Genomic DNA, 144,179 nt, shown 5'->3' on the forward strand with positions numbered 1-144,179 from the left:
TAGGCCAGTTAGAGGCCCCTTGTGATACCACCGGAACTGTCCTATCCTACTCAACTTGGTCCTCTCTAAACCATTGTGTGGCCTTTAAAAAGCTAGCTATACTAGATAGTTTGAGATTTGCAACATCTGCAATGCTGTCCAGAAAAGCGAAACCGAGCAATCTCCACCGCCTTCTACACAGAGCCATGCACCCGCATAGAAGGTGTTCGATTGTCTCTACCTCCTCTATATCTTGACAGCTTCTACAGTAGTCATTAGATGGTGCCCCTAATCTACTGGCATGTCTTCCTATTAGACAGTGCCCAGATAGGACACCTACTACAATCCTTAGATCCCTCCTGCCTAACTTAAGTAGACTCTTAGTGCGACCCATGTTCCATTCGGGCCACGCTAGCCTACTTATAGCGCAGGTGTTTAACTGCCTCCAGTTGGAGTTAGCAGCACTAATGGTGTATCTGTCTATCAAAAGTTTGCATGTTGCCAAGGGCATAGGTATGTCAAGCCTGTCCTGACTAATTTGGAGCGAGGAGCCTAATCTAGCTAACTCATCTGCCTTACAGTTACCTATAATGTTACTGTGTCCTGGCACCCAGAGTAGATTAATAGAAAAGTACTGTGCAAGTGTTGTTAATAATTTGTAACACTCCTTTACTGTCTTAGACGAGTGTTTGCTTGATAGAAGCGATTTCAGAGCTGCCTGACTATCGGAATAAATGAAGATATCTCTAACAGTGACTACGCTTTTATTTAGCATTAAAAGGCTTTCTGAGATTGCCAGGATTTCGGCCTGGAATACGCTACAATGATCAGGTAAGCGAAAGGATAAATTGGCGAAAATAGTTTCCGAATATACACCACCTCCCACTTGATCATTGAGTTTTGAGCCGTCCGTATATATACTAACCCCGTTTTCGTTGTTTGTTAACCCATTCACCCATTCCTCTCTGGATGGAAAATGGACTGTATAAGGCCTGTCTAGGTATGTATTCACCGAGTCACAAAAGTCGGTGGTATTAGGAATACCTGGAAACATCTCAAGTATGCGCGAGTGTCCCCATTTGTTTGTCTTGAGCATCGATGATTCCCTCAATCTTAGAGCCGCTTTGGCGGCCAGTTGTCTACAATATAGGTCAATTGGTAATAGATGCAACATAACGCTTAGAGCCGAAGTTGGCGTTGTTTTGAGCGCCCCAGTAATACTGAGGCTTGCCGCCCTCTGAATACTATCTAGTTTCTTAATGGAAGTTTTCTTATCAAGGGATGGCCACCAGACCAGGACTCCGTAGGTCATAATTGGTCTGACAATGGCCGTATATAGCCAGTGAACTATTTTGGGGGCTAATCCCCATTTTAAGCCTACAGTTCTCTTACAGGAATAAAGCGCCGTAGCAGCCTTCTTTATTCTTTCCTGAACATTCAGCTTCCATGAAAGTTTCCTGTCAAGGGTTAAACCTAAGTACCTGGCCTTTTCACCGACCAGCAAAAGAGTTCCGTTGAGTGTCAGAGGCCGACAGTCGGGAATTTTATATTTCCTTGTAAACAACACTAGTTCCGTTTTGGCCGCATTCAGGCTCAAACCACATGTTTTGGCCCAAGTATCCACATATTTTAAGGTTCTATGCATTAGACTGCAGAGGGTGTCTGGAAACTTCCCCCTTATTAATATAGCTACATCGTCCGCGTAGGCCACAACCTTAATTCTCCTCTCCTCCAGATCCAACAACAACTTGTTCATTGCTAGATTCCACAGAAGAGGAGAAAGTACCCCGCCTTGAGGAGTACCTCTACAGACAGATCTGCGCATCACCGAAGAGCCCAACGTCGAGTTCACGAACCTGCTCGTAAGCAACTGCTCAATGAAATTCACAAAGGTTCCGGAAATGCGCAGGTCTGACAGCGTGTTCGTTATGACCTTAGGCAGGATATTGTTAAAAGCTCCTTCGATATCTAAAAAGGCTGCCAGTGTATAATCTTTAACTTCAAATGAGCTTTCAACTGATGTGACCAGTGAGTTTAGGGCCGTCTCTGTAGATTTTCCTTTACAGTAGGCATGTTGCGATTTGGACAGACGTGAGTGGGGTATGCTGTTCCTGATAACCGAGTCAATCAGCTTTTCTAATGTTTTCAGTAGAAAAGATGATAGACTAATCGGTCTGAAGTCCTTAGGTTTGGTATGCGAGCTTCTACCTGCCTTCGGGATAAAAATGACCTTAACCTCCCTCCATGCTGAGGGAGTGTGATTTAACTGAAGAGTACTTTTGAAAATGGTTACTAACCACCTTGTGATATGAGCCAGAGGCTGCTGAAGTTGTGCCGGTATTATCCCATCAGGGCCTGGCGATTTATACGGCTTAAAATTTCCTATAGCCCAAATTAAAATTAAAACTATTGTGAAAATAAAAGTAAACAACTCGAGTGAAAATTAAACAATAATAGAAGATAACTAAACGGAAATTAAAACTGAATTTGAAATAAATTCAAATTAAATCAAATTAAGTGTTAAACAAAAAAACTCTCGACGATTCACGGCGCAAAACGAAAAATCACGAACACTTGAATATGCCCTTCCGCAATGTGAAGCCGCACTTGTGCAAAATAACAGCCGCAATGCGGGCTTCACAAATGATTTCCCTGTTTAATAAGGGAATATCCGGCAAAATGGAGCGGAGTGCGACGATAATTTTGTGAGGTGCAGTGAAGGGTGAATGCTCGGTGAAAGTAGGTTTCCTTCTCTTTCGAATAAAAAAATAATTATAAAATAAATATAAAACTCGAAAGTATATTGCTCAGCGATTCACCACCTACGGGGGGACCCTCCTGGCAATTTACTCACGAGGATGAAGGAAAACTGCTAAAATTCGTGAATTAAATAAAAGAAAATATTACTTATAACTGCACTACTGCGATAAATAAATGTAAAGCTCGGAGTATATTGTTCAGCGATTCACCACCTACGGGGGGGACCCTCCTGGCAATTTACTCACGAGGACGAAAGGAAAATTGCTAAATTTGTCAATGAAATAAAACAAATAAATAAATATAAAACTCGGAGTAATATTGCTCAGCGATTCACCACCCACGGGGGGACCCTCCTGGCAATTTACTCACGAGGATGAAGGAAAATAAAACAAAGTGTTACTTGTTACTGCACCACAGCGATTTTTCGTCTGCGCTCGGTGACATTAGAATTGCCACAGGAGGCCGTTTGCCTACGCCTACTAGGACGGACTCCTGCGACTATAATGTCGGTCGGTTACAGTCTTGTGTGCCCGCAATAGTAGTCATGCTACACCTTCCACATTGGAGATTGCAATGGGGCCAAGTACTGGGTGAAGCAAGCTGTACCTTAGTAGGTTGTCCGCAATCTGATTGCGGGTGACTAAAAAGGATAACATAGCCCTTCCGTGACCTAATAATAAAAAAAAAAAATATATAAAAAAAAAAAAAAATTTTTTTCATTAACAAGAATATTAAACAATTAAAAAAATAGTAGAGAGTTATACAAGATAAAAACTCATTTATTCTCATCTATAGGAGAGAAGAAAACAAAAGGAAAACCAAAACGGAGGAAAGAACCGAAAGAATCCGAATGGAAAAAATTCTGTAAGGAAGCAAAGTCCATTAAGCAAAAAACAAATCCGTGCCGTGCCGATAAAACAGAAAAAAATAAAAAAGAAAAACAAGGTAACACTCAAATTTATTCATTCTTTTTTCTATTGTACAGTGCCTTAAGGTTTAGGGAAAGAATTAAAAAATGGAGGACCTAAAAAAGTCAATTACTGAATTAAATGGGGCGGTTAACGCTATCCTCGATCAACTAAAGAAATTTCCATAATCGATTAGGAGCATTGGAGGGCTCAAATGGCGAATTGGGGCGGTCGATCTCGCTCATAGAGCAAAAACTGGCAGAGAAGATATTTGACTTTGCCCAATTGAGTCCTGCCGAAGAAGTAAGGCCCACGGTTATTGCTAGGGCTCCGATGACGGAGGAAGAGCTTAGAGAAATAGGTAGACTCCCCGACTGTGTAAAGGAAATTCAAGTTTTTGAAGGGAACCCCTCACAATACATTTCCTGGCTCAACAATGTAGAGTAAATTCTTAGAGATTATGAGACAATTAAAGGAAAACCATTGTATAGGTCAATAGTGCAGCATATAAGGCAAAAAATTAGGGTAGGGCCGATGCCGCCCTGGTGTCACACAATATTTTCAATAATGATTGGTTGGAGGTAAAAAGAGTGCTGTCACTTCATTACGCTGACAAGAGGGATATCCGAACCCTCGAACACCAATTAAACCAATTGACGCAAAAGGGTTCGAAACTTGACGAGTTTTATGCAACTGTTAACCATCAGTTGTCACTCATAGTCAATAAAATTAAAACGGACGAGTACTCTGAGGAAACAGTAAATGTCCTAATAGGAACTTATAGGAATCGGGCGTTGTTCGTTCGTATTCGTATTCGTATTTATTCGCGGCCTGAATCCTGAACTTTCGAGGATGTTAATTATACAAAAGCCGCGATCGTTGCCAGAGGCATACTCAGCCTGCCTCGATATACAAAATTTGACAATGAGGAATACCCTTATCCACGCTAACACCTTTAATAAGGTAGTTGTTCCAAGGAATACCATGTCCGCTTCAAATCAGCGACCCCCAATTCCACCCAGGACACATTTTTATAACAATTGGGCAAACAAACCATTTGGCTCGGGTCATTTCCAGGTGAATAATAATAACATGCAATGGAGAGCTGGCGGAGTCAATAACTCGGAAAACCCGGTAGTTAAAATGGAAGTGGATGGAACGGTTCAGACACGACATGCCAATTATATGAACCGCCCGAGGAAATGGGATGCTGATAAAAGGGGACCATCTTCGTCAGCCGGGGGACTGCCCAAACAACAGAAGCTTTTCAACTTAGAAGCAAGCCCTGAAGGGGCTCAATGTGAGGAAAAACTCGAACAACACGATGAGACCGAGGGAAATTTTTTAACAGAGGGTCTTCCTGCTTATTTCATATAGGTGAGAAGACGGAAATCTTGTCAAGTGTGCCATATTTTACGTATGTGGCCACGAATAACAAACAACTTAACTTCTTAATAGACACAGGCTCCAACATGAACTATATAAAAGAAAATCTGCAAACCAACACCAAATTAATCGAATCGCCTTTTAATGTCCAAACAGTAGCAGGACCACTGACAATAAAAAAAGCAGTAAGAGCAAAATTATTTAAGTGTGTGGGAAACGAGGACATACTGACCTTCTATGTACTCCCAGGCCTCGAGTCATTTGACGGCATTATTGGGGACGACACCCTGAAACAACTTGGCGCAGTCATAGACAGGAAAAATCATATTTTAACTATTAGGCCGGGGATAAAAATAACACTTAGGAATAAGGTAGTAAACAGTCTCCACCTATTGCGGACAACAGACATACCGGACAACGCAATCGAATTAGTAAACTCCTTGCTTGAAAAATACTCTGAACTATTTGAGCCCTTAAGCGACAATATTAGTGCAAAGACTTCAGTTAAGGCCGAGATAAACACCTCAACTAATGACCCCATTTACACAAAGAGTTACCCCTATCCTATCAATATGAGAAGTGAAGTGGAAAAACAAGTAGCCGAATTACTGGCGGAAGGCATTATCCGCCCTTCCAAAAGCCCCTATAATTCCCCAATATGAGTTGTCCGTAAAAAACCAAAACCCAATGGTGAAAAGCAATATAGGATGGTAGTGGACTTTAAGAGATTAAATGCAGTGACAATCTCAGATGCCTATCCAATTCCGGACATTAACGCAACATTGGCAAATTTAGGAAATGCGAAGTTCTTCACCAAAATTGATTTAACATCGGGTTTTCATCAAATCCTGATGAAGGAATCTGATATACAAAAAACAGCTTTCTCGACCATGAACGGGAAATACGAGTTTTTGCGACTTCCTTTTGGGCTGAAAAATGCCCCAGCAATTTTTCAACGTATGATCGACGACGTACTAAAAGAATTTATTGGAAAGATATGTTACGTTTATATTGACGACATCGTCGTATTTAGGAAAGACCTTAAGGAGCATGTCAAAAATGTCGCCAAGGTATTTGAGAGATTAAATGAATCTAATTTACGAGTAAATTTGGAAAAAACGAAGTTCGTAAAAACCGAGGTCGAGTTTCTAGGTTACATTATCACTTCTGAGGGAATTCGCCCGGATCAATCCAAAGTCAAAGCAATTATCGACCTACCACCCCCAGAATCCTTGAAGGAATTAAAGAGTTTCTTAGGTATGACTTCGTATTACCGCAAATTCATTAAAGACTATGCCAAACTAGCTAAGCCACTTACCAACCTAACCCGTGGAGAAAATGCACAGGTAAAAGCGAATCAGTCAAGCAAAGTTTTAGTAACACTAGATAATCCGGCTTTAAGAGCTTTTAATAGTCTGAAGGAACTCCTCACCTCGTCTGAAGTTCTTGCATTTCCCGATTTCGAGAAACCATTCAATTTAACGACAGACGCGTCAGAATATGCCATAGGAGCCGTCCTCTCTCAAGGGGAACACGGCAAGGATAGGCCAATTGCCTACATTTCCCGATCCCTTAATAAATGCGAGGAAAATTACGCCACCAACGAAAAAGAAATGTTGGCTATTGTATGGGTGCTGGATAACTTGCGCTCATACCTGTATGGGGCTATGAAGATTCGAATCTTTACAGACCATCAGCCCCTTACCTTCGCTCTTGGGAATAAGAACCATAACGCGAAACTAAAACGGTGGAAATCTCGCATAGAGGAATATAACCACGAATTGATTTACACTCCAGGTAAATCAAATTACGTGGCTGACGCCTTGTCAAGGATACGAGGACAAATCAACCACACGACTGCTACAAATTACCCTCAGGATGATTCTACAATTGAAACTGCTAGCGAGGGAAATGGTAGCCTGAGAATCGATAGTGTTGGCGATTCTTCCACCGTTACAGCAAGCGAAGCAGGCACCATCCATAGTGCAGATCAGGATGCATCAGACCTCATCCCTCATGTAGAAGCTCCAATCAATGTATTTAGGAATCAAATAATTCTCAGGGAAGGAGGTGATTTGATTTACACAGAAAATCCCTATCCAGGGTATACCAGGCACTACGTAACCCTTCCAAATTTGAACAGCAATACACTCACCGAAGTGCTGAAAGAACGCTTAAATCCATCGGTAATCAATGGAATAAAAATTCCAGAGTCTCGAATACAATTGCTCCAAGACCTATACTTACGAAATTTTTATATTACAAAATAAGGCTAACACAAAGAATAGTTGAGGATGTAGCAAACGACGATAGAGTGGTCAGCATCATAGAAGGGGAACATAGTAGAGCTCATAGGAATGCCAAGGAAATGAGGGAACAAATCCTGGAAAATTATTACTTCCCAAAAATGGCGAGCTTACTACGAGCACACGTTACTAGGTGTCAAATCTGCTCATTAAATAAATACGACAGGCATCCACCAGTCCCACCGTTAAAAGAGACTCCAGTGCCGAAATTTCCTTGCGAAATAATTCACGTAGATATCTTTGAGTTACAAGGCGAGAAATTCCTTTCATGCATAGACAAATTCAGTAAATTCGCTAAGTTTTTCCATATCAAGGACCGTTCGGCTATTACTCTTCGTACCAAATTTGCGAAATTACTTCACAGCTCCAAGGATGGTGGTAACCGACAATGAAAGAGGATTCATGAGTCCGGTGGTGACCAATTATATCAAGGGGCTAGGTATAACCGTTTACCAGACGCCTATTCAGAGAAGTGAAGTAAACGGGCAAGTAGAAAAGCTGCACTCAACGATCCTCGAAATATACCGCTGTCTGCGACAAGAATTAAAAAATGTTAACCCAAAGGAATTGCTGTATATTGCAGTAGATCGGTATAACACCACAATTCATTCTGTCACTAGGCGAAAACCTAGTGACATATTCTTCAATCGGTCTGCTAGAATTAATTATCAGGGCTTTACTGACTTTAGGAAAAGGATTCACAGAGAGATACGAGCACAAATTAAGAAAAACCAAGAGCAGCGAAATCTCAGACTGAACAGAAACAGGAAACCACCCAAGAAATATTGAGTAGGGGATAAGGTGTACATAAGGGATAAACAGATAAAAGGGAAACAAAAACCCTTGTATAACAAAGCGACCGTGAGTAGGGATAATAGAGTTACTATACAAACAAGCGAGGGGCGAAAGATTCACAAATGCCAATTAAAGACCAAAGGATAAGAATTCTTCATTCTTTTTATGGGGGGAGGCACAGTACAAAGAAAAGCAGCTCTCTTCCAATCCATAAATTGGTGGATATTCTTTGAATATCGGGGTTCGACTCCTCATAAGGAAGAGTGAATGAGTAAAAAAATATATAAAAAAATAAAAAAAAAAAAAATAAAAATAAAAAAAAACACATACATATATATATACAATATATAAAAATGGCACTTTAAAAGGCACATAAAAATTAAAAATACAAATATTTTTTGGTACGTTGAAATAAAAAATAAATACAATCAGAATAACTCTCTCAACCCATAAAATTGGTGGATATTCTTTGAATATCGGGGTTCAACTCCTCATGGGAATGATGAAATTAATAGAGAGCTTTTAAGAAAAAGAATGACACTTACAAAAAAAAATAAATACAAATATTTTTTGCCACGTTGAAATAAAAAATAAATACAATAAAAATAACTTTCTCAACCCATAAAATTGGTGGATATTCTTAGAATATCGGGGTTCGACTCCTCATGGGAATGATGAAATGAATAAAAAAAAAAAAAAAAAAAATACAAATATTTTTTGCCACGTTGAAATAAATAATAAATACAATAAAAATAACTCTCTCAACCCATAAAATTGGTGTATATTCTTTGAATATCGGGGTTCGACTCCTCATGGGAATGATGAAATGAATAGAGAGCTTTTCAGAAAAAGAATGGCACTTTAAAGAAGGAAAAAATTAAAATAAAAAATTTTTTTTTTATTAAATGGAATGTTAAAATAAGAATTAATACACAAAATTTTAAAGTAAAACTAAAATTTAAAAGAAAAATAGAACATATTAAAATTGCCTAGAAGTTTAAAGCACTACAATAGTTTTAGAACAAATTATTATAAGAATATCTTTAAACTTGAAATTTCATTGCAAGATAGGTTAATGCTAATCCCCGCCTCAATCGGATTCAGCATTTTTCAATATGAATCCCCAATTGTTACGGTGGAGCACGGTAGCGCCTATGTCATCAGCGGCCATTTTAAATTAATCCACGCTATTGACCTAAAATACTTCGACACCGTGTTGGCAGAATTAACAAGTCTGTCCAAGAAGAGGATCGGAAAAGAAGCAGCCAAATCACTCATCGACTTCCAATTAAACCAAACACGTCTGCGCCTCATTGAATTGACAGGAGAAAAAACAAGAAAAACACGATCCATCAATTGGATTGGATCCGCATGGAAATGGATTGCGGGATCCCCTGATGCCGCAGATTGGGATTATATCGTTAAAAACCAAAACGAATTGATGACGAATGACAATAACCAATACGTCATAAACAAAAAGTTATTTAATGTGACGCAAGAAGTAATCCAGATGACAAACGACATGGTAGAATACACGAACGCCCTTGGCAGAAATATTAATGCAGAAGGTTGGGGCGCAATTATATTCAATAAGGTTCTACTTCTAAAGGAGCAAGTATCAGAAATCGTACGTGCAGCTCAGATGGCGAAATCCGGAATTGTTGATACAAACCTATTGGATAAAGAGGAAATAGAAAGAATACTTTTCGAAGAGAATGCCTTACCATATCAGAACCTGGTTGAAGCCGCAGAATACGCAAGCCCGTCCTTTTACTCCAACGGTACCCTTCTTCTCTATGTACTTTCGGTGCCAAAAGTCAAACCTGAACAATACCGCCTTCTGTTAGCTAGACCTACAGCATTGAACGGCAGGCGCGTAGTTCTTGAGTACAGAAAAGTCCTTATCAACCGAGATGAAACTTATGGCGTGACGACAAACTGTTTCTCCATTAACAATTCCACTATCTGTGACAGAAGTTCAATAGAAAAACTACCAGAGAATAGTTGTTTGCCAAGGATGATCAAAGGAGGCAATGCCCGTTGCCAGTTCGAGCCCGATAAGGGCACTACTATAGAACTCATCGAGGAAAATACAATATTCTTGACTAATTTTCAAGGAATAGTGTGGGGCAAAAACCAAACGGCAACGCTAAACGGCACCTTCCTCATTCGCATTAATAACGAGACGGTGCATGTGGGCAATCAAACATTTTCGAGCACGATTGCTAGAACTTCACAAGTACTACCATCTGTTTTGTCAAATGTCACAAATGATGGCTTAAAGGTTAGCTTATCCTACATTCATGGACTCAGTCTGGACAACATAAATCAACTTAAGAAGCTTTCCTGGAATTTACACCTCTCTTGGGCAATGGACGGAATTGTCCTTATAATTTTAGCATCAGCCTGCTATATGATCTGGCGGAAAATCACCTCAGGAGTAGATATACCCAGAATTGTTAGTGTAGCTGAAATTCATCAATTTCCTGCTTCCTCCGCCACAACTGAAACCCCCCGGCTACAACGCTGTCATCTGCGAGACGCAGATCTTTAAAGGGGGAGGAGTTAAGGCGGCTGCCTGACTGTAATACGCTAGCAATGCGTATCAGATGACACATGCGCAGCAGCGTTAGTATATAACCGCCGCTGCACCATGTGAACCGCTATGTCAGCAAGTTAAGGCAGCTACCTGACTGCGATTCGCTAGCAATGCGTATCAGATGACACATGCGCAGTAGCGTTAGTATATAACCGCCGCTGCACCGTGCGAACCGCTATGTCAGCAATATGGTAGATTAAGAATTAGCTTAGCTTAAGCATAAGAATAAATTGTCAAGACACTCTAAGTTCTGGACTGAAGAAAACCGCAACGTATTTTTACTTGCTGCAAAACAGGAGTAAGTATGAAAAAGGGGCCAAGTGGTTGGCCCCCAACTTTAATTTTTTGGTGCTCCCTGAAGGGAGCACCTTAACTTATATGTCTTGTAAATAAAGGGTGTTTTTTTTAGAGGTTAGGTTTTCAAGTTGGCACTACTTTTTTCGTAGATGGTCTTTTTGACAGCTGTCACTTGATTTATGCTCAGTTTGGTTTGCCATTTCATAATGAATAGACTTACACCTGAACAACGTTTGCAAATCGTGCAAATTTGGGCCCAAAACGAGATGGCCACCGATCCCAATTTTCACAAGAAAATTTTGTTCAGCGATGAAGCTCACTTTTGGTTGAATGGGTATGTCAATAAGCAAAATTGTCGCATTTGGAGTGAACATAATCCACAAGCCATTGCTGAGACGCCGTTACATCCTCAAAAAGCCACTGTTTGGTGTGCTCTATGGGCAGAGAGAATCATTGGTCCATATTTCTTTCAAAATAAAGCCGGCCATAATGTTACAGTCAATGGAGAGCGCTATAGAGCCATGATTAATGACTTTTTCGTGCCTGAATTGGACGATGTTGATGTGGACGACCTTTGGTTCCAACAAGACGGCGCTACATGCCATACAGCCAACGCAACAATCGATTTATTGAAGGAAACTTTTGGTGAGCGCATTATCTCGCGCCGTGGACCTGTTGCGTGGCCTCCCAGATCGTGCGATATAACACCGCTGGACTATTTCTTGTGGGGCTATGTGAAGTCGCTTGTCTACGCAGATAAGCCCGAGACGATTGACATCTTGGAAGAGAATATTCCGCGCGTTATTGCTGACATACGGCACCAATTGCTGCAAAAAGTGGTCGAAAATTGGGCCTCTCGGCTGGAATTTATTCGAGCCAGCCGCGGCGGCCACTTGCCCGAAATCATTTTTAAAACATAATGGCAAACCCTTATCTTTATAATAAAGCTAAATTCTTGGCCATAACATTAAATTATATACGTTTTATTTCATCTTGAAAACCTAACCTCTAAAAAAAACACCCTTTATATGTATGTAAATATGTCTTCTAACTGCTCGACAGCCGCAGCATCTGGGAGTCAAGTGTTCGCAAAAGCTACAGTAAGAGGCACAAAAAAAAACAACAAGTAGTATATGAAAAAGTTCTGGCCCGGACATTTCGATACTGGGGAAAATTTCTAAACCATTATTTTTAGTTCTCGCGTTAAAGTTAACATATTCCTTTACATATGGGCATTTTCACAAAAAGGTCAACCACGAGTGCAAAACTCAAACTGTTCCTGAGAACTTTTTGTTGATGAATAATAAATCTCAAGTGTTTTTACGTTATAAATATAAAAGAATTTTTCTTTTCTTTAAATTTTGAGCCGAAATATATAACGAATATACAAAATTTACAAAAATCTAACTCTTTTGACCAAATATATCAACTTTTTTCCTTGTAATATTCCCTTATTCAAAGCAAAACTATGATATTTTTATAATTTAAAAATCTTCTACTGATAGTAACATAATGTTTAACAAGCAGAGAGACTTAGTGGAGATCGAATAACGGTAGTTTTTTTTTTGATTACTTCTGCTTATATTCGTATGTCGCGTCCGTTACCGAAAAATAGCATTTATTGTTCTCATTAGTGCAAAAAGTGTTGAAGTATAAAATGCTTTCAGACTTTAAGCAAATAACTTATTTCACTTAAGAAAAGTAGCCATTGACTCTCGACAAAAACGATTAATAAAATTTATTGATGTTTGAAATTGGTCGCGTCCGTTACCGCGAACCTTAAATTTTAAATAAAGTCGTAGAGATTGCACAAGATTAAAATTTTATAGATGGCAAGAAAAGCAATAACAACGAAATATAGAGAGAAAATGAAAGAAAATGTCGAGAAATGGCAGGAAGACAAGAAGAAAAAAGCTAAACGAAAGCAAGAGTACCGAAAAAGATGATCGCAAAAAATGAAAAGTGATAGCAATTTATTAGAAAAGAAGAAAGAAAAGGACCGTGTTAGGCAGCAAGTTTTGCGGAAAAAAAAGAGCGTAAATAATATTGATAGTTTGAATTGCGAAATTAACAGCTGTAAGCAAACGATGGGAAAAGCAATAAAAACAGTTGAGCGTGTGTTACCTAAAAACCTGAATAGAAAAATAGCTATCCTCAAATCTTTATGCAATAAATATCTTAGGCCAACAGAAACGATGGATGAAAATACTACCAAGTCATCAAAAAGCCTGATGCGTGAAAAATTAATTGAAAAATTCTTTTTGCAAGATGGAATCAGCGTTCAAGCTCCTGGGAGAAAGGATACAATGCTAATCAATGGGAAAGTAGTTTCAAAACGTTTTATTCTTATGACCTTAACAGAAGCATATCAACTCTTCAAAGCCGAAATTACCGAGGAAAAAATCTGCAAAACTATTTTTATTCGTTCTAAGCCAACTTATGTACATTCAGTTAATCAATAATTTTCGACACAATATGTGTATCTGTAAGTACCATGCAAATTTTATTTTTTTACTAGAAGGCTGTGCAAAGATTATACCGCAGATTCCTGCCAAAGCTGATTTATTTCTTACATCAGTTTGCTGCGACGTTATGAATGAAAAGTTCATGGCTAATACTTGTGACAGCTGTGTACGCGATATTAAAGACGATCTAGTTCCAATACAGTTTATTAATCAATTTGATACGCAAATCAAATGGAAACAGTGGAGAAAAGTAGACGATCGCATAACTTTAAACTACACTATTGGTCCTTTAAGCGACTTAATTCATGATGTAGAGATTCAGCTACCAGCTTTTAAAATGCATTGTTTTATTAAACGTCACCAACAAAATTACTTTGAAATTAAAAAGAAAAAATTTGGCAGCTAATGAAATTGTTATTCAAGTTGATTTTGCTGAAAATTATCGCTTGACATGCCAAAACGAAATTCAAGATGCCCACTTTAGTTATAACCAAGTAACAGTGTTTACGTGCGTAGCTTGGGTTCTTGGTGAAACCAAGTCCTATGCTGTTATCAGTGATAGATTGACTCACAGTAAATTCGACGTTTACTGGTTTATTTCCAAAATTATCAAAATCTTACAAAACCAGTACAAAGGAGTTACCAGCATTTATATTTTCTTTGATGGAAGCACTTCCCAATTCAAAAATAAATTTATTCTTTCTAGTATTCCAAGATTTGCAGCTGAATTTCATTGCGGAATCTTAGAGTGGAATTTTTTCGCCACTTCACATGGCAAAGGTGCTGTAGACGGAATAGGTGCCGTAGTTAAACGAAAAGTCTGGCAAATCGTTAAAGCAAGAAATATCATTCTCGGTGATGCCTTATGCTTCTATGAATGTGCTAAGAACAACATTGATGGAGTTAAAATTTTGTATATCTCTGGAACACAAATTGATAGCTTTTCTAATCAACTGTCAGAGTTATGGCAAAATGTTCCAAATATCAAAGGAGTTAAAAGTATGCATTGGTTTTCATATTTCGACAGTAAATGTATTGAAGTTGCTCGGACGGCCTTTCATTAAAGAAAATAACTAAAATAGATCAACACAAAAACTAATAACTTTCTTCTTAATTTTTTAAGTCGTTTTTGCTGTAATATTACTTGAGTTTTTATTTTCAATAAAATTGAAGGGTTATAATGAAAAAAATTCTATTTCCTAGCTCATGGAAAATTTTGTCGCGTCCGTATTTCTTCTATACTCAATTAAAAAAAACGAAGGGAAAATTATCATATTTCATAAGCCTACGAATAACAGTCATCAGTTCGCATTTATTAACATATATATTGTATATATATAAAAATCCTTAATTTGCTGAATTTTGTATATTTCTGAATGCGCCTCAAAAAAACTTCTATTTTTTGTCGCGTCCGTATCACTTTATAATTGCTTATAACTACGTACTTATTTGTAAAAGATCTTTCCCGTATATATTAAAATCTAGCACTCCGTCAGCCCTTTAAAACAATATCAATATATACATATAAACTTTTACTTTGTCTTCATTGTTTTGGGCGCACTTAAAAGCGTACAAATGAAGCGTTCGTTACCGTGAAAATGCCCATATGTGGTTCTCCAATTGATAAAAAGTGCACGAAAGCATATGCATATTAGCAGCAAAGAAATAAACTTACTCTAAAATAAGAGTGTGGCTTTTTTGTAGGCTACTGTGCAGACATTCAGCCTTCGTATGAAGCACAAAGTGCCAAACATTTAATATTGAAGAAATCACTGAAGCTTCTGCGAGTTGTGTTGATGTGCAGTATTGTTCATAATAACAGAGACCGATGTCTCAAATTTTTTAACCAAAATTTTTCAATCAATATGTACTTTTTATTTCAAAGCTGTAACACTTAACACTCGACATTAATATAAGTATTCATATTCCAAATAATAAGTTACACTTCATACAAAAAGTTAAAAAAGGTATCTAAGTATATTATGGGGCAGTTTTGTTTTCGCTTCATAATTCATAATTCTCGGCACAATGCTGTGCCTTTGAATGCGCGCGGATTCCTTTTTAGCGAATCGTGTGTGAACAACCGCATATGTATTGTAGATATACCGTATTTCCCTGAAGGGTAAGGAGTAGGCGGCCACAGCGAATGGTTGTTGTTCTTTATATGCCCTGTGTGAAGTGTGCGCGAAACTTGTGTTCTGCCAGAGAATGTTAATGCAATGAGAAGGAGCAAATGTTAAATGAGCTTTTTTCGAGTACTAATTTGTAGATTCAAACTAAGGTAATTTCAAATTCAACTTTGCTCACGAGTGGCGAATTACAGATATTTACCACGCGAGTGACGCGAGTGGAGGGTTTCTATATTTACTTACCACGCTAGGACAGGAATTCAGATATTTTCTGCATTTACCAAACTACTGAGGAAGTTCATAAGATTTTTCGGCACACTACTAAGGAAATCGAAGCGAATAAATTTGCGATTAACCCTACAGTAGTCGCGCCCCTGAAACTGACGTAATTGGTCGCGCGGTCTACATATGTAATCCATTTTAAAATTAAAAATACAAAAGATAAATATTTAATTCTTCCATTGCTTTTGTTTTAAATATTCTTCTTATTGTTTAATTTATTAATATTAATCAAAAATAACATAAATAAACTTTCAGTTCTTGCATAAAATAAATAAAAACCAAAACATCATTTTTTAACAAAAAATTAAGATACTTCACAAAAGTATAAAATATATATGAAATAACCAGAAGATAATTGAGATATTTTAATTGTTTTCGAAACATGACAAACATACAGTCTTGGAATGATCAGGGCAAATGCGTTTATTGCAAGCGTTACACACTTTACGGGTGCTTTTATTACGGGCCCTTCCACAATCGTGGCAACGGCCGACGTAGTTATTGTGCGTTGGACCTTGATGAGTTACAACTTGTGGAAAATCCAGGAAGTCTTTTATTTTAAATTTTTAGTGTTCTAGGTAGCGTGGTAAGTGTTAATCTTTGGTGAGCCAGTGGTTTCATCCAAGACAAGGCCAAGTCTATGAGAAAATCACGCCTTTTGACAGATTCATAGTTACTGTTTGCAGTGTAAATGCATAATGCGTTGAGAGCACTGAGGTTTACAAGATTATAGAACTTAGTCAGCGGCCACCTTCTCGAATTCCTAGATACGTCATAAAGAGAACACACATTGTCAACCAGATCAACGCCATTTTTAGTGCGATTATAGTGCCATTATTTCCGGCTTTCGTTGATCTCCGTTGTCAGAATCAATCGCTGTATCGTTGAGCATTGTAGACATGGCTATTACCACTTTCTTGGCTTTTAGTACATAAGAAACCAGAGTATATGGAGAGTGGAATCCAAATTTTGAGGAGCATATTGGATTGCCTCTAGCTATGAATTCCCGGTGAACTTCGCTTTTATCTTTTCGAACGGTAGCAACCATTGTAATTCCATTATCAAATCATTGCTTTGCTATTTTCAGAGAGGAAAACCAATTGTCCATAGTAATATTGATATGTCTATTCGAAATAGGTTGCACCATTCTCATCACGATATCAAATCTCTCGTTGCTTAACCGAAATGGACCTTCGGGTTGTTGGCCGGCGTAAATTTCTAAGTTATAGGTGTAGGGGTAACGAACATCTACAAGTGCAAAAACTTTCAGTCCATACTTAGCAGGTTTATTTGGAATATACTGCCGAAAAGAACAACGCCCTCTGAAGGACAAGAGTTGTTCGTCCAAAGTCATTTCAGCAGAGTAGCATACATATGCAAATATTATCAGAAAAGTTCCACAAAATTGTAAAATGAAAAAGTATGCCAAAAGTCCACTTTTCTTTACAAAATATAACTAGCTATTAGCATAAAACCTAATTTAAAATACTTACGTAATCGGTCGCGCGGCATACATACGTAGACCATGAATTTCACGAACCTCTAGCGATAAAACTGCATTCGACAATTAACAGCGGAACACTGAGAGTGACTCTCTATTTGTTAGTTACAAGTAGCAAAAATCTCCGATGAAATCGATGCAAGATTTTCAAGAAATTTAAAATTTAACAATGGTGGATTACATATGTAGACCGCGCGACTACTGCAGGGTTAAGAAGGCCGCGCGGCAGTTAATTTGTGGTGCAGAAGCTTAAGTCGGCGGAATTATTCGTTTTGTTTTTTGGCACGTATTTAATTCAGGTTCAAGTCCTGAAGTCATATTTTTTTTCTTGCACATTTTTTTTTACAATTCAAACCAGGAAAGTTTGGTAAAATTTTTGAGTTTATTTTAATTAAAATTTCTTTAAAATACTGTTTTTTTTGTATTTTATAAATGGAAATTTCTTTTCGGTATAAAATAGTTCATACTGGATATGACCTGATTTTTATATAAATCAATCAAAACAGAAAATATGTACATATGTATGTCTATAATCTATTTCATCAAATCCAAATTATATTGATGAGAAAATATCATTCTAATATCCGTCCAGAAAGCCAAACGCGCATACACACATGCATATGCATATAATTACGCATACAAACTTTCAACTAACGCAGAATATGTGCATATAAAACTGCGAATCGAATAAATGAGTGATTTAGAAAATTTCACTAATAATTGTAGTTTAGCGCAATCGCGAAAGATGTGTTGTGTATGCAGTACATCGTCTCATATTTGACTCAGGTTCAAATCCTGTACACAGTTTTTTGTTCGATATTTTTATTTCATTTTTTATATTTGGTTTAATTAGAATTGATTTAAAATAGTGTATTCAGGTTTTTCTAATACCTGTTATTTAGAAATTTATTTTCTATATAACATTATTCATACTTCTTTTGAATTAATTTATATGTAAAACAGCCATAAAGGCAATCATATGAATATGCATTCCTATATTTAATCTCTTCAGTCAAATCTGAACTACTTACATACACATATTGATGAGAAAATATTCTAATATCCATGGATGCATCCAGAAAGCCAAACGCGCATACACGCATATGTATACAAATATATACAAACCTTCAACGAACGCAAAATGTATGCATATAAAAAACAACAACTGCGACCGTCTTCTTGTCTGTCAGTGAAAAGATGGGATATGTATACCCTATGAGCAAAAGGAACCGGGAAGGTGATGTTGACTGTTTCCTTCGATTGCCAAGGCATAGTCCACCATGAGTACCTTCCATCGGGCCAGACAGTCAATAGAGAATATTATTTATCCGTTTTGAAACCTTAGAGAGATGCTGTGTGTTGCAAACCGCCGGAAATGTGAGCAAACAATTCTCAGATTTTGCATGATGATAACGCGCCATCGCACTGATCAAAGAGAATACAAATCGGCCTGCCGGGGGTGTTTGGAGGACTGGGTTAAACGTTGGCACATGTGTGTTGCTTCAGACGGGTCATATTTTGAAGGAGATAATATAAATTTGCCTTAAATTTAACTCTGTTTTGTTTAATTTAAACATTCCCGGTACTTTCTGATCATAAGGCACATATACGCGGCTTTGCGGACAGCAATGTGTGATTCGCTGGAAGTCGCATTAACTCACGACTGTCGCACAGTTAGAAGACATATTTACATACATATAAGGGTGCATACATACATACGGAGCCGCGGCCACTCGACATGAGAAAAATTTAAGATTTATCAAATATTGGCAAATAATTCCACGCGAAATATTCCAATATTGACTATTTTCGAATGGTCGCGAAAATTGGCATATGGCGGGTCGTTTTATGAATGAAATTGAAATATGAGCTCGAACTTATGAATGAACTTTTTGTTTTTGTTCTAAATTGTTCAGCGCCGTCGCTGATCATGGTCGCTGCGACTGCGTCTACGAATGTATTTTGTTTTTGTAGTCGCAAGGCTTAGATTTTAGCTTCAGGCGACATGCGCATGTGAGGTATGTGTTTTTGTTGTGTTCTAGAACATTTTAGAATGTGTGGTGGCAAAGCGGTCATCGCGTTGCGCTTGCTGTTGCTTTTGCGTCTATCAAAGTAATGTGCTTTTGTAAGTATAATATTAGGAATATCGACTGGTGAAAGACAAAAGTAGATACACGGAAGCAAGAAGGGAGCGCTGTGCTCCCGCATATATGCATGAATGTATGAACGTGCATGGATGTAGTAACATATGAATACAAATTATTTTGTAGGAAGTTTAGAAGGCAAGTAGGTATATATGTATGTATGTATATATGCTAGGACATAAAGTCGGTATATATGCATACATAGACCAGAATTGTTTTTGCACTTGTTAGAAAGAAACTCGCTCACTAGTGCGTATGTGTATTTGATTTCTTGTAAGAATGTGATGTGCTGTGACATGTGTACATACATAAGTCAAGGTTATTTGGGCATACATGCATATGTGATATGATGTTCTTGCGCTTGTGCATTATTGTTTTTCATATACAAATGTACATACATACATATGTTTGTAAATGCTGTCGAATACATAAACTATAAATTGACATACAATATAAAATAAGTGTTGATTTATCTTAAGCCGTTCTTTTTTTCTGAATGCAAATACCTCCTATTGACATGTACATACATACATATTATGTATATTGTCATTTACCATCATTTATGTACATATAGAGTATGAATGTACATATGTAATGAAAAACTTCATGAATTACTTTCAGAATTTATTAAAACTTATTCGCGTCGCGCGCATGCACAAAACCTTTTGTTCACAACGCAGGCGCAGAAATAAACGCTCTGCGTATTTATCCTCCCCACGTGACTCGCCATCAATTCTCGGCGCAAATTTTTTTTTTTTCGTTTTTAAATTTTTTATGTGTTTGTAACAAATAAAAAAGTGTAATTGTGTTAGAGTTTCGGTCACGCAGGTTTTGCTGGGGCGTGACCGAAACTCTAACACAATTACACTTTTTTATTTGTTACAAACACATATGCACTCCGTCACCTTTGGAAAATGTGTAAGCAGTAAGCAAACTTCATTCATATATTTTTTCTCATTTTTGCATCAATAGAAAAAAAAAAACAAGAAAAACGGCAAGTGGCTGTCAAAGCAATAAGTCAAAAAGATATCTTTTCTCTCTTTTTGATATCAAAGTAGGCCGAGAATCAAATTGTCAACCTTTGGCAAATGTGTAAGCAGTAAGCAAACTTCATTCAAATATTTTTCCTCATTTTTGCATCAGTCAAAGTAAACAAACGCCGTAGCCGAATGGGTTGGTGGTGACTACTATTCAGAATTCACAGAGAGAACGTCAGTTCGAATCTCGGTGAAAGCAAAATTAATAAAAACATTTTTCTAATAGCGGTCGCCCATCAGCAGGCAATGGCAAAACACCGAGTGTATTTCTGCCATGAAAAAATTCTCCTCATAAACATATCATAAAACAAAATAAAATAAATGTATAAAAAATTTTTTTTTTTGTGATTCGAACCAAGGATTTTGGATCGGAAGCCCATATTGCTAGCCGCTAGGCTATCGCGCTGTGCTGCCGCCGCTGCCCTAAAAGTTGTTTTGTTCGTCGCTACGTTTATATGAAACTGGCACTGGCAAACGAATCCATATGTATGAAAGGGATACAAAATCACACGTACACAAAGTTTGTGACACGATTTTCCCAACGCTTTTAACAACGTGATTGTAAAGAGGTGTGGTTAGTGACCGTTTAACGGTCACGCGTGCCGGTTACGTGAAGGGTAACGTGACCGCCACTCTTCTTGCTGGGGCAGGTTTTGCTGGGACATATGCACGCAGGTTTTGCTGGGGCGTGACCGAAACTCTAACACAATCGACTTTTTTTTGATTCTCCGTCACCTTTGGAAAATGTGTAAGCAGTAAGCAAACTTCATTCATATATTTTTTCTCATTTTTGCATCAATAGAAAAAAAAAACAAAAAAAAACGGCAAGTGGCTGTCAAAGCAATAAGTCAAAAAGATATCTTTTCTCTCTTTTTGATATCAAAGTAGGCCGGGAATCAAATTGTCAACCTTTGGCAAATGTGTAAGCAGTAAGCAAACTTCATTCATATGTTTTTCCTGATTTTTGCATCAGTCAAAGTAAACAAACGCCGTAGCCGAATGTGTTGGTGCGTGACTACTATTCAGAATTCACAGAGAGAACGTCAGTTCGAATCTCGGTGAAAGCAAAATTAATAAAAACATTTTTCTAATAGCGGTCGCCCATCAGCAGGCAACGGCAAAACACCGAGTGTATTTCTGCCATGAAAAAATTCTCCTCATCGTAAAACAAAATAAAATAAATGCATAAAAAAAAAAATTTTTTTTTGTGATTCGAACCAAGGATTTTGGATCGGAAGCCCACATTGCTAGCCGCTAGGCTATCGCGCTGTGCTGTCGGCGCTGGCCTAAAAGTTATTTTGTTCGTCGCTACGTTTATATGAAACTGGCACTGAAACGAATCCATATGTATGAAAGGGATAGAAAATCACACGTACACAAAGTTTTTGGCACGATTTTCCCAACGCTCTTAACAACGTGATTGTAAAGAGGTGTGGTTAGTGAAGGGTAACCTGACCGGCACTCTTCTTGCTGGGAAGTGTGCATATACGCACATGCAAATATATAGATGCATATACAGAAGAGAATTGTTTTACCATTGGTTAGGCAGGAATTTGATCATTATGATATTGACTCCCTAATTATTGCATGACATTATGATAGGGTAAAGCTCGTGAGGTAGGTCATGTTGCTTCAGTGCATACATATGTGTGCAACACTATATTTATTAAAGATGCGATAGAACTTAGTTGTCCCATACAAATACGTTTCTTTAAAGTTTTCTTTTATTTATTTTAAATTTCAAAGTTTTATACAATCTATAAAATGCATACATAATAGGTCTATTTATAAGTTCGTGCGGTTTTACAACAGATGGCGTAACTTGATTATTATTCCATCGATCCACATTTCCAAACATTCATTGGAGAGCTACTGTCGTAAGGCACAAACGTCAGTATAAGTTTTTTATTTGAAGCGTAAACAACAATATTTTTACCACACTTGAAAATGTCGAATTTCGTGCCAAAATAATGTGTTTTTGCGGGGAATTCTTCTTCATTATTTTAATATGAAGAAAAAAGCAGCCGAAAGTCATCGTATCTTGGTGGAAGTTTATGGTGAGCATGCTCTATCTGAGCGAACGTGCCAGAAGTGGTTTGCACGCTTTAAAAGTGGTGATTTTGGCTTGGAAGACGAAGAACGCGAGGGTGCGCCGCCAAAGTTCATGGATACCGAATTGGAGGAATTGCTCGATCAAGATCCGGCTCAAACGCAAGAAGAGGTTGCAAAAACTTTGGGAGTTGATCAATCAACCATTTCCAAACGTTTAAAAGCCATGGGAATGATCCGAAAGGTAGGCCATTGGGTGCCGTATGAATTGAAGCCAAGAGACGTTGAACGCCGTTTTATGGCATGCGAACAACTGCTTCAACGGCACAAAAGAAAGGGTTTTTTGCATCGAATTGTGACTGGCGATGAAAAGTGGGTCCATTACGACAATCCAAAACGTCGGGCAACGTATGGATACCCTGGCCATGCTTCAACATCGACGTCGGCGCAGAATATTCATGGCCTGAAGGTTATGCTGTGTATCTGGTGGGACCAGCTGGGTGTTGTGTATTATGAGCTACTGAAACCGAATGAAACGATTACGGGGGATGTCTACCGACGACAATTGATGCGTTTGAGCCGAGCACTGCGAGAAAAACGGCCGCAATACGCCGATAGACACGACAAAGTTATTTTGCAACATGACAATGCTCGGCCACATGTTGCACAAGTGGTCAAAACATACTTAGAAACGCTCAAATGGGATGTCCTACCCCACCCGCTGTATAGTCCAGACCTTGCGCCATCCGATTACTATCTCTTCCGATCGATGCAACATGGCCTGGCTGACCAGCACTTCCGTAATTACGATGAAGTCAAAAAATGGATCGATTCGTGGATTGCGGCAAAACCGACCGAATTTTTCACAAAGGGAATCCGTGAATTGCCAGAAAGATGGGAAAAAGTAGTAGTAAGCGATGGACAATATTTTGAATATTAAATTTGTAACCATTTTACGTCAATAAAGTTTCAAATTTCGAAAAAAACCCGCACGAACTTATTCATAGTCCTATTATAACAGGTGGCGCTAAAGTAATCCTCCTATCAGAAAATGCTATAAATTTTGCGATTGGCACCTAATGTCAGTTCTGTTTTGACATTTGTGTAGTAAAAACATGCGAAATACACGTTAATAAACAATGTTACGCTACACTGCTCCAGTCCGCGAAATACTGCTGACTATTTATTTGACCAATAATCGGTAGGTGACTTTGGCACAACGTGAATTTCGTCGCAGATTTTCTCGCCGTCCAACGCCTACTGGTGAAACACTGCGACGTTTAGCCGCTCGCCTCGAAGAGACTGGCACAACACGAGATGCTGCCAGGCGTGGCAGACCCCGGAGTAGCCGTTCTGCAGAGAATATTGCTACTGTAACCGAGGATGTCATGGAAGCGCCGTCGACATCGACCAGACGACGTGCCACGCAAATGGGTATCAGTCGACGGTTTTTACAGCGAATTTTGGTACAAGATTTGAAGATGTTTCCGCACAAAGTCCAGACGGTGCATCAGCTGTTAGCTGCTGACCGCCAATCGCGTCTAACATACGCTCAAGCCATCCTTAATCCCCACCAAGAGGAAGATGATTTTTCATCAAAAATAATCATGAGTGATGAGGCCCATTTCGATCTTATCGGGTAAATAAGTAAAATTCACGCTTCTGTGGCACTGAAAATCCGCGTGTAACCCACAAAGAGCCATTACACCCGCTCAAAGTCACTGTATGATGTGCTGTTTTCGCTGGAGGAGTCATCCGACCTTTTTTCTTCGAAGACGTCGCGGGCCAAACGGTTACTGTGAATGGTGAGCGCTACAGAGCAATGATCAACGAGTTCTTTTTGCCGCAACTTGATGAATTCGGATTGGAAAACATGTGGTTCCAACAGGACGGTGCAACGGCACACACTGCACGTGCCACAACCGATATGCTGAAGGATGCATTTCCCGGGCGCCTAATCTCCCGTTTTGGCGATTTGCACTGGCCGGCAAGATCGCCTAATTTGACCGCTCCAGACTTCTTTTTGAGGGGCATTTTGAAGTCGCGGGTTTATGTCAACAAGCCTCAGACTCTTGCAGCTCTTAAAGACAATATTCGTCAAGAATGTGAGGACCTATCGCCGGAAGTTTTGGCCAAAGTGATGGAAAATGTCATAAAAAGGGCTCAAATGGCAATCAACTGTGGCGGCGGCCATTTACATGACATCAAATTCTCGACTTGATGTTTTTTTTAAATTAAAAGACCAAATAAAAATAATCCACAAGAAGAATCAAAGTTTTTCATTTATTTTTTTTAGACTACAGCCAAAACAACATCGCAAGGTTACTTTTGCGCCACCTTGTATTATTCCCTGTAATAAATGTAAAGGGGGCGTCCATAAATTACGTGAGGTGTTTTTTTCAATTTTCTGAACCTCCCTCCCCCCCTGGTGAGATGTCGTGAGATTTTATTCAACCCCCTCCCCCATCCCCCAATCTCACGTGAGATTTTTCAAAATGTGGGTTTCTTATGTAAACGCGTTGGATTGTTATTGTAAAAAGAAAAAAAAATTGCTTCGTGCTTTTATTTACGACTAGTTAAGACTAGTAATCAATATTGCTGAGAGTTATAAGTGTAATAAAAATTTAACAATAGAAGACTTAAATCGTAACTACTGCGATTAAAAAAAGAATATCTACTCTAATTCAGTCCATGGAGAATCATGCGCGGTTTCAAGAGAGACTATTGGGACCAACATGTCCATATGATTTTCAGTAAAATCATGTGCTCCTTCAACTTCGTTCTAATCTAGCCACTCTAAGCCGTTGACGCTTGCGCACAGTAACTCATTAGCTCGTCTTGTGACAATCCGTGAGGGTCGCACTTTGCGGAACATACGCGCTTGCTTAGCTGGTGCAATGTGAGCTGCTCTCCTGTGCTCTGCAGCTCTTGTGATAGATGCGAAGTAAATACCGCATATACTGCAGCATATTTTCTCTAAATCATCACGTATACTTGGGCAATAGAGATCAATAGGCGTGCTGATGAAGGCATTGAGCGGTTGAATCGGTACGCGTATTAGAAATGGAGCAAATGATTTTCCGTCATGTTCTTTAAAGTCCGGAATTGTCAAACGTCAACCTGAGTGATAGGGCGTTCGGCTCATAGTGGCGCGAAAACAACCGACGGGCTACACTTTACCGCAAATTCAGATTAAATTGAGCTATTTGGTATAAAACAAATATGATGGTTTGACAGTAGTAATGTATAACGTCGAAGTATGAATGAAATTATTTTCTTTCGAACGAATTAGTAAATGATCTTAATCGTACTACGATTACGCTTGAGATTAAATCTTAAGCATGTACAATTTTTTTGTTTCAATCAGAAAAAAAATTGCGTGATATTTGCCGAGACCCCCCCTCTCTCCAACGTAAGATTAGATGAGATTTGACTCGACCCCCTCCCCCCCTTAAACATCTCACGTAATTTATGGACGCCCCCAAATTGAAAATAAATTCGTTTGGCAAAGGAACAAATGAATGTATATTCAAATGTACATAAATATGATAAGGCGATGCGTTATGAGATACATAGGTGATTGTTGCCGCAGTGCGTGTGCGAATACATACATATACCATAAGAATTGAAGATGCAATTGAACTTTTGCACAAACATAACTAACATAATCTTATATATAAAATAAAGTCAACTTTTTGTGTGTGTTCGCTAACCGGCCGTGTCTTTGCACCGAATTAAACCAAACTTACACACATTGTTAAGAAGGTATTGAAGATGGTTTCCGTATAGTTTGGATACCTATTGGTGGATAGGGTTCAAGATATAGGTCAAAACGTGGACCCGGGTAACCTTCGGATGTGTATATACAATATGGGTATCAAATGGAAGCTGTTGGTGAATGCTTTAGTTCAAAGTATTTTTCATGCCGCTCCGTGACTAGGGTCTCGATATAGAGACCAAAACGTGGAACCTAGAATGTGTTTGTACAATATGGATATCAAATTGAAGCTGTTGGTGAATGCTTTAGTACAGAGTATTTTTCATGCCGCTCCGTGACTGGGGTCTCGAGATATAGGTCAAAACGTGGACCCGGGTAACCTTTGGTTGTGTATGTACAATATGGGTATTAAATGAAAGCTGTTGATAAGTGCTTTAATACGGGGTAATTTTCATACCTATTGATGACTAGGGTCTCAAAATATATGCCAAAACGTGGACCCGCTGTGTCTTTGCACCGAATTAAACCAAATTTACACACATTTTTAAGTAAGTATTGAACATGGGTTTCGTAAAGTTTGGTTGTAATTCGGAACACTGGCAACGGGTACAGCGTTCTTTTGAACCAGCCATAATGTCATTTACTTTTATAACGCTTGCGGCGGAGCTGAACTGTCAAATTGACAGTTTGAGTTACAATGTGTCAATATTTCTTTCTGATTTGGATGCCATAAGGAGGAGACGTAAGGGCAAAGTGTAAAAATTTTTTGTGAATTTTTTTGGAGTGGATTTCGGAACAGTGAATAATTTCTTACGAAATTTGAGAATTTAATGTGAAATCCGAATGTTCAAATGAAATTATGTGTTCGTGGAAAAAAATTTTTGTTTCGTTTTTTTTTTTTGAAAAATATAAATGGATAATGGTTAAAAAAGCTCGAATGCTTAATAAAACATATAAATTGAAACGAAAAATTCATGGATGATAAGAAAAAAAAGACGATTGTTTCTTAGTTATTCATTTGCGTTGATTTGAAATTTAAAAACAATCTTCTTTTTTCCTGATTTTCAATTTATATTTTATATTTACTCAAAAACAGATAGAAAAACAAAAAATATTGCTTATGCCAAAGCGCTTGAATAAAGAATAAAGAAATAAATAATATGAAAACCATATCTTCTCTGTTCTAAACCATATCTATTCTATTTTAGTGTGCCCAGCGAAGCGGGCCGGGTTTGCTAGTATACATATGTGTATATATATATATATTGATATACATACATATATGTATGTATGTAAGTATATTCATCAATATACCAATATGCTCTTTGAATTCTTGTCTAAAATTAATTTCGAGTCGAAAAATTAGTAAACATTTTCATCAAATTTGTATGAAGTTTTAAATTTACTTAAACGCACACAACAAAATGTGAGGTCGTTTTATAATATATTTTGTTTAAATTCTTCTTTTTAAATTAAATCAACAAACATTAAAGTTACTGTGATTTTTAATGTTGGCGCACAATTTCAAATCTTTATTTGCTTGAAAATATAAATTGAATAAATTTTCGATTATCAAGTGAACATAGAAATGCACAAGCAAATGCGCTGCAAAATGCCGTCGGCATTCGACAATTTGATTTCATACAGAAACCAAAAACTGCGCAGAGCCAAAGTGTTTGTACATAATTCACTGTAATTAGCTCTGTTAAGAACTTCCCCGCTGTCGAGTTGAGCGAGGTGAAAAAGTCTTCGCGTTTTCACTTCATTTTTTACAATTCACACTATTCCTAGCTCGTGAGACTTCTCTATACATTAACATTCTCTGATGCATACGCACAGCAGCACCCATGACCTACATTTTTTTCAATTTACATTTTATTACAGGGAATAAAATATGTATGCGTTTTCTAGATTGCATAAAATTTTGAAATTTAAAGTAAATAATAATAATAATAAATATAGTCTTGCTAGCATGTGTATGCACTGAAAAAACCCACCTCACGAGCATCGCCTTATCACATTTCATGCAAAAACTACAGACTAAATATCCTAATGATCAAATTTCTGCCTAATGCTGAAAACAGTGAACGACGTAATCACAGTCCCCTTTCAGCTGTTACGATCAAACTTATAAGAACCTGATGTAAATGAAAAATTCCTTCCTTCCGTATCGTAGATTTTATGTCACGATATTTGAAAATTCCCATAAAACCCTGTCAGCCGATTGCTCTCTCACTACACAGTATTGCCACGCAGTACATTTCGAAATCATTTACAAAATAAACTTAGAAAAATTATAATTTTTATTAAAATAACTTAAGAAGATTGTTGAATAATGTTAATTATAAATAAATGAACTATTAGCATTTGTTGGTTTTTGGCTATGGTTTATTAAACAATGAAAGATTGTAACCGATAACGCGGATGTGTGAAAAAGTTTGTAAGCAAAAATATTAATGACAACATTGTGTAGATACAACCAAACACATACACACAAAAACCGATGTATTGTGTAAGTATGTAATTAAAAGAACGCAGTTGTTCTCACGGGATGAGTTTTTGTGCTCGTTAGGGGCTGCGGTAAGGGACTGCGTGGGTCGTTCACTGTTTTCAGCGTTACAAATGCTAAAACAATTATCTTGTACATATTTGTATGTGCAAATGCACACTTGATGCCCTAGCCTATGTACATACGTATAAGAACAGGAACAAAATGCATTAATAGGCGCAGCCCTAGGGGCCATCATTCTAAAGGGTGATTTTTTAAGAGCTATAGTTTTTCAAGAAAACACATGTAAAATTCAGAAAAATGCATGAAATGCATTGTTTAAATCGATGTACAGTCCATATAATTAAATGTTTGAAGATTATTTCATGCAAATGTTGACCGCGACTGCGCTTCAAATGGTCTATCCGCTTAGTCCAATTTTGGCATACTCTTTCCAATGTTTCGCCCGGCATCTCACATATAAATGCTTTAATGTTGTCTTCCAATGCATTAATTGAAGCAGACTTGTCTGAATAGACATGAGCTTTAACATAGTCCTACAAAAAATAATGTAAAGGCGTTATATCGCACGATCTGGGTGACCAATTGACAGGTCCCGAACGTGAAATAAAATGTTCACCGAACTCGCCTCTCAACAAGTCCATTGTTACGCGTGCTGTGTGGCATGTGGCTCCGTCTTGCTGAAACCACATGTCATGCAAGTCAAGCTCTTGCATTTTTGGTAAAAAAAAGTTGGATATCATATCACGGTAGCGCTCACCATTCACAGCTACGTTACGATTCGCAGTATCTTTGAAAAAGTACGCTCCAATGATACCTCCAGCCCATGATTGAAGGTCATCATTAACACTGGCCGATACAGCTGCGATATTTTCAGTTCGCACTCTACGTAAGCGTGTTGATGGTTTTTGTTTTTTATTTTTTTAATTTTATTACTATTGCAATCTAGTTAACAAAACTAATAAGCAATTCATTTTACATATTTTTAATTAAATTAAAACATCTCAAGTAAAGACAAAATTTTATGAAAAGAGATCATGCGGTTTCGTCCTTTTTAATCTTCTCGTGAGGACATCAGTTACAATTACTTTGGCTGCTTCATCATTGATGTGCTGCTGAAGTCTCTCTTTATGTTTATTTGCGAACTTTTTTATGATATCCGTAATGGTGTCCATATTAAGATCCTTATGTAGATTGCAATTACGAATGTACCACGGCTCTCTAACGATGTCGCGTAATACTTTATTTTGGAATCGTTGAATGATGTTTTTGTTGCTTTTACTGGTGCAGCCCCAGAGCTGTATGCCATATGACCACACTGGTTTCAGTATTTAGTTGTATAAAAGTATTTTGTTATAAATAGAGAGTTTAGAATGTCGGCCTAACAGCCAATACATTTTCTTGTATTTAAGAATTAACTCCTCGTGTTTTTTCTTGACATGTGGTTTCCATCTCAGCTTAGCATCTAAGGTCATTCCTAGATATTTTGCCGTATTTGCATGCGGTATTGCCGTGTTATTGATAAGTATTGGTTTATAATTTATATTTCTATTAGTGAAGTCAACATACACAGACTTGGTTTCGTTTAACTTGACACGCCATTTTTTGGTCCAATTTTGAATTGCATTTACTGATGCTTGTAACTTCTGAATTGCTTCTAAGTGTTTTTCATCAGTTGCTAATATTGCAGTATCATCGGCAAATGTTGCAGTTGTTGTATTGCTGCATGTGGGTATATCGTTAGTATACAAAAGATACAAAACTGGCCCGAGTACACTGCCTTGCGGGACACCTGCATTAATATAGGTTGTCAAAAAAGTCTTGGGGTATTTCCGCAAGCTTGTCTTTGCAAGCGCGTAGTTCTAGTTGTATTCGTCGCATCGGTTCATGCTAGAGCTTTTTGGAAAGCTCTTTTCACGTGCTAACACGTTTTTGATTAATTGTTGTTTGCTTTTAGTCGTTCGTGAGTTATAGCGTCGCAAACATGGAGCAAAATAAAGAGAAAATACGGCATATTTTACAGTACTACTACGATAAAGGCAAAAATGCATCTCATGCTGCCAATAAAATTTGTGCAGTTTATGGACCCGATACAGTTTTCATTTCCACCGCACAACGATGGTTTCAACGTTTTCGTTCTGGTGCAGAGGTGATCGAAGATGCGCCACGGTCCGGAAGGTCTGTCGTCCAAAATTGCGATAAAATCGCTGAATTGATCGAAAGAGACCTGCATAGTAGCAGCCGTAGCATCGGCCAAGAGCTTGGCATGAGTCATCAAACCGTTTGAAGAAGCTTGGATTCAAAACGAAGCTGGATGTATGGGTGCCACACGACTTGACGCAAAAAAACATTTTTGCCCGTATGGATGCATGCGAATCGCTTCTGAATCGCAACTAAATCGACCCGTTTTTGAAGCGGATGGTGACTGGCGATGAAAAGTGGGTCACTTACGACAACGTGAAGCGCAAACGGTCGTGGTCGAAAAGCGGTGAAGCTGCCCAGACGGTGGCCAAGCCTGGATTGACGGCCAGGAAGGTTCTTCTGTGTGTTTGGTGGGATTGGCAGGGAATCATCCACTATGAGCTGCTATGGCCAAACGCTCAATTCGGACCTGTACTGCCAACAACTGGACCGCTTGAATGCAGCACTCATGCAGAAGAGGCCATCTTTGATCAACAGAGGCCGAATTGTCTTCCATCAGGCCAACGCCAGGCCACACACATCTTTGGTGACGCGCCAGAAGCTCCGGGGGCTCGGATGGGAGGTTCTTTTGCATCCACCGTATAGTCCGGATCTCGCACCAAGTGATTACCACCTATTTCTGTCCATGGCGAACGAGCTTGGTAGTCGGAAGTTGTCCACAAGAGAGTCCTGTGAAAATTGGCTCTCCGAGTGTTTTGACAATAGGGAAGCGAGCTTCTATAAGAGGGGCATTATAAAGTTGGTATCCCGTTGGGAACTCTTCATCGAACAAAACGGCGCATATTTGACTTAAATCGCATTATTATAACCAATTTTATGAACAATTGAAAATTCAATAAAAATACCGCAAGACTTTTTTGACAACCTATATCTTTCAGTTCTGAATAGACATCTGATTGCTTTACTCTAAAGTATCTGCTCGTTAAGTAGGATTTTCAAATGTTTGAGTACTGGATTGGTAGAATTGCTTGAAGTTTATGGATTAGTCCCTCATGCCATACTTTATCAAAAGCTTGCGATACATCCAGGAATACCGCGGAACAGATTTGTTTTCCTTCCAGTGATTTTTCAATTACATGAGTAATGCGGTGCACTTGATCAATCGTTGAGTACTCATTTCGAAAACCAAATTGGTGGTTTGGTACAAGGCATTTTGCATCTAACAATGGTTTTAATCTTTTTAGCAAGATTTTTTCAAAAAGCTTAGATAAGATTGGTAACAACGATACTGGTCGGTATGATGTCACATCGTATGGTGGCTTTCCTGGTTTTGGAAGCATGATAACTTCCGCTATTTTCCATTGTTGCGGTACATACCTATTCTAAACGAAATGCAGCATTAATCAAATGTGTCAATTTGACAATAGCATTATTGTTCAATTCTTTTAACATTTTCCTTGTTATAAGGTCATAACCGGGTGCTTTTTTGCTATCTATTTTATTTTTAATAGTGTCCCTTACCTCTTTAAAGGAAGTCAAGGGGATTTTATCGATTTTTTGTCGAATATAATGGGGTATATTTTCTAACTCATCTCCTTCGTTAGGATGAAAAATGTTTTGAAGATATTCGGCAAATCTCTCAGCTTTTTGTTCGTTAGATTTGGCCCAGTTGCCATCATAATTTTTTATTGGTGGGGAATGCATAATAGGCCTTTTCAAGGTTTTAGTTGCCTTCCAAAGTGAATAGTCCGTACGTTTATCGCTCGTTAAATTTTCTGGAGCGTCTCTAATGGAGTCATTTTTAAGTTGTTTTATTTCTTCTTTTAGTTGTGTAGAGAGTTTATTGAGTTTGGCTTTGTCTTGTGGTGCTCTTGTTTGTTATTTTTTATTAGCATTAAAATCTCCCTCGGATAACTATTTCCTTTAAGTCTTCTTTTTATTTCCTTTGTGCATTGCCAGGCAGCTTGTTGGATAATTTTGATATATTTTTCGATCTCTTCGTCTAATTTCTTTTTCGATTTTATGGAAGCATTCAGATTTATATTTTCCTGTAGAATTAACTTAAAACTTTGCCAGTCGGTTTTATGATTCACGAGTGTTGGTTTGTTTATTTTTGATATTAAGTATTCGCTTAAAGTGATTACAATTGGTGAGTGATCAGAGTTTAAATCAGCGCTTTCTTCTACTTGTAGATAGTTGCAACTGAAATTTTTTACTATGAAAAAGTCTATTAAGTCTGGAACTTTGTTTTGATCTGAGGGCCTGTATGTTGGACTCCCTGATGAAAAAGTTTCGCAATTATACTGGTTTATTGCACATAGTAACTCCTTTCCTTTCGTTGTTGTCAATCTGGATCCCCAATGCGTGTACTTTGCGTTGAAGTCGCCACCTATAATAAAGTGATCTCCAACGTGTTTGAAGAATACAATATAATCTTCTGTTTTAAGTGCATGTTTTGGTGGACTATATAGACTTGCTAGCGTTATGCTGTACTTCTTTGTATAAATTTTAATTAGTGTTGCCAGTATTTTTTCCGTTTGATATTTTGGTTCTTCACTGTACTTTAACGTTTCTTTGATGATTATGGCACTACCTCCTCTTGCTGAATTTAATGGATGTAGGTATTGTGTGATACAAGTTCTAATCTTTAAATTTTATAAACGACTGTTTTGTGAAATATGTTTCTGCTATTAAGCAGACATCTATGTTGTTTTCGTCTAAAACAATTTGTAACTCATGTTCATGTTTAGAAAGACCGTTTGCATTCCATAGCATTACTTTGAAGGTATTCAATATGTTGACTTCTTCTTTTGGATACTCCTTCCGTTATTATTGTATATTCTTGTTGTTTTAATCGTTCATCAATATTTGTAATAGATTCTTCCATATTTAATAGCTTTGGCAAAATATTTTGTAAGATTTGACTGGTATCAAAGTTTTCGGTTGGCTGCGGTGCATTATCAGATCGAAATATAGTAGCATATGTCTGTTGTGCTCCTGTTTCTAAATTTTTATTTTCAGGTTCTTTTTCATGTGATTTAGTATTTAAGATATGGCAAAATTTATTTCTGAGCTTTTGCAGTTCCTTGGCAACTGCACATGCCCTATAATTTGCTGGGTGCGCTTCTCCACAGTTGCTACATTTTGGTTTTTCAGTTGACAGTTTTGTACAATAAACCGTAAGGTGCTTTTCTCCACATTGTACGCATTTTGGTGGTTTTCCACAATAATTTTTAGTATGTCCATACGATTGGCAGTTCTTACATTGTGGTATTCATGTTGAACTTTTTACTGGTTCGACTTTAACTACAGTATTTAATATTCTATTTATCTTGAATATATCTTCTATTTTATCGGTTGGTTCAAAGCTGACAAGAAACGTATCTAGTGGCTTTTTGGTTTTCCAAGCTAGTTTGTTAATGGCACTTTTTGGCTTAAAACCTTACGCTTCTAAATCTTTTAGTAAACTGCTTAGTTGATTTGAGTGGTGCAAATTTTTTATTATAACTTTAATATCTCTGGATTGCTTATTTCCATATGTGTACCAGGATATATTTTTATCGGATAATATTTTGGTTACTACTCTGTATTCATTTACATCAAACATGTTTATTTTGTGCACATCTTTATTTAGTAATTTAATATTAAATTCATTTTCCGAGTTATCTTTTATATTATACAAGAATATAGTTTTTGGTAGTCACTTACATTTGTCACCATTATAGGGGGTGGACGCTTAGCAATTGATTTTTGCATCACCAATGCTGTTGTTGGTTTTGCTGTAGGAGTTGTTTGGTCAGCGTCTTCCAACGATTCATCAGCTTTTCTCTTTTTAGTTGGCCTTCTTGTTTTTTTTAGGATCCCGGTTTCTCGGTTAAGTTCTTCCTCATCAGTTTCATAATTAGCGACAATTTTATCTTTCAATGTCCCTGTACTTAGTGAACCTTTTAAATTTAGATTTTCATCTTTTAGTTTAGCACTATCAGCTTTAAGTTGAAGCATTTCTTGCTTAAGTTGCATACATATTGCTTCAAGTTCAGAGATATTGTTTTGTAAGAAAATTTCAGATTCGCAATTATAGGAATTTTTTTTTTGTTTTGAGCCACACTTGGGTTAATGTCGGCATCAGTTTGCTTTGCAGCGCCACCTAGTGGTGGGTAGCGATTTACGGGACATTCGGGCAAAACTGTTGTATCGACTTATAAAAATCGATGGCAGCACTGCCCTATGTTTGTTAGACGGGGTCAGCTGCTGTATACAGACAGCTGTCCCGCTGTGAATTGAGTGGTTTTAATTCCGGAAAAGTTTATTCTTATTGATTGTGTATTTATTTACGTTGTTTCCAACGAATTTGGCTTTGAGGTGGAAATGTAGGCGAATCCTTTTACCCACGTAAGTAAAATCGTATTTGTAATAGTTTTTTTTTTACATATTTTCAATATATTTTACAGGAGTATTTTCTTTACACCTCTTCACACCACAACGTATATGTACTCACTGATGGTTTGATGTCCAATAATGTAAATTTGGTTCTAAATTTAGTCACAATAGATCGAATAGCCGCTTCAGTGGGTCGATTAAACTGACCATAAAATGGAAGAAGCGCGCGATAAACTTTCTTAACAGAACACGCATTTTTATAATATAATTCAATGATTTGCAAGCGCTGTTCGTTTATAAGACGATTCATGGTTAAATTGTAGACCAAACTGAAGATGTTTATCAGTGAAACAAAACACGAAACGTGCGTCAGATGTTTAAACCAACTGTTTAAACAGATAATAGCTAAAAAATCACCCAATAGTTGCCATAGTGTTGAACAGTCTGAAATAGTCGCGGCGGCGCCGAACAGTTTCAACTATTGTACAGTACAACAAACACCCATCATCAAAAAATTCATTGATAAATAGTGCTGAACAGTCTGAAATAGTCGCGGCGGCGCCGAACAGTTTCAACTATTGTACAGTACAACAACACCCATCATTAAAAAATCCATTGATAAATTCGAGCTCATAGTTCTAAGAGCAAAGAACTTTCATTCATAAATCGAGCCGCCCATAGGCCAATTTTCCCGACCGTTCGAAAATAGTCAATATTGGAATATTTCGCGTATAATTATTTGCCAATATTTGGTAAATCTTGAATTTTGCTCAAGTCGAGTGTCCGCGGCTCCGTATATATATTTGCACCCATATATGTATGTAAATATGGCTTCTAAATGCATGCGTCTAAATGTGCGTGAAGTGCGCGCATGAGCAAACAGTAAGTTGCAGAAAACAACACAAGTAGTTTGTAACAAATTCTGTGTCGGATATTTCAATATTAGAAGAAAATTTCGAAATAATTATTTTATGTTCTCTGATAGTAGGTAAATAGTTAATTAGTATATTACTGTACGTATGTAGGTCTTCAATTGAAAAAAGTGCACAAAAACATATGCATATATCTGCAAGTTTAGAAACTTACTCTGAATCACAGTATTTGAAGGTTACTGTACACATTTGAAGGCTACTGTACATACATAAAATGCTGTGCCTATGAATGTGCGCTGGATTTCTTGAGATGTTTTACCGTAATATTTTTTACTGTGGCGTGTGCACATACATTCACACATCATATATGCATATATGCGCATATGAATATAAATTCATATATTTAAATTTGCATATGCTATCTTCCTGAGTGCCTGGTAATGAATTAATTCTCTACGAAGGATTTGATTTGGTTGAAGGGAAGATGCCTTAGACAGACATAATATATGTATATATGTAATTTTCGATAGTTTGCTCTTTCTCAGTCACTATTGAACTTAGCATACAGTGACCGACAAAAGTCTACATACACCCCCCATTTCCACTGGATTGAAAGTTCAAAAACTTTACTGAAAAATGTGTTTACACAGTTTTATTTCAAAGTATTTTCTTAACTTATATTATAAACTTAAAAAAATCCAGATATACAGTATTTGCCAAAATTAAAGCACCCCCCTAATGGCATTTCAAATAATGTCAAATAACTCAATAAAACAACATCGAATATTACTTACTTTTACACCTTGTTTCTTCTTATTATCTTGGTGATTAATAAACATAACAAAAAATTTTCAACATTTCTTAATATATATTAAAAATTAAATGTAAAAATATTTATATTATTCAAAACTTGTCTGGACAAAACTAAAGCAGCCCTCATTAAAAGCGAAAATAATTTTTTTATTCTTCAGTATTTTGTACTAAACCCATTATTTTTGATAACTTCAGAACATCTTTTTGGCATAGAAGATATTAGGTTACTAATAATTTCCGGAGAAATATTGTACCAGACTTCTTTAATCGCTTCAAACAGGGCTTCCTTTGTGCTGCAATTTTCCCTAATAACTTTCGAATATACAATCTCCCACAAATTCTCAATAGGATTGAGATCGGGAGATTGAGCTGGCCAGTCTAAGACCTCTATAGCGTTTTGCTGTAACCACGTTTTACAGTGCCTAGAGGTATGCTTCGGATCATTATCCTGCTGGAACCTCCATCTCAGTGGCATTTCCTTCTCAGCGTGTGGTAGCATTACATCTTTAAGGATGTTTGTGTACATGAAACGGTCCATAATTCCCTCTATTCGATGAATAGGCCCGATACCCTGGCCAGAAAAACAACCCCAGACCAAAATGTTCCCCCCACCATACTTGGTAGTTCCGATACAATACTTCGGATTTAGTCGCTGTTGTTTTGGCCTTCTTACTCGCCTTATTCCATCTGAATGTTTAAAATTATATTTGGATTCATCAGAGAAGAATACAGTTTTCCATTTTTGAACTGTCCAATTAATATGCAATTTCGCAAACTCGAGTGTCGCTTTTTTGTTTTTGGCGGAAATAAATGGCTTTCTAGCAGGTCGTCGACTGAAAAGTCCGGCCTCCACTGCTCGTCTTTTGATCGTTCTAGAACTTACCGGCAAACTTAAATCAATTTTTATTTGTTCAAAAGAGACTTTTGGATCACTCTAAATTTTTCTTTTAATCGTGGAGTCGTCTTGTCTTGTAGTCTTTCGTGGCCTCTCTCCACTATGGATTGCAGAAATAGAACCCGTTAGTTCAAATTTTTTTATAAGTCGCGATATTACACTTCTATTTACTGAATATTTCTCACTAATTTTGTGTCGCGATAAAGCACTTTGGCAATCACTTATTATTTTATTTTTAAATTCATTTGAATACGCATTTCTGGCCATATTTGCTGATTTCCCGTATGAAATGTTTTGTCCTACTAAATCCGTACGTGTTTTGCACAAATTATTCTAACGAACTTTGACTCAGCTTTAAATACCGTTAGGAATAGAAATTAACTTAAAAACAACAAAACAAAGCCGTAGTTAAGAAAAAAAATGTGGGATGCTTTAGTTTTGACCATTCAGTTTTTAAATAATATGAACATTTCAATTTTTTTTCAGTATAACCAAAACGCTGTATATTTGTTATTATATTTTATAAATACTTAAGTAACAAGGAAACACATGACATATGTATATGCCATATTTCAAGATGTTTGATTGAGAGATTTAGCATTATTTGAATGCCATTAGGGGGTGCTTTAGTTTTGACCAATACTGTTTATAAAGGGTCCGCCATACGGCACCCCAAAGATTTCGGGTGTACGCACGGTTTTTGGTCGAACACGCGTGGGTTTGTCAATAAGCAACCCAGTTTCTCTTACTTTTTTCGCAAAGTAACGCACATACGCCTCATTCGGTGCTTTTCTTCTTCCCATTGCCGTACGTAATTTTCGTACACATTCTGCAACATTACCATGATTTTCAAAGTAATGTCGCAATATTTCCCAGCGTTCTTTGAGCGTATACACAAGCATTTTCGTTCAGCGGAAGAATAAAACTAATTTTCTGTCAAATCAGATGACAGCTAAGTGTTACCATTCTTCAAATAATACCTAGTTCAAATCCGTAACGATAGATGGCGGGCCCTATATATGTATATAATTGGCGCGTACACCCTTTTTGGGTGTTTGGCCGAGCTCCTCCTCCAATTTGTGTTGTGCGTCTTAATGTTGTTTCACAGGGACCTACACAGTTATGCTAAAAAAACGCAAAAACAGCGTTGACAAAAGTGTACATACAGAACCGGTTTCCTAGCTTGTACTCTGATATCCTATGTTGCGATAACGGTAAAATACCGTGTGTCTATTTCTTTTATTTTCACATTGCAACTAAAATCAATATTATCAAAGCAACAAACATAAGCTTTGCTAATATTGATTTTAGTTGCAATGTGAATACTTAAGCATCTACAATGGCTCCTCGAAAAGAAATATCAGTTGACGTTAGAAATTTAGTTATTCAGCACAGGAAAGAAAAAAAATCAAATGGCGAAATTTGAAAAATCTTAAACTTAAGTCGTGCAACAGTCCAGAGGATTGTAAAAAACTTAAAAAATTGTGGTTCCACCGAAAATAGGCCGCGCAGTGGCCGCCCGACCAAACTATCTCGCAGAGACGTCAGCTTGATTCTAAAAGAAGTGGGCAATAGTCCAAAAGTGCCTGCTCCTAAATTGGCCGAGGAGATAGCAAGCTCATCCAACAATTATGTTCATCCAAGAACAATTCAAAGAGCTCTGAACATAGTAGAACACCACGAAAACCGTAAACCTCGCCTGGAGTTCGCCGAAGTTCACAAGAAAAGAGGATGGATTTTTGGCAAAAAGTTTTGTTTACAGATGAGTCGAAGTTTAATATATTTGGTAGCGATGGAAGAGCAAAAGAAAAAAAATTCTGGACTGAGTCCGAAAAATTTGGTATCAACAGTGAAGCATGGTGGCGGCAAGGTAATGGTTTGGGGAGCTGTTGCTGCATCTAGAGTTGGAAGATTAGTAATTATTGAAGCTAATAGGGTCCGTTGTAAATACAAATCACTATTGGAAGTCAATCTGAAATTTTTGGTGGAGGATTTGGAACTTGGTCCAGGTTGGGTCTCTCAACAAGATAACAAAGCACACAGCACACATTGTGAAGGATTGGCTGATTTACCATGCTCCAAGGCAATTAAATACACCACCGCAAAGCCCAGATTTGAATATTATTGAACATGTCTGAGAAATTTTAGATCGAAAAATTGGAAAAAAAACCGATCTCAAGCGCTTCAGTACTTCAAGAACGACTAATATAAGCTTGGAACAATATAACTTCAACAGAGTTAACAAATTTAGTCACCTCGATGCCACGACGGCTTGAAGCTGTAATTGATGCTAATAGTAGACCAACTAATTACTAAGAAGCAATATTACTTAGAGTTAAGTGAAGTTGCCTGCAGCTAGCCTACAACATTAACATTCTTTCTTCCTTCATACAAACGAATTTTGCTGTTAACTTTTGGTGGAAAATATCTCTGTGGTGATTAGTTTTCGCGAAACGAGTACCCCTCAAAATTCCATACGTTCCTCTCATTGAGACTTCTCTGTACATTAACGTTCTCTGCAAAATTCCTCAGTAAACCAGTGAGAAAGATTTTTCTACTCAAAATATTTGATATCTACATATTTAACGTTTATCTACCTGGTGCACTCATATTGAATGTGTTCGGCTTTTCCACATTTGTAACACGTTTTGTCCTTCTGCAATTCACTCTTAAAGACATTTGAATTTCTACTAATAAGTATAGGGTTTTCCGAACAAAGGTGTTATTTTGATATTCAAAGAAAAATGCTGTTTTTTAATATATTATAAATGATCTTATGTTTATTTCATTATAAAGAATAAGGTATGCCGTTAATAGTGGAAAATAACATGAGGCCACGCTTACAGGACAATATCCTTTTCATGAAATTTTCCATAACCGAATTACAAAGTGGCTGCCCTATGTACTCGATAGCCTCACGAATTTTATCTTTGAGGTCTTGAATCGACCTTGGGCTGTTGGCGTAGACCTTCGCTTTCCCGTGGCCCCAAAGAAAAAATTCACAAGGTGTTAAATCACAAGATTTCGGTGGCCAATTGTGATCACCTCTTTGAGAGATAACACGGTCCGGAAACTTTTCCCGTAAAAGATCAGTGGTTGTGTGTCACGTAAAGCCGTCTTGTTGAAAATAAAGGTTGTCCAGATCAATAATATCCAATTACGGCCATAAAAAATCGTTAATCATCTCTCGATAGCGCAATCCATTCACCTATAACACCTGTTATTGCAAAACCCTTTATTATATTTCTTGAATCTCTTCTTTTATTTTTTTTTGTATTTCTGATTTTTCTGATTACATATTCAACTGTTTTTTTCTTTTTCTTGGAACTTGGAATCGTCTTTAGCATATAATTCAATTTTTCTATTTCAGTTACTGAAGCACGGCCATTCTTCAATTCAATAAATAGTTTTTCAAAGTCACTGTAAAACTCACTTGTATCAATTTGTTCCTCACACAAATTTGGAACGCAGTGGACTTACGCAAATATTTATAATTTATCAAATGTTTAATTATTTCACAACATGTTGTTTCTCCATCTACAAACTCCATTTGTTTATTTGATAATGCACTATACATATATGTATGTTCTCGTATATATGTATTAGGTCTATTTATAAGTTCGTGCGGTTTTACAACAGATGGCGTAACTTGATTATTATTCCATCGATCCACATTTCCAAACATTCATTGGAGAGCTACTGTCGTAAGGCACAAACGTCAGTATAAGTTTTTTATTTGAAGCGTAAACAACAATATTTTTACCACACTTGAAAATGTCGAATTTCGTGCCAAATAATGTGTTTTTGCGGGGAATTCTTCTTCATTATTTTAATATGAAGAAAAAAGCAGCCGAAAGTCATCGTATCTTGGTGGAAGTTTATGGTGAGCATGCTCTATCTGAGCGAACGTGCCAGAAGTGGTTTGCACGCTTTAAAAGTGGTGATTTTGGCTTGGAAGACGAAGAACGCGAGGGTGCGCCGCCAAAGTTCATGGATACCGAATTGGAGGAATTGCTCGATCAAGATCCGGCTCAAACGCAAGAAGAGGTTGCAAAAACTTTGGGAGTTGATCAATCAACCATTTCCAAACGTTTAAAAGCCATGGGAATGATCCGAAAGGTAGGCCATTGGGTGCCGTATGAATTGAAGCCAAGAGACGTTGAACGCCGTTTTATGGCATGCGAACAACTGCTTCAACGGCACAAAAGAAAGGGTTTTTTGCATCGAATTGTGACTGGCGATGAAAAGTGGGTCCATTACGACAATCCAAAACGCCGGGCAACGTATGGATACCCTGGCCATGCTTCAACATCGACGTCGGCGCAGAATATTCATGGCCTGAAGGTTATGCTGTGTATCTGGTGGGACCAGCTGGGTGTTGTGTATTATGAGCTACTGAAACCGAATGAAACGATTACGGGGGATGTCTACCGACGACAATTGATGCGTTTGAGCCGAGCACTGCGAGAAAAACGGCCGCAATACGCCGATAGACACGACAAAGTTATTTTGCAACATGACAATGCTCGGCCACATGTTGCACAAGTGGTCAAAACATACTTAGAAACGCTCAAATGGGATGTCCTACCCCACCCGCCGTATAGTCCAGACCTTGCGCCATCCGATTACTATCTCTTCCGATCGATGCAACATGGCCTGGCTGACCAGCACTTCCGTAATTACGATGAAGTCAAAAAATGGATCGATTCGTGGATTGCGGCAAAACCGACCGAATTTTTCACAAAGGGAATCCGTGAATTGCCAGAAAGATGGGAAAAAGTAGTAGTAAGCGATGGACAATATTTTGAATATTAAATTTGTAACCATTTTACGTCAATAAAGTTTCAAATTTCGAAAAAAAACCGCACGAACTTATTCATAGTCCTAATATGTTAATTCATTTCTTTTAAATCCGTTTCATTTCACGTTGTTTAATTTTCACCGGATTCTTTCTTTCCCTAAATAACTTTTTCACATTTCTTTTTTCTCAAAAACACGGTGATTCTCTTCTTCTAATAGTATGCGAGTACTCATTTCCTTCAAAAATTGGTAATGCCATTTTGAAATCGTTCTTTATTTAAAAGAATAATTTTCTTTACATCTTCAAACATTTTTTTACAAATATCCTTTCAATTTTTATGCCGTTATTATTTTGACTTTTAACATCCAAATCACGTTTTATGGGTATGAGGAGGTTTAAAATGCCTAATGCGTCATTAGAGATGTCGTTGCAGCAATGGAACCGTCACGTGTTCCCATAACCTCAATGTATTTAAAGTATATTATTTGCTTTTTTCACTATTCACAGCTTTTTTCTTCGGAACCATGAGTCTGCTACCGTTTTGAGGTCAGGCTTATTTTATTTTATTTATTGTCCTCTGAGCCATTCAACCAAGCCGAGAGCTGAAGTCGTTCTAACGTTCGCATAACTCCCGGACTCAAGGATGATAGAATATATGGTTGCACCTCCCAAACCCACCGTCAGAGTCCATGAATAAACCAACAAAATGCAAGGTAATCTCTCGTTTGTGAAAAAGAAGAGTAGACGAGAGCAATAGAAAGTACCAAACACTAAAAGCTATATGCGCGCACAGGCTTTCTTGCTACGACGTCTTCCCCATAAAAATCCAATAAACTGCACTTGGAAGCATTATATTAAATTGTGCTTTCACAATTTAACACGCGGCACTTCGTTTTCATTTGTTTCTTTAGTTTAAATCTCACAAATCACAACATTGCCAAGCCATTCACTGAATTTTCACAAACATCTCCTCCTTTCGTTTGTTCGTTTGTAGGGAGGTTGAATTAGTTTTAAAGGTTTTTTTCGAAGATTTGGGGCTTTATTGTGAAAAAACGGTACAAAATATTTTATTCGAAGTATTGGCCATCGCTAGCTACAACTTTCGCCCATCTTTCGGGCAATTTCCAGATGCCGTTTCTCCAAAATTCTGGCCGCTGCTTGGCTATCCATGACTCAACCCATATTTTGGTAGCCTCGTACGCCAAATCGAGACTCATATGCCGGAACAAATGATAATCGGAGGGAGCTATGTCTGGACTATACGGCGGGTGGGGTAACACTTCCCAGCCAAGCGTTCAAAGGTATGTTTTGACAGGTTGAGCAACATGCGGCCGAGCGTTGTCATGTTGCAAAATAACCTTGTCGTGCCTTTTTACCGTTTCCGGCCGTTTTTCTTTCAATGCCCGGCTTAAACGCATCAATTGCAGTCGGTAACGATCCCCCGTGATTGTTTCGCCCGGTTGGAGCAGCTCAAAATATACGACGCCGACCTGATCCCACCAAATGCAGAGCATGATTTTCTTGCCGTGAATATTCTGCTTGGCCGTCGACGTTGATGCGTGGCCGGGCAAACCCCATGATTTTTTGCGTTTTGGGTTATCGTAGTGGATCCATTTTTCGTCGCCAGTCACCACCCGATGCAAAAAACCCTTCCGATTTTGTCGCTCGATCAGCAATTCGCACGTAAAAAGTCGCCGTTCGACGTCGCGCAGCTTCAACTCGTACGGGACCCAATGTCCTTGCTTTTGGATCATTCCCATCGCTTTTAGACGCTTGCAAACGGTTGATTTATCAACGCCCAATGATTCAGCAAGCTCTTCTTGGGTTTGGCACGAGTCCTCGTTTACCAATTCCCCCAATTCCGCGTCCTCGAACTTTTTGGGCTGGCCAAGACGCTCCTTGTCTTCGGTGTGAAAATCACCACTTTTGAATCGTCGAAACCAGTACTCACATGTTGAAATCGACGGAGTATGGTCTGGGTAGGCCTCCTGCAGCAATTCACGGGCTTGGGCTGTATTTTTTTTCAAATTGAAGCAGAAAAGCAAAGCTTCCCGCAAATTGCGTTTCGACGGCACGAAAGTTGACATACTCGGAGCACGAAAACACTGCGTTGTTTATACTTCAGCGAAATGACAGATACTGATAAACAAAGCCTAGGGATGAGGCTTTGTCATGAATATATATTCAGTATTGCCAACGCGATAAAGTGATAAATAGCGCCATCTGTGTGTCACCTTTAAAACTAATTCAACCTCCCAAATCATATTGCCGAGGGACCTGACGTCTGACTTGTCAAAATTGCGAAAAATAAAAAAACTGTTTTGGAAAGGCTCCACCATTAGTACTCAATTCGCCTTGTCCCGGACTTCTATTCATTTACATATGCATATGCATGCATATACAAGGCGAATTGGATACTGAAGGTGGTTTGACATTTAAGCTAAACAAACTAATGAAAACGAAGTGTAGTAATAAATTGTAAATTGAGCAATTGTATTTTTATGCGGATGAAGCCGTGGCAAGAAAGTGTATGGGTGTGTATGTATATAAATAATTTCTTGAATTTAGTAGTTTCTATTGCTTTCGCCTACTCTTCCTCTTCACAAACAAGTTGGTGTTTTTGTTGTAACAGTAGTACTAAACCCTGTAAGTGTCGTGTAAATCACGGTCGTCTGCGTCTAGGCCCTGGAAACTTGCCGTTTCAACATGTTGGATCCAGAGAGAGAGGTGTGCTAGATGAGTGGGTTTGATGGGGCATTTGAAAAGGTGGTTAGTGTCGTGCGGGGAGCCTTTACATGCTGGTCATACGTTTGGTATGTCGAGGTCAAATATGGATAAGTAGAAGTTTAACCTGCTTCAAAATCCAGAGCATAGTTGTGCCAATATTACGTGGGTCTCTCGGGGTAGCTGGAGCTCTTCATCTGCTGCGGGTGGTGGTTGGACTCCGATTACGGCATTCGCCAGTCAGAAGCTCAGAAGGTGGTAAAAGTCGCCCGATGAATGTCGCTTATTGTCTGTCTAAACACTATCTGGTCCAGGAGTTGTATATGCGTTTTGTCCTGGATCCTATGCCGAGCTCCTTTACTGGTATCATGCTGACAACCCCATGGCAGCTGGTTCTGCGTTACCGAAATGACTCGGATTTTTCCCGACTAAGAGTTGCCGCCCAAGTAAACTAGCCCTATCTAGTGCAACGTATCTCACGAACAAGTAGTTCCCCTTCCTTTTGTTTAGATATTCTTAAAGTCTGACGACCCAGCGAATTCGGAAGGCGCAATCTTTTATTATATCTTTCTTGATGCATATCTATACATATGTATGTGTATCTATGTTTACATACACTAAAAGCTAGTTTTACTTATATTTATTACATTTTACGTGAACAACTTATTATATCTGGATTTTTTATTTGTTATCTCCCTGTTGAAGTTAAATTGTAAAATGTGTGTTCACATCGAATCTGTAAAAGCATTCAAATCCTTGATCGTCTGATTTTAAGTACAAAGCAGAATATCACTAGCTTTATTGCATTCACCTCTTTTTCAGTTAGTATGATACTTACCTTAAAAAGACAGCTGTTAAAATTTAATGTTATTATATTTATTAGTTCGTGAGTCATTGTCCTAAGAGTGACGCTACTTCTGTTATTTTCAAAACAATGGATCAAAGAGAATTTCATGTTTCAATTTTACCCTGCTTCTTGATGGGAAACTATACCGTTCAAGCGAAGCAATGGCTTAAAAAGTGCAGATATCTACAGCCAGACAGAGCTGCTGATATAGTGGAGAAGATTGATGGGATTTAGGTTGACGCACTGCCCCAGGCTGTCGAAAAAAGGAGCCCCCAGTGACCTTAATCGTCTAGCTGCCAAACCCGGACATTTACAGAGAAAATACTCAGCACCCTCCTTCTTTGAAAGGTCTCGCAGCATCTGCAATGGGGGTTAAATGGTAACCTTAGCTTTTGCGCCTTTGTGCCGATCGTCCAGTGACCGGTAAACACAGCTACGAGCTTGGAAGTTGAATGACGAGGAGTCCAAAGGACTTTCTGAGTCTTTCGTATACTGTACTGACGCCAAAAGGCTTTCGAAATAGCACAGGAAGAATAAGAGCTCAATCTTTTCTGCGCTTTCCTGAGAAATAATTTGTGCAGTTCCCTTTAACAACTGTCAGGGGGATTCCGATGACCGGGTTGGAGGTCTCTGAGGCCAATTCAGTCCCCTTCCAGGTAAGCTCATCAGCAATCTCATTTCCCTCTATGTTTCTATGTCTTGGAACCCAGATCAGGGAAATGTTACCTGCACACCCAAGAGATTTGATCTCCTCCTTACAGGAGTTTACTAATTTCGTTCTGCACCATGGCGTCGTCTGAGCCTTAATAACGGCTTGACTATCGGAAAAAATGTTAACCTCTCCCTCGATCCCGCATTGCCTAAGCATTTTGCATGCCTGCAGGAACGCAAAGACTTCCGCTTGAAAGACACAGAAGTATTAGGCAGTTTAAAGGGCATAGGTAAATTGGCTGATATAGAGAAAACCCCTGCTCTGACTCCCGATTCCATATTGGAACCGTCAGTGAAGACTGAGCAAGCTTCGGTGCCAATTTTCCTCTCGATCCAATCCTGCCCATTTGGAGAGATTGCCCTAGCACGACCCTCAAACTCTTGTTTGCGGATAGAGAGATCTGTTCGAAATAAGGAGAAATACGGTGTTAACTGCCCGAAAATACTATCATGTCTTTTGAGAGACTGCCTCTAGAGGCCAATCTCCCTTAGCTTGAAGGCACTTTGAGCTACTATAGAAATAACGTAAAAGTCGTGATGCCAATGCATGCAGTCCTTTGCACTCATCACAGTTAGTGATATTATAGCCCTTCCGAAGAGCTTCCCACCGAACCAGGCATTCATGCGTTGAAATTGAAAATACCACTGCGTTGTACATCCACACCTGTGGTGTGAGTCGCCTTTTTTTTACCGAATATAGATTTGCAAGAGTAGAAGGCTATACTGGTCTTCTTTACCCTATTTTGAATGTGTAGCTTCCAATGGAGCTTGGAGTCAAGTATCACTCCAAGATAACTAACTTCCGATGAGAGCGGGAGAACGTGGCTGTTTAATTTTGGAAGTCGAAAGGATGGAGGTTCATATTTTCAGCAAATAGCACCAGCTCCGATTTTTCAGAGTTGACCCGGGGGCTGCAAGTGGTAGTGCAGCGACTGAGTACAGCCATTGGCTCAGCCGTGACTGAGGGAAACAGTCGCGATGCCATTAGGACTAAGTCGTCGGCGTATGCTACTACCTTAATCCCACCCTTAACTTCCCTGCAGCCAAGCAGGGAAAAGATCCAAAGACAGATAGGTTTTTCCACCTCTAGTCTATATAACGCACTGACAATTGACTCCGCCCTGATGTTATTAAAAGCACGCTCTATATCTATGAAGGCCGCCAAAGGTAATTGTTTGCCTTCTAGAGATTTTTTCACAGTCCCTACGACCTCGTGTAAGACTGATTCCGTGGATTTCCACGCATGTTGCGCTGGAGATAATTTGGATTCGATGTGCTCTCGGATATGATAATCAATCAATCTTTCCAATACTTTTAGGAAAAATGAGGTAAGACTTATGGGCCGAAGTCCTTGGTAGAGTCGCCGCCCCTCCTCCTTGCCTTGGGTATGAAAAAAACCCCTCGCTTTCTTCCAGTTGGCGGGGACGTGATAAAGGCGATACACGCCAAGTAGATTTCTTGCAGGACAGGAACAACCGAGCTACTTGTTTTCTGAAGCATCAAAGGCAAGATATTGTGAGAACCAGGAGATTTAAAGGGGGAAATACTATTAATTGCCCACGAGATTCTGTCAACTGACAGGATAGATTTCAGGGAAACGTCGAGTAGCCCTACCTGTCGACTCGTGTCGACAATGTTACGTGGGGTAATCGAATTTTCCGGAAAGTAATTCTTTACCAGGATAATCAAAGATTCTTCTGCAGATTCAGCTCACTCCCCATCCTCTCTTTTCACAAGAATTCTGCAGGAGTGGTCTCTCAAAAGGATCTTTCTTAGCCTGGCGAAATCCTTCACGGATTCAATGGATTCGCAGTACTACTTCCAAGAGTTGCGTTTTGCATATTTAATGGTGTTTTTGTACTCACTCAAAATTACACGGTAATTTTCAAAGTTTTTAGCTTGGTAGCATTCATTAAAAACATCCCTAACCTTCCTTTCCAAGTCTGTCAGCGTCTTGCTCTAACTGGGAGGAAAGTCTTTCTTGCTAAAAGATACTGGACAAGTAACTTTGAAGGCCGTCTGATAGGATCGCTGCAAGTGCTCCACCTGCTTGTCCAGTTGGTCAGTGGATTCCTACTCATCCCGTAAAGTTCGCCTCCCAATTTATTATTGAACAGAGACCAGTTGGTTCTTTTACGGTTCCTGTGGGGAGATATGGCTTACCGTGCGAAATTCATTTCGAAAAGGATTAGTCTTTAATCCGAAAAAGATTTTTTCTGAGAAACGTTCCAATCATCAACCCTAATGGCAGATGACTTAGTCGAGAGAGTGATATAAAAAGCCTCCTTCCAACCGTTTGATGTTTCCGATGATGGAAGTACAAACGAGGAGGTGTTGCACTTGTTTCAAATACGGAGATTACGGCTAATAATGAAATCAAAAAGATAGCAGCGGCCACTAGATGCTTCTTCACGGACTATTGTCACGTCTGGTGAGCTGAAATGAGAAGTCAGAAAGGCATAAATAATATTCCTAACGAGGATACAAGCCCTAGGCTTACATTCCGACTTGACATAAAAAATATCATAGTGTCTGCTCTGGAGGCTTAGACTGCCGAACCTAGGCTTCTTGGATCAGGCAGATATCTATGTCTTCCTCCCTGAGGATGACATAGAGGTTATCGGTGGGTAAACTAGTGTGGCAAAGGTTAATTTGAGCTACCCTTCCTGTTTTATGCCCAAGCTCCGAGGATTTCATGGAGCTCTTGGCTTCGGGTACCGCGTCCGTGGCCGATGGCCGTAGTTTGTCGAGCTGATTTACTACTTCTCCTATTCCATCCAGTTCGCCATCTCGAGCACCAGACGCGGGGAAGATCTTATGTTTGGCCGTCCTGAGGCCAAAACGCAGATTGTGCTTCTTTTCCTCGGGTGCCTTCAGGGACTCTTCAGAAATTAGCAGCAGTGCAGTGGAGCTGTTTTTCTGAGGTTCCTCCAACTTGATCATACTAGTTGTTCATAGGAACCTAAAGGCTTTGAAGCTTTAGGCCATAAAGAATTTTCGGACCCTTCAGATTCCGCTTCGGTAGCCAAATGCGAGCTCTAGGTCTTCTTGGGATCTCCGAAGCTGAAATGAGCTTAAGTTAGAGCTTCTCCCAAGTATTGCTGACCTTAACAATGCACTTATCCAGGAAATCCCTGGCGAATTCATCGGCAAACTTGATCACCCTACAGCCGCGGCAGATATCTCTCGAATCGAAAAGAGGTACCTGCTCTTGGTTTGCCATGAGGTATTCGATGATCATTTCAGACAGCCGTCCCTCAATGGCACCCCAATTGGCCAGCATCCCCACTATGGGATCTTGCGTCTACGAGGGAAACTTGAAGGTGATCCCTGGCCACCTCGCTATAAGCAACCCTCGCAGCCGCAACCGCCGCTCTTGTTGTAGGGCCCTTAACTTCCTGAGTCGAGAATTTTTTTATTTTCTTGGGTAGCGCGCCAAGCCGTTGGCTGCTTCTGAGGATTTTTATGTGATTGGAGGTCGGTAGTTTTCCTCGCGGCCATGGTTTCGTACAGCGAAACTACGGCCTCATATCTGACCTTGTCCCCTGTATCGCGATCATCTGGTCTAAGGGCCAATTCATTCCTAGCTATCTATCTTATAGCTATCTTAGCCAGAATATTGGCTCTTAGGTAGCGCGCTTTGAGCAGCGACCTAGAGATTTTCTAATTATTCTTTTGGAATCCCTGCCAGAGGTCGCCGGAGAAGAGGATAGCGTTTGTTGAGCTATTGGCAGTAGACGGCTAGGTTTCGGCAGTGGAGTGCTAAGCACTCGACGTGCTGGGTTAGACCACTGAGTCCTGGCTAGAAGCCACCAGCTCGCTTTCCGAGAGTGTGCCCAGCGACAAAAGTAGTATCAAAATGTGAGAGCGGCACTGGAGTGATTCCATTGTTCTTGATGAAAATTGCGTTGATGAATAAAACTAATTTTGAACAAAAAAAAGTGTTTTCTTTTCCAGGCCCGGGACTTTTCAACTGATGTGTTATGTATTTATGTGCATCATAAAGTAGATTTCAGATGCTTACAATGAAACAATATGTATTAGATATACATATTACATTAGAGCCCGAGAAAGTTCCTATAAATTAAGGTAGAGATTGGCCGAATTCTGAACATCCTGCTCGGTTGAGGTGCTGGCCTCAAAATGCTCTGCGTCAAGAAGTCAGCGCAATTTCTCTACCGCGCGAGTCATCGTACCGTTCGCTATGTGAAAAGTGACATTACCTATTAAACCATTGCTGCCCTAATAAGCCGCAGTTACGCGCCCTAAGCGCCAATATGTTGGTTATAAGTTCTCGTGTCTTACGATGACTATATCGTCTATCCTTACGATCTTCTGATGCTAGCTTCAGGAACTGCACACAGTGGAACACTCGTCAAAAAGTTGCCAGGGGTCAAAGCCAACTTATCATTGGGATAATTGCATATAGGTGTTAGCCGTAGAACATTTAGAAATGCTTCAATGCATGCCACTAAAGTCTGAAGATGGTTATACCATAATGACTGTGCGTCAACGAGCCGCACCAAAAGATATTTAACAGACTTTAATGCAGCCTCCCAGAGTACACCTTTATAGGGAGCGATAGGAATGATAAAGTGCCAATGAGTACCGATATTCGCCAAACATTTTTGTTGTCGTTACGCCAAGTTTTTTTGAAGTAAACAGTTAAACTCAAAAGTGATTAAAAAATCAAAACAGCTTATTGTGATGTGGAATCAGCGGTATAGAGTGTTCAAAAATGTTGATGACTTTTCCGAGCGGGGCTTGAAGCGAGTAATGACAAACAAGCAGGCTAAAGTGATTGTCCAACTTTTTAAGCGATACCCTTCCTTGCAACTACGCCAAACACACAATTCTTGCTAAAAATAGAATAGATGTGAGTGTCAACACCATCGAACGACGACGGAAGGAGGCGAACATATCCTACCGCCCAACAGCAACAAAACCACTGCTATCAGAAAAACACAGCAACAAGAAAATGGCGTCACAGTAATGGACTAGCCTTCCCAGTCTCCAGATGCCAGATGAAAATGTGTGGGGATTTTTGAAAACGGATCTTTCCGAAAAGCCAGAAAGTTCGTCAAGCTCGCAAAATCTTCCACTTTTTGGACGAGATTCGCAGAAAAGCTGGTTGAAAGCATTCCGAGAAGATGCCAGGCTATACTCGACAACGATGGTGACTACACGTCTTATTGAAAATTGCGACAAGTAGTTTTGTACATACTTTCATGTAAAAAAATGTTAAATATATATCTTTTACACTTCATGAATAATCGCGGTTCCTTTTTTCTGGCACAGACTGTAAACGGCCGCACTGCATTGATCCGATGCTTAAGGAAGGATGCCATCTATTGAGGTAATGTATACGCGTTAATGTTTTGTTCGGCTTGTTTGCTTAATGAAATTGTTCGGGCTCTAGATATCGAATTGTAAGAACGTTGTTACTATAAAGGATGACAATCTCTGTTCACTACGTGCAATGCCAAGCTCGTCACCTTTTAATTCGACCTCGAAAGAAACTGGTACCTGTTTATCCCTAAGCCATTTTGACCCTTTCAACCACACCTGATGTTCTACCTGTTTTGAAACTCGAATACCTCTACTGGCAGGGTCTGTCGGATTTTGTGCGGACCGTACATAATGGCAGCTATCTGCTGAAGTCAGCTCTTGAATTTGATGAACACGATTGGAAATGTACGGTTTAAGAGTAAGTGTAGGTTTACGTAACCAACAGAACACAATTCCCGAGTCGGACCACAAATAAAAAGGAGTATCCGTTAAGCGCAAAGCAATTTGCACATTGCCAAGTGTTCTTTTTTTCTGTGTTGAGATGGCACAAAGCATTGAAAACCAAAAAGTGTGAGATTTGTCTTTCAGCTCACCCACTAACTCACCCTAACTCCGTTTACTTCCCACCGCGGAACAACCGTTAACCGGCCTATTACCAATACATGACGATTTGCGCTGTCGTTCAGCGCGACGTCTACCGTCAAGTATAACTTCGCGGGAGGGAGAGCGGCTTATTGCTAATTCATGGAGATTTGCTCCGCTGTTCAGTGCGACGCCAATCGTTAAGTATCACGTCACGGGAAGGGGAGCGGCGTATTGCCGATTCATGAAGGTCTTCGCTGTTACGCTGCGGTACGTCCGACGCCCATTGCGGAACGAACTCCATTTTTCCTGCCATGTAAAGGGTTTTCCAATAAGGGGTGTTATTACCGTAAAAGATCAATGATTTCGGTGCTTGCTTGACACGTAGCGCTGTCTTGTTGAAAATAAATGTTTTCCAGATCAATACCATCCAATTCCGGCCATAAAAAATCGTTAATCATCTCTCGATGCGCAATCTACTCACCGTAACTGTTGCACGAACTTCATTTTCGAAAAGAAAAGTCTAAAGACTCCGCCGGACCATAAACCGCAACAAACAGTCAAACGTTGAGGATAGAGAGGATTTTCAATAATACCTTTTGGATTTTCTGAGCCCCAGATTCGACAATTTTGCTTGTTGACGAAGCCATCGAGGATCACTGAAAATGATTTTTCGAAGGAATTCCGGATCATTTTCATTCATTTCAACGACCCAATCAGCAAAGACACGACGATGTTGATGATCGGCCGGCCTGAGTTTTTAAGTTAACTGGACTTTATAAGCCTTAAGACCGAAACCTTTATGCAAACTACGATGTAATGACGTTTTTGTGGAAAAGAACGGCGACGAATGGAGAAAACTGGATTTTCTTCAACAACTTCGGCGACAACAGCAATATTTTCGGCTGTTCTTGAGTGACGTGAACGGGTTTTATTCTTTATCAATGCGGTCCGACAAGGCGCTTCACGATGACCCAAAAATTTTCGAGTCTCGCGAACGGTCTCTGTCAAATTTTCACCATTTTTATAGTGAATTTTAGAAGTTTCAATGCGTTGTTTAAGCGTGTATCGTTCCATTTTTATTAATGGCGTAGTTTCTACTTGTCAAATATAAAAAAATGACATCTTCAAAAGTGGCATCTACCGAAAGAGCGGGCTATTCAAGATAACACCAATTATTGTAAAACCCTTTATGTATACTACACTCTCTTGTGCTTCTTTACTTAGAATCGGTCGTGCTAGACTAGCTTTGTTTTTGCAAATTTTAGCGTGCTTATTTTCCATTATCCTAATTAGGAGTAGCCTCACAATAAGCATAACCATGTGAAACGCGGAGCACAACATTGTCAAGTGTGGCTGCGAGCAAATGTGCGGCACAAAGCTCTATACGAGGAAGCGTTGTACCCTTGAATGGCGCCACTCTTGTGCGAGCCGTTATCAATGATACAGTTGACCGAGCTTTACCGTCTATTGTCCTAGTATAGAGGACAGCCGTATAGGCAAATGGACTTGCATCACAAAATTCATGTAGCATAATAATCGTGCCATCAGTCAAACCTAACCATCGTCGTACACGGATACGGTTTATAACGTCGAGTTCTCTGTAAAATGAGACCCAAGTATCTTGAAATACATCGGGGAGTGGTGCATCCCATTTCAAGGCAACATACCTCAATTTCTGAATAAATATCTCCCGGGCAATACCAATTGGGGCTAGCATGCAGGTAGGATCAAACAGTTTGGCGACATTTTGAAAGGCCCAAAGCTTTGGAGACTTCCGATGTTTTATTTCAGATTAACTTTGAAAAGAGCTCATCTGCAGTTGGGTCCCAACTTACAATTCCTTCCTAAGTCTATGATAAAGGAATTTTTACCAATTAAACGCGTAAAAACCTCACCACTATTAGAATTCCATTTTCGTAAAGGGAGTTGTCCGGCCGACAAAATCGCACTCACATTGATTGTGAAATCTAAGGGTTTATCACAAAGGTATGTCACAACTGATGAGAAAATCATTAACATAAAAAGATTACAGAATCGCATCGTGGGCAATAATCTACTGTTAGCTATCTGCGACAACGTTGTAGTTGTTGTAACTGCATTGGTTGAATGCGCGAACTGAATTGTATGGGCTACAAGCCATCCTATACGTCACTGTTGTTAAGCGGTATACTGCTAGGTCGGTGGCTGCTGATTCTCTCCAAATAATGTGTTGGAAGTTCCTATGCTCGGGAGTTATCAGAATATTCCGGAACATTTACTCGATATCTGCTGTTAATTCTACGCGGAAACAGCGAAAATGAAAGATGAAATGAATCTGGACGTCATTCAGTTAATGGCCACTCATGGTCCACGCATATGCATTGAACACAACGTGGAACTTTTCCATCACCGCGTGGTGGGGAATATAGTAGTTGACCCCCATATCTTCAATGTGACTAACGAGTTCCATATGGCCGAGATCAGCGTATTCGCGCATGAAAACAATGTATTTTTCCGTGAGCTCACCTTTCGCTACTAGGCGCCGTTCAAAAAGGTGAAATTGTCGCAAACCACGCGCGTATGAGATATCCAAATGCGGCGCGTGAGGATAAATTTGTATACGAACCATGTACCGACCATCCCTTGTGCGGAGGTATGTTTCCAAAAAAATATGCTCACTGTTGCAACCTTGTGAAGGCATCTCCTCAAACTTTCGAAAACCTCTTACAAGCTCCTCCCAGTAATTGGCCCTTCGCCTTACAACTCAATCAAATCGGGTTCGCTGAGCGTGCGGCTCATTGAGGCCAACTACATCCGCACAAATCAGAATGCCGATATTGCTAGAAATGTTGAACTGCATATCGGTCAATTCGAGACAATTCAAATTCTGGCACTGTGTCTTGCCAATATGTACTGTTGGAAAGACCATAGTAATTGACTGATGACAAGTACAACGATTTCCAAACTAAAACTGGAATGGAGCGATTTTAATGTGAGTGTGACACGGCAACGTGTGCGAGCGCAGTAGTGTGCTCCAATTTCTTCCACGGGAACTTCGAATTTTCTCCTATGAGGAAATAGCCAAAGAGCTAGCTAATTTATGTGTTATAAAACTGACCTGCGGTCCTGGATCACAGAGCCCCCGTGCCAGACGTCCATTAGTTCAGTTGCCCCATGCGTATATGCGCGATGTTGCCAATAAAACTGTTGAACTCGCATTAGCAAAGCCACAGGCTCTATTCAGTGATTCGAGTTCTTGGTTGTAGTAGCAGTGGCGGCTCCTTCAGGACACGTTGACACTGCCTCTGTGTGTGATTCTGAGAATATTATTCTCAGCAAAGTAATGAGTTGTGCTTACGACCAGAGTGATGGCAATTCCCCGATGAGCACTGTTTTGCTGAATGACCTTTTTTCAGTTAATTAAAGCAAAACTTGGTAATCTTTGCAGCAGCAATTCTGTATTCGTACTTCATCATAAGAAAACGTGCGTATTTCAGAATATGATGTGCAGTGTGTGCATTTATCCTCCTCTGCAGAAATAGCGTGTGATTTCACAAACTGTGATGGACCGCCAGCGTGTTGTTGACTTCGTGACGTGAATTCATTGTTCCATGTGACAGCTGCTGTGATAAAACTATAATCCCGCTGACCCAAAAACGTAAACAGCTCATCAAGGATCGGAATTTCAGTGGATGAACAATTCATGTTAAATTCGCGCTATGTAGTTACCAGAAGTTTCGAAATTATTATCGGTACGACCACGGCTGGGATCGACAACTGGTAGACTCATAACATGCAAAGTTCGCACTGATTCGTTTATCGTGTCGACGATGAGCAATAACGTCGTTGGTATGTCCTCAGGTGTTGACTTTTTATTGAGAAAATGTAACATCTGATTCTCATCCAATTGGTTTCTATTAACGAAACATTCTTCAAGAGCTTTCCATAAATAGCGTACGCTCGAAATGTTGACAGAGGCAAGCGGTCAGAGTACTCTGAATCAAAAAAATGTTTACAATTGGTACAAGCTTTTCACAGAAGGTCGAGAAGATGTGAATGACGTTGCTCGCTCTCGACGCCCCAGCATATCAACAACAGATGAAAATTTTGAGAAAGTGAAGAAAATTGTTATGCTGAAAATGTCGGCATATCGGTTGGCTCATGCCATGCAATCATTTCGGAAATTTTGGGCTGGAAACGTGTGGCAGCGAAGTTCATTCCAAAATTGCTGAACTTTTACCAAAAACTAAGTCGCATGAGCGTCGCTCAGGAATGGTCGAATGACGTCAACGATGATCCCGATTTGCTTAATTTAAGAAAACTTTTTTTATCTAACAATTTAATAATTGTAATGTAAAAGCAATGCAATTTATTGATCGTATAATTTTAATTACAAAGCAGAATACCAGAAAGTAAATGTTGAAGGCTAATTAATGCATACAAACCATAAGTAACTGTAACCATGTAACCATGTGTAACAGTAACTTTTTCATAAAGATCCTAGATATTGTTCTTTTTAAGTGAGCCATCTTGCCATTTTTGTGCAAAATAATGATTTTAAAGGAAACAATTATAAATGCAAATTTAGAGAAAAAACATTTACCGAAAAAATTAACTTTATATATGGTAACTACGAGATGTGTTCAAAAAGTATTGCGAATTTTGAATTTTCGCAGGTTACGTATATTCGAATTTCGATCTTATTGTGCCAATATGTTGGTACCTATTCATGTCTCTCACTCATGCCGACGAGTTCGGCCATTTTGAATATTCAGTTAATTGTTAATAGGTGCTTTGCTTGCACGTGTTTCGGCTCGTCTTCGATTTTTACCTATTCAAAAAGATGGATCAAAGAATCTGTATCAAATTTTGTGTGAAAAACGAAATTAAGTGCATCCGGCATTCCGAATGTTGACTGTGCCATACGGAGAAGCTACTTTGGACCAAAGCAACGTTTATCGGTGGTACAAAATATTTTCAGAAGGCCGAGAAGATGTGAACGGCGAAATGCGTGCCGGGCGCCCGAACACTTCAACAACAGACGAAAAAATTGATGAAGTGAAGAAAATGGTATTGACCAATCGTCGTATCACCGTTAGATAAGTTGCTGAGGACCTAGGCAGATCGATTGGCATCAGACGGGTCGCCGCAAAATTCGTACCAAAACTGCTCAATTTCGACCAAAAGCAGCATCACATGAACATTGCTAATGAGATGTTGGACTCTGTCCGGGACGACCCAAATTTGTTCCAGAGGGTCATAACAGGTGACGAAACGTGGGTTTATGGTTATGACGTGGAAACCAAGCTCAATCATCTCAATGGAAGCTGCCGCACGAACCACGACCGAAAAAAGCGCGCCAAGTTCGGCTGAAAGTAAAAGGTTTGCTTACCGCTTTCTTCAACTGCAGGGTTGTTGTGCATCATGAGTTCTTCTTCTTCATCATCATGAGTTCTTACCCCAGGGTAAAATGATCAATAAGGAATATTACCTGCAAGTTATGCGCAATTTGCACGAAGCAATCTGCCAGAAGGATGGTTCCATGTGTAGAAGTCCACGCAAGTGGGGAAAGTTACTGATCGCCATTCACCTGGGAGTGGCCAGGACGATTCTTCTACATATGGTCCAAGCAGCTCACAACGTCCGGGATTAGCCCACGTATCCTCTGGTTAGCTTCCGAACACCCGTTCGGGAGTGAGCTAACGTGAGAAGGCGAAGCATCCCAGCATAGCTGGTTGTGCGCTGGGTTTGGGACCCGCCACTTAAAAAGCCCCCCCAATGAAAACAGATGAGAACTTCCAACACTGATGACGACCCCTGCAAACGAAATAAGGAATATGATTTGAGGGCATGCACTTGGAATGTCCGGTCCCTTAATGGGGAAGTTGCCTCTGCCCGGCTGGTTGATGTCCTCGTGAGAGTAAAGGCTGCCATCACTGCCATCCAAGAGATGCGATGGACGGGGCAAGGTAAGAAAAACATAGGACCTTGCGACGTCTACTACAGCTGCCATGTAAAGGAGAGCAAATTCGGTGTCGGATTTGTTGTGGGAGAGAGACTTTGTCGCCTAGTACTGTCGTTCACTCCGGTGGACACGACACGACATAAAAATCGTGCTTGGCGACTTCAACGCCAGGGTGGGCAAGGAGGGAATTTTTGGTCCCACAGTCGGAAAATTCAGCCTGCACAACGAAACATCCGGTAACGGACAGAGGCTGATCGACTTCGCCGGGGCCCGAAACATGGTAGTCTGCAGCACCAGATTCCAGCATAAAAAGATACACCAAGCTACCTGGCTGTCTCCTGATCGAAAAACGCGAAACCAGATCGATCATGTTGTGATAGATGGAAGACACGCTTCTAGTGTATTAGATGTACGTACGATCCGAGGAGCCAACATCGACTCGGATCATTACCTTGTTGCAGCCAAACTGCGCACACGCCTCTGTGCAGCAAAAAACGTACATCTACCTACGCAAAGAATGTTCGACATCGAAAAGCTGCAATCACAACAGACAGCCAGAAGATTCGCCACTCGACTCTCACTCCTGCTCTCGGAGAGCACTGCCCAACACACCGGCATGCGCGAGCAATGGAGCAACATTTCTCGTTCCCTACGTACCGCCGCCGAAGAAGAAATCGGATTCCGGCGAGCCCGAAAAAACAATTGGTACGACGAGGAATGTCATGCTGCCGCCGAAAGAAAAGATGCCGCCTATAGAGCCACGCTGCGATCGGGCGCAACGCGAGCCATGTGGGATCGCTACAGAGAGCTGAAAAAGGAAGAGAGACGTATTATCCGACAGAAGAAACGAGAGGCCGAAATACGTGAGTTCGAGGAGCTTGAGATGCTGGCCAATAGGAACAACGCCCGAAAATTCTACCAGAAATTTCGGCGGCTTACAGAAGGTTTTAAGACCGGGGCGTTTTCCTGTAAGAACCAAGAAGGCGATCTGGTGACTGACGTACAGAGCAATTTTAAATTATGGAGGGAACACTTCTCGAGCCTGTTAAACGGTGACAGCTGCGCATGTCATAGAGAATGTGAAGATCCCGATACCCCAATCGTTGACGACGGAATTGTCGCTCCGTTACCCGACCATGACGAGGTGAGAATAGCAATATCACGGCTAAAGAACAACAAACCCGCGGGCGCCGACGGACTGCCGGCTGAGCTATTCAAACATGGCGGCGAGGAGCTGGTAAGGTGCATGCATCAGCTCCTATGCAAAATATGGTCGGATGAAAGCATGCCTGCCCATTGGAATTTAAGTGTGCTCTGCCCAATCCATAAGAAGGGCGATCCTGCAATTTGTGCCAATTACCACGGGATTAGTCTTCTAAATATCGCCTATAAGGTTCTAGCGAGCGTATTGTGTGAAAGGCTGAAGCCCACCGTCAACCAACTGATTGGACCTTATCAGTGTGGCTTCAGACCTGGAAAGTCTACCATCGACCAAATATTCACAATACGCCAAATCTTGGAAAATACCCATGAAAGGAGAATCGACACACACCATCTTTTCGTCGACTTCAAAGCTGCTTTCGACAGTACGGAAAGGAGTTACCTGTATGCCGCTATGTCTGAATTTGGTATCCCCGCAAAACTAATACGGCTATGTAAGATGACGTTGCTCAACACCAGCAGCGCCGTCAGAATTGGGAAGGACCTCTCCGAGCCGTTTGATACCAAACGAGGTTTCAGACAGGGTGACTCGCTGTCGTGTGACTTCTTTAACCTGATGTTGGAGAGCATCGTACGAGCCGCAGAACTTAATCGCTCAGGCACAATTTTTTATAAGAGCGTACAATTGTTGGCGTATGCCGATCATATTGATATCATCGGCCTTAACAACCGCGCTGTTAGTTCTGCCTTCTCCAAACTGGATAAAGAGGCAAAGCGAATGGGTTTGGTGGTGAACGAGGACAAAACGAAGTACCTCCTGTCTTCAAACAAACAGTCGGCGCATTCGCGTATCGGCACCCACGTCACTGTAGACAGTTATAATTTCGAGGTTGTAAAAGACTTCGTTTATTTAGGAACCAGCATTAACACCGATAACAATGTCAGCCTTGAAATCCAACGTAGAATCTCTCTTGCCAACAAGTGCTACTTTGGACTAAGTAGGCAACTGAGCAGTAAAGTCTTCTTTCGACGAACAAAACTAACACTCTACAAGACTTCATGTCGTCCGAATGGATACAAACGCTCCGGCTTTGAAAGTATTCGATGCGGTACCAGCTGGTGGTAGCAGAGGAAGAGGAAGGCCTCCTCTGCGTTGGAAAGATCAGATGGAGAAGGACTTGGCTTCACTTGGTGCGTCCAATTGGCGCCGGTTAGCACGAGAAAGAAACGACTGGCGCGCTTTGTTAAACTCGGCCAAAATCGCGTAAGCGGTTATAGCGCCAATTAAGAAGAAGAGAGTCTGCCAGAAACGCCCTGATTTGTGGAAGAACTTTTTGGCCAAAACCAGGGCACTAATGATGCCACAGCCACCGTATTTCCCAGATCTGGCCCCCTGTGACTTTTTCTTGTTTCCGAAACTATAGAGGCCCATGAAAGGACGACGCTACGCTACGATTGACGACATAAAGACGGCATCGAAGGAGGAGCTGAACAAGATAAAAAAATGATTTTAGAAGTGCTTCCGAGATTGGAAAAAGCGTTGGCACAAGTGTATAATATCTCATGGGGACTACTTTGAAGGGGGAAAAATAGATATTAATGAATAAATAAATTAATTTTGAGAAAACAATAGTTTTTGAACACATCTACATAATAATTGAAATCTGCCTTATCTCGTTGTCCGACACAATAATATGCCAGGCCAACTGAGCACGGAAGGTGGCGTCTTCTCAAAATCGTTATTTTATTTTTCGCAACTTTGACAGGTGTGCCGTCAGGCGCCTTAATAATATGAAGCAAACAAACGAAAGGAGGAGAGTTTACATGTTTGTACAAATTGTGTGAATAATATTAAGATTTGTGAAATCTTAACTAAACAAACTAATGAAAACGAAGTGCCACTTGTGAAACTGAGAAAGCACGAATTATAAAAATACTACATCCCCCAGTCACTGACTAATTCTCTCTGCGTACGGAGGTTCGTAGTCTTTCTAAAGGATGATTTTTAAGAGCTATAGGAAAGTTTTTCAAAAAAACACATGTAAAATTCAGAAAAATGCATGAAATGCATTGTTTAAATCGATAGTACAGTCTATATAATTTGATGTTTGAAGATTATTTCATGCAAATGATGACCGCGACTGCGCTTTAAATGGTCTATCCACTAAGTCCAATTTTGGCATACTCTTTCCAATGTTTCGCCCGGTATCTCACACATAAATGCTTTAATGTTGTCTTCCAATGCGTTAATTGAAGCAGGCTTGTCTGAATAGATATGAGCTTTAACATAGTCCCACAAAAATTAATCTAAGGGCGTTATATCGCACGATCTGGGTGGCGAATTGACAGGTCCCAAACGTGAAATAAAATTTTCACCGAACTCGCCTCTCAACAAGTCCATTGTTGTGTGGCATGTGGCACCGTCTTGCTGAAACCACATGTTATGCAAGTCAAGCTCTTGCATTTTGGGCAAAAAAAGTTGGATATCATTTCACGGTAGCGCTCACAATTCACAGTTACGTTACGATTCGCAGTATCTTTGAAAAAGTACGGTCCAATGATACCTCCAGCCCATAAACCGCACCAAACTGTGACCTTTTCTGTATACATTGGTATCTCTTGCAATTCTTCTGGCTGATCTTCACTCCAAAATCGACAATTCTGCTTATTTACGTACCCATTGATCCAAAACTGAGCTTCGAAGCGCGCGATAAACTTTCTTAACAGAACACGCATTTTTATAATAAAGTTCAATAATTTGCAAGCGTTGTTCGTTTGTAAGACGATTCATGATTAAATCATAGACCAAACTGAAGATGTTTGACAGTGAAACAAACACGAAACGTGCGTCAGCTGTTTAAACCAACTGTTTAAAAAGATAATAGCTAAAAATCACCCGATATTTTTGTCTGAGCTCACCCTTCTTTCCACTAGTCCGCATTCTAAAAGAAAAAAACTAATAAGCTCCAAGAAGCTTTTCCTGAATTAACCCAAGTTAACATGTTCACCAAATGTGTTGAACCGAGATTTATCGTTATCAAATCTGTCGAGAAAGAAAAATCAATATATAAATACTCATGTTTCTCTGTGCATAAAGCCATACTAGCCACAAGCTAAGAAAAAAATTCTATTGCTGAGCTTCGCGATGGAAGTAATTTAATGTTAACAAAAAACAAACGAATTGCAGAAAACTATTAAACCCAAAAACTCTTCCTGGCCACATTGAATGCTCATATCATGTCAAACCAATATTTGCACCATTTCTCAAGGATCTGAGAGAGTCTGAAACCGTTGAACGTTTAAAGCGACATGGAGTAATTTCCGTTTACAAATTTTCAACGAGAATTAACGACACCAACTGGTACCTTATACATAGCTAACTTTCGACTCTTTCTTCCCTAAAAAATCGACGTAGCTTAATGAAAGCTCTCAGGTCGACCATATTTCCCAAGCCCCATGCTTTGTAGTTCTTGCTAAATCCTTGGACATAAGATAAAGCATTGCAAACATTTCCCAGCGTGTACAACCTGTCGTCTGCCTTCGCATATGAACACCGAATATACCAGAACAATGTGCGCAAACTGTTCAGGTGACCACCCACCAAATATTAATTTTTTTTATGATAAGATTTATGCTGCGCTTGCGGATGATTTCTGCAACTGTATCGGTATTGAGGTCGCAATGGATATCTTAATTTGGGACGCACCAAGGAACATTGGTTACTGGTGTGAGTATTTTCGATCGTAGTCGTTGAATAATGTTGATGTTAGTTTTACTTACAGCTCCCAAGATTTCTATGTCGTATGTCCAAGATGAATTGAGTATTGAAGGTGGTGCCATTAAAACATAGATACTTTATTTTTCGCGAGTTTGACAAGTCTGACGTCAGCTCCCTTCGCAATACAAAACAAACAAAAGGAGGAAAGGGAAAGTGAACGGCTTGGTAATATTGTGTTTTGTGAGATTCAAACTAATCAAATTATTGAAAGCGAAGAGACGTATGTTAAATTGTGAAAGCACAAATTAATTTGAAGCCTCTAAATGCAGCTCGTTCGCGTTTTTATGCGGAAGACTCCGTGGCAAGAAAGTGTGTGTGTGTGTGTTTAATTTTTTGTGTTTGGTTGTTTCCATTGCATTCGCCTACTCTTCTTCCTCACAAACAAATTAATTCCCCTTCCTTTTGCTTGTTTATTCATGGGCTCTTACGACACGGCGATTTCAGAAGGCGCAATCTTGTATTCTATCATTATAGCCGCATGCCTAGGTAGACACAATCACAGTTTCGTATATACATAAATATTTTATAGGGCTTTCACAATGGGTCCCTTGCGTACGTTGCGACAATCCATTTGACTGACGCGACGTGTGAAAAGTACAGTGGCGCCACAATAAAAGTATTGCCGCATATAAACAAAGAAGCAATAGATGTTCTTGTCGTGAAAGCAAATATCATATTTCGTTGTGTATAAAAAGTTTTTGTTGCTTGTGAAATATATTATAAAACGAATGCTTACTGAAGCGAGAGAAGATTTTAATAGAATTTATAGTAGTCGTACACGGTGGGTGGGACCATTACTTTGGGATCGGGACGCACATTCATTTTTCTGGACAATTTGGTTAAACCTAGTCTTTTCTCTACTCTTTCAAGCTTTTATCGAAGAGCTGAGTGATAATTTGATATAATAAAAAATACCAATGATAAAAATTGGCGTGACACGAAAATGGTCATCTTTGACCAGTTGTTATTACCGTCACACTTTCCGTACGTCAAAAGTAGAAAGTTGTCAGTTTTTGGGCATTCCGGCACGTATGTGGCACTACGACTCAAATACATACATATACTGTTAGTCAAATTCGTAGTCGTAAAGGACGAATCGGACCCATTGGGACGGGCCTATATTCAGCAATGATAGTTTCAAGTGCCTGCCATGTAGCCCATGTAGATGTCGGAATTTGTTTTTTACCTCATTTCTTTTCAATGTGATAAGTTATGTTCTTTCTAGACATTTTTGGAGTCAAAAGTCATTCAAGGTATCTTGCTTTTGTGTCTATCGGGAGTTGTTTATTATCTGATTCGTATGCCCAACTTTTTTGTTAGAGTAAACTACACGAATTGTTTTCCCACTATTGATTAGCATTAAAACATGTTAAAGTTGGTCCAAAATTTGCTGCAACTTTTTTGTTGCTGCTTCTAAGGTCTTATGAATTGCCAATAGGACGGTATTATCTGCGAAAGTTCCTATCATGTTTATACTTGCAGGCATGGGAATAACAATTACTTACGAAGCATATACTTAGTCCTGCCATAAATTCTGTTACTAGTTAAGTCCGTTATAGATATGTAATTATAATACTTTTTATGATGGAGTTAGTTTTATTAGTCATGTACGTATTAAACAAAAATTGTATTTTCATTCGAAATGCTCCCCATTTGCTTTTATAAAGGTTGGTTAAATTTCAAGGGCCAATATTAAATGTGAACCATACCTAAACGTCAAGCATTTTTCTGCTTTTCATTTAACACTTTTTAGTTTCAGATGAACTCAATTTGAACCATGGAAAGATCAATTGTGTAGCAAGGCGTTAAAGTCATTCAGGCTTATTATGAAAACGGGCGATCAAATCAAAATGCATATCGTGCAAGTTTGAGCAAGTCAGGTCTGTAGGAAATGTGAAAACACCATCGCATGCTCGTACAGCTGTTCGCGATAGTGTGGTTGAAGAGCCGTCCACCTCAACTCGTCGTCGTGCCCAACAATTGCACCTTTCACGCTCGTCGTTGATGAAAATTATGCATAACGATTTGCATTTACACGCTTACAAGGTGCAATTGACTCAAGAACTAAAGCCTCTTGACCATTTCAAGCGTCGTCAATGGTCAGAATGGTGGCTGGAAATGGCAACAGTGAATAGCCAATTTTCGAAGAAAATCATCTTCAGTGATGGGGCACATTTTCACCTCAATGGATTCGTCAATAAGCAGAATTGCCGCATTTGGGCGAATGAGTGATTGCTGAAAAACCAATGCACCCACAAATAGTGACTGTTTGGTGGGGTTTATGGAATAGTGTTCGCTATCGTGAGATGATAACGAACTTTTTATGGCCCGAAATGGAAGATATGAATGTGGGCGCTATGTGGTTTCAACAGAACGGGGCCACTTGTCACACAGCTAACGAAACAATGGCTCTTTTGCGCGAAACATTTGATGGCCGAATAATCGTCGCCATGTCCATTGGCCGCCAAGATCATGTGATTTGACACCATTGGACTTCTTTCTTTGGGGTTATTTGAAGAAAAGGTGTACGTCGATAAGCCAGCAACAATTCAAGAGCTAAAGGATGAGATAATTCGGCACATTAACGGCATGGAAGCTCAATTATGCCTCAGCGACATCGAAAATTTGGACCATCGGATGGAGGTGTGCCGCCGAGGCCGCGGCGGCTATTTGGCCGGTATTTTGTTCCATGCGCAATTGAGCCATACCAATATTATCATAATAGAGAGAAATGACAATAATTTCCTAAAAAATTGTATTTTATTCAAAATCAACACCAGCCCTTGAAACTTAATCACCTTTTACAAGTCTTCAAAGGATTCGGCCTTTCAGCTATTCCTGCACGCACGATTGCCTGGGATACTAACGTCGCTGCTCGAACCAAAGATTGTGTGAGATCTTCGACAGTCCATGGTCTTCAATTCTGACCACAAACTGTATGTAGACCAATGGATTCAGATCTGGATTTCCAGACGGCCAATCTTCTGCGGCTATGAACACAAGAATTTTGGGTTTTAACCGCTGCTGAGTGGTTTTTGCCTTTCGGGCAGGAGCCGAGTGTTCCTAGAAGATCAAACGCTCTCCATTGAAGAGAGTACTGCTCAACTACTTTACCATGCCTTCTAAGACATCCTCCTGGTACAATTTTGCCCCGGTCTTAACCCCTTTTGTACAGAAATGAAGAAATGTAACGCCTTTACAAGACACTCCCCACCAAACCATTACGGAGGCTGGATAGTGGTCACGCTGAAACCTTGGAATAATATTTTTTGCGTCTTTACAAGTTTTAGCATAGGTTTTGTCGTTTTGCTCATTAAAAGCATTTTTAGCAGTGAAAATTGTCTCATCTGTGTGTTTTCATGGCCGTTGACTTGTCGAGTGTAATTTTCTTTTAGCGCGTTGTCAATGGAAGTCTTTCATGTGGAGATCATCTCTAATTAGTCTTGACATGTATAAGGTAACACAAAATGCTTAGCCACTAAACTCTCACCATGGTGTTGCGCTTGGCCTAAGTCAGCGTGATCGTTCGTCTTACAAACAGGATCATCTTACAAACAGCCACAAAAGTCACACGAGAAACCTGCGCGTTAGTTCTTACCTAACGCAAGCAGTAGGGCAGCGCAGCGAGCTTCTGCAGTGCAGCAGGCGTCGGTAGCTCTGCTTCGGTAGTATAAGTAGTGGTTATTTTTATTGTATTAGGTCGGATATGTAGCACGGCACAAGTAAAAATAAATGTTTGGCGCCCAACGTGGGGCTTGAGTGAATTGTAGTTAATAAAAAGAAACAAGTGAATTATTTCGGTGGTTAAACAGTTTGCAACAACAATCTATATCAATGTTATATTAAATAAAAAGGAAACCAGGATTATTTGGGTGGTAAAACAATTTGCAACAACAATCTGCATCAATGTTAAACCAAAAGGAAACCAGGATTATTTCGGCGGTAAAACAATTTACAACAACAATCTGCATCAATGTTAAACAACAAGGAAACCAGGATTATTTCGGTGGTAAAACAATTTGCAACAACAATCTGCTCTAAACTTAGGGGAACCTGGTGGTAAAATAAAAATTCTACGATTAAGAATTTTGACTGTACGAAAAATGGAAGTGATGTAAGTTGAGAAACTCGTATTTTCGAATTGAAATTCTGAAAGCTCTATTAAATTTAAAAAATTAACTTATGAAGTGCTGACTTGTTTCCTTGAATTTGAGAATATTATCGAACTCACGTAGAGGCATGGACGAAGCTCAGCTATCGCAGGTAGTTAACGCGGCTGTTTCGGCTTCCTTAGGAATTCAAAGAAGGGAATTTGAGCACTAGCTTAATGGTTTAAAAGATCAGATGATCAAATTATCTTAGCAGCCTGTAGTAGCAAAATATGAGAAAATTAGGATAACAGCAGGGAAAGTATGCGAGCAGTCCCTTGAGGTTGTAAAGTCACTACCCGAATTTTCACCGGAGTGTTATGTGACCTGGTGCGAACAGCACACAACGCTTACGAAATATTCAAGGCCCATGATGGCAGTTCACGACACTACCAGGCAGTCACTATTATAAGAAACAAAATCCGTGGTGCCGCAGACGCACTTCTATCATCTTTTAGTACAGTTTTAAATTTTGATGCTATTATAGCCCGTCTTGACTTCACTTATTCTGACAAGCGACCAATTTACTTAATAGAACAGGAACTATCCACTTTAAGACAGGGCTCTTCTAGCGTTATTGAATTTTATGATGAAGTAGAGAAAAAATTATCCTCCCTCGCCAACAAAACAAAAATTTCGCACGAGGCAAATATTGCAGATGCAATCAATGAAAAATATCGCGCAAACGCCCTTAGAGTTTTTATTTCCGGGCTGAAAAACCCATAATGGATATTCTGTTCGCATCAAAACCTAGTGATTTGCCGTCTGCTTTGGCAATCGCCCAGGAAGTTGATGCAAATCACGAACATTACATTTTCGCAGCAAGTTTCGCAAATAGGTCAATTGACGTTGTAAAGAAAACATATGGCAACCAAAGAAACTATAAGGACGCCAATCAAGCCGCATATAATAGGGAAAATTTAGACAAACAAAAAAAACCCTCACTTTTTCAGGCACGGGAACCAACCTGGTAATAGGTTCCCTTAGGAACTGTTGAAGACATTGAAAAACAGTTACATTTTTTAGGGGAAAGACCCTCCTGCCCTGGATTTGTAAAACATTAGGCAGGTGGGAGATAAAACTTCTTATCGACTCAGGTGCTTCCAAAACTATTGTACATCAGACCTCTAGAGGGCCTAAAAGGGATCAAGACTGTCGACAAGGAATTTCAAGTAAAATCCATTCATGGATTCACCAATATAACAAACAAATGCCAGATGCACTTATTTGGGGTGGTATCAGAATTTTTTATTTTGCCAAATCTAACCACGTTCGATGGTATAGTAGGGCTTCATTTGTTAAATAAGGTTCATGCAAATATAAATTAAAAAAAGGATATTCTTGAATTTGACACTGGTAGAGAAATAATTCATTTTCTGAAGGGTGAGGATGTTAGCCATATTCGACTTCAGACGGAGTCTGTGCCACTGGGCATACAGAAAAATTTTAATACTATGATTAAACAAGTTTCGGCGGTTTTTGCCGACCCAAATGAAAAACTGCCATATAACACGAACGTGGTGGCAACCATCCGCACTAGAGATAACGAACTGTCCTATACGAAATTTTACCCATACCCATTGGGTGTAGCTGACTTCGTGGCAGCAGAAATAAAAGATCTTCTCCGAAATGGCATTACACGACCTTCGCGGTCACCTTACAATAATCCCATTTGGGTTGTAGACAAAAAAGGTTTTGATGAGAACGGAATAAAGAAAAAAAGAATGGTTATTGACTTCTAGAAAATAAACGAGAAAACAATAGACGATTCGTACCCTATTCCAAACGTAGGGGTAATATTAGCAAATTTAGGCAAAGCTCAACTATTTACGACCTTGGATCTTAAGTCCGGGTTTCATCAGATTGAGCTCGCAGAACGAGACTGTGAGAAAACAGCTTTTTCGGTCTGTAATGGTAAATACGAGTTTTGTCGTCTTCCCTTTGTCCTACAAAATGCTCCAGGAATCTTCCAAAGATCTATTGATGATGTCCTTAGGGAACTTATTGGTAAATATTGCTTCGTTTACATCGACGACGGTATAATTTTCTCACATGACACAGAAGACCATTTGGCACATGCAGAAGCTGTTTTAAGGAGCTTACTCGAAGCAAACATGAGGATTTCCGTCGAAAAATCGAAATTTTTTAAGACCGAACTCGAGTACCTTGGCTTTTTTATATCAAATAAGGGAATAAAAACATGTTCACAGAAAATTTAAGCCATTCAAAGCTTTCCCCCGCAACCCGAACCCGAAAATAAAGAGATGGAAAGCTTTTATAGAGGGTTATAATGCACAACTGCACTACAAACCAGGAAAAGATAATTTGGTGGCAGATACCCTGTCACGACAATTCATAAACTGCCTAGATCCTGAGCCTGAATCAGATGCCGCCACTATCCACAGCGAGGAGTCGCTTACCTTTACAATAGAAACAGTGTCAAAACCAGTGAATGTGCATAGAAATCAATTAATTTTAGAATCTGGAAACCACCCGTCCAAAAAGACATTTATCATTTTCGGAAACAAATTACGGCTTCACCTTATATTTCCTGACAACGAAACTTTGTTTCAAATGTTATTAAAGGCGTTAAAGACGGATGTGGTTAATGGCCTCTATTGTGAGCTACCTTTGTTGGCTCAGATTCAGGATCAACTAGTGAAAATGTTTCCTCATACCACATTTCGTCACACATCAAAGTTCGTAACTGATATATTTGATCCTAACGAACAAATGGAGATAATTACACAAGAGCATGACAGAGCTCACCGCGCTTCACAGGAAAATGTGAAGCAGATACGGAATGATTATTTTTTTCCAAGAATGGAGAAAAAGGCTAAGGAAATAGCGTCAAATTGCAGAATTTGCGTAAAAGCTAAATACGATAGGTACCCAGTAAAACATCCCATAGGAGAAACACCAATAAAGAGTTTTCTCGGCGAAATACACTCTCATTGACATTTTTTCCACCAATGCTACCCTACAAGACAGTGCTGAGCACTTTTGATAAAAATTCCAACACATTTACAAGTATTTTATTAGTCTCTAATACATGCTCATTATCAGAATAGCATATACAACCCTACAAGACAGCTGACTATCATATAAGCACTACACATTTTTGTTCTAGCCATGGGAAAGTTCTGATAGTTTTCCCTTGTCAGTGTGATATTCTATCTCTCTGTGACCAATAGCAATTTCTTATAACTGAAAAATATATCTACTCTGCTCTAAACTACTCATTTTCGTCATCAAAAAGTAATCAGCACAAACTCCTCAATAACTCCTCATTAAAAACTAATCAGGCTGAGGAGTTTCGTTAAATTGTTTTATTTAGAAATTATAAAATTTATATTTTTCATTGAGATTCTAACTCACGAATTTTCAATATTTTTTTGTTTACATTAAAAAACTTGTACACACCAATTCGGTGTTTCATCCACTGAGATTTTCAAGTCTTAGCCAAGCATCTACTCGCTGGGCTATAAATACTATACAACAAACGCAACTAAATTTCACACTAGAACTTTTTTCAGAGCACCACATTATTTCCTTAAAATTAATCAACACTGATGACAAAAGCTCCTCATTTTCGTTAAAAAGTAATCAGACTGAGGAGTTTAGTTAAAATGTTTTATTTAGAAATTACAATATAAAATTTATATTTTGGTGTTTTTATTGAGATTCGAACTCACGAATTTTCAATATTTTTTTGTTTTCATTAAAAAATTTGTACACACCAATTCGGTGCATAAAAGTATGAAACAAAGACAGCTAAATTTCACACTAGAACTGTTTTCAGAGCAGCCACATTATAAGCATATGAGTTTCCTTGGCGTTTGAAGTACAGTAAATATATTTTTCACTTATATGAATTGCTATTGGTAAAAGAGAGATAGAAGTCACACCGAACAGGCGAAAAGAATATAGTTATATTATAATGTTACATACTATACTTAGTTACATGATCACCCTATTCCTATATTATACCTACTCTTAATTCTAACTTAATCTTACTCTTATATTTAATTACTTATGCTAACTGTTATTTAAACCAACAACTGTTTTACATACTTTCTGACACTCTACACCCACACGCTTACTCACGCACTCAACATACACTCAACATACTTTCTCCCATTCTCATAAATGTTAAATATTAGTTAAGCTTTAGGTTAAGAAGAGTTTTTGTTAAACTGGGAGTTGAAATAAAGTTCTTGGAAGAAGAAGACGTGTTTCACTTCGTTATTGGCGCAGTCGGTTAAAAGCCTAAAAGGCACGGCAAAAATTAAAAAATTATTAAAAGTTGGAATTCGGTAGCGCAACAGAATGCACGTAAAGTGTGGCGGCGCTTCGAGTAAAACAGATTTGTTTGAGAAACAAAAGAAATACTTGTTAATTCGAGACTTAATTTTTTTTTACCGCTATTGTGTGAAAATCTAAAGACCGACTAACGGGAAATGCTTAGTAGATTTTAAGCGCACCGGTGTTTTAAAAGTAATATTTCTAGTGCTAAATGGCAGTGAAAAAATTGTGAAAAATGCCGACGGTTGTATATTCAGGTGTAAACGTGAATCCAGTTTCATAAACATTCGTTCCTATTATTGAAATGCTGGAAAATAAAACCTTGAAGTCAATTAAAGGTCACCTTGAAGTCAATTCAAAGTGAGAGACTGGAATAAAATAAAGCCAAATCAACAGCAGCAGCAGCAACACTTTCAACAACAAAAACAGCAGCAGCAGCACCATCAACAGCAAAAACATCAAACACAACAGCAGCGAGAAAGCAGCAGCGGCGGCATCGGAGAACATATCAGCGAGGGCAGTGGTTGAAGAAAAAGCAAAGAAAAAGGAAATAAATAAAGGACAAACGTATATAAAATAAGTATAAATATAAAATGGATAACTTAGATGTAAACACTAAATTTAAGATTATTTCTACAAATTTAAGTAGTATACCAAGCTATGATGGAAATGCAGATGCTCTTTTAAGTTTTGTACAAAGAATTGATTTAATGATACCCATATTAGAATCGTTCCCTATAGAGTTTAAAATTTTGCTTATGGGTAATATTAAAGACAAAGTAATTGGAAGTGCAAGAAGATCAATTCTAATTAATGGCAATGTAGATACCTGGCCAGAAATAAAGAAAATTTTAGTTGATAATCACGGCGAACAAAAATCTGTTGATGAGTTAATTGATAAAATAAGATCTTGTCGGTGTGATTCAACTATAGAAAATTTTTATAATAATCTAAATGCTTTATTATGTCGCTTAAATAATGCTCTGTATTTTAGTAATAACAATTTCTTAGAAATTAATTCTAAAAGTAATGGCAGAATTGCTCTCAATTCTTTCAAATATGGATTACCGGAGCCTGTTAGGAGTATTATTGTGAGCAGTAATCCGAAAAATTTAAAAGACGCGTATGATATAATAAAATCCAATGGGTATCTGAAATATAACAATAAAAAATATTGTGATCATGTTACACATATAACATGCAGCCATTCAAATTTTCAACAAAATAATAATAAAAATAGTATTAGACAAAATTTCAACAACAATAATGATAGACAATTTCGTAATAGTAGTAGGCAAAACTACAACAGTAATGACAGTAAATCTTACTATAACAAATATAATGGACAAAATTTTAGCAAGAACAACAGTGGACAACCTTACAACAACAATACAACATTCCAGCAGCGTCATGCAAACGATAGTCAAAATTTTTCATCACAGCCGATGTTTAGTAATAGGTATAGCAGACAAACAGGCCGGCAACCAGAAAACAATTTTCAAACAACAAATTATATTGATACAAATAGGATTCCTTACAGTAACCAAAATTATAAAAATACATCAGTTGAACCAATGGAGTTAGGTGTTAACGAGAGTTTTCAAAATTTTCAATATCCCGGGAAAAGAAATTACCCTATATAGTGATTGATACGCATATTAGAAAGCTTAGGTTTATAATTGATACAGGGGCAGAGTATAGCATAATAAATCCTGAAGTATGCAACCCTAAGTATGCTGTTAAGCCAATCATTCGCATATTAAAAGTTTTGGGAAGAACTGTCTATACGAGTAAGCAATATTCTATACCTTTATTTAAAGAATTTAAAAAACCCAATACTTGTGTGAGCTTTCTGGAATACTCATTTCATAAATATTTCGATGGTATTATAGGAAACAATATTTTACTTTTTTTAAATACAATAATCGATTATCAAAATAGAAAACTAAAAACCGATGAAGCAACTATACCTATATATTTTAATAAAGAAGAAGAGATTTTAGAAAATGAATATTTAAAAAATGGAAACTTACAAATACTTACTTATGAAGATAGAATAGATAAATCCTCCAATGATATTTTTGCTAAACATTTAAATATAAGAGACAAGGAAATACTAAGTACACTTTTAAACGAATATCAGGATATATTTTACAAAGAAGGAGAAAGCTTGCCCTTTACCAAAGAAATTCAACACAGAATAATAACAAAAACTGATATCCCAGTGTACAGTAAACTTTATAGGTATCCGGTAATACATCGATCGGAAGTAGATCGGCAAATTCGTGATATGCTAGCTCAAAAAATAATTGTACCAAGTAATAGCCCATATAATTCACCTTTATGGGTTGTACCCAAAAAGGCGAATAGAGATGGGGCACCGCAATGGCGAGTTGTCATTGATTACCGGAAGCTCAATGATCAAACAGTCGATGATAAGTTCCCAATTCCGAATATGCAAGACATATTCGACAAATTGGGAAAATGTTGCTACTTCAGCACAATTGACCTAGCAAAGGGATTTCACCAAATTGAAGTACACCCTAATGATAGAGCAAAAACGGCTTTCTCAACGGCAGATGGCCATTATGAATTCACCCGTATGCCCTTTGGCCTTAAGACAGCACCTGCCACCTTTCAGAGGTTAATTAATTATGTTTTAAGGGAATATATAAATAAAATTTGTGTTGTTTACTTAGACGACATACTTATATTTTCAACTAGTTTTGACGAGCATATAGTCTCAATTAAGAAAATATTTAATACTCTACGAGCGTCGAATTTAAAAATTCAATTTAACAAATGTCAATTTGCTGACTTCACAACAAAATTTCTGGGACACATTGTATCTGAAGACGGTATAAAACCGGATCCTTCGAAAATAACGGCGATTAATAATATGAAACCCCCAACTAGTGTAAAAGAAATAAAACAATTCCTTGGTATGACAGGATATTATAGAAAATTTATACGGGACTACGCAAAAGTAGCTTACCCAATGGTTCGATTTCTGAAGGCAAACGCAATATTGGATTTTAAAAATATAGATTTTTTAAAAGCTTTTAATACATTAAAAACTCGAATTACCAATGAACCTGTCTTACAGCCACCAGACTTTGGTAAAAAATTTGTGCTTACAACTGATGCATCTCAGTTCGCTATTGGCGCGGTACTAAGCCAAAAAAATCACCCTATATGCTATGCATCTCGCACTTTATGTGATCATGAGATAAGATATTCCACTATAGAGAAAGAAGCTCTGGCTATGGTATGGGCTGTAAAGCATTTTAGAACATATTTATATGGACGAAAGTTCATCATCCAAACGGATCATAAACCGCTTATTTGGCTTCACAATCTAAAGGAGCCTAATATGAAATTACAAAGATGGAAAATACTTCTAAATGAATACGATTTTGAAATAACGTAATAGGACTATGAATAAGTTCGTGCGGTTTTTTTCGAAATTTGAAACTTTATTGACGTAAAATGGTTACAAATTACAAATTCGGTCGGTTTTGCCGCAATCCACGAATCGATCCATTTTTTGACTTCATCGTAATTACGGAAGTGCTGGTCAGCCAGGCCATGTTGCATCGATCGGAAGAGATAGTAATCGGATGGCGCAAGGTCTGGACTATACGGCGGGTGGGGTAGGACATCCCATTTGAGCGTTTCTAAGTATGTTTTGACCACTTGTGCAACATGTGGCCGAGCATTGTCATGTTGCAAAATAACTTTGTCGTGTCTATCGGCGTATTGCGGCCGTTTTTCTCGCAGTGCTCGGCTCAAACGCATCAATTGTCGTCGGTAGACATCCCCCGTAATCGTTTCATTCGGTTTCAGTAGCTCATAATACACAACACCCAGCTGGTCCCACCAGATACACAGCATAACCTTCAGGCCATGAATATTCTGCGCCGACGTCGATGTTGAAGCATGGCCAGGGTATCCATACGTTGCCCGACGTTTTGGATTGTCGTAATGGACCCACTTTTCATCGCCAGTCACAATTCGATGCAAAAAACCCTTTCTTTTGTGCCGTTGAAGCAGTTGTTCGCATGCCATAAAACGGCGTTCAACGTCTCTTGGCTTCAATTCATACGGCACCCAATGGCCTACCTTTCGGATCATTCCCATGGCTTTTAAACGTTTGGAAATGGTTGATTGATCAACTCCCAAAGTTTTTGCAACCTCTTCTTGCGTTTGAGCCGGATCTTGATCGAGCAATTCCTCCAATTCGGTATCCATGAACTTTGGCGGCGCACCCTCGCGTTCTTCGTCTTCCAAGCCAAAATCACCACTTTTAAAGCGTGCAAACCACTTCTGGCACGTTCGCTCAGATAGAGCATGCTCACCATAAACTTCCACCAAGATACGATGACTTTCGGCTGCTTTTTTCTTCATATTAAAATAATGAAGAAGAATTCCCCGCAAAAACACATTATTTGGCACGAAATTCGACATTTTCAAGTGTGGTAAAAATATTGTTGTTTACGCTTCAAATAAAAAACTTATACTGACGTTTGTGCCTTACGACAGTAGCTCTCCAATGAATGTTTGGAAATGTGGATCGATGGAATAATAATCAAGTTACGCCATCTGTTGTAAAACCGCACGAACTTATTCATAGTCCTATTATATTAAGGGAAAAGATAATAACGTTGCAGATACATTAAGCAGATATTTTGAGCAGTATAATAAAAATAGTGAAGTAGCTAATTTGTACAATAATATTCAAGGCAGTAAAATGAAAATTGATGATGAAAAGTGTGATAATTTAGATTCAATGTCTATAGAAACAGCACACAGTGCTCTTGAGGATAATTCAAAATATATATTTATAACAGAAAAAAGCATTAATTATTACAAAAATCAGATATATCTCAGTTACGGTCAAAGTGAACAGTTTTTTATAAAAATCGTTAACAAAAAGTGTCAGACTCATATAGTAGTAACGAAAAACTCGAATTTAAAAGATATCATGGAAAAAGTCTTGATAAACAAGGGAATTATGTGCATTTTTTGTGATGATAATGAACTATTTATAAAGTTCCAGTATATATACGTAAAATTTTTTGGGAATAATAATCTTACTTTGTATAAATCAAACGTTGTTTTAATAGAAGTTACGGATAAAAATGACATGTTAACAATAATAGAAAAAGAACATATTCGAAATAACCATAGGGGAATACAGGAAGTATATTCAGAACTAAAAAATAAATACTTTTACCCTAAACTATATAAAATAATAACGATTTTTATAAATAATTGCTCTATATGTAATATTGCTAAACATGACAGAAATCCTATCAAAATTCCATACCAAATTTCTGAAAGTCCATCACACTTTAACGATATAGTTCATATTGACATATGGTTTCCCTGCAGAAATACATTTTATTTAACCACAATAGATAAATTTTCTAAGTATGCGACATTTCACAAATTGAATGATCGAAATTGGATATCAATTTTAGCAGCTTTAAAAGAGCGAATTTTATTTTTAGGCAAAATGAATAAACTTATATTTGACAACGATCGTTGCATACTTCATAGCGCAGTTAAATTGTTTTTAAAAGAACAGGAGATTGATACGCACACAACGACACCATATCTTAAAACCGGAAACTCAGACATTGAGAGGTTACATGGCACACTCAATGAGCATCTACGAATATTAAAAGCAGATAAAAGTAATACAACATTAACCTTGGAAGAAAAATTATTCAAAATTTTTGAAACTTATAATAGAACTATACACTCAAGTACGAAAAAAAGACCAATTGATTTTATAATTAAAAATTTTAGTAAAGAAGAAATAGAAAATTTGAGTAACGAATATGAAAAGCGTAAAATACAAAAAATTAATAAATTAAATGTGGATAGAAACTGTGAAGGGGAGCAGTTGGAAAACATAGTCGTCAATAGGCAAATAGAGAAAGCTCAGCCGAAGTATAAGAAACTTGAAAGTCATGATCGTCAAGGCAATTATGTTGTCGATACTTCCAATAACCGAAAAAGTAAATATTATAAGAGTCAATGGAAAAGAAAATACAGGTTTACCAATGATAGTTCAAATTGATCTTGCATTTATTCACCTAAAGAAAAAAAAAAAAAAAAAAAATAAGAAAAAAAAGACAGAAATTACGTGCGTAAACAAAAACAAATATGCACTTCAAAATAATTCTATTTTTGTAAATTTATTAGGTACTTATTTGCGTGGTAGCAAATAACTTAAGGGTGGAGGAGTTATATTATAATGTTACATACTATACTTAGTTACATGATCACCCTATTCCTATATTATACCTACTCTTAATTCTAACTTAATCTTACTCTTATATTTAATTACTTATGCTAACTGTTATTTAAACCAACAACTGTTTTACATACTTTCTCACACTCTACACCCACACGCTTACTCACGCACTCAACATACACTCAACATACTTTCTCCCATTCTCATAAATGTTAAATATTAGTTAAGCTTTAGGTTAAGAAGAGTTTTTGTTAAACTGGGAGTTGAAATAAAGTTCTTGGAAGAAGAAGACGTGTTTCACTTCGTTATTATATCAAATGAAATATTTGATATTAAAAAATGTTGTATATGCTACCCTACAAGACAGTGCTGAGCACTCTTGACAAAAATTCCAACACATTTACAAGTATTTTATTAGTCTCTAATACATGCTCATTATCAGAATAGCATATACAACATTTTTTAATGGGGAAATCAAATATTTCATTTGATATTCTTTTCCCCTGTTCGGTGTGATTTCTATCTGTCTTTTACCAATAGCAATTTTATATAAGTGAAAAATATATCAACTGTACTTTAAACGCCGAGGCATCAGTGTTGATTAATTTTAACGAAATAATGTGGCTGCTCTGAAAACAGTTCTAGTGTGAAATTTAGCTGTGTTTGTTGTATAGTTGTTATAGCCGAGCGAGTAGATGCTTGGCTAAGACTTGAAAATTTGAGAATTCGAATCTCAGTGGATGAAACACCTAATTGGTGTGTACAAGTTTTTTCATGTAAACAAAAAAATATTCAAAATTCGTCAGTTCGAATCTCAATGAAAAATAATATATAAATTTTATAATTTCTAAATAAAGCAATTTAACGAAACTCATCAGCCTGATTAGTTTTTAATGAGGAGTTATTGAGGAGTTTGTGCTGATTACTTTTTGATGACGAAAATTAGTAGTTTAGAGCAGAGTAATATAGATATACAGGGTGGCTGATGAAAGCCGCTACCAAAAAAAAAAATTGAATAACTTTTTTTCTTTTTAAGTTATCTGTTCAATTTTTGTTTTAATTTGCAGATTGATCTTTAAAATTTATTAAAATGGATAACTGGGACACGCAAACAAGAATTTGGATAGTCCGCCGCTATCACGCACTGGAGTCCGTAGTTTTGGTACAGAGAGAGTACAGGCGGATGTTTGGCGGCGATCCCCCGAGCAGATGGACCATAATGAGACTGGTGAATAATTTTGCTGAGCAAGGAACAGTCGCAAGAAGGCCTTATCATCGAAACCCACCAGTTCGGACGGAGGAAACGATCGCTGCTGTAGCTGCAGCTATACAAAGCAATCCAAGGGTTTCAACAAGAAGCTTATCTGCTCAACTTGGTGTCAGCCGACAGTCTTTGCAAACAATAATGCACAAAGATTTAGACTTATTTCCCTACAAAATTCAAATGGTTAACAAACTGAATGCAGCAGACTTGCCGATTCGCTTGGAATTTTGCCAGAAGATCCTGCAAATGGTGGAAGAAGACCAAAACATGTTAAACTGCCTTTTCATGTCTGATGAGGCCCATTTCGATTTAAACGGCAATGTGAACAAACAAAATTGTCGAATATGGAGTACTTCTAACCCACAGATACTCCACGAGACGGAATTGCATCCTCTTCGCGTGACAGTGTGGTGTGCGGTTTCTTCACGCTGTATTGTCGGGCCTTATTTTTTTTGAAGAAAATGGTCACACCGTTACGGTTACTGGAGACCGTTATTTGAAAATGCTGAAAGAATTTTTCTATCCAGAACTACGCCGAAGGAGAATTCCTTTCAACTCTGTGTGGTTTCAACAAGATGGGGCAAAGTCTCACATAGCCCAGACTGTTATGACAGAGTTGCGACGAAAATTTCCCAATAAACTGATTTCAAGAAACTCCGAATTTCGTTGGCCCCCCAGGTCGCCTGACCTTACTGCACCTGACTTTTTCTTGTGGGGTTTATGTAAACAAGAAGTTTATAAAACAAAGCCAATAAATTTGGATGAACTAAAACAATCCATTCGGGCAACAATTGCGGCTATTCCTGTCGCAACTCTCAAAGCAGCAATGAACGACTTTTTACTAATATGCCGCACTTGTGTCAACGAGCATGGGGGGCATTTAAATTCAATTATTTTTAAAACTAGTTAAGCTACACCCGAACCCGAAAATAAAGAGATGGAAAGCTTTTATAGAGGGTTATAATGCACAACTGCACTACAAACCAGGAAAAGATAATTTGGTGGCAGATGCCCTGTCACGACAATTCATAAACTGCCTAGATCCTGAGCCTGAATCAGATGCCGCCACTATCCACAGCGAGGAGTCGCTTACCTTTACAATAGAAACAGTGTCAAAACCAGTGAATGTGCATAGAAATCAATTAATTTTAGAATCTGGAAACCACCCGTCCAAAAAGACATTTATCATTTTCGGAAACAAATTACGGCTTCACCTTATATTTCCTGACAACGAAACTTTGTTTCAAATGTTATTAAAGGCGTTAAAGACGGATGTGGTTAATGGCCTCTATTGTGAGCTACCTTTGTTGGCTCAGATTCAGGATCAACTAGTGAAAATGTTTCCTCATACCACATTTCGTCACACATCAAAGTTCGTAACTGATATATTTGATCCTAACGAACAAATGGAGATAATTACACAAGAGCATGACAGAGCTCACCGCGCTTCACAGGAAAATGTGAAGCAGATACGGAATGATTATTTTTTTCCAAGAATGGAGAAAAAGGCTAAGGAAATAGCGTCAAATTGCAGAATTTGCGTAAAAGCTAAATACGATAGGTACCCAGTAAAACATCCCATAGGAGAAACACCAATAAAGAGTTTTCTCGGCGAAATACACTCTCATTGACATTTTTTCCACCAATGCTACCCTACAAGACAGTGCTGAGCACTTTTGATAAAAATTCCAACACATTTCCAAGTATTTTATTAGTCTCAAATACATGCTCATTATCAGAATAGCATATACAACCCTACAAGACAGCTGACTATCATATAAGCACTCATATTATCATCATCACTATCCTCATCCAACTACACATTTTTGTTCTAGCCATGGGAAAGTTCTGATAGTTTCCCCTTGTCAGTGTGATATTCTATCTCTCTGTGACCAATAGCAATTTCTTATAACTGAAAAATATATCTACTCTGCTCTAAACTACTAATTTTCGTCATCAAAAAGTAATCAGCACAAACTCCTCAATAACTCCTCATTAAAAACTAATCAGGCTGAGGAGTTTCGTTAAATTGTTTTATTTAGAAATTATAAAATTTATATTTTTCATTGAGATTCTAACTCACGAATTTTCAATATTTTTTTGTTTACATTAAAAACCTTGTACACACCAATTCGGTGTTTCATCCACTGAGATTCGAATTCTCAAATTTTCAAGTTTTAGCCAAGCATCTACTCGCTGGGCTATAAATACTATACAACAAACGCAACTAAATTTCACACTAGAACTTTTTTCAGAGCACCACATTATTTCCTTAAAATTAATCAACACTGATGACGAAAGCTCCTCATTTTCGTTAAAAAGTAATCAGACTGAGGAGTTTAGTTAAAATGTTTTATTTAGAAATTACAATATAAAATTTATATTTTGGTGTTTTTATTGAGATTCGAACTCACGAATATTCAATTAGGGAGTTCACAAAGTGTACTATTGATGCTATTTCTCCCTTCTGCTATTGAAATAGCACAGTTGTATAGTCGAACTTGTGAACATCCTTTGCTATTTGATGTACTATTGTGAATGCTATTCACCCAATCAATCAGCTGCTTAGCAGAAGTGAAAGTAATACAAAATATAAATATAAACATAAAAATGCCTAGGAGGAGCGAAAAAAGTAAAATAATTGCAGCGATTTGTCAAAAATATACACACGACATCTTCATTGTGGACGAGAGTAAGTAATCCAACACTTCCTTTGTGCTCTTTTTACGTGTTGATTGTAGGTGATGAAGACGAGCAGGAAGATATCGATGAAAGTTTCAGACTGAATATGCTGATATTGCTAAACAATCGCCGAGGTGTCCATTTCGGAATTCCTAAGTCAAACCAATGGAAGCTGAATGTATTGGAGCATTTAGATGAAAACAGATTTTGCCAAATGCTGCGAGTAAACCAAATGGAGTTTGACCACCTTTTAATCTTAGTAAAAGATGATGATGTGTTTCGGAGTGATAACAACACAATACAGCTTCCGATTGAACTTCAGCTTAAAATCGTACTTTATAGGTTGGGATCTTCGGGTGAAGGACTTTCGATCCGTAAAGTGGCATCCTTATTTGGTGTTGGAGATGGCGGTACCATTCAAATCGTAACCAGGCGAGTTTTTTCAGCCATACTCAATTTAAAGGGTAGATTTTTATTCTGGCAATGAAAGAGAGCGTTTAAAGCTGGTTGCAGCCACAGAAAAAGAAATGCCTGGATGTGTTGGATTTTGCACAAATTGTGATGGTAAACAAAATCAGCTGATCGTATAGCATAGACAAATAGCACACTAAACATACCTTTTAAAGTTGTATTGAAATAGCAGTATTTGTACATGTTAAACAAAAACAACAACTTTACAACTGTGCTAATACAATAGAATGATTAAAGAAATACGACAAATAGTACATATTGTGAACTCCCTAAATATTTTTTTGTTTTCATTAAAAAACTTGTACACACCAATTCGGTGCATAAAAGTATGAAACAAAGACAGCTAAATTTCACACTAGAACTGTTTTCAGAGCAGCCACATTAACCCGATTTACACGAGGAGACATCTGGAAGGGAGACACTGGAAATTCTCTTTTGATGTTTCATTCGCGTTCACACGGGCAAAAATGTTTCCGCGACATTTTGACATTTAATACTTTAGCATCGTCTGGTTCGGATGTATTCTAGCACGCGCTTACATGTAAAGCAGAGAGCGTTCGACAACAGTTTCTTAAATATATGAATGAAAAATACAAACTGGTTAAATAATAAATAATTTGTTGTTTTTTTTATTGAAATGTATTTATAAATTCTTATACTTGAATAAAAAAAATTAAATTAAAAATACTTCATATGTAAATAATTAACTTAAAATTAACTTGAGTATCTAGAAATGCAGGGAAAAATTAGAAATCAACATAAACATGTCCCATAACTATTTTAAATTATACCTACTTTACTAGCAAAAATAATCTTGCATTTCCCAAGCAGCGTTCGGATATTTGTCATCGTTGTTATCTTCCGTTTGATTGAAAACCAACACATAACTTAGAACTTTCTTCCACGAAAGAAGAAAACGAATGAAGCAACTGTCAAAAATTGCTTTAAGATTGGAAATACGAATAAGAAGAGCAAAGCGTGTCGCCGAGTACGGGAGACAAAATCCCTTCTCTCTTCCCCGACCGTCCTTCGCCCTCGAACAAAATGGTTCCCTTCCAGATGTCTCCTCGTGTAAATCGGGTCATTATAAGCATATGAGTTTCCTTGGCGTTTAAAGTACAGTAAATATATTTTTCACTTATATGAATTGCTATTGGTAAAAGAGAGATAGAAGTCACACCGAACAGGCGAAAAGAATATCAAATGAAATATTTGATATTAAAAAATGTTGTATATGCTACCCTACAAGACAGTGCTGAGCACTCTTGACAAAAATTCCAACACATTTACAAGTATTTTATTAGTCTCTAATACATGCTCATTATCAGAATAGCATATACAACATTTTTTAATGGGGAAATCAAATATTTCATTTGATATTCTTTTCCCCTGTTCGGTGTGATTTCTATCTGTCTTTTACCAATAGCAATTTTATATAAGTGGAAAATATATCTACTGTACTTTAAACGCCGAGGCATCAGTGTTGATTAATTTTAACGAAATAATGTGGCTGCTCTGAAAACAGTTCTAGTGTGAAATTTAGCTGTGTTTGTTGTATAGTTGTTATAGCCGAGCGAGTAGATGCTTGGCTAAGACTTGAAAATTTGAGAATTCGAATCTCTGTAGATGAAACAACGAGTTGGTGTGAAATTTTTTTTTTAATGAAAACAAAAAAAAAAATTGAAAATTCGTGAGTTCGAATCTCAATGAAAACACTATAATATAGATTTTATAATTTCTAAATAAAACATTTTAAGTAAACTCCGCAGTCTGATTACTTTTTAACGAAAATGAGGAGCTTTTATCATCAGTGTTGATTAATTTTAAGGAAATAATGTGGTGCTCTGAAAAAAGTTCTAATGTGAAATTTAGCTGTGTTTGTTGTATAGTTGTTATAGCCGAGCGAGTAGATGCTTGGCTAAGACTTGAAAATTTGAGAATTCGAATCTCAGTGGATGAAACACCTAATTGGTGTGTACAAGTTTTTTCATGTAAACAAACAAATATTCAAAATTCGTCAGTTCGAATCTCAATGAAAAATATAAATGTTATAATTTCTAAATAAAGCAATTTAACGAAACTCATCAGCCTGATTAGTTTTTAATGAGGAGTTATTGAGGAGTTTGTGCTGATTACTTTTTGATGACGAAAATTAGTAGTTTAGAGCAGAGTAATATAGATATACAGGGTGGCTGATGAAAGCCGCTACCAAAAAAAAAAATTGAATAACTTTTTTTCTTTTTAAGTTATCTGTTCAATTTTTGTTTTAATTTGCAGATTGATCTTTAAAATTTATTAAAATGGATAACTGGGACACGCAAACAAGAATTTGGATAGTCCGCCGCTATCACGCACTGGAGTCCGTAGTTTTGGTACAGAGAGAGTACAGGCGGATGTTTGGCGGCGATCCCCCGAGCAGATGGACCATAATGAGACTGGTGAATAATTTTGCTGAGCAAGGAACAGTCGCAAGAAGGCCTTATCATCGAAACCCACCAGTTCGGACGGAGGAAACGATCGCTGCTGTAGCTGCAGCTATACAAAGCAATCCAAGGGTTTCAACAAGAAGCTTATCTGCTCAACTTGGTGTCAGCCGACAGTCTTTGCAAACAATAATGCACAAAGATTTAGACTTATTTCCCTACAAAATTCAAATGGTTAACAAACTGAATGCAGCAGACTTGCCGATTCGCTTGGAATTTTGCCAGAAGATCCTGCAAATGGTGGAAGAAGACCAAAACATGTTAAACTGCCTTTTCATGTCTGATGAGGCCCATTTCGATTTAAACGGCAATGTGAACAAACAAAATTGTCGAATATGGAGTACTTCTAACCCACAGATACTCCACGAGACGGAATTGCATCCTCTTCGCGTGACAGTGTGGTGTGCGGTTTCTTCACGCTGTATTGTCGGGCCTTATTTTTTCGTTGGCCCCCCAGGTCGCCTGACCTTACTGCACCTGACTTTTTCTTGTGGGGTTTATGTAAACAAGAAGTTTATAAAACAAAGCCAATAAATTTGGATGAACTGAAACAATCTATTCGGGCAACAATTGCGGCTATTCCTGTCGCAACTCTCAAAGCAGCAATGAACAACTTTTTACTAATATGCCGCACTTGTGTCAACGAGCATGGGGGGCATTTAAATTCAATTATTTTTAAAACTAGTTAAGCTACATTTAATAAAATTTAATGACCTTCAACTTGAAAAAAAATAAATGAATTCCATACACCAAAAAAAAAGTTATTTGAGTTTCTTAATGTAGCAAAATTCATCAGCCACCCTGTATAATACTATTAGATCTTGTCTTAGAAACTTTTTCAATATCGAAATAGTAAATGCTCCTCCTCTCCATAGTGTTTCAAATGGATAGGTTGAGAGGTTTCATAGTACTATAGGAGAAATAGCTAGATGTTTGAAATTAGAAAAAGGAATTGAAGACACAACAGATTTAATCTTGCTAGCCACAGTCGAATATAACAAAAGTATTCACTCGGTGACAGGAGAGAAATCTCTGGATGTCTTCCATTCACGGGTAGGAGAGATGCGAGAAACCAAAAATAGGGTCGAAAAGGAGCAAGAGGCAGCTTTGAGAATCCATAACAAAAATAGATCTGCAAGGACCTCTTCAGTAGGAGAGAAGGTTCATATCAAATCACATAAACGTTTGGGAAACAAACTCACGCCCTTGTATGTGGAGGGCGTTGTTCAAGAGGATTTGGGATCCTCAATCAGAGTTAACGGAAGAATTGTCCATAAGGATAATATTCGATAATATAAATTAGTCTACCTAAGTAATTCATTTTAGTTTTATACCTTTTTTCCTCTTCTTCCGTAGACTTCTTATACTTACAATTTTTATGACAAAATTAATGACGGCGGACTTAGAACGAGTCGATAAACTTCTTCGAACGGTAATTGGACCAACAAGATTCCCACGTAGTTTAAACATTTAAGGAGCTGCTATTAAGGTTATAGCGGGAACGCCGGATTTTGACGAGTTCCAAAAAGTCATATTAGATCTTGACAAACTTGGGGATAACAACAATCGACAATTAAGTATAAACTCACAATTACAAAAGCAGGTTGCAGACCTAACAAATACAGTAAATAAAATTTTGAATGTAGAGAAGCTAGAACAAATAGACACCGGAAATCTGTACGAAATTCTTCTTGCCAGAAATAGGGCTATTATAAATGACCTAGACAATATAATTCTATCTATTGCTTTAGCACAATTAAGATTATTAAATCCAATTATTTTAGATAACGTCGAAATAGATTTAATTCTTAAAATCGAGTCCCTCAACAGTTTAACTGTAACTGATTTGCTGTTAGTTTCTAAGTTTATCCTAAGACCTAAAATTATTTGTAAGAAAAAAATTATACTACCAGTAGCACACAACAACAAAATCCTATTCTTACGAGAAAACGCGGTAGCGGTATGTGGAAAAGATATATTCTCTTTAGATGGCTGTGCAGGATCTGTAATGAAATTTTGTAGAAAATCGACCGTTATGACATGTGCTCAACAATTAGTGGCCAGCACAATAGCAAAATGCAGGACAACATTCGGGCAGCTAGATCCTATTCAGGAAATCGATGATGGGCTGATTGTTATAAACGACCATAGCGTAATAGTGACCTCTGATAACGAAACTATTTCGCTAACGAGAGGCACTTATTTAGTGACGTCCTTGGATAAGGCGAGTGTAGACGGCACATTGTTCCTGAATCGAAATACCCTTCAAATAGGGGCGGCGGAAATTCCTTGGGCCACTCAGATAAACATAACGGGCAACGACGATATTATGAGCATACCATACTTGTGACACTGTGAAATAGAAAATCGACAATTGATGAACAATCCTATAAAACAGGGTTAACAGCCACGTCAATGATCCTAATAATATTTGTTACTATTCGGCATAGTTCTACTCGCAACTGTCATAAGGAAGCAAAGGGGGCAAGCGGCAATAGCAAGAGTGGTAGAAAACTTAGCGCGAACACCAATTGGAAGGTCCGGGGCCGTCTCTCACTTAGGTGGGGAGGAGTTAACACAAAATGCTTAGCCACTAAACTCTTACCAAGGTGTTGCGTGGCCTAAGTCAGCGTGATCGTTCGTCTTACAAACAGGATCATCTTACAAACAGGATCATCTTACAAACAGGATCATCTTACAAACAGCCACAAAAGTCACACGAAAAACCTGCGCGTGGTTTGAGTCAGCAATTCGTAGTCTTTCGTTAGTTCTTACCTAACGCAAGCAGTAGGGTAGCGCAGCGAGCTAAGTTAAGATCATCTTACAAACAGCCACAGAAGTCACACGAAAAACCTGCGCGTGGCCTGAGTCAGCAATTCGTAGTCTTGCGTTAGTTCTTACCTAACGCAAGCAGTAGGGCAGCGCAGCGAGCTTCTGCAGTGCAGCGGGCGTCGGTAGCGCGGCTTCGGTAGTAGAAGTAGTGGTTATTTTTATTGTAAGAATTAGAATTAAGTCGGATATGTAACATGGCACAAGTAAAAATAAATATTTTATATAGTCGATACATTAATTTCCCTGGACATGATTTTCCGCTTCCTAAGGAGATTTCTGCGAATTCCTTCTCGAACGGCTCTTATAGCAACACTGTTTCGAACCATACGAGGACGACCACATCCCTTTATGTCTGTCACTTCAGACGTTTGGGAAACGCGATTAAATGTGCGATAAACAAACATTCTCAAAACATTAAATTTTTTCAGCATTTTGTAAATCTCACCTGCACTTTTATTACACTCATGCGATGCAATCACTGCATTGCGATTTCCCTTAGCTCCCCACTCCATTGTTAACAAGCGAAGCCGAATATAATTTATGAGTAGAAAGTTCATTCGAGCAAAAATAATGGAACCTGTTTTTGCGAATTTGTTCTCGCCGTATGTATTGTAAAATTTTTCAGAGAATTTATGGCAAGACTAATTAGTACAGACCTTAGTACACTGCCTTTATGTACCCGGCTTCCATAAGTTACATAAAAGAATCTGTTTACAAAATAGTTTTTCATTATCAGATAGTAGTCCAGTGGAAGATACTGTTTAAGTTAAAATAATAGTCCTTTGTGCCACATACTATCGAAAGTTTTCTCTACATCAAGATACATAGCAAACCAGGTGCTCCTTTTATCAATTTCTAACAATATTATAGTTGTTATTCTAGGGACCGGTTCTATTGTTGAATGCTTTCGACGAAATTCTAATCGGTGGGAAGAAATTAAGTTTCGCGCCTTTAATTAAAGCGGTCAAGTATAAGCTTCTGAAAAAGTTTGAATAATGATGGTAATAAAATAACTGATCTGCATTAAGAGATTTTAGAGGCGTCTTTATTAGGTTTAGGTGCTGCAATGATTTCGGCAAATTTCCAATGCAGTGGGAAATCCTTCATTCGTAATGCTGCGTTAGATATATTTCTTAAATAGAGAGTGGCTTTGTCTGGTAGCTCCTTAAAAATTCGTATTGTGATTCCGTCGTATCCTGGGGATGTATTTACGTAAGTTGTTGTCTCAATTGCTATGCGTATTTATTTCAAAGTCATTTTTTTAATTGGTGTATTTGTGTTATTTTTTGTTGTTTTCGTCCAACAATTTGTCCTTGTCTTTAGAGGATGTTGCTGCATCACAACGCTGTCGTTTTTTTTTCATGCTTTCCGTAGTGTCTAGTTGGTAGCTCTAGTAATTCCCAGTGAACGATATATATTTCAAAATTTTCATCCGTATCCACTTTCAACATATCTTTAATTTATTTTATTGCTATATTCCACATTTCTCTAATATCTAGTGAACGTGTAGATTGCCAATTTCACCTTAGTTTTAATTTGTGTCTAATATTTTCCAACATTTTATGGGATATATATGTTGTTACTCATTTCAATTATGTGGAGGTTGTAGTTGTCTGCAATGTACTGTCATTGAAGCATGTGATTGCGAAGTCTATTTCTTTTTTATTGGTTCCATATGTTAGAAGTCCACGCAATTGGGTAAAGTTACTGATCACCATTCACTTGGGAGTGGCTGGACGATTCTTCTACATATGGTTAAAGCAGCTCACAACTTCCGGGATTAGCCCAAGTATCCTCTGGGAAGTATCGTGCTTGGCGACTTCAACGCCTGCAATGCCAACAGACAACCAGAAGATTCGCCACTCGACTCTCACTACTGCCAAACAAACCGGCATGCACGAGCAATGGAGCAACATTTCTCGTTCTCTACGTACCGCCGCCGAAGAGGACATCGGATTCCGGGGAGCCCAAAAAACAAGTGGTACGACGAGGAATGTCATGCAGCCGCAGAAAAAAAAGATGGTGCCTTCGAGTGCAACGCGAGCCATGTGAGATCGCCACCGAGAGCTAAGAAAGGAAAAGAGACGTATGATCCGAAAGAAGAAACGACAGGCCTAAATACGCGAAAGCGAGGAGCTTGAGACGCTGGCTAATAGGAACAACGCCCGAAAATTCCACCAGAAAGTTCGGCGGCTTACAGAAGGTTTTAAGACCGGGACGGTTTTCTGCAAGACCAAAAACGGCGATCAGGTGACGGACATCTAGAGCAAACTTAAATTATGGACGGAACACTGCTTGCTGCTTTGACATGCGCATGTGAAGATCCCGATACCCCAATAGATAACGACAGAATTGTCGTTCCGCTACCTGACCATGACGAGGTGAGATTAGCGATAACGAGGCTGAAGAACAATAAAGCCGCGGGCGCCGACGGACTGCCGGCTGAGCTATTCAAACATGGCGGCGAGAAGCTGGTAAGGTGCATGCATCGGCCTCTAAGCAAAATATGGTCGGATGAAAGCAAGTCTGCCGATTGGAATTTAAGTGTGCTTTGCCCAATCAATAAGAAGGGTGATCCTGCAATCTGTGCCAATTATCGCGGAATTAGCCTTCTCATATGGCCTATAAAGTTTTAGTGAGCGTATTGTGTGAAAGGCAGAAGTCCACCATCAACCAACTGATTGGACCTTATCAGTGTGGCATTAAGCCTGGAAAGTCTACCATCGACCAAATATTCACAATACGTCAACTCTTGGAAAATACCCATGAAAGGAGAATCGTCACACACCATCTTTTCATCGACTTCAAAGCTGTATTCGACAGTACGAAAAGGAGTTTCCTGTAGGCCGCAATGCCTGAATTTGGTATACCCGCAAAACTAATACGGCTATGCAAGATGACGTTCATCAATACCAGCAGCGCCAACAGAATTGAAAAGGACCTCTCCGAACCGTTTGATACCAAACGAGGTTTCAGAGAGGGTGACTCGCTGTCTTGTGACTTCTTTTACCTGATGTTGGAAAGGATCGTACGAGCCGCAGAACTTAGTCGCTCAGGCACCATACCTATTTTATAAGAGCGTACAATTGGCGTATGCTGATGATATTGACATCATCAGCCTTAACAACCGCGCTGTTAGTTCTGGCTTTTCCAAACTGGACAAAGAAGCAAAGCGAATGTGTGTGGTGGTGAACGAGGACAAAACTCGCGTATCGGTACCCACCGCACTGTTGACAGTTATGATTTCGAAGTTTTAAAAGACAGTGTTAACACCTATAACAATGTCAGCCTTGAAATCCAACGTAGAATCTCTCTTGCCAACAAGTGCTTCACGAGGCAATCTGAACAATAAAGGGCACTCTAGAGAACAAACATTATACTATGGCGGCATTCTTGGATATAGAAGGCGCCTTTAACAATGTTAGTACAGATGCCATCCAACGGGCGTTGATAGACTGAGAGGTGAACCGTCGCATCAGTAATTGAGTCATCTCTATGCTAGAAACCAGGATCATCAAAGCTAATATGGGTAATATCAGCATAACCAAGAAGGTCCACAGGAGCACTCCACAGGGGGAAGTATTATCTCCACTTCTCTGGTTATGCGTTATTAGTAAAGTCTTAACAAAACTGAATAGAGGTGGGTTAAAAGCGGTGGCGTACGCTGATGATGCGGTGTTAATGGCATCGTAACTGTGTGGGATCATCCAAAGGGCGTTAGGTGGGCATAATTCTTGGGACACAGGCTGGGTCCTAAGTTCAAGCCCGCGTAAAACAGAACTTATGCTTTTCACCACCACCTTTTACCCTACCAAATATTAACGGACAAACTCTCTCACTATCACCCAGCGCAAAGTACTTAGGGATAATTCTGGACTCCAAACTTTGCTGGAAATTAAATTTCGACGAACGGATAAGCAAGTATTCTGCTTGCTTTATATGCCTGTAAACGTATGCTTGGAAGAAGATGGGGTCCTCATCCTAAGCACACATTATGGCTGAATAAGGTTATACGACCTATTTTATCGTATGGTTCGGTAGGTTAGGTGTAAAGCTTTAGGGAGAGAGTACAATACCAAATTACTTGGCAGAATACAAAGATCAGTATGTACAATAACGGTCGGTGTAATCCTCAATCCTCAATCATGTCCTAGAGAGGCTCTCAATGCACTGACACACATTATTCCAATAGACCTACCTATTAAGAAGACGGCAACCATGAGTGCATTTAGATTAAATGAAGCGAGTTGCTGGAAAGACCAAATTTATGGTAATGCAAGTCTATTATTGCGACAAACTCAGTTAACCTCGGTGAGGACTGACTATATCGTCCCGACGGTAAAATTCAATAGGAACTTTGCCAGTATCTTTCCATCTAAGGAAGAATGGAATAAGAGATTCTCTCTAAACAACTTCGACACTACAGTCTATACGTATGGCAGTAAAATGGACTGCGGTGTGTTGGAGCTAGTATATATTCTCACAGCCTTAAAATCGAGAAATCTGTGCGTCTCAATAACACCAGCAGTGTCTTCCAGGCGGAAGTACTGGCAATTGGGGAAGCCTTTGAGCTACTAATGACAGATTTCTCTTTTAAAGGCAATAGCGTTATTCTTTCGGATAGCCAAGCTGCAATCCAGGCACTGGGTTCGGCAACTAGAACCTCTAAAGTGGTGGAACAAAGTAGGGATGGCCTCACCACCTTGAGTGAAAAGCATAAAGTAACCTTAATCTGGACTCCGGGACATCGGAACATTGAAGGTAACGAAAAAGCAGATGAACTGAAAGAGGGGGATCTGCCATGAATAACGCTCTTGCAGAATCGGTATTCACACCATTAGGTGCAGTCGAGAGTACAATTTCCCAAAAATACCCCCGAATCGCGGATTGTAGGTCGAAAGACCAGACGAAAGGCAAAATTAGCAGAACGTTATGGCCCACCTACAACCTCAAGCAATCGTGATATTAATACACTTGGCTTCACTTATTGTGTCCAACTGGGGCCAGTTAGCACGAGAAAGAAAAGGCTGGCGCGCTTTGTTAAATTCGGCCAAAATCGCGTAAGCCATTGTCCACTTTTGCTCATGCCACGTCGCGGCTTTGGTGGCGCCTCCAGCCACTACGTTTTTCTCACTCATTGCCTTCGTCTATTAAGCATATTTCTCAGCACATTCACACACACCAACATACTCGTACATAGCAGCAAGCCACACATCACCATCCGCTTCCACTTGATATTTTTCCTATATTTGTTGTTGCTGTTGTTGACCAACTTTGTCTTGAGTGTGTTTTTACTTTTTGGTTTTTTGCTGTAAGGTTTTGTGACTGTTTGCAAAAATTATATGAAAATTATACAAAAGCTACTCATAAAAATTTTCTCGTTTATTTGAGAGACGTTCGTGCTGCCGACGCTTTGCTTCATAAATTGTTTGCCGTCATTTTGTAGCATTGTAGCACGTTGACGCTATTTTCTTGCTCCATACATAAAATTTTTTCCCTATACAAGTATAATTTTGCTTTCTTATCTTTCCGGCTACTTGAATATGGCGGGCCCTAACTATATTTTGTACTCGTATGCATACCCAGACACACATACACACATCCATCCAATGCAAAACATGGGAGTTTGTCACTTTGGCGGGTGCGGGTGGTGTTACATGCAGATTTATGATCGTCAACAACATGCACTTACATACATACACACTTCTTATAAAAACACACATACATTTGCATAAAATGTTAAATGAAGTCAAATTCAATGAGTATCTGCGTGCCACGAAAGTGGTTGTGGATAGAAGGTTGTGCACCTTTGCTGGCATTACCTTAATGTTTTTCCAAAAAAAATATTGACATCTCTTCATTCAGAAAAAACTTAATAGACAGAAATAGTTATTTAACTAATAAAGGAGCCCACGCTTGAGAGGAGCCGAAAGCAACTATTTTAGAGCTACGTCGACGTGGGGTGCAAAAATCACTTTTCATTCTTCATGTCCATATTATGGCAAGGCGTTAAAAGAAATTTATTTTATTTATTTTGTAAGCTCTCATTGCTCTCAATATGGAATGGACGGTACTCAACGCAAGAGGAATACCTGCGAGCATCCTTAAAAATGGTTATGATGCGCAATAGCTTTCAGTCCCATAGTGGATTTCGCCAAGGATGTTTTCTCGCCCCTTTGCCTTTATCTCCGTTATAAATTCAATACTCGAGGTGCGCGATGAGAACCCGAATGGCATAAATTGGAAGTTCGATCAAAAGTTGAGGCATCTAGAGCATGCTGACGATGTTGTACTTCTAGCTAACAAGCATTCAGATATGCAGTCCGCCATCGGCAAACTGAGTGCAGAATCAAGAAAAGTCGGCTTAAAGGGTCCGGTGGTCCAGAGCTCAAAAATTCAGGGTATTTTCAGGAATTTTTTTTTACAACAAATAAAATTAAAAACGATACTTAAATTTGTTAGGCTTTTTATATAACTTCTTTTACATACAAAAATGAAAAAAAAAAAAATCCTTTTTAATTTTAATAATTTTAAAAATGCCGCTGAAGTTGACCCTCCCGAAAAATTGCACGTGGACGGTGTTGTCCAATTTGGCTCTGCTATTTATCTGAAACACAAAAACCAAAAAAAGTAAAAATGTTAATCAGTATAACTGTAGCTGTGTCCGGTACTAGAATAAAAAATAAAAAAAAAATTTACAAAATTGCGTGGTTTTGAATTTAACACTGTAAAAATCGGGTTTTTTCAGTATTTAATCAAAAAAATACGAAATAATTTAAATAATAATTTGATTCTAGTACGGGCGATAGCCACTGATGTTGTGAACAACATATTAAAATTTCAGACTATTCGTTTGGATAGTTTTGTTTTTTTAAACACCAGGCCGAAAAAAGTCGTTTCGAGATAAAAGAGTTTAAAGTTTGAGGTACAGGAGCGCGCGGACCGCTCCCTACATAGCTAATGGGCTGTAGAAGCTATAATATTGGGATTTTCTGCGTGAAAATTGCACAGTATATTTTTAAGATATTATACTTTCGAAATATCGGAAAAACAAAAAAATTATTTTTTCAAATTTCTAGACCACTGGGTCCACTTATTAATAGAGTGAGTTTGAGTTAATGCAAGCATCCAGTGGGTAGAGGATAATGTTCTAGAAGAGATAGAGAACTTTGAATATCTGGAAACAATGTCAGCATTGACAGAGGAAACCAACGTATTTGCATTTAGTGAACTGTGGAGATCAAATTCAGTACTCTTGCCCACAAAAATCCAGGTTTTTAATGTTGGCACTAAATCGATTTTGTTATACAGATGTAGATCTGGTCAAGCACGAAAACAAATGCCAGGAAGCTACAAACTTTTGTTAAAAGACGCATCAGGCATATTCACCGAATATAACAGCCGAATTAACACCTATGGGATATCGAATGAACACCTCCGTAAATACCGTAGGCTCATGGAAAATATCTTCTATTCTGTAGGTCCATTTGTGGAACCACATCAAGATGTACGCAACAAATAGGAGGAGGAGCTCGGCTTGTATACTTAAGGAATTTATATCGTATAAAAGGAATTTATGTCAAAAACATAAATAATTCAACGCAGTTTGGATTAATATAATTATTATTACTATTCTTATTATTTTACTGGATTCCATTTTATTTTGTTTCAGTTCTTATTTTAATTCTTATTTAATTTTTTGTCTAGCTGGATTTTTTTTAGTTAATTGTATTACTTTTTTATTTAACTGGACTTTATATTACAATATTATGTTTTACTTCTTATTAAATTTTTTCTCCGTCCTGATTTTTCTATTTCCTTCACTCAGATTGGCTTGAAGATTGGAGAGATAATTAAATTAATATTTAAAAATTTTTTTTAGTCAATTTTATCTCATTTACTTTTTTTTAATGAAATTAAAAAAAACAAAAATACATTTTCTCCTTTGCCTTGGAGTTTGAATTAATTAGATTTTTTTTTATAAAATATAATTTTATTTTACTCTATTAAACTTTATTATTTTTTATATTTTACGTTTTTTGTCTTATTTTATCTTTAATTATTTATCTAGCCTTATATTTATAATTTTTACACAGTTTAGCGTTATTTAGTTGATTTTTTTATTTCATATTTATAATATGATTTTATTTTATTTTGCTTTATTTCTTTATTTATTTGCTTTTATTTTTTATTTGTTCGAGTCTAATATTTTTTCGAACTGAATTTGACTTGGGAACTGAAAGTTAATTTAATTTTAGTTTCCTATTCCTATTTAATTTTTTATTTATTTCTTTATTTTATTTTTAAAATCTGGTTTTTGTGTAAAACTCAGTCTGTTATAGGAGATCAACACGCATTAATTTACAAAACTAAGAATCAGATTCCGAAATCTAACGTAAAGAGAACTGCGATAAACTTAAATCGAAATAGTTAATTTTAAAATAAGAATTCCAATTTACAACTAATAAAAATCCATTATCTTCTTGGTGGAATGCATCATTTAATTCACCAATATGATTGTTATTGTTGTGATCAGTTTTAGCTCTTTTTATTTGTTAATAAATGGTTTGCATTAGCACTAAGTCAATAGGCAGTAAGAACTTAAATGTTTTTCGGCTAAAATTAAATAAATAAATTAAAAAAAATTTTTTTTTTACTCCGTTTGGCTTGCGAACTGGAGAGTTAATTTAGTTCAATTTTTTACTTAATTTTGTATAAGATAATTTAATTTTAATCGAATTTAATTTATTTTACTTTATTTACTTTATTTTATTTCACTTTGTTTAATTTTCCTTAATTTCTTTTTATTTGACTATGTTTTATTTCTTATTTTATTTCTCATTTTTTTCTGAGACCTGATATTTCTCTTTTTTTGTGGGCCCAGTTTGCCTTGGGAACTCAGCAAGTAAATTAATTAAATGTTTTTTTTTTATTTTATTCGATTTTATCTAATATAGTTTTTTTTTGTTTTTTTGAGTCCAATAAAATAATAATATTTTTTTTTTATTGAACTCAAAAAAAAAGTTTAAATAAAAAAATATTATTTTAAAATTATAATTCCTAAGCCAAACTGACCCAAAAAAAAAACAAATTTTAAATAAAAAAAATTTTAAATAAATAATTTTAATAAAAATTTCTTTCGGGTCAGTTTGACTTTGGAATTGTAGATTTAATTTAATTTTTTTTTTATATATAATCTTATTCTACTCAACTTTGTTTCACTTTAAATTTGGTTTTTTAGTTTAATTTAATTTAATTTCATTTAATTTAATTTATTTTTTTTTATTTGATTTTATTTTATTTTATTTTTTTGTATTTTATTTTTTTTATTTTATTTTATTATGTTTTATTTCATTTATATTATTTGAGCTTAATCCATCTCGGCTATTGCCGGAGATTACACATCCCGGATAAAATTTTCAAGGGATTGTGCTCTGGTGGAGCGTAGTCTAAGTTCTACGCCCATGCGATTGCTACTGCCTAAATATTTAAAAATCTACGAACTATTGCACATGTGTCCAGCGTGGTCGACTTCTGCATGTCTTCTAAAAGGTATTGGTAGTCATACTTCTTCAAATTTTTGATTAGGTGCTTAGGCACTAATCCAGTGGAAGATATAATTATTGGTATTGTATTAACTTCCCTCGCTTTGTACATCCGTTTAAGTTCTATGGCCAAAACTGCATACTTCGATATTTTAGTGGAGTATGTGCTTTGGATGCTGCGATTAAGGGGCACCGCTATATCGATTACTTCGATTGTTTTATTTATCTTGTCGAACAAGATGATGTCAGGTTTGTTGGCAGCTGCTGTTTGATCTGTGGATATAAATCTATCCCAGTACAGTTTAAAACTCGCATTTTCCAATATTGCCTTTGGTTCATATTTAAAATACAAGACTTCTGCTTGTAAGAGACCGTGTTTTATCGCAAGTTGTTGGTGGAGGATCTTTGCTATATTGTTATGTCTCATGACATATTCACGGGGGGCAAGTACGCTACATCCAGCAATTACATGGTCGATTGTTTCGCCGTAAATGCCGCACCTTCGGCATCTATCTTCTATTGCCTCGCCATGTATCGATCTTCGGAAATTCCTTGTTGGAACAACTCGGTCTTCTGTTTCAGAAAATAGCTTTCCTTTTTTCAACCATAAATTGGAAGATTGTGCGTCTATCCATTCGATATCGAGATCAAGCGGATGCGCACCGTGTATTGTTTTTGCCTTCCATGCTGCGATCATTTCTGCTGGGGATTTAACCCCCTCAAGTACTGGGAATCCTGCTCCATCAGGCTTAGCTGGGTAAAGCCATTATCTGCCCTAGCGATAGCTTTAAATAGATGAGACTCGCTGCTTAGCAAATATGTACGTAGCTTTAAAGTTTGCGAAAAGTGTAGACGCGCTATATTAATGATTCCTCTCCCACCAACGTGTCGAGGAAGCGATATTCTTTCCACAGAGCTTTCCAATGGCTTTGGAACTTAGTAAAAGCGGTGCGTATCAGCGTTTCAATCCGAAGGACGTCTGTCTCCGGTTACTCCGGCAGTGAGAAATTCTGGGATAGCAGCTATATTTTTCAGTAGCTCGTTGTAGCGTTTTGCGAGTGCTTGGTGCATTACTGAGAGCTTTTTAAGCCAGATGTTGTGTAGCTGGTCTAGGCCAGGGGATTTCCAGTTAGTTGAAGTACAAATATTATTCTTTATTTCTTCTGCTGTTATGTCGTAGAAGTGCATTGGTGCTACGTTATCCGCTTTTTCTTTTTCTTTGGCTAACCAATTCGCATCAGCAGGGCCGTAGAGAGCAAATCCGGGCCCGGGGGGAAAATTGCAAATGCGGGCCCTTTCAAATGATGTCTAATTCATATAAATACGTATAATCTCGAGTCCGGGCCCCTCTGAAAACTCCGGGCCCGGGGGAAAAAGTACCCGATGTTAAGGCTTTGTGCCCTAATTTCAAAAAATTAAAAGAATAGACAAATGCAGCAAACAAAAAAATATAGCAAACAACAAAAAAAAAATACAAGACAAGAGCGCTATAAAACTCTTTTACTTAAACTTACTCCCAAAGTATAAGCTCAATCTCTATACGACAAAGTAAATTAGTAGACCAAAACATTATTGACAGTTCGTCAAACGTATCAACAATCTTTTCAAAAAAATTGACTGAAACATCATTATTGACATCTTCCCTGAATTAAAACTACAACAAAGAAATGCCTTTAGTGAACACACAACAAATTAGACGTTACACTGCTCAGATTTCGAAACCAAACCCAAATTCTACATTCATAAATCCTTACTCTCACCTTAATTCTCACATCAGTTCATATAATAACTCACCCCTGCTCTCTCTTTCTAGTTCATGTTATTCTGATAGCGACGAGCAAGTGTCCCCTGTAGTGGAGTTCAGTAACACCTTTTAACAATATTCGTATTATCTTTTCATTACAACAATTTCAATGATTTTGCTATTGGCATGGCTTAGCCACGAAATCTATAAGACAAATTCAGCTGTTTTGGCTAGCAAGTCGATTGTCGCAAACAAAACGTCAATAATTTTGATGTCGTTTAATCAAGCGAGAAAATAACAATTCGTGATTTTAATTGAAAAGATAAAATTAACAGATTTATTTATCAAAACGTAATTTTAAAAAAACTGATGTCGTTCTCTATCAGTTCGAATAAATAGAAGAAGGCAGTTGTTTAGTGTTAATTAACATACATTTTGTGAATAGCACAATCGTTAGTGCAAACGACAAATACTGTAGACAAGAATAACAATTGTGGAATCGTTTAAAGTTAGTGAATCACACTACTGATCTAACTAACGTTATTTTAGATGATATTGATTAGCTCTTCAACAATCCTCACTCCGTCATGCGGATCGAGGAAGTAGTCTAATTCAACTCACCACGTTTGCAAATTTGTTTTGTTTTTGTTTCGGCCTTTCTTTCATTACATTCTTATGCTTTCCGTTTCGCAATGGAACATGCAGAGAACGTTAATGTATAGAGAAGTCTCAATGACAGGAACGTATGGAATTTCGAGGGGTACTCGTTTTGCGCGCGTGGTACACCACAGCCACATTTTTCACCAAAAGTTAACAGTAAGGGGCTGAATTATGTAAATTTAGCAGCAGTCGATAAAAATTTGTTGGTGATTAGAAGCATAGAATGTTGGTAGCTTTTTAATATGACCTATATATTTGAATTTTCCAAATCATCCAAAATTATATACATGTGTTATGTCTGTCTGTCTGGTGTCTGTAAAACTTTGTTGAATCCCTTCAACTGAATACAAATCCTCTATAGAAAACGCTTCATTACCAGGCGCACTGGAAGATGGCATATGCAAATGTAAATTTGTGTATTTATATACATTTGCGCATATGTATATGCCAGAGAACGTTAAATATAGAGAAGTCTTAATGACAGGAAAGTGTTCATTTTTGAGGGGTACTCGTCTCGCGAAGACAATTTCACCACAGACACATTTTTCAACAAAAAGGGGCTGAATTATGTAAATTTAGCAGCAGTCGATAAGAATTTGTTGGTGATTAGAAGCAAAGAATGCTAGGTAGCTTTTTAATATGACCTATATATTTGAATTTCTCCAAATCATCCAAATTATGTACATATGTTATGTCTGTCTGTCTGGTGTCTGTAAAACTTTGTTGAATTCCCTTCAACTGAATCAAAATCCTCTATAGCAAACGCTTCACTACCAGGCGCACAGGAAGATGGCATATGCAAATGTAAATTTGTGAATTTATATACATTTGTGAATTTATATACATTTGCGCATATGTATATGCTGTGTGTATGTGTGCTCACCAGCCACAGCTCAAGATAAAACGGTAAAACTTCGCAAGAAATCCAGCGCGCACTAATGGCGCAGCGCATATTCATAGGCACAGCATTGTACATATACACATATTTACGTACATATATTGATGCATACATATGTACGAAGCCGCGGGCACTCGACTTGACAAAAATTCAAGATTTATCAAATATTGACAAATAATTCTACGCGAAATATTCCAATATTGACTATTTTCGAATTGTCGAGAAAATTGGCATATGGGCGGCTCGTTTTATGAATGAAAGTACTTGCTCTTAGAACTATGAGCTCGAATTTATCAATGAATTTTTTGATGATGAGTTTTTGTTGCACAGTACAATAGTTGAAACTGTTCGGCGCCGCCGCGACTGTTCAGCGCTATGTCAACTAGAATGATGGCCGCTACGCCTGCGCCTAAGACTGCATTTTGTTCTTGTAGTCGCTAGGCATAGAATTTTAGCTTTGAACGACATACGCATTTTGAGGAATAAAGCGAATGCCCTGTGTGTGCGGTTGTATGTACATGCATATGTGTATATTAATAAGCATTGTTTTGCTTGAATTCAATATTTATATTTGCATATGCCATCTTCCTGTGTGCCTGGTAATGAAGCGTTTTGTATACAGAATTTTTGATTTGTTTGAAGGGATATGGGCACCAAGTGTACAAGTTAATGCAACATTTATTCCTATTTCAATATTAGTCAGCATATTCATATTTCAATATTTAGTTATTTCATATCAGTTATCCTATTTCAATATTTAGTCAGCATATTTCATGACTGCTTACATTGCAGCTAAATGCTTATAACTCATTTATGCTTACTTTACTGTGCCAAATAATAAGAAATGCTAATCAATAAATAAACATGTAAACCAGCATAAGAAATGCTGATCAATAAATAAATATGTAAACCAGCATAAGAAATGCTGATCAACAAATAAATATGTAAACCAGCATAAGAAATGCTGATCAACAAATAAACATGTAAACCAGCATAAGAAATGCTGATCAACAAATAAATATGTTAACCAGCTTAAGACTATTTATAAGAGGCATCGTAATTTTAAGAGTTCAGTGTAAAAGGAGAATTGAACGAATAAAGAGCTCAGTTCTGAAATATGTTTTAATAAACTAAAATAAATTTATAATTTATTAACTGGCGCCCGAGCAGGGACCGGTCTCAAAGTTCGTGAAGTGAAGTGTTTTGTACAAAAAAAGAGTACGACTACAAGGACGCGAACAGTGAGCCGGTGCAGCGTTAGAATCCAGTAGAAAAAAAACGCTCGCTTCTAATAGTGCGAATTGGAGGTGCCCCAGTAGCAGAGACTAGCAAAAAGGAACCACACCCCACCGCCGGGAAGTACTAGTGTAAGGATATTAATATTAAGCAATATTAAGAATTATAAAGAAATTACTGAAAAAAAGGATATTAATATTAAGCAATATTAAGAATTATAAAGAAATTATTGAAAAAAAGGATATTAATATTAAGCAATATTAAGAATTATAAAGAAATTATTGAAAAAAATATAAGTTGAATATTACTATTAATTTGGAATTAAAAAAAATTTTTATTGAGAAAAACAAATTTGTGAAAAATACAGAATTAAATATTACTATACAAATTAATTGAATTATTTAAAAAACCAAAAAAATATAAAGAAAGTTATAAAAAAAAAAAAATTTATTATAATAAAATCTGGCTTGTACAGCCAATAATATAATATAATTTAAAGCTGCGATTCACCACCTAACGGGGGACCCTCCAGCTTATAATAACAAACATTCTCTGCGATTCACCACCCAAGGGACCCTCCAGAGAACTGTTAAACAAAAACAAAAAAAAAAAAAAAAAAAAAAAAAAAAAAAATTAAATAAAAAAAAAATAAACTAATTAAAATAATGTCTAACCCTAACAACCACTTCCTATATCCTCTCCTCAAACACGAAACCATTCAAACCTTTGAAATCCTAAATGCACTAAAACCTTCTAACACAAATTACAAAACGAAGAGATCAATTGATATACTGGGAACGGCATGGAAATACATAGCCGGATCTCCAGATCACGAGGATTTGAAAATAATTACAAATAATCTAAATAACTTAAATGAAAATAATAATGACCAAGTAGTAATTAATAAACTATTTGAAATACGAATAAATAATATAACCAGTATAGTTGATAGAATGGTAAATACCATTAGAAAGGAAGACAATGTAATAACAGAAATTATAATCAATTTGCAGAATAGGATTAGGTTAATTAAGGAAGAATTAATAAATATAAAATATGCCATCCAATGGGCGAAAGAAAATATATTGAATTCAGTAATATTAAGTAAAAAAGAAATAGAATTGTCAATTAATAAAAATGAAAAAGGAAAAAAATACCATTCAAAAGTGCCGAAGAAGCATTAGAAATATCGAAAATAAACGTATTAAGTAAGGATATGGAAATTTTATATATGGTAAAAATACCTCTAACATTAAATGAAATTTTTAAAAGAATTATAATACGACCAGAAAAAAAAAGCAAACAATATTATAATCAAAACTGAGTATAAAGAAATACTTAAAGGAAAAGATCCACTGTTCGGAATAAAAAATGAATGCGAAAGATATAATGATCTAACGATTTGTAAAGAAACTAATTTAATAGATTTAAGTAAAGATTTATGTATAACTAGGATTATTTATAGCTTGAATTCGACTTGTTCAACAACAAATGGCCATCACGTCCCTACATTAGAAGAAGTAAAACAAGGAGTTATATTGCTAAATCAATTTGACGGCGAACTAGTAGCTGACGAAATACCCCAAAAAAATCAATGGTACTCATGTCATCATATTTCACAATTCAACAATAAAAATAAACAGTCAATTATTCGAAAATTTGGAAACAAGACCGATCGAAGCCATACCCACAATACTACAGCCAACTCCATTAGAAAAAGAGCACATAGAAATACTTTCCTTGGAAGCTTTGAAAGACCTGCACATAAAAAACACGCATCAAATTAACTCTATCAACACGTAACGCTCGAGGACGATCGCTTTTAAGAGGGGAAGAGTTAATGCAACATTTATTCCTATTTCAATATTAGTCAGCATATTCATATTTCAATATTTAGTTATTTCATATCAGTTATCCTATTTCAATATTTAGTCAGCATATTTCATGACTGCTTACATTGCAGCTAAATGCTTATAACTCATTTATGCTTACTTTACTGTACCAAATAATAAGAAATGCTAATCAATAAATAAACATGTAAACCAGCATAAGAAATGCTGATCAATAAATAAATATGTAAACCAGCATAAGAAATGCTGATCAACAAATAAATATGTAAACCAGCATAAGAAATGCTGATCAACAAATAAACATGTAAACCAGCATAAGAAATGCTGATCAACAAATAAATATGTTAACCAGCTTAAGACTATTTATAAGAGGCATCGTAATTATAAGAGTTCAGTGTAAAAGGAGAATTGAACGAATAAAGAGCTCAGTTCTGAAATATGTTTTAATAAACTAAAATAAATTTATAATTTATTAACTTACATACGCACATACAAATATGTACATGAGTATTCAAAAGAAATTTGTTTTAGCATTTGTGAGGCAGGAATTTGATCATTAGGTTATTTACATGAAATATAAGGCGATGCTCGTGAGGTAGGTCATGTTGCTTCAGTGCACACATATGCGTGCAACATATACATATTTAATAAAGATGCAATTGAATTTAGTTGTCCCATATATGCAAATACGTTTCTTTGAAGTTTTCCTTTATTTATTTTAAAGTTTTATACTATCTAGAAAATGCATACATACAAATGTATGTATATTATTATTCCCTGTAATAAAATGTAAATTGAAAAAGATTTGGTTTGCCAAAGGAACAAATAAATGCATGTTCAAATGTAAATACATATGTCGATATACCAAAACACTTGTATGCTATGAATTAATTTCGACTCAAAAAATTAGTAAAAATTTTCATCAAATTTGTTTAGTTTTAAATTTACTAAACCGCACATGCCAAAATGTGAGACGTCGTTTTATAATGAATTTTTACAAATTAAATCAAAATATTAAAGGTACTTTGATTTGAAATGTTGGCGCATACATTCAATCATTTTTTCTTCATCACCTTTGTTTGAAAATACAAATTGAATAAATTTTCGTTTACCAAGGGAACATAAAAATGCACAAGCAAATGCCTTGCAAAATGCCGTCGGCATTCGTCAATTTGATTTCATACAGAAACCAAAAACTGAGCAGAGCCAATGTACTTGTACATAATTCACTGTAATCAGCCCTGTTAAGAACTTCCCCGCTGCGAGTTAAGCGAGGTGAAATAGTGTTCGCGGTTTCACTTCATTTTTGACAATTCACACTATTCGTAGCTCGTGAGACTTCTCTATATTTAACGTTCTCTGTATATGCTGTGTGTATGTATGCTCACCAGCCACAGCTCAAAATAAAACGGTAAACTTCTCAAGAAATCCAACGCGCATTCAAAGGCACAGCGCAAATTCATAGGCACAGCATTATTTGTACAGTAACCTTGACATGTTTACAGGCACCTTCAAATCCTCTGATTTCAGAGTAAGTTTCTAACTTTGCAGATATATGCATAGGTTTTGTGCACTTTTTATCAATTCAAGAACTACATACGTAAAGTAATCTACTAATTAACTATTTGCCTACTATCAGTTAACATAAAATAATTGTTTCCAAATTTTATCTTAGTATTAAAATGTCCGAATCAGACCTTTTTTTAAGCTACTTGTTTTCTTCTGCAACTTACTGTATGCTCATGCGCGCACTTGACGCACAGCAGCTGCGACTGTCGAGCATTTAGAAAGATATATTTACATACATATATTTTGGCATGCATATGTACGATGCCGCGGGCACTCGACTTGACAAAAATTCAAGATTTATCAAATATTGGCAAATAATTCTTCGCGAAATATTCCAATATTGACTATTTTCGAATTGTCGAGAAAATTGGCATATGGCGGCTCGTTTTATGAATGAAAGTACTTGCTCTTGGAGCTATGAGCTCGAATTTATCAATGAATTTTTTGATGATGAGTTTTTGTTGTACAGTACAATAGTTGAAACTGTTCGGCGCCGCCGCGACTATTCAGCGCTATGGCAACTAGAATGATGGCCGCTACGCCTGCGTCTATGACTGCATTTTGTTCTTGTAGTCGCTAGGCATAGAGCTTTAGCTTTGAACGACATACGCATTTCAGAGAACGTTAATGAATGACTCATGAAACGTCTCAATGACTGGAAAGTATTCATTTTCGAGGGGTACTTGTCTCGAGAAGACAATTTCACCACAGACACATTTTTCAACAAAAATTAACAGCATGGGGCTGAATTATGTAAATTTAGCAGCAGTCGATAAGAATTTCTTGGTGATTAGAAGCAAAGAATGTTAGGCAGCTTTTTAATATAACCTATATATTTGAATTTTTCCAAATCATCCAAAATTATATACATATATATTTTGGCATACATATGTACGATGCCGCGGGCACTCGACTTGACAAAAATTCAAGATTTATCAAAGAATGAAAGTACTTGCTCCTAGAAGTAGGTATGAGCTCGAATTTATCAATGAATATTTTGATGATGAGTTTTTGTTGTACAGTACAATAGTTGAGACTGTTCGGCACCGCCGCGACTATTCAGTGCTATGGCAACTAGAATGATGGCCGCTACGCCTACGTCTATGACTGCATTTTGTTCTTGTAGTCGCTAGGCATAGAATTTTAGCTTTGAACGACATACGCATTTTGAGGAATAAAGTGAGTACCCTCTGTGTGCGGTTGTATGCACATGCATATGTGTATATTAATAAGCATTGTTTTGCTTGAATTCAATTCACATATTTATATTTGCAAATGCCATCTTCCTGTGTGCCTGGTAATGAAGCGTTTTGTATACAGAATTTTTTGATTTGTTTGAAGGGATATGGGCACCAACATACAAATATGTACATGAATATTCAAAAGAAATTTATTTTAGGATAGAAAATGCATACATTCAAATGTGTGTATATTATTATTCCCTGTAATAAAATGTAAATTGAAAAAAATTTGGTTTGCCAAAGGAACAAATAAATGCATATTCAAATGTAAATACATATGTCGATATACCAAAACACTTAATATATATGCTGTGAATTAATTTCGACTCAAAAAATTAGTAAAAATTTTCATCAATTTTGTTTAGTTTTAAATTTACTAAAACGCACATTCCAAAATGTGAGAGGTCATTTTATAATGTATTTTTTTTTAATTGAATCAAAATATTAAAGTTACTTTGATTTGAAATGTTGGCGCATATAATAAATATTCAATCATTTTTTTTTCTTCATCACCTTTGTCTGAAAATACAAATTGAATAAATTTTCGTTTATCAAGGGAACATAAAAATGCACAAGCAAATACTTTGCAAAGTGCCGTCGGCTATTCGTCAATTTGATTTCCTACAGAAGCCAAAAACTGTGCAGGGCCAATATGCTAAAGGAGAAATCGCTGTAAAACATCTCTGTTAAAAGTTTCACCACACCCCGGCGGCGGTTAGACTTCATTTTTGACAACTCACACTATTCGTAGCTCGTGAGAATTCTCTATATTTAACGATCTCTGGAACATGAATCAGAGAACGTTAATGTATAGAGAAGTCTCACGAACTACGAATAGTGTGAATTGTCAAAAATGAAGTCTAACCACCGCCGGGGTGTGGTGAAACTTTTAACAGAGATGTTTTACAGCGATTTCTCCTTTAGCATATTGGCCCTGCACAGTTTTTGGCTTCTGTAGGAAATCAAATTGGTGAATAGCCGACGGCATTTTGCAAAGTATTTGCTTGTGCGTTTGTATGTTCCCTTCATAAACTAAAATTTATTCAATTTGTATTTTCAAACAAACTTAAATGATTGATGAATGAAGGAATGATTGGAATTTATTATATGCGCCAACATTTCAAATCAAAGTAACTTTAATGTTTTGATTTAATTTAAAAAAATACATTATAACACGACCTCTCACATTTTGGTATGTGCGTTTTAGCAAATTTAAAACTATACAAATTTGATGAAAATTTTTACTAATTTTTTGAGTCGAAATTAATTCATAGAGCATACAAGTGTCTTGGTACATATATTGACATATGTATGTATGTATATGTATATCAATATATACATATGTACATATATTATGCTAGTTATGTTTGTGCAAAAGTTCAATTGGATCTTCAATTCTTATACTGTTACATATGTGCATACGCACTGCAGGAACCATGACCTATCTCACGACGCATCGTCATATCATATTTACATTTGAATATGCATTTATTTGTGCCTTTGACAAACGAAATTTTTTCAATTTACATTTTATTACAGGGAATAATATACATACATATGTATGTATGTATGCATGTCTTTTCTAGATAATATAAAACTTTGAAATAAATAAAGGAAAACTTTAAAGAAACGTATTTGCATATAAGGGACAACTAAGTTCAGGTGCATCTTTATTAAATTTAGTGTTCCGGGCAGATGTATGTACTGAAGCAACCATGACCTACCTCTGACGCATCGCCTAATATGCAAAAATTAGGGAGTAAATATCCGATTGATCAAATTCCTGCCTAACAAATGCTAAAACAATTATCTTCTGCATATGCAATTACGTATTTGCATGTGCGTATGCACACTGATGTACGTACATACATATATTGTATATTTTGACTATATAACATATGTAAGTTAACACAGGTAAACACCCATCCGGTCAAAATACAAATTAACACGGGTAAACACTCATCCGGCCAAAATACCTTTCCCAACGATTTCGCTGACAACGCGTCTATAGCTTTGCGCGTGGAGGCAAATAACAACTTCACTTATACCAATAATGCTGATTGAATATTTTCAGTCTTGCTCGTGACAACAACAAAACGAGCACAACATAATAAGCGGAAATATTGCAGTAGAAGTCACGTGGCTAATAACGTGCAGTAACTAGTGTTAGTGGTAGAAGTGCAGGTATTTAGACGCTAACGTCGCCTTCATGTAAATCAGTTGTAACAACTCTTCCGCTGAGACCGGCTGCCCTTGTACTAACAAAGGAAATAAAATAAACATAACTATAAACCCGTGTTTAACTGACCCTTATAAAGGGGATAAATTTAAGCGATCGTATCAAAGTGTATTGATCGCAAACTGGCGCCCAACGTGGGGCCAAACAAACAAAATCCTTATAAAAGGACGCGAATTTGGCCGTGGGTTCCGACCCACCTCCTAATAAAAAACTTAAAAGTTTTAAAAATTTTTTAAAAAACAATTAAGAACGCTAAATCGAAAAAAAGACATTATACAAGTGCCACCATAGCAGTGCCAATAAGTATAAAAAAAGTGCAACAACTAAGAACGCTAAATTGAAACAAAGACATTAAAGAAGTGCCACCATAGGAGTGCCAATAATAATAAAAAGTGCAACAATTAAGAACGTTAAATCGAAACAAAGACATTATACAAGTACCACCATAAGAGTACCGTGGTAAATAAATAAATAAATAAATAACAAGAATAAAAAAGTGCCACAATAAGTAAATAATTAAGAACGCTACAAAGCCATTAAACAGATGCCATCATAGTGTGCCGCAAAAATAAATACAAACGCTACAAAATAATCAAAATACAAGAAGGAGTAACACAAAGGTGAAAATCAAGTGAAACATTTAAGCCTTTGCACGCCACGCAGAGAGGGACAATCCAACAACCATCCATCTAAACAAGGACTCAGCATCTTAATATGGACTTATTTTTATATTTGTAAGTAGAAACTTAGCAGCCGCATTTTAAATAATAAAGCATTATTAATACATAATAATATAATTTAAAATTGTAAAGCATAAATAAACACTCAAAAGCTCAGATTCTTAAATCTAATAGAGATATAGAGATTTCCAATTAGAAATTTTTGTCAATATAGGAACTCCGAAATCAGGGTAGATTTACTTTAAAAACAATGGACGCGCAAACTCTCCAAACTCTCCTGAACACGACAAACGGACAAGTGGAAATTATGAGACGCTTAAAATCCGAAAACAATAGTCTGACTTTCGAGGAACTACTTTTTAAATCTGTTAAAGAATCCAACTCGACAATTCATTGAACCACAATAAAAACAGGAAAAAAACGAAAGATTACTCCGTAGGTGAAGAGAGATTTCTCAAAATTAGGCTCTGAACTATCATCAAGATACAAGAAAGAAATAGTTGCAGAAAATAATAGGACTACAGTTAAAACCCAATCTATTCACAAAAGTGATATCAGAAGATAACCTTACCACCCAAAGCGTACTTGGTTCACCAGGCCTCATAACAAGATGAAAAAATCACCAAAAAAGAAAAAATAAAAAAAAGGAAAAAGGAAAAAATATATTTTAGTTATAGAAAATTAAAGCTTGAACTGAATTCCTTCATATTAATTTAAATTCTCATCCATCGACCTAATTTAATTTCAAGAAATTAAACCAAACTTAGTTCTATTAAATTAAATTAATTTTGATACAATCAAAATCAAAGGAATTTTAATATGATTAAATTTAATTTGAAAATAAATAATGTAATCTTTAGCGAATAAGAAAAATCGAGTAAAATGCCATAGGCGTTCGATCTTTAGATAATAGGAAAAATCGTTAAAAATGCCATAGGCTTTCGATCTTTAGATAATAGGAAAAATCATTTAAAATGCCATAGGCGTTCGATCTTTAGATAGTAAGAAAAATCGTTAAAAATGCCATAGGCGTTCGATCTTTAGATGATAGAAAAAAAAACGTAATAAATGCCATAGGCCAACGATATAAATTTAAAAATTAGATGAATAACTATAGGTCTATAATTACAACCTTTTTACAGTACCCTTGCCGCCATGGCTTTCACAGAAATCCAAGCCACCCCGATTCCACAAAATCCTGGAGAAATCGTCCATATAGACATTTACTTCACAGAAAAAAGGTTTATTCTCACTTCTGTTGACAAATATCCCAAATACGCACAAGTAAAAATAATCCCATCCCGAGCAGTAGAGCACATAAAATATCCAATACGTGAACTAATGCTTGCATTTGGAATTCCCAAACTTGTTGTAATGGACAATGAGAAATCACTGAACTTTGCCTCAATTTCATCGCTATAGAAGGATCAAATGAACATATGTTACACCGCCTTACGCTAGCACGACTACTATTTTTAGGACACGAGTGAGGCACAGAGTTTCTTTTAATAACTTAGGTGACTTAATGAAATCTTTAAAGCCGTGTGTTAACCCGAACGTTGTTAACGGATTGCTGTGTGAACTACCCATTCTGGCGCAAGTCCAAAACGAACTTATCACAGCTTTTCCAGCGGTAAAATTGCGTCACACCACAAAGCAGGTTATCGACGTTTTTAATAAGGAAGATCAGCGGGAAATCCTCCAAACCGAACACAACCGCACACATAGATCCCCACGCGAAAACGAACAACAAGTTCTCGAAAATTACTACTTTCCTGACTTACAGAAAATCTTAAAAGAAATAGTCTCAAATTGCAAAGTATGCCACGAAGCAAAATATCAGCGACATCCCCCCAAGCCCGAAATTGGATCAACTCCCATACCTTCTTACCCAGGAGATATACTTCACGTTGATATTTATTCAACGGACAAGACACATTTTCTCACAACAATAGATAAATTCTCCAAATTCGCAATAGTTTTTCCAATCAAATCTAGGGCCATAGTAGATATTAAAGAAACATTTTATGAACTTCTAAATTTTTACAAAAATACTAAAGTCTGCGACAACGAAAGGTCACTTAATTCAGAAACTATTAGATCAATTCTAAAAAACCACTTCAGAGTCACAATGTACACCACACCACCCGCACACAGTACGACAAACGGCCAGGTAGAGAGGTTCCACAGCACGCTTACTGAAATTGCACGCTGTCAAAAGCTTGAGACTTGCATCTCTGACACGACGGAACTAATTCTGCTAGCAACGGCTAATTACAACCGCACCATCCATTCTGTAACAAACAGGAAGCCTATAGATATCATTCATGCAACACCGAACGAACTCGTAAATGAAATAAAAAACAGACTCATACATACCCAAAAAAACAGACTTGCAGAGAAACAATATAAAAAGACAAACAATGCAATACAAACCAGGGGAAAAGGTTTTTGTAAAGACTAATAAGAGAATAGGTAACAAATTCACTAAGCTTTACACTGAAAAAATAATCCAAAGAGATATGGGTACCTTTGTATTGATCGACGGACGCAAAGTTCACAAAATCAACTTGAAGAACTGAAAATTATTCTGTCTTTCTTAGGGTGACTTTTCTCTTGACAAAGGACCATTGGACTAACGCAAAAATATTTAACTACACCAGCTCCCACTACATTCCGATAACGACAGGAAAGGTATTCATCCATGAATAGTATGAGTTTCTACTCCACAAGACAAACTTGTCAGAATTCGAAACGATAGCCAAAGAGACGGACGACATGCGCGAAGTATTAATATCTTAGGGACGGCATTAAAATACATAACCGGTGCCCCGGACTTTGATGACTTTCAAGACCAGAGCCGAAGCTCTAATAGAACAGCAGGCAGCAGTTAATTTAGTTACACAGAGACAAATTAATGAATTGACGACGACAGTTAACAAGCTCCTAACTCAGGCAAAACAGACACAAATTGACACTGGAAATCTCTTTTCTTTAGTCAGTATTAGAAGTAGAGCGGTGATAATGGAACTAGAAACCATTGTAACATCAATAGCTCTAGGAAGGGTAAACGTAATCAATCCCGCCCTACTTAATGGCATCGAAATAAACGATATGCTGGCTGCTGAGCACTCTACAAACACTAGTATATACTTTCTGTTTCTAAAGTTAAAATATATCAAAATACACAGTTTATTTATTTCGTTATAAAATTCCCAAAAATAGCTAGAATTTGTAATAGTGTAAAGTTACTGCCCGTTGTTCATGAAGGAAGGATTATCCCTTTGGAGACACACCTTGTAGCCGAATGCCAGAAAGAATATATTCCACTCTGCAAATGCAAAGAGGCTGTAATAGCAAACTTCTGCCAACCTTTGAAAGAAAGTCCTTGTGTAAGACAACTACTTAACCAACACCACACAGAATGCAAGTCAAAATCCGCTGATCATGTGTCCACTATGGAAGAAATCGATGATGGCATAATCTTAATCAACGACCACCCGGCGATAATACAGAGTGATAACGTGACAAAATTGACCAAATGAACCGTTTTAATAATCTTCAAAGGTGATATTATGATAAGTACCACCACTTACAGTAATATAACTGGAACGAGGTAATACATTCACATCCCGAAGCTGTACCTGCGTAACATGCAAACTTCACAGAGCACATCGATTTATTATCACTCCCATACCTACAGAGAATAAACATAAAGAACCTCAAACACATAGCGCACCTACGTAACCTTATTGATACCCGCTCCATACAGTCAGGAAGCGCCCTACTCTTAATCCTACTGGCTACACTTACGAGCATAGCAATTTTTTTGGGGAAACGACGAAAAAATAAGGTAACACTGAATAAGGTCATAAAGGAAGCCGAGGACGCCTTCACTTCAAGAGGGGGAGTAGTTAACACTGGTAAACACCCATCCGGCCAAAATACAAATTAACACGGGTAAACACTCATCCGGCCAAAATACCTTTCCCACCGATTTCGCTGACAACGCGTCTATAGCTTTGCGCGTGGAGACAAATAACAACTTCACTTATACCAATAATGCTGATTGAATATTTTCAGTCTTGCTCGTGACAACAACAAAACGAGCACAACATAATAAGCGGAAATATTGCAGTAGAAGTCACGTGGCTAATAACGTGCAGTAACTAGTGTTAGTGGTAGACGTGCAGGTATTTAGACGCTAACGTCGCCTTCATGTAAATTAGTTGCAACAACTCTTCCGCTGAGACCGGCTGCCCTTGTACTAACAAAGGAAATAAAATAAACATAACTATAAACCCGTGTTTAGCTGACCCTTATAAAGGGGATAAATTTAAGCGATCGTATCAAAGTGTATTGATCGCAATCTGGTACATTATATTGATTAAATACAAAAAATTCTTTATAGAAAACGCTTCATTACAAGGCACACAGGAAGATGGCATATGTAATTTTAAACATGTGAATTTTTTATACATATGCTATGCTATGGCAACTAGAATCATGGCATAGCCACGTACATATATATTTGTGTTCTGAACTTCGATCAAAACAATAAGACACATACAAATGCATGTACATACAGCCGCACATACGGGCCACTCACTTTATTCCTGTAAATGCGAGTTTCGTCCAAAGCTAAAATTCTATGCCTAGCGACAACAAGAACAAAATGCATTTATAAGCGCAGGCGTAGCGGCCATCATTCTAGATGCCCTGGTGCTGAACAGTCTGAAATAGTCGCGGCGGCGCCGAACAGTTTCAACTATTGTACTGTACAACAAAAACTCATCATCAAAAAATTCATTGATAAATTCGAGCTCATAGTTCTAAGAGCAAAGTACTTTCATTCATAAAACGAGCCGCCATATGCCAATTTTCTCGAACATTCGAAAATAGTCCATATTGGAATATTTCGCGTCGAATTGAAATTATTTACCAATATTTGGTAAATCTTGAGTTTTTGTCAAGTCGAGTGCCCACGGCTCCGTACATATGCATGCATCATATATGTATGTATGTAAATATATCTTTCTAAATGCTCGACAACCGCAGCTGCTGTGCGGCGAGTGCGTGCATAACTTGCAGAAACAACATAAGTAGCTTATAAAAAAGTTCTGTGTCGAACATTTCAATACTAGAAGTAAATTTCGAAAGACTTATTTTATGTTCTCTGATAGCAGGTAAATAGCTAATTAGTATATTACTTTACGTATGTAGTTCTTCAATTGATAAAAAGTGCACAAAACATATGCATATATCTGCAAAGTTAGAAAATTACTCTGAAATCAGAGTATTTGAAGGTGCCAGTACACATTTCAAGGTTACTATACATACAATGCTGTGCCTATGAATGGCGCTGCGCCTATGAATGCGCGCTGGATTTCTTGAGAAGGTTTACCGTAATATGTACATACACACAGCATATATACCTGCGCATCACTACATATTATATAATATTATAAAACAAAGTCGCTTTTTCTGTCCCTATGTCCCCTTGAATGCTTAAATCTTTAAAACTACGCAACGGATTTTGATGCGGTTTTTTTTAAAGATAGATTGATTGAAGAGGAAGGTTTATATCAATATAATGTGAAGAAATATATAAAGGGGCGTGGCAATCGGTCAAAATGTGGCAAAAAACATCATTTTTTTCGGTCTGGTCTCCCACAATTGTCCACCTTACAGTTCACTTAGAAAATGGACAAAGGGTATATTTCACTGAGAACAATATACAAGAAGTTATTAATAACCCGCCGGATACAACATTGACAGCATTCTTCAAGTTATGTGCTCAAGATGATTTCGCGAAAACACTGACATATGACAGAGTTCCAAGTTACTATACATGGAACCAGAGTTTCCCTGAAGTAAAAAAACGGATGGTCTTGGCAGAGTCTATGTGATTCATCCCAACAACAGCGAATGCTTTTATCTGAGAATGTTACTTCATATTGTAAAAGGCCCGACATCTTTTGCTCGGCTAAGAACTTTACAAGGTGTTGTTTACAATACTTATCAAGCAGCATGCAAAGCTATGGGGCTCTTGGAAGACGATTCTCACTGAGAAAATACATTACACTGTGCGACAGTGATTTTATACTTTTATGGAGACCTAGTACAACTTGTAGGTATAGTAAAACTAAGAAAAATGAAATAGGAGAAATTTCCAATACACCCCCAAAATCTCGTTTTATGGCCATAAAACCGTTTTTCGGTAAGTTGATGTGAAGAATCACTCCTAACTTCGCCAATTTCCATTCGATTTCGAATTGGTTTTTTTAGTTCGAAAGAACAAAAACAAGCCTTTTTGACACTGTGTTGACAATTTTTCTGAAATGACAACTGACGAGACTGTAGACGGAAGTATTAGGAATTTTTTTATTTTTTCTCTATTTTTTCAACTTTGACATAATTTTTACGATATTATCCGTTATTGAGGATTTTTTTTAGTACACTATTGTTATAGTAAATTTAATTTTGCGTCAAATGAGCTATATTTGACTGTAATTGAATTAAAATTAATAGAATTGTGTGAGTTTTAAGATTTTATTTTTTTTTTTACTAATTTTGTATGTAGGTATAACTTACGCTAAATGGGAATAAGGACGTGTTTTGATGCGTTATTATTGATCCGTAATATTTATTGGAGTATATATGTATACATAAGAGTACACTGTACTGCATACAACAGAACTGATTAGAACTTACGCAAATATCTGACATATTATAGCACATTTTTTTTCAATAGAAATATGGAAAAGCTCCCAAGTGTACCAAAGTTCACACTGTACATTGATTAACAAAAGAAGTTTGTTATTATAATTTAGACTTATTAAAACGTCAAAGTTTTATTGTTTGTTTCATTGAAATTCAAGAGATATAAATCAAAACGTTGCCAGAAAAGTCGAATTTCTCAATATTCTCCGATGATGTGGCATCATCAGCCTTATCATAAACCAGATGATTGTTATTTTTATAAAACGGACGTAAACGGTCATCATTATAAAGCTCGAAAGCACATAAAGTATGCTGATGTTGCACCTGCTAAGAACCCCGTAGTCTTGGACGGTATGATTGACTCAACTGCAGGAACTGAAGGAAGTTCAACTCATTGCTGATGATGATCAAACTGATAACAATAAACCTGATGATGAAGAGTACTTTCCGTCTGGTTCTAAGTCTTCAGAACGACACATTGTATCAAATTCAGATTTTCAGGATCTTTCTCGTGATTTACTTCTATCGGGAAGACAATCTGAAATGCTCGCTTCTCGATTTAAATTTAGTTGATGACGACTTCAGATGAATGATGATGATCGAATTTCTTACAGAGAAGTATTCAAAACTGATGAAGAGAATGACAAATGTACCGTACCATACTAAACTCCAAAGGGCCGTTTCCAATGCATTTTTAAGTTTGGAACCAGTTCCGTTGTGTACTGCACCGTACCATACCGTACAGTACTGCACTGCACAATACTCCAATAAATATAATGTGTTTATAATGACACTTGTTATCATTTTCATGCTTCGATGCCTACATATCAAATTAGTAAAAAAAAAAAAAATCTTAAAACTCACACAACTCTATTAATTTTAATTCAATTACAGTCAAATATAGCTCATTCGACGCAAAATTAAATTTACTATAACAATAGTGTACTAAAAAAAATCCTCAATAACGGATAATATTGTAAAAATTATGTCAAAGTTGAAAAAATAGAGAAAAAATAAAAAAATTCCTAATACTTCCGTCTACAGTCTCGTCAGTTGTCATTTCAGAAAAATTGTCAACACAGTGTCAAAAACGCTTGTTTTTGTTCTTTCGAACTAAAAAAACAAATTCGAAATCGAATGGAAATTGGCGAAATTAGGAGTGATTCTTCACATCAACCTACTGAAAAACGGTTTTATGGCCATAAAACGAGATTTTGGGGGTGTATTGGAAATTTCTCCTATACTATTTTGTTTAGTTTTTCTATAGCCATAAGTCGTGCTAGGTCTCCATAAAAGTATATATAATTTTTTTTTTTTTTTGTCACACAGTGTTATCAGAAGCAGCTGTTTGTAGTTCAGCTACATCATTAAGATATTTATTTGCCGTCATAGTAGTGTTTTGTCAAGTAACTGATTCTGTTAGTCTATGGAATAAATTTCAAGAAAATATGGCCAGTGATATTCTGATTCGGCGACGGCAAGAGTTAAACTCTGTTGATGTACAATATGACCAAAACATATTTGACGAAGAATTATTTGAATTAAACAAAATAGTGCAATTACTTTCGGGTAAACGATCAAGGATTTTGGGCTGCCGATGCCAGCTAATACTACAACTCTGATTTAACTAGCAGTGCCGAATACACAAGAGAGACATGATAACATAAGTTATAAGACAATATCTTGGTTTAAATAAAGAGCTGTTCTGTCACCAACTAACGAACAAGTAGATAAAGTAAATAACTTGATTATTTCAAAGATTGATGCGCCGACGAAAATATACTACTCGGTCGATACTGTTCTCGATTTGGAAGAAGCTTTTCATTTTCCTACAGAATTTCTAAATTCTTTGAACCCGTCTGGACTCCCTCCTCACAAAATGGAGCTGAAAATAGGTTGTCCTGTTATTTTATTAAGAAACCTAAATCCACCTAAACTTTGCAATGGCACGCGTTTGCTGGTAAAATCGCTGAAAACTTTCATAATAGAGTGCACAATACTCACAGGATGTGGTACCGGAGAAGATGTATTGATTCCCCGAATCCCTCTGATACCATCTGATCTACCATTCCAATTTAAACGCTTACAATTTCCGCTAAATACATCTTTTGCAATGACCATTAATAAATCTCAGGGTCAAACCTTCAACGTTGCAGGCTTAGATTTGAGCGTTGACTGTTTTTCACATGGCCAACTGTATGTCGCTCTTTCAAGAGTAACCTCTAGAGAAAACATGTTTGTATTGTCTAATGACAAGAAAGCAGAGAACGTTAATGTATAGAGAAGTCTCAATGACATGAACGTATGGAATTTTCAGGGGTACTCGTTTTGCGCGCGAGTTACATATTCAATTCCAAAGACAAATTCACATTTTAAAACAGACGAAATTGACGAATTTGTAACTAAAATAATAAACAATAAGTAAAAGTAATTGGAAACGCATTTCCTGTTTTGCAACAGTCTGACTTACTTGAAAAAGTGTGGGAAAGGAAATGCTGAATAAGATATTGACAATAATTTTGTAAAATAAAATATTAGATGCTAAATAAGCAAATACATATGTACATTAGTTTAAGTATGCTAAATAAGCAAATACATATGTACATTAGTTTAAGTCTGAATGTAATAATTGAACAAATAATAAATGAGTTGTTGAGAAGCCCTTCAAGGCAAAAGTAATCTCTGTTCTTTCTTTTTTAAAAATTCCCCTGCTTGAGTAAAATATAAAATTGGCGCAGTCGGTAGGATCCTTTAAGAAGTAAAAGGATCCAGTGAAACGAAATACGGGCAATGAATAAACTAAAAATTTTTTATAACACCCAAATCTAATCCTGCGAATCCGTAGCCAACTCAGGAGTTGACCGGACCCTCCAGGGTATAACTTAACATACGTATAACTTAAAAGATAAAGTACAGTGAACATTTATTTAATACAAAAAAAAGTGAACACCACTAAAGATAAAGTGCAGTGAACATTGATTCAATAAAAAGAAAATTGAACACCACTAAAGATAAAGTGCAGTGAACAATTCTTCATTACAAAAAACAGTGGACACCACAAAATATAGGGTTATTCAATAGTGCAGTAAGTACACAGGAAAGGAAAATCCGTGTACCAACCACTAAACGATAATCAAGTGAAAAGCCACAAGAAAAGTACTAAAATTCGGCAAGCCAGGCAGAAGGAATTTGATAAGAGAAGGATGGAGCAGGCCCAGCAAGAAATGGCCCCGGTAGATCTAGTAGAGCAGCTCGCTCGAAGGGAGCAGCAACTCGAGCAACTAAGATTGGCCTACCTAGATCTACAACAAAGGCAGCAACAAGATCAACACAGACTGGACAGAATATTGAAGAACATCAACCACCTTCCCGCATTCACAGGACACAGAGACATAACAATAAACTCATTCTTCAGTAGCGTAGAATATTTAATATCAACGCTCGAAGATGAAGGACAGAAAAAATAAGCAGTAAGAACCATATACTACAAAACAATCCAAGGAGAAGCTAAAAACGCAATCATCAACATCCCGGAGCCGGACAATTGGAAACTAATTAAATACACACTGAAATTGAGGTATAAACCAGACACAGAGCCTCATGAAATCTACAAGCAAGTTGCCAATTTACGAGTCAATACGGTAAGTGAGTTAATTACTGTAATTCAGAATATTAAGTATAAAACTGACGAGTTAATAGTATATTATAATGGTGAACTTGGCATAGATTTGACAAACATAGACAGCTTGTTAGTGAATACTATAAAAGAGATGACCCAAGGGACATTACTCGACAAAATTTACGAACAAAGACAATTAAAAGATATTTTGTTTATAATGAATCAAAGAAGGTTTGAAGACACGTGCATAAGACCCGAATACAAGAGATTCGGAAGAGAAGAAAAACATAAAGGACAATTTCATAATAAAACATCGTATAATAATCAGAATAGGATATATAGTAATCAAAATAGGGATGAAAGAAATAACCGACAATTTCAAGAAAGAAACAAGTGGATTAATGATTTTTATAGGCGCGAAGAGCAAAACGCTTTTAATAATCCTTTAAATAATTCGGGAAGATACAGATTCCAAAATGACGCAAGAAATAATAACACCCCAAGACAGTTCCAACGTGTGCCACAAATGGGACACGCTAGGCCGTATTCCAACCAAGTTCGCTGGCAACCGCCTAGACAAAACCGCACGGAACCCATGGAAGTGGACAATATTGAAAGGTGTTATAACAATCCTCGAGTGGCAGGACACCCTAATCATAAGTTTGGCCAAGATCGCTTAAATTTAGGTAGGCAAAGCCCAGAAGGACCTGAAATTAATAATACCATTTTTTTTACGAGGCAGCCACTGAATGCCTGCCAAAGATAACATTAAAGATCGTAAATAAAGAATACGTAGCACTAATAGATACAGGTGCCAGTTTTAGTGTAATTAATAAGGAAATAAATGATTTTGATATACATAAATTAAAATATCCCATAACATTTAGTACATTAACAAATAAAGATACAATAAATTATGAAGAACACACAAAAAGCCCGGAGCAATTTAATTTACCTAACAATGCCAGGATTCGTTGGAAGATCACCCCATTAAAAGGGAGAACTTATGATTTCATTATAGGTATCGATATATTAAACTTTTTAAATGCCCAAATAAATATAGAAAAAGGACAAATAACACTAACTGGAAAAATATCTTATTTTATTAATAACCCATACAAATTTAATCAAATTTACATGCTTGAAACTGGTGATCCTAAATTCGAAAGGCTTCAATTAAATCATTTAAATAATGAAGAACGTAGTGAAATTATAAAATTACAATACTAAACCGATATAACAAATTATTGTTTAGAGAAGGCGATTTATTAACTAATACAACAGAAATTCAGCATGAGATAAAAACCATTACCCAACAGCAAATCTATTCAAAGCTATATAGATACCCACCTCAACACGAAGCAGAAGTAAGGAAACAGATCAGAGAAATGGAGGAACAAGATATAATTAGAAAAAGCCATTCAAGATATGCAAGCCCACTTATAGTCGTACCCAAAAAAAAGAATAATTCAGGCGAAAAAAAAATATAGAATAGTTGTCGACTATAGAAAACTTAATGAAATAACCTTAGACGACAAATATCCTTTACCCAATATAGACTCAATTCTAGACAAAGTAGGTAGAGCGCAATATTTTACGACATTAGACTTAGCGAAAGGCTATCATCAGATTTTAGTAAAGGAGGAAGACAGAGAAAAAACTGCCTTCGTAACTCCTCATGGTCTATATGAATTTATGAGAATGCCATTTGGTCTTAAAAATGCGCCAGCCACATTCCAACGGCTGATGAATAAAATCTTGAGAGATCATATTAACAAAACCTGTGTAGTATACTTAGATGATATACTAATCTTTTGTACTTCTTTAACTGAGCATATTAAAGCAATAAGAGACATTTTCAAAATTCTCGAAAGTAAAAATTTGAAGATACAAGTAGACAAATGCAATTTTCTTAAAAAAGAAACAGAATTTTTAAGGCACATTTTAAAAAAGGATGGCATGAACCCAAACCCAAATAAAATTACAATTATCCAAAATTTAGAATTACCCAAAACCGAAAAACAGATAAAAAGTGTTTTGGGAATAACAGGTTATTATCGCAAATTCATAAAAGATTATGCGAAAGTAGCCCAACCGATAACAAAATACCTAAAGAAAGGCGCAAAAATTAATGTAAAAGACCCAACATACATTGAAGCTTTCGAAAAGTTAAAAACATTAATAAGTACACATCCTATTTTACGTTATCCCGATTTCAATAAACAATTCACATTGACAACGGATGCATCTAACTATGCGATTGGTGCAGTAGGTACTATCGCAAGAAGGTCACCCAGTGTGCTACGCTTCAAGAACAATAAATAACCATGAGAAAAACTATGCTGCAACGGATAAAGAATTCCTAGCAATAATGTGGAGTGTAAATTATTTTAGGCCTTACATCTATGGTAAAAAATTTAAAATCCTTACTGATCACCAGCCAATTAAATATCTCCATTCCAAATACAAAGGAAAATACATGTCACCCAGGCACCAGCGATGGCTATTAAAATTAGGTGAATACCAATTTGAGATAGAATACCTAAAAGGAAAAGAAAATAAAGTGGCAGATTTTTTAGGTAGACTAGAAAATAGTGAGGACACTATTTCAGAAAAAGCGGGGAGTGAAAATACCATGGTAGAAAATACCAATATTTTAAATTTTTTTTCAGTTAACAATATAGAAGATGATGTTACAATGGCAACAGTACATTCAGCCGAGGAAGAATTGGGTGATCATTTTTTTATAAAAGAAGAAATTGTGAATAAGTACAAAACCCAAATAATATTAACAAATAATAAAACGGAAGAATTTAAGGAAGTACATGGGAAAAGAATTATTTTTATTGCAGAAAGTGACTTTAACCTAATGGGAGACATTTTTAGAAGATACATTTCAAAAGGGAAAATAGGGATATTTTCGGAACTATCCGAACACAACTATAATATAGTACAAGAGAAGCTTATAGATATGTATTCAAACGATAGCCAGATTAATTTTACTGGTGCACTTTACTGAGAGCACAGGACATTGAAACTGAAGTGGAAGCAGTAACACAAATATCACTGTATCATGTAAGAGAGAGTATGCACTCTGGCATACAAGAAACTTATAATAAAATCAAAAATATAATATATTTTCCAAAACTCATGGAACTCATCCAAGTGGTAATTAATCAATGTGACATTTGCCAACAAGTAAAGTATGAACGACTTCCGATTAAAAATAAATTTCATTACACAGAAACTCCTTCAGATAAAAACGTAATCAAAGGATTTAACTTTTTGACGACTTTAGATAAATTTTCAAAATTTGGCGCAGCGTATCCATTGAATGACAGAAATCATATGACTATAATAGAAAAACTACAATAGAAGAACATATCACTAAAATAGGAAAACCAGATAAAATAATAGCAGACAATGAATTTAAGACAATAAGGATAAGGGAATTTCTAATGGTTAATGGTTAATGGTTGTAAAGGGTTAAGGAGTAGCCCTTTAGCACTGCGACCATATTGATCTATTGTGCACCCTATGCTGTCTATTGACTGTTAAGTATGCTTATGAATTGTACCAGCTCCTTCTGAGGGAGTGATTGAAGGTCTTCATCTGTAAGCATGAACTTGTTTAAAAACCTTTTCCTTCTGTGCGCCAACCCCGGACATTCGATAATGAGATGTTCCATAGACTCCTCATCTTCGCAGCAGAATCTGCAGGTGCTGGTGTTAGTTATGCCTAATTTATGTAAGTGTTTGTTGCAGGTGAAGTGACCCGTGAGGGCGCCTGTGAGAGTGCGAATGCTCTTTTTGTTTAACGTGAGGGCCATGTTGGCTCTTTTAGCGTTGAAACTTAAGAACTTTTTGGAGTGTCTAAGACCCTCTACATTGTTCCAATGCTGATTTAATAGAGTTTTGGGTTTAGGGAATTTCTAACAGAACAAGGAATCGAGTTACATTTATCTAAGCCCAACAGCCATACAGGAAATGCCGATATAGAAATATTTCATATTACGATGGCAGAAAAGTTTAGGATTTTGTACCAAACAAATAAAAATTTACCTATCCAACAATTAATTCAACGAACAATCAGAAATTATAACGAAAGGTATCATTCAAGTATTAAATGTGCACCAAAAGACGTTCAGGAAGGACGTTTAGATCTAGGGAAAATTAAACAAAACTTAGAAGAATGCAAAAGAAAGAAAATTGATAAACTTAATTTAAAAAGAGAGGACTATAAAGAAAAAAGACGTGAGGGATTCATAAAGAACTACAAAGCAGTTAGGCACAAAGAACAACCTAAATATAAAGAAGGACTGTTAAAAAATATTCATCCATGCAACATTAAAAGACAATATAAATTTACAGATAATGACCATACTCATACTAATAATGACCTCGACACCGATAATTAAAGGAGAACTGACCACAATTGAGTTAAAAGACCAAACAGGATTCACGGACATTCAGTTAGGACTTCAGGAAATAGTTAAGGATACAGATATAGTACTCCATATAATTGACGTTAAACAAATAGAAGATATTATTAATGAAATGACAGAAAATATTATACAAGTAAAGACAATTAACAAAAATGTATTACAAACAGAATTATTAGAAGCGAGAAATAAGTTAATGACATTAATATCAATAGAAAAAAGACATAAGAGAGGACTTGTAACCGCAATAGGTACTGTAGCAAAATGGACATTTGGCACAATGGACGATGACGACAGACAGACAATTCAAAAACATTTAACACAAACGGGCGAAATGTTGAATCAACAAATACACATAAAAGAACATTTTAATTTGGCAATGAAACAAATAAGAAATATTGTACAAGATGATAGGAAAGAAATTGAAGAAGGACTTAACAGTATAAATAAATTCATAGACGAAGAAAATCAACAACATATGTACTTACAACAGATGACAAAAATTCAGTTAATAAAAAGTAAAATAGAACAAATCCAAGACAATGTAGTCGCAGCCAAATATGGTCTAGTTCACCCAAATATTCTAACAAATCAGGAAATTACCAATTATAACATTGATTTCAATAAATTAAAATATTTACAAATAGGAATAGCAACTTTTAATAATACTTATTTAATATTAAGCATTAAAATTCCAAAATCATTCATACAAATAAAAATAAGAAAAATTGTACCACTACCAAATAAGAATAAAAAAGAAATAGAAGCAGAAATAGAGGAAATTTTTACTTATAAAGATAAAATTATGAAATTTGAAGAAAATAAACATTTCAGACAACTAAAACCCAGCACTCATTGTATAATAACAAAAAATTGTAAATTAATATCAAGTAAAGAATTAGAAATTATAGCACTAGACGAAAAAACAGTCCTAGTTAAAAATGCATTCAATTTATTTGTAAATAACACATGTAACATAAATGACACTGTTTTGAACGGAAATTACGCAATCCAATTTAACAATTGTTCAATAAAAATTAATGATTATTATTACTCTAATTGGATTGAAAGATTCGAAGGAAATATTATGAGATTGCAATATGACAATATAAAGAATTTTACAGAAAAACTTACATTCGAACAAATAGATGAAGAGAATAAAATAAATTTCAAAAATATATCTAATTTGAAAATTCATAACAAAATCATATACGGGTGTAATTTCTTTCTAATTTTAACAATAATATTAATAATTGTCATTTGGAGAACAAAACTAAAATATATTAAAATAAATCTAAATAAAAGAATTCAGGAGAATTCTAATCTAAAGGGGGGAGAAGTTACATATTCAATTCCAAAGACAAATTCACATTTTAAAACAGACGAAATTGACGAATTTGTAACTAAAATAATAAACAATAAGTAAAAGTAATTGGAAACGCATTTCCTGTTTTGCAACAGTCTGACTTACTTGAAAAAGTGTGGGAAAGGAAATGCTGAATAAGATATTGACAATAATTTTGTAAAATAAAATATTAAATGCTAAATAAGCAAATATTTATGTACATTAGTTTAAGTATGCTAAATAAGCAAATACATATGTACATTAGTTTAAGTCTGAATGTAATAATTGAACAAATAATAAATGAGTTGTTGAGAAGCCCTTCAAGGCAAAAGTAATCTCTGTTCTTTCTTTTTTAAAAACTCCCCTGCTTGAGTAAAATATAAAATTCGCGTGGTACACCACAGCCACATTTTTCACCAAAAGTTAACAGTAAGGGGCTGATTTAGGTAAATTTAGCAGCAGTCGATAAGAATTTGTTGGTGATTAGAAGCATAGAATGTTGGTAGCTTTTTAATATGACCTATATATTTGAATTTTCCAAATCATCCAAAATTATATACATATATATTGATGCATACATATGTACGAAGCCGCGGGCACTCAACTTGACAAAAATTGAAGATTTATCAAATATTGGCAAATAATTCTACGCGAAATATTCCAATATTGACTATTTTCGAATTGTCGAGAAAATTGACATATGGGCGGCTCGTTTTATGAATGAAAGTACTTGCTCTTAGAAGTAGGTATGAGCTCGAATTTATCAATGAATATTTTGATGATGAGTTTTTGTTGTACAGTACAATAGTTGAGACTGTTCGGCACCGCCGCGACTATTCAGTGCTATGGCAACTAGAATGGTGGCCGCTACGCCTGCGTCTATGACTGCATTTTGTTCTTGTAGTCGCTAGGCATAGAATTTTAGCTTTGAACGACATACGCATTTTGAGGAATAAAGTGAGTGCCCTCTGTGTGCGGTTGTATGCACATGCATATGTGTATATTAATAAGCATTGTTTTGCTTGAATTCAATTCACATATTTATATTTGCAAATGCCATCTTCCTGTGTGCCTGGTAATGAAGCGTTTTGTATACAGAATTTTTTGATTTGTTTGAAGGGATATGGGCACCAACATACAAATATGTACATGAATATTCAAAAGAAATTTATTTTAGGATAGAAAATGCATACATTCAAATGTATGTATATTATTATTCCCTGTAATAAAATGTAAATTGAAAAAAATTTGGTTTGCCAAAGGAACAAATAAATGCATATTCAAATGTAAATACATATGCCGATATACCAAAACACATATGCTATGAATTAATTTCGACTCAAAAAATTAGTAAAAATTTTCATCAAATTTGTTTAGTTTTAAATTTACTAAAACGCACATACCAAAATGTGAGAGGTCATTTTATAATGTATTTTTTTTAAATTGAATCAAAATATTAAAGTTACTTTGATTTGAAATGTTGGCGCATATAATAAATATTCAATAATTTTTTTTTTCTTCATCACCTTTGTCTGAAAATACAAATTGAATAAATTTTCGTTTATCAAGGGAACATAAAAATGCACAAGCAAATACTTTGCAAAATGCCGTCGGCTATTCGTCAATTTGATTTCCTACAGAAGCCAAAAACTGTGCAGGGCCAATATGCTAAAGGAGAAATCGCTGTAAAACATCTCTGTTAAAAGTTTCACCACACCCCGGCGGCGGTTAGACTTCATTTTTGACAATTCACACTATCCGTAGCTCGTGAGAATTCTCTATATTTAACGTTCTCTGAAGAAAGCTATGAACGTTGTATATAAAGACATTCTATAATATATTAATTGTTGTAAAAATAAAATAAATACATATGTAGAAATGCAAAAAGTAAATATGTAAATGTGTAGGGTATGAATTTAGATATTCCAAAGATAGCAGGAAATCTTCATGCTATAAAGAAAGGGGAATTGTTTTACTCCAAATTTAACGCGTGCGGGCCACGGGCAGTAATGAATAAGCCAAAGCTACTGGATCGATTTTAATCATTTTTTCAGTGAGTGACATAGGGTATATATTTTATACTCGTGCGAAGCCGGGCGGGTTGCTAGTATTTATATAAATTCACAAATTTAAATCAGCATATGCCATCTTCCTGTGTGCCTGGTAATGAAGTGTTTTCTATAGAGGAGCATATGCAAGTTTTAATATGTTGCACAGCTAAAAATATTGCGTTAAAACTTCTCAAGAAATCCATCGCGCATACTTAGGCACAGGGCACATTCATAGGCACAGCATCGTATGTACAGTAACCGTCAAATATGTACAGGAACCTTCAACTAATTTGATTTCAGAGTAAGTTTTTAACCTTGCAGATATATGCATATGTTTTTGTGCACTTTTTATCAATTGAAGAGCTACATACGTAAAGAAATATACTAATGAACTATTTACCTATTATCAGAGATAGAGCATTTTTTTATAAGCTACTTATGTATGTAGTTTTCTGCAAGTTACTGTATGCTCATGCGCGCACTTGACGCACAGCAGGTGCGGTTTTCGAGCATTTAGAAAGACATATTTACATACATATATTGATGCATACATATGTATGTACGAAGCCGCAGGCACTTGACTTGACAAAAATTCAAGATTTACCAAATATTGGCAAATAATTCTACGCGAAATATTCCAATGCTTTCGAATGGTCGAGAAAATTGGCATATGGCGGCTCGTTTTATGAATGAAAGTACTTTGCTCGTAGAAATATGAGCTCGAATTTATCAATGAATTTTTTGATGATGAGTTTTTGTTGAAACTGTTCAGCGCCGCCGCGACTCTTTTAGGCTGTTCAGTGCCATGGCAACGAGAATGAGGGCCGCTACGCCTGCGCCTATAAATGCATTTTGTTCTTGTTGTCGCTGGGCATCGAATTTTAGCTTTGAACGACATTCGGAATTAAAGGAATAAAGTGAGTGCCCTTTGTGTGCGGTTGTATGTACATGCATATGTGTATATTAATAAGCATTGTTTTGCTTGAAGTTCAGAGCACAAATATGTACGTACATATGTAGGTTAGGCCATGATTCTAGTTGCCATAGTATAGCATATGTATAAAAAATTGACATATGTACTATTATTTGCATATACCATCTTCCTGTGTGTCTGGTAATGAAGCGTTTATTATAAAGCATTTTTTGATTTGTTTGAAGGGATTAAGGATATGTTGTTGTATATGGTATGTTAATGTCAAAACACATATACATATGTACGTACATAGGCTAGGGAATCTAGTGTGCATATACGCACATGCAAATATGTCGATGCATATGCAGATGAAATTGTTTTAGCATTTGCAGGAAATCAATCATTCGAATATTTACTTCCTAATTATTGCATGAAATATGATTAGGCGATGCTCGCGAGGTAGGTCATGTTGCTTCAGTGCATACATATGCGTGCAACACTATATTTATTAAAGATGCAATAGAACTTAGTTATCCCATACAAATACGTTTCTTTAAAGTTTTCTTTTATTTATTTTAAATTTCAAAGTTTTATACTATCTATAAAATGCATACATATATTAGTCCCTGTAATAAATGTAAATTGAAAAAAATTTCGTTTGGCAAAGGAACAAATGAATGCATATTCAAATGTACATAAATATAATATAATAAGGCGTCGTGAGATAGGTCATTGTTGCTGCAGTGCTTATTCATATACATACATACATATGTAACACCATAAGAATTGAAGATGCAATTGAAATTTTGCACAAACATAAGCAACATAATATATGCAAAAATTAGTAAAAATTTTCATCAAATTTGTATGAAGTTCTAAATTTACTAAAACGCACACAACAAAATGTGAGGTCGTTTTATATTGTATTTTGTTTAAATTCTTCCTTTTAAATTAAATCAACAAACATTAAAGTTACTTTGATTTTAAATGTTGGCGCACAATTTCATCTTTTCATTGTATTTGTTTGAAAATATAAATTGAATAAATTTTCGTTTATCAAGGGAGCATAGAAATGCACAAGCAAATGCCTTGCAAAATGCCGACGGCTATTCGTCAATTTGATTTCATACAGAAACCAAAACCTGAGCAGAGCCAATGTACTTGTTCATAATTCACTGTAATCAGCTCTGTTAAAAAGTTCCCCGCTGTCGAGTTGAGCGAGGTTAAAAAGTCTTCGCGGTCAGACTTCATTTTTGACAATTCACAATTCACACTTCTCTATACATTAACGTTCTCTGGTGAGACTTTACCTAGCTGATTACAGCGAATTCGCTCTTTAGTATATTGGCCAGAGAACATTGATGAATAGAGAAGTCTCACGAGCTACGAAGAGTGTGAATTGTCAAAAATGAAGTGAAAACGCGAACACTATTTCACCTCGCTTAACTCGACAGCGGGGAAGTTCTTAACAGAGCTGCTTACAGTGAATTATGTACAAGTACATTGGCTCTGCTCAGTTTTTGGTTTCTGTATGAAATCAAATTGACGAATGCCGAAGGCATTTTGCAAGGCATTTGCTTGAGCATTTCTATGTTCCCTTGATAAACGAAAATTTATTCAATTTATATTTTCAAACAAATATAACCAAATAAAAAGACAACATTTAAAATTAAAGTAACTTTAATGTTTGTTGTTTTAATTTTAAAAGAAAAATTTAAACAAAATACATTATAAAACGACCTCACATTTTGTTGTGTGCGTTTTAGTGTAAATTTGATGAAAATTTTTACTAATTTTTCGAGTCGAAATTAATTTTAGACAAGAATTCAAAGAGCATATTGGTATATTGATGAATATATATGTATATCAATATATGTTTATATACATATATTTTGTTAGTTATATTTGTGCAAAAGTTCAATTGCATCTTCAATTCTTATAGTGTTACAAATGTATGTATGTGCACACGCACTGCAGCAACAATGGCCTATCTCACGACTCATTGCCTTATCATATTATATTTATGTACATTTGAATATGCATTTTTGTTCCTTTGCCAAACGAAATATTTTTAAATTTACATATGTACAATATATTACAGGGAATAATTCATATATGTATGCATTTTATAGATAGTACAAAACTTTGAAATTTAAAATAAATAAAAGAAAACTTCAAAGAAACGTATTTGCATACATACATATATGGGACAACTAAGTTCTATTGCATCTTTAATAAATATAGTGTTGCACGCATATGTATGCACTGAAGCAACATGACCTCCCTCACGAGCATCACCTTTTCATATTTCATGCAATAATTAGGGTGTAAATATTCGAATGATCGAATTCCTGCAAATGCTAAAACAACTTCTTCTGCATATGCATCGACGTATGTGCATGTGCGTATATGCACACTTGATGCCCTAACTATATATACATATATGTACGTTCAATTGATCAAATCAAAAAATTCTGTATACAAAACGATTCATTACCAGGCACACAGGAAGATGGCATATGCAAATATAAATATGTGAATTGAATTCAAGCAAATCAATGCTTATTAATATACACATATCCATGTACATACAACCACACACACAGGGCACTCACTTTATTCCTCAAAATGCGTATGTCGTTCAAAGCTAAAATTCTATGCCTAGCGACTACAAGAACAAAATGCAGTCTTAGGCGCAGGCGTAGCGGCCATCATTCTAGCTGACATAGCGCTGAACAGTCGCGGCGGCGCCGAACAGTTTCAACTATTGTACTGTGCAACAAAAACTCATCATCAAAATATTCATTGATAAATTCGAGCTCATAGTTCTAAGAGCAAGTACTTTCATTCATTAAACGAGCAGCCCATATGCCAATTTTCTCGACAATTCGAAAATAGTCAATATTGGAATATTTCGCGTAGAATTATTTGCCAATATTTGATAAATCTTCAATTTTTGTCAAGTCGAGTGCCCGCGGCTTCGTACATATGTATGCATCAATATATGTACGTAAATATGTGTATATGTACAATGCTGTGCCTATGAATGTGCGCTGCGCCTGGATTTCTTGAGAAGCCAGCTGTGGCTGGTGAGCATACATACACACAGCATATACAATGCGCAAATGTATATAAATTCACAAATTTACATTTGCATATGCCATCTTCCTGTGCGCCTGGTAATAAAGCGTTTTCTATAGAGGATTTTGATTCAGTTGAAGGGATTCAATCAACAAAGTTTTACAGACACCAGACAGACAGACATAACATATGTATATAATTTTGGATGATTTGGAAAATTCAAATATATAGGTCATATTAAAAAGCTACCTAGCATTCTTTGCTTCTAATCACCAACAAATTCTTATCGACTGCTGCTAAATTTACATAATTCAGCCCCTCACTGTTAATTTTTGTTGAAAAATGTGTCTATGGTGAAATTGTCTTCGCGAGATGAGTACCCTCGAAATTCCATACGTTCCTGTCATTGAGACTTCTCTATACATTAACGTTCTCTGTATTGGCTCTGGTAATGTCAGAGAACGTTGATGTATAGAAAAGTCACACGAGCTACGAATAGTGTGAATTGTCAAAAAATGAAGTCGAACCGCCGCCGGGGTGTGGTGAAACTTTTAACAGAGCTGATTACAGCGAATTCTCCCTTTAGTATATTGGCTCTGCACAGTTTTTGGGTTCTGTAGGAAATCAAATTGACGAATAGCCGACGGCATTTTGCAAGGAATTTGCTTGTGCATTTCTATGTTCCCTTGATTAACGAAAATTTATTCAATTTATATTTTCGAACAAACTTAAATGATTGAAATGATTCGAATATTTATTGTATGCTTCAACAATTAAAATCAAAGTAACTTAAATGTTTGTTGATTTAATTTAAAAAGAAGAATTTAAAGAAAATACATTATAAAATGACCGCACATATTGTTGTGTGCGTTTTAGTAAATTAAAAACTTTATAGAAATTTTATGAAAATTGTTACTAATTTTTTGAGTCGAAATTAATTTTAGACGTGAATTCATAGAACATGCAAGTGTTTTAATATATTGATATATATGTATGTACACACATATATCAATATATACATATATTATATTGGTTATGTTTGTGCAACAGTTCAATTGCGTCTTCAATTCTTATGGTGTTACATATGTGTATGTATGTATATGCTTACGCACAGCAACAACCATGACCTACATATCTCACGACGCATCTCCTTATTATATTTACATGCAATATTTAGGAAGTAAATACCCGAATCATCGAATGCCTTCCTAACATATCGCACTTGTTAAGTCAAAGCGTAACAACTCAAAATCTGAACATTTTCAGTAGAGACGAAAAACTGTTTCCGTAAATACTAATAATTTATTACAAGGAAAAAAATATGTAATTGCACGAAAATATCATTAAAACAATATAACGGTTGTTTCATTCTTAGTTGTTTAGTAGTTGCGCTAAAATAACAAATTTTTGAGTTGTTACTCTTTTCCTGAATTTTTTTTATACTCTTAGTGGTATATTTTAACCAAACCGTTTGGTTGTAAACAGGCATAATTCAAAATGTTAAACTTTATGTGACACAAATTTGTTCAAACACTTGGAGACAACTAAAAATGTAACTCTTTAGTTGAGACAAAAGAAGTCATTCTGAAAACAAAGAGAGGATCATAACGGTTTTTTTAACGAAAGACTAGACAAACCACTGAATGATTTTTACAGTGGGTGGAGATGACCACTGTACATTGTTTTCTTGAAAAAAAAACTGAAATTTGGAAATTTTGAGTTTTTACGCTTTAACGTAACAAGTGCGTTATGCTAAAACAATTCTCTTTGCATATGCATGTAGATACATATTTGTATGTGCGTACGCACACTTAATGCCCTAGCCTATGTACGTACATATTTTTATTCGGAACTCCAAGCAAAATAATGCTTACTAGTATGTAACCCCCGAAAATCGGGTGGGCTTTTTTCTCACGGAAAGTAAACAGCATATGTGACATTTTTTTATATAGTAAAAGTTATGATGATTAGAAAAGTATATATTTTTATTCATATGTAATATGTAAGAATTTATGAATATAACATTTAAAAAATTTTTTTCAGTTAAATCACTAAATTTTTTTTCAGTTAAATCAGATTTGCAAAAATCTGTTAAAAGTTTCACCACACCCCGGCGGCGGTTAGACTTCATTTTTGACAATTCACAATATTCGTAGCTTCGTTTTATGGGGGCTTTTTGGGGTTCTATAAAAAATAGTTAATACAAAAAAAATTAATTATTTCATAATTGGTTGTTATTCCCTGACCAATTATGAAGAGAAACTGAGTTATCCGGTTAAAATATATTCATTTTCCAGGTTTTTACATGAAATCTACGAAAAAGTATTTTTTTCCCATGCAAAACACATGGGATATTTCAAAGCCCCGGCGGCACCATTAAATATGGTCTGATTAAAAAAAAAAAATACGGGTCTTTTTATTTTTCATTCTTTACCATTATGGGGGGCGGCAGCATAAAAATTTTAATATAAATTTTTTCCCATGCATTTTTGGACCACCCTAATGCATATGGTATATTAATAAGCATTGATTTGCTTGAATTCAATTCACATATTTATATTTGCATATGCCATCTTCCTGTGTGCCTGGTAATGAAGCGTTTTGTATACAGAATTTATTGATTTGATCAATTGATATATATATAGATAGGTATAGTTAGGGATCAAGTGTGCATATACGCACATGCACACACGTCGATGCATATGCAGAAGAAGTTGTTTTAGCATTTGCAGGAATTCGATCATTCGAATATTTGCACCCTAATTATTGCATGAAATATGATAAGGCGATGCTCGTGAGGTAGGTCATGTTGCTTCAGTGCACACATATGTATGCGTGCAACACTATATTTAATAAAGATGCAATTGAACTTAGTTGTCCCATATATGCAAATACGTTTCTTTGAAGTTTTCCTTTATTTATTTTAAAGTTTAAACTATCTAGAAAATGCATACATACAAATGTATGTATATTATTATTCCCTGTAATAAAATGTAAATTGAAAAAAATTTGGTTTGCCAAAGGAACAAATAAATGCATATTCAAATGTAAATACATATGTCGATATACCAAAACACATATGCTATGAATTAATTTCGACTCAAAAAATTAGTACAAATTTTCATCAAATTTGTTTAGTTTTAAATTTACTAAAACGCACATACCAAAATATGAGAGGTCGTTTTATAATGTATTTTTTTAAATTAAATCAAAATATTAAAGTTACTTTGATTTGAAATGTTGGCGCATATAATAAATATTCAATCATTTTTTCTTCATCACCTTTGTTTGAAAATAAAATTCAAATTGAATAAATTTTCGTTTATCAAGGGAACATAAAAATACACAAGCAAATACTTTGCAAAATGCCGTCGGCTATTCGTCAATTTGATTTCGTACTGAAGCCAAAAACTGTGCGGGCCAATATGCTAAAGGAGAAATCGCTGTAAAACATCTCTGTTAAAAGTTTCACCACACCCCGGCCGCGGTTAGACTTCATTTTTGACAATTCACACTATTCGTAGCTCGTGAGAATTCTCTATATTTAACGTTCTCTGAGCGATGTCTATGCAAAGCGGGATGACACAGAAATATACGCATATACATATATGAGTACGTTTGCTTTGTTTAGCTCTCTTTCTCACGAGCTACGAATATTGTGAATTGTCAAAAATGAAGTCTAACCGCCGCCGGGGTGTGGTGAAACTTTTAACAGATTTTTGCAAATCTGATTTAACTGAAAAAAAATTTAGTGATTTAACTGAAAAAAATTTTTTAAATGTTATATTCATAAATTCTTACATATTACATATGAATAAAAATATATACTTTTCTAATCATCATAACTTTTACTATATAAAAAAATGTCACATATGCTGTTTACTTTCCGTGAGAAAAAAGCCCACCCGATTTTCGGGGGTTACATACTAGTAAGCATTATTTTGCTTGGAGTTCCGAATAAAAATATGTACGTACATAGGCTAGGGCATTAAGTGTGCGTACGCACATACAAATATGTATCTACATGCATATGCAAAGAGAATTGTTTTAGCATAACGCACTTGTTACGTTAAAGCGTAAAAACTCAAAATTTCCAAATTTCAGTTTTTTTTTCAAGAAAACAATGTACAGTGGTCATCTCCACCCACTGTAAAAATCATTCAGTGGTTTGTCTAGTCTTTCGTTAAAAAAACCGTTATGATCCTCTCTTTGTTTTCAGAATGACTTCTTTTGTCTCAACTAAAGAGTTACATTTTTAGTTGTCTCCAAGTGTTTGAACAAATTTGTGTCACATAAAGTTTAACATTTTGAATTATGCCTGTTTACAACCAAACGGTTTGGTTAAAATATACCACTAAGAGTATAAAAAAAATTCAGGAAAAGAGTAACAACTCAAAAATTTGTTATTTTAGCGCAACTACTAAACAACTAAGAATGAAACAACCGTTATATTGTTTTAATGATATTTTCGTGCAATTACATATTTTTTTCCTTGTAATAAATTATTAGTATTTACGGAAACAGTTTTTCGTCTCTACTGAAAATGTTCAGATTTTGAGTTGTTACGCTTTGACTTAACAAGTGCGATATGTTAGGAAGGCATTCGATGATTCGGGTATTTACTTCCTAAATATTGCATGTAAATATAATAAGGAGATGCGTCGTGAGATATGTAGGTCATGGTTGTTGCTGTGCGTAAGCATATACATACATACACATATGTAACACCATAAGAATTGAAGACGCAATTGAACTGTTGCACAAACATAACCAATATAATATATGTATATATTGATATATGTGTGTACATACATATATATCAATATATTAAAACACTTGCATGTTCTATGAATTCACGTCTAAAATTAATTTCGACTCAAAAAATTAGTAACAATTTTCATAAAATTTCTATAAAGTTTTTAATTTACTAAAACGCACACAACAATATGTGCGGTCATTTTATAATGTATTTTCTTTAAATTCTTCTTTTTAAATTAAATCAACAAACATTTAAGTTACTTTGATTTTAATTGTTGAAGCATACAATAAATATTCGAATCATTTCAATCATTTAAGTTTGTTCGAAAATATAAATTGAATAAATTTTCGTTAATCAAGGGAACATAGGAATGCACAAGCAAATTCCTTGCAAAATGCCGTCGGCTATTCGTCAATTTGATTTCCTACAGAACCCAAAAACTGTGCAGAGCCAATATACTAAAGGGAGAATTCGCTGTAATCAGCTCTGTTAAAAGTTTCACCACACCCCGGCGGCGGTTCGACTTCATTTTTTGACAATTCACACTATTCGTAGCTCGTGTGACTTTTCTATACATCAACGTTCTCTGACATTACCAGAGCCAATACAGAGAACGTTAATGTATAGAGAAGTCTCAATGACAGGAACGTATGGAATTTCGAGGGTACTCATCTCGCGAAGACAATTTCACCATAGACACATTTTTCAACAAAAATTAACAGTGAGGGGCTGAATTATGTAAATTTAGCAGCAGTCGATAAGAATTTGTTGGTGATTAGAAGCAAAGAATGTTACGTAGCTTTTTAATATGACCTATATATTTGAATTTTCCAAATCATCCAAAATTATATACATATGTTATGTCTGTCTGTCTGGTGTCTGTAAAACTTTGTTGATTGAATCCCTTCAACTGAATCAAAATCCTCTATAGAAAACGCTTCATTACCAGGCGCACAGGAAGATGGCATATGCAAATGTAAATTTGTGAATTTATATACATTTGCGCTTGTATATGCTGTGTGTATGTATGCTCACCAGCCACAGCTGGCTTCTCAAGAAATCCAGGCGCAGCGCACATTCATAGGCACAGCATTGTACATATACACATATTTACGTACATATATTGATGCATACATATGTACGAAGCCGCGGGCACTCGACTTGACAAAAATTGAAGATTTATCAAATATTGGCAAATAATTCTACGCGAAATATTCCAATATTGACTATTTTCGAATTGTCGAGAAAATTGGCATATGGGCTGCTCGTTTAATGAATGAAAGTACTTGCTCTTAGAACTATGAGCTCGAATTTATCAATGAATATTTTGATGATGAGTTTTTGTTGCACAGTACAATAGTTGAAACTGTTCGGCGCCGCCGCGACTGTTCAGCGCTATGTCAGCTAGAATGATGGCCGCTACGCCTGCGCCTAAGACTGCATTTTGTTCTTGTAGTCGCTAGGCATAGAATTTTAGCTTTGAACGACATACGCATTTTGAGGAATAAAGTGAGTGCCCTGTGTGTGTGGTTGTATGTACATGGATATGTGTATATTAATAAGCATTGATTTGCTTGAATTCAATTCACATATTTATATTTGCATATGCCATCTTCCTGTGTGCCTGGTAATGAATCGTTTTGTATACAGAATTTTTTGATTTGATCAATTGAACGTACATATATGTATATATAGTTAGGGCATCAAGTGTGCATATACGCACATGCACATACGTCGATGCATATGCAGAAGAAGTTGTTTTAGCATTTGCAGGAATTCGATCATTCGAATATTTACACCCTAATTATTGCATGAAATATGAAAAGGTGATGCTCGTGAGGGAGGTCATGTTGCTTCAGTGCATACATATGCGTGCAACACTATATTTATTAAAGATGCAATAGAACTTAGTTGTCCCATATATGTATGTATGCAAATACGTTTCTTTGAAGTTTTCTTTTATTTATTTTAAATTTCAAAGTTTTGTACTATCTATAAAATGCATACATATATGAATTATTCCCTGTAATATATTGTACATATGTAAATTTAAAAATATTTCGTTTGGCAAAGGAACAAAAATGCATATTCAAATGTACATAAATATAATATGATAAGGCAATGAGTCGTGAGATAGGCCATTGTTGCTGCAGTGCGTGTGCACATACATACATTTGTAACACTATAAGAATTGAAGATGCAATTGAACTTTTGCACAAATATAACTAACAAAATATATGTATATAAACATATATTGATATACATATATATTCATCAATATACCAATATGCTCTTTGAATTCTTGTCTAAAATTAATTTCGACTCGAAAAATTAGTAAAAATTTTCATCAAATTTACACTAAAACGCACACAACAAAATGTGAGGTCGTTTTATAATGTATTTTGTTTAAATTTTTCTTTTAAAATTAAAACAACAAACATTAAAGTTACTTTGATTTTAAATGTTGTCTTTTTATTTGGTTATATTTGTTTGAAAATATAAATTGAATAAATTTTCGTTTATCAAGGGAACATAGAAATGCTCAAGCAAATGCCTTGCAAAATGCCTTCGGCATTCGTCAATTTAATTTCATACAGAAACCAAAAACTGAGCAGAGCCAATGTACTTGTACATAATTCACTGTAAGCAGCTCTGTTAAGAACTTCCCCGCTGTCGAGTTAAGCGAGGTGAAATAGTGTTCGCGTTTTCACTTCATTTTTGACAATTCACACTCTTCGTAGCTCGTGAGACTTCTCTATTCATCAATGTTCTCTGGCCAATATACTAAAGAGCGAATTCGCTGTAATCAGCTAGGTAAAGTCTCACCAGAGAACGTTAATGTATAGAGAAGTGTGAATTGTGAATTGTCAAAAATGAAGTCTGACCGCGAAGACTTTTAACCTCGCTCAACTCGACAGCGGGGAACTTTTTAACAGAGCTGATTACAGTGAATTATGAACAAGTACATTGGCTCTGCTCAGGTTTTGGTTTCTGTATGAAATCAAATTGACGAATAGCCGTCGGCATTTTGCAAGGCATTTGCTTGTGCATTTCTATGCTCCCTTGATAAACGAAAATTTATTCAATTTATATTTTCAAACAAATACAATGAAAAGATGAAATTGTGCGCCAACATTTAAAATCAAAGTAACTTTAATGTTTGTTGATTTAATTTAAAAGGAAGAATTTAAACAAAATACAATATAAAACGACCTCACATTTTGTTGTGTGCGTTTTAGTAAATTTAGAACTTCATACAAATTTGATGAAAATTGTTACTAATTTTTGCATATATTATGTTGCTTATGTTTGTGCAAAATTTCAATTGCATCTTCAATTCTTATGGTGTTACATATGTATGTATGTATATGAATAAGCACTGCAGCAACAATGACCTATCTCACGACGCCTTATTATATTATATTTATGTACATTTGAATATGCATTCACTTGTTCCTTTGCCAAACGAAATTTTTTTCAATTTACATTTATTACAGGGACTAATATATGTATGCATTTTATAGATAGTATAAAACTTTGAAATTTAAAATAAATAAAAGAAAACTTTAAAGAAACGTATTTGTATGGGATAACTAAGTTCTATTGCATCTTTAATAAATATAGTGTTGCACGCATATGTATGCACTGAAGCAACATGACCTACCTCGCGAGCATCGCCTAATCATATTTCATGCAATAATTAGGAAGTAAATATTCGAATGATTGAATTCCTGCAAATGCTAAAACAATTTCATCTGCATATGCATCGACATATTTGCATGTGCGTATCTGCACACTTGATGCCCTAGCCTATGTACGTACATATGTATATGTGTTTTGACAGTAACATACCATATACAACAACATATCCTTAATCCCTTCAAACAAATCAAAAAATGCTTTATAATAAACGCTTCATTACCAGACACACAGGAAGATGGTATATGCAAATATAAGTACATATGTCAATTTTTTATACATATGCTATACTATGGCAACTAGAATCATGGCCTAACCTACATATGTACGTACATATTTGTGCTCTGAACTTCAAGCAAAACAATGCTTATTAATATACACATATGCATGTACATACAACCGCACACAAAGGGCACTCACTTTATTCCTTTAATTCCGAATGTCGTTCAAAGCTAAAATTCGATGCCCAGCGACAACAAGAACAAAGTGCATTTATAGGCGCAGGCGTAGCGGCCCTCATTCTCGTTGCCATGGCACTGAACAGCCTAAAAGAGTCGCGGCGGCGCTGAACAGTTTCAACAAAAACTCATCATCAAAAAATTCATTGATAAATTCGAGCTCATATTTCTACGAGCAAAGTACTTTCATTCATAAAACGAGCCGCCATATGCCAATTTTCTCGACCATTCGAAAGCATTGGAATATTTCGCGTAGAATTATTTGCCAATATTTGGTAAATCTTGAATTTTTGTCAAGTCAAGTGCCTGCGGCTTCGTACATACATATGTATGCATCAATATATGTATGTAAATATGTCTTTCTAAATGCTCGAAAACCGCACCTGCTGTGCGTCAAGTGCGCGCATGAGCATACAGTAACTTGCAGAAAACTACATACATAAGTAGCTTATAAAAAAATGCTCTATCTCTGATAATAGGTAAATAGTTCATTAGTATATTTCTTTACGTATGTAGCTCTTCAATTGATAAAAAGTGCACAAAAACATATGCATATATCTGCAAGGTTAAAAACTTACTCTGAAATCAAATTAGTTGAAGGTTCCTGTACATATTTGACGGTTACTGTACATACGATGCTGTGCCTATGAATGTGCCCTGTGCCTAAGTATGCGCGATGGATTTCTTGAGAAGTTTTAACGCAATATTTTTAGCTGTGCAACATATTAAAACTTGCATATGCTCCTCTATAGAAAACACTTCATTACCAGGCACACAGGAAGATGGCATATGCTGATTTAAATTTGTGAATTTATATAAATACTAGCAACCCGCCCGGCTTCGCACGAGTATAAAATATATACCCTATGTCACTCACTGAAAAAATGATTAAAATCGATCCAGTAGCTTTGGCTTATTCATTACTGCCCGTGGCCCGCACGCGTTAAATTTGGAGTAAAACAATTCCCCTTTCTTTATAGCATGAAGATTTCCTGCTATCTTTGGAATATCTAAATTCATACCCTACACATTTACATATTTACTTTTTGCATTTCTACATATGTATTTATTTTATTTTTACAACAATTAATATATTATAGAATGTCTTTATATACAACGTTCATAGCTTTCTTCAGAGAACGTTAAATATAGAGAATTCTCACGAGCTACGGATAGTGTGAATTGTCAAAAATGAAGTCTAACCGCCGCCGGGGTGTGGTGAAACTTTTAACAGAGATGTTTTACAGCGATTTCTCCTTTAGCATATTGGCCCTGCACAGTTTTTGGCTTCTGTAGGAAATCAAATTGACGAATAGCCGACGGCATTTTGCAAAGTATTTGCTTGTGCATTTTTATGTTCCCTTGATAAACGAAAATTTATTCAATTTGTATTTTCAGACAAAGGTGATGAAGAAAAAAAAAATTATTGAATATTTATTATATGCGCCAACATTTCAAATCAAAGTAACTTTAATATTTTGATTCAATTTAAAAAAAATACATTATAAAATGACCTCTCACATTTTGGTATGTGCGTTTTAGTAAATTTAAAACTAAACAAATTTGATGAAAATTTTTACTAATTTTTTGAGTCGAAATTAATTCATAGCATACAAGTATTTTGGTATATCGGCATATGTATTTACATTTGAATATGCATTTATTTGTTCCTTTGGCAAACCAAATTTTTTTCAATTTACATTTTATTACAGGGAATAATAATATACATACATTTGAATGTATGCATTTTCTATCCTAAAATAAATTTCTTTTGAATATTCATGTACATATTTGTATGTTGGTGCCCATATCCCTTCAAACAAATCAAAAAATTCTGTATACAAAACGCTTCATTACCAGGCACACAGGAAGATGGCATTTGCAAATATAAATATGTGAATTGAATTCAAGCAAAACAATGCTTATTAATATACACATATGCATGTGCATACAACCGCACACAGAGGGCACTCACTTTATTCCTCAAAATGCGTATGTCGTTCAAAGCTAAAATTCTATGCCTAGCGACTACAAGAACAAAATGCAGTCATAGACGCAGGCGTAGCGGCCACCATTCTAGTTGCCATATCGGTGAACAGTCGCGGCGGCGCCGAACAGTTTCAACTATTGTACTGTGCAACAAAAACTCATCATCAAAAAATTCATTGATAAATTCGAGCTCATAGTTCTAAGAGCAAGTACTTTCATTCATAAAACGAGCCGCCCATATGCCAATTTTCTCGACAATTCGAAAATAGTCAAGATTGGAATATTTCGCGTAGAATTATTTGCCAATATTTGATAAATCTTCAATTTTTGTCAAATCGAGTGCCCGCGGCTTCGTACATATGTATGCATCAATATATGTACGTAAATATGTGTATATGTACAATGCTGTGCCTATGAATGTGCGCTGCGCCTTTGAATGCGCGCTGGATTTCTTGAGAAGCTTTACCGTTTTATCTTGAGCTGTGGCTGGTGAGCATACATACACACAGCATATACATACGCGCAAATGTATATAAATTCACAAATTTACATTTGCATATGCCATCTTCCTGTACGCCTGGTAATGAAGCGTTTTCTATAGAGGATTTTGATTCAGTTGAAGGGATTCAACAAAGTTTTACAGACACCAGACAGACAGACAGACAAAACATATGTACATATATAATTTTGTATGATTTGGAAAAATTCAAATATATAGGTCATATTAAAAAGCTACCTAACATTCTTTGCTTCTAATCACCAAGAAATTCTTATCGACTGCTGCTAAATTTACATAATTCAGCCCCTTACTGTTAACTTTGGTGAAAAATGTGTCTGTGGTGTATCTCGTGCGCAAAACGAGTACCCCTGAAAATTCCATACGTTCCTGTCATTGAGACTTCTCTATACATTAACGTTCTCTGCATCGCTGTTATCAATATGAAAATTTTGATAACTTTACACGCAAATATTTCATGAACAAATTAACCAATTTAAATTTTTATAATTTTCCGGAAATATGCTCATCAAAACCTTTCTTTTGATATATATTTCACATCTGTACATATTGTAGTTTAGTCAGAATAAGCGCCATGTTTTAAAATAATACTATAGAAGAAGAAGACTAGTATGTAACTCCCGAAAATCGGGTGGGCTTTTTTCCCACGGAAAGTAAACATCATAT

This window comes from Anastrepha ludens, chromosome X, assembly GCF_028408465.1.
Source record: "Anastrepha ludens isolate Willacy chromosome X, idAnaLude1.1, whole genome shotgun sequence".
NCBI classification, from domain to species: Eukaryota; Metazoa; Arthropoda; class Insecta; order Diptera; family Tephritidae; genus Anastrepha; species Anastrepha ludens.